Source organism: Tachypleus tridentatus, chromosome 3 (genome assembly GCF_004210375.1).
Source record: "Tachypleus tridentatus isolate NWPU-2018 chromosome 3, ASM421037v1, whole genome shotgun sequence".
Lineage (NCBI taxonomy): Eukaryota > Metazoa > Arthropoda > Merostomata > Xiphosura > Limulidae > Tachypleus > Tachypleus tridentatus.
The window spans coordinates 9,386,020-9,519,916 of NC_134827.1; the positions used below are offsets into that span (position 1 = coordinate 9,386,020).

A 133,897-nucleotide genomic window follows, 5' to 3' on the forward strand; every position below is an offset into this window, starting at 1 on the left:
TTAAAATAAAAACTTTATACCTTCAATTAATTTTGAATGCATTCCTTCACAAATGTAAACTAAACACCAACTTTATTTAAAAAAATAAAAATAAAATTGTCATTTTTTGGAAATAAATACATCGTAGACTTGTACGTTTCTCAGATATCGTAAACCATGAGGCGTCTCGTCACACATGAATAAAATAACTTTTAATTAATGTGATCACACAAAAGCGCTGCTTAATCAATTATGAATAATATTCTTAGAAAACTAGCTGAATATTATTATCAATTAAAGACTGATATAATTATCCTTTGATGGTGCTATGCAATATCTAATAATTACAGAAACAACCATCTTGGTTTAAGCTTTGTAAGAGGAACGCCCAGTGATATTGTTTTATGTTATTTGACTTCTCTTGTTCTTTGAAGAATCAATGATAAAGTGTATACTTCGATATATTTGTATTTTGTGTAACAGTAAATAACAGTTTTTCTTAATATAACCTAATTTCAAGGTCATGTTGATAAGTTACGACTGTCACGACATATAGTTAATTATGTAAGACGTATGGAAGACAGTTTATCAAGAGCATAGCAGACTGTGCTTCTGCTCTAGAGGTATAACCAGTTAGTCTTACGAAGAGAAATGAAGGTCAAAACGTGGCATTGGGAAGGAATATTTTACAAAATTATATAGTGTTCTGACCGTTCTCATCTATTGTTAACTAGGGATAAAATTTTGTAAAATGGCCGAAAACGACTGCGATTTCACTTAGTAGCGTCCATAGATTAGATGTTATTCTGTGAAATACAAATTAAAGCTATTTTACTTTGTACATTTCTGCTGATCTATGTTAATTATGTGTTGATTTTTGAATGGTACGTTATTGTTATAGAACGACAATTGCGTTTCAAGTGTTGATGATGTTGTTTCCTGTTGCAAGGCTACATAGCGGCTATCTGCACTCTGTCCACTGAGGGGGATGGAACCCAGGATTTTTGCGTTGAAAGCTCGGAGACTTACTGCTGGTCCACCAAGTGGACTTCAAGTGTTCACTTTAAAAATGTTTAACAACACCGTCGGTGTTTGCGAACATTAATTTTAGACACGACACGCCGTGTAATATTCTAGTTTTCAATTTATGTGGTTTTAAGAATTTTACAATAGCAAATACAAGTAAATGTTTTGGATATTTTAGACTATGTGAGTTAAAACGCTTCATTTTTACCGAATTCTTATGATTTATATTTGTTGCGTTTCTAAAAGTGAGATGACTCACAAAGTTAACAATACTTTACTCTTTTCAAAATTCCCCGTTGGTACAGCTGTAAGTCGACGGATTTACGACGCTAAAATCAGTGGTTCGATTCCCCTCGGTGGGCTCAAGAGACAGCCCGATGTGGCTTTGCTATAACAAAACACACATACACACTCCTTTCAAAAACATCCAGACATAGTCTGTGGGGGGTCAGAAAGCTCTTCAGTAGATAACACTGAAATCGTTGTTCAACTGTCGCAGCTGTGTGTCGTTTTTCGTGAAGGAAATCTTTAATGTATATGAGATTTCGTATCTTATAAGTCGACTTAACCCTCCTGATATTGAGAATTTTAATCAGCCATGTAAATTTTGTTTTTTTATTTTATAATATTGGCATATTATTACCGCTATGTCTTTAAACATGTTGCATGTAAATATTTGCTCCTACAAAGATCCCATTCTATTCAAAATGATTAAAGAAAAAACAAGAACAATAAATATCCCTTTCATTACCGACCGAGTTTTTTTGAGGTCATTTTAACCCTGAAAACTTGAATGGATTTATATTTAGATATAGGATCGGTTTTGTATATGTGTCTATGTTCTTAAACCGTCCAAAATTTCGCTGATATGATCAATTCGGCTTTCCATTAGATGACACATTTATGCGATTTGTGGGCTTGTGAGCGATGTAAGGATAACTATGTAACTACCCTTCAACAACGCTCATTTTTATATAAAACATACTTTTAAATATAAAACTTCCATATGTATGTAGTTTACCTTCGAGAAATTAGATGATATCTTTAAAACAGTGAAATAAAACGTGAACTTCTTCGTTTAATCACACTTCAAGGAAATAAGGCATACAAGTCAATCCTGTTTTGTTTTGAAGCGCAAGAGTGTGTGTTTGTTGTGCCCATTGTAGGGATCGAACCCCAAACTTTAGCTTTATAAGCCCTCTAGCTTACTTCTGAGCTACTTAGGGGTGGAAATAAAATATTTGTCTTTTTTCTTTGAGATATTAGTTACACATAAATTACCCATCTTCTAACTAGTACAGTTCTTGATATTAATATCTTAAACTATCAATCAGTTCAGACCTAATCTTATTTTATTCTATGTATAATTTATTACAGCTTCGCTCAATAGTAGTTTTTTTGGCTATAATGTGCTTAATTATATGAATGATACAAAAATATATAAGTGAATGTAGTGTACGTATTTATTTATGTCTCATGCGCCATCTAAATGAGTTTATATGTTCTTGATAAAAATTCTCATCACTTAGTTAACAAACAAGGTTATTTGTAATAAATTAAACTTGTAGAATAGAAACATTCTGAAAACGTCAATAATTTCCACAAAATTCATACTCTCGTACAGGGTATAAATTAGTTTTTTTAACATTCTTATCGATGGTCACTTCTAAAATTCACAATCTATCTATGAAATGAAACTTTTTCAAATCAAAGATAGGTGAGAGTATCATATTTGTAATGTAGTTATAAAATGTATAAACTAAAATTACGCGCCTGAAGATTATGTGGCATTGTTTGTTTGTCTGTTTTTGAAATTCGCGCAAAGCTTCACAAGGGCTATCCATACTAACCGTCCCTAACTTAGCAGTGTAAGACCAGAAGGAACACAGCTAGTCATCATCACTTACCGCCAACTCTTGGGATACTCTTTCACCAAGGAATAATGGGATTTACCTTCATATTATAACGCTCAAATGGCTGAAAGGGCGAGCATGTTTGGTGTGACGGGGATTCTAGCCCGTGACCCTCGGATTACGACTCGAGTGCCATGCCGGACCCATGTAGCTTTGTAAGCTTAATATTTACAACCACTATGTCTCGTAAGTTTCCTAAATCTCGAGAGACATTATTCGAATTACTGTCAGAATCGCCATTAACAACGTCAGTAATTAATTGATTGTTAAATGCATTATAATCACAACAGGTTTGTATATCCATTTTCTGATGTATCGATTTATGACATTAAGTGTTTCTAGTAAATATTATGTACAGAACTGTATTTATAAATTTAGAAGTCACTTTCCTTGCTGTTTTGGTTTCACTATATATAGTTAGCTTGATTTTAATCAGTTCTCAGTGATTTATATTTGTAGAATTATTCTCCATCTTTCTTTAAACGCTAATGCGCTCATGTATCAATAAAACATTTATTTATTTATGTCGTATAGTTTATAGTTTTATTTCATAACAGGAAGAGGCCCGGCATGGCCAGATGGTTAAGGCGTTCGACTCGTAATCTGAGGGTCGCGGCTTCGAATCCCCATCACAACAAGCATGCTCGCCTTTCCAGCCGTGGGGGCGTTATAAAGTGACGGTGAATCGTACTATTCATTGGTAAAAGAGTAGCCCAAAAGTTGGCGGTGGGTGGTGATGATTAGCTGCCTTCCCTCTAGTCTTACACTGCTAAATTAGGGACGGCTAGCACAGATAGCCCTCGTGTAGCTTCGCGCGAAAGCTAAAAAAACAAACAAACATTACAGGAAGATAGATGCTCATGGATCAAATCTTAATTATTAAAGTTAAGGAGCATTAGAAGCAAATAATTGTCATTGTTTTTAACGAACCTTTAGTTAAAATTCACGTGTACTTTTCCATTTATGTATAAAAGAGATAAAACTTTGAGTACTTGCTTGGCATGTGATACTTAATTGGAGTTTACTTGTTTATTTTTTTTTAATTTTGCATAAATTTCTGCACATGCGCACTTAAGAAGTCTACATACTGATGTCCTGCATACCGTAAGAGGATTAGGAAGACGTAACCTTTCCTGTACTTTGTCATCGAAACCATAAATGTGAATACACATGTACACATTTTTATTTGTATCACACTTTAAAAGTTTTATATCTTATCATTAGTGTGTAAAATTTAAATTTTGCCACTAATTTTTGTTTTATTTTCTAAATTGTTCCCTTCGCAATTTAGGAACTGCGTGGTCGTTGGTTCTTTCGTTGTGGACTATGATTTTTCAGGTTTCCATAATTACAAAGAATGATACTGGTCACTGAAAGTTATCTATTTGATCGTATAACGAAAATATATTTTACATTTTATCAGATGTTTTTTTCTCAGTAGGAGTGTGTGTTTTTCACAAAAAAGCCACATCGGGTTATCTGCTGTGTCTACCGAGGTGAATCAAGCCTCTGATTTGAGCGTTCTAAAAGGAGACTCTTAAGTATAAAAAAAAAACAACTTGACATAAACATGCAGACGTTATGTGTGTTTCTTTATATAAACATGTAGATATTATGTTTATATGTTTCATATAAACATGCAGATGTTATGTGTGTGTTTTTCATATAAACAGACAGGAGTTTTTTATACTTAGAACGTATTTCCCATGACACAAATTATACCGAGTTCATAAGGAGAAGTGAGATTTTGAACAGCACGTCTGATATTCAATTTCTTTGTTCTTTTCTAAAGTCGTAGATCATTAATCTCTGCCATTGAAAATTGGTAGTTTGCCAACTGCGTTTTAAACTCCATAACTATTATATTTTACATTATGATTTTGAAATATAATCCAAGAAATATTATTAAACACAATTAACACAACTGGGTTTTTGACACTACTAGATATATAAATATAAAAGGTCATTGGCATGGGCTTAAATATTGGTTCAAACCTGTTACAGGAAAAGCATATGTGGATGAAGCTATGTTTTAAGAAAATATATTTTTCAAAATACAAAAGACACTAAAATCGATTTCCACTTCAAAACCTAGAAAGCAGAAACAAAAACAAAAAACTTTATTATGCTAAATCGAAAAAAATACATACATAAGCTACAACTAGAGAACTTAGAAGTAATTGCATCTACTGCTAAATCGGACTTCATGTAAATTCAGTACTGTTTAAGAACAATACCAACAAAATATACTTTGTTTGCTTGGCTAGTTCGTACGTAACCAATCCATGTTTGTGTACAGTTTACTCTTAACTACTCTTTACTGAACCAGTTTCTCTCCTAGTAAACTACATTCACATAGTACTACATACCTGCTCTCAATTCAGTTAACAGTGTACGTTTTAACTCTGTCGTGTTTGAAATTGTTTAATTTCACGCAATTTCTCGACAAAAGTAAAATTATCTTATGACTTCCAATTTTTCAGCGGAAAGCCTAAGAGCTCGCACTGCTGAAAACCGGGGTTCGTTACTCGTGGTGAATAGAGTACAGAAAGCCTAGTGTGTAGTCCCACGCTGGGACTAAAATCAGGAGTTCGATTCCCCTCGGTCGACATAGCAGATAGCTCGATGTAGCTTTGCTGTAAGAAAAACACGCACACACCCATTGTGTCGTTTTGTGCTTAATTCTAAACAAACAAACAAATCTAAGTACATAGAATATTTCATCGTCTTTTAGTGTTAAAACTAAATCTAAAAATCATCTCCATGTGTTCGGAGTGGTATAGCGGTATGTCTGGTAGCTTACAAAATTAGAATTCCGGTTTTAATACTCGCAGTGGGCAGAACACAGATAGCCCATTGATTTCCTTTAACTTTATTTCAAACAAGCAAAAATCTCCATATGTCTAATTTCTAAAAAATATAGGTAATTAAAAAAATCTAAAAATGTTTATTTATAAACTATATTTCCACTTTTATTTGTTCACACAAGTATCGATTTTCAAAAGAGGTATTTCAAAAACGTCTTCTTTCTCACTTTTGCCAAACAGAAGAGCAATAGAAGGAACAAATCCAATACCACACTTGTTAAATAATCAAAATAACATGTTTAATTTTTTGTAGGAACTAATTGACAATTTAAGTCTATAATGAAAACAAAAAATAAGAGTGCTATAGAACAATCCCTTAGTGTACAGCGGTATGACTTCTAACTTACAGCTCTAGAAATCGAGTTGCGATACCAGTGGTTGGCAGAGCACAGATAGCTCATTGCGTACTTTGTGTTTAATTATAAACAAAGAAAACTGTAGAATAAACTTTTCATAACTTGCTTTCCTAGGATTTCAGAACGTTTGATTCTCTAACAAAAATAACCTTGAGACCTGTAGCTTATCGTAGCTTATCCATCGCTTTATAGTTTTGTTTGTTTGTTTTGGAATTTCGCACAAAGCTACACGAAGGCTATCTGCGCTAGCCGTCCTTAATTTAACAGGTAAGACTAGAGGGAAGGCAGCTAGTTATCACCACCCACCGTAAACTCTTGGGCTACTCTTTTACCAACGAATAGTGAGATTGAATGTCAAATTATAACGCAACCACGGTTGAAAAAACGAGCACGTGTGGTGTGACGGGGATTCAAACCCACGATCCTAGGATTACGAGTCAAGTGCCTTAACCACCTAACCAAATTCTTCTATTGGTATGAAAAGGGGTTGGGAATTAATATTTATCATTTCTTATTCTTGTAAAGATTACATCAGCATTCGGAAGTTTACTATTATTCTTTTTTATACGTACTGTCGAAGCAAGTACCGAAGTTGATCGATGCGAGATGATGGTGGATAGCGAACGAATCGTTGTTGTTTAATGATATAGATATATATTTTTGCGCAGGCTCACTGAAAGTGTTCTGCTTCACTGTAAATAAAACTAAAATTAACAGCAACAAATATTTTATTTCTTGCTTTTGAAGCTCGCACGTTATGTTGTTTTGCAGCCCGCAGAGTGCAGTATTCTTCTCATGACTCACGGCATAAGCACGTTGTATTGAAGTCAAAACAGTAGAAGTTCTAGTGTTAAGTGTTTCTTATGTGACGTCATTTCATTGTCTACTGACTGAATGACAGATAACATTCTACTTTATGGTGGTGTGAAAACTTAGAACAGATGGCTTCAGCGTGAATTACTATTAGAAATCAAAGTTGCTTGGAGGATTTTTTATTTTAAGTTAAGCACAAAGCTACACATCTGTGCTCTGCCCACCTCTGGTATCGAAACCCGGTTTCTAGTGTTGTAAGTCCGCAGACATACCGCTGCGACACTGTGAGGCATTTAGAGGGATACTTGTATAGAAAAGAAGTCACACAACCACACTGGTTTGGAAATATTAAAATACGAAATACAAATAAAGATTTTTCCCACTTATAGTTCATAGCTGATATCAAGTCCTCTGGTGGTTCAGAGTGACTTATAACGGTAAAAACTGGTATTCGTTAGCCACAGTGCTCAAAGCACAAATATCCCATTGCATAGCTTTGTGTTTAACAATAAACAAATTAATTCACGCATAAAATAAAACCAAGAAAACAAAAATATTAACGCCTCCAAACAAAGGATTTTCCGATCAAACATAAATCGTATTATATATTATTTTTTACTTTATATTATAGCTGCTGGAAAACATCAATGTTTTGACTATCCAATTATATTACTTGTTTACAAAATTAGTATACATAAGTGCACAGGATCACACACACGTTTTAAAGTCATAAATAAAATGCAATTTCTAACTGGTGATATCATAATTTTGTACCCTTAAATTTCACTTGTCTCTTCACGCCCTAATCAACGTCACGTCCTGTTAACTAATTTGCAAACAAGGTTGAATATGTATATGAAACAAAATGTACTTATTACTTTACCACAGAATACTTATATATATATTACCTGTGTCTTTGTATATATACTTGAAAGAAATAGAGTGTAAAAAATTCCTAGCTTAATTTTCATGTTAAAACAATCGTAAATCGAAATCTGTTGAAATTTAGATCAAGCCCTTTGAAGTGTGTGTACACGAGTCTCTACTAGTTCGCTACGAATACATGATTATACAATGTAGATGCTTTGTGTCATTTACAGTACCACGTTAAATCCTTTGTGACTTAAGTGGGAGTACGTGAAAACGCTGTTATTCAACAAATAAATAATTTTGTCTTTCAGTGCCTTCTATAAATACCCCTGCAATTAAAATGAATTCATCCCCAGACGTATTAATCCTAAAAGTTAATAATACAAATCAGTAAAAAAGTATTTTATGGAATATACAACAATTGACAAGCAATTCAAATCATAAATTACTAGCCTCTGTCAAATTGTTTAAATCGTCTACAGCTTCTTGCTCGATGGTGAATTTAAGTATTGGAGATCAAAGTGGCCAGAAGTGTTGAAGGGTCCATCCATGAAAGTAATTATTTTTTTGCTCAGAAAGTAAAAACAAACAAACTGTAATTATTTAATCAATCTCTCCATCAGTGGAATAATGTTTGATATATTCACTGTATTTGAACAAAAATTTACTCTAATTTATCTAGTATTGGTGAAGTATAGAGTGATCGAATTTCTTTGCCTGGAATAACATGATTTTTGATTTCCTTTTTAACTCAACTTTTAGAATAGAAGGCATTACAGTTGAAAATGTGGAAAGATGTGCATACTTCCACCTGCTGCGGTTTCAAGACAATATGTGTACTTAGAGAATTATTTAAAATGTCTACTGTCAACATCTATATGTGTTCTTATGCATTATACGAAGTATCCAACAAATGCAGTTATGTAGCTTCTAGATGGGTCATTTCATTCGAGTATCTTTAATAACTCTGTTATACTCCAAACTGTGATAACATTCATATCTGTTATACTCAAAACTGTGACAATATTCATATCTGTTATACTCCAAACTGTGATAACATTCATATCTGTTATACTCAAAACTGTGACAATATTCATATCTGTTATACTCCAAACTGTGATAACATTCATATCTGTTATACTCCAAACTGTGATAACATTCATATCTGTTATACTCCAAACTGTGATAACATTCATATCTGTTATACTCAAAACTGTGACAATATTCATATCTGTTATACTCAAAACTGTGATAACATTCATATCTGTTATACTCAAAACTGTGATAACATTCATATCTGTTATACTCAAAACTGTGACAATATTCATATCTGTTATACTCCAAACTGTGATAACATTCATATCTGTTATACTCCAAACTGTGATAACATTCATATCTGTTATACTCCAAACTGTGATAACATTCATATCTGTTATACACCAAACTGTGATAACATTCATATCTGTTATACTCCAAACTGTGATAACATTCATATCTGTTATACTCCAAACTGTGACAATATTCATATCTGTTATACTCAAAACTGTGACAATATTCATATCTGTTATACTCAAAACTGTGACAATATTCATATCTATTATACTCCAAACTGTGACAATATTCATATCTGTTATACTCCAAACTGTGACAATATTCATATTTATACTGTTTTTCAACTGTAACCCCGTGTATGTCAAAACACTTTTAAAGAAAATTCATAATGTCGTAATTTATAACGTAAAATTTCTAGATGTATGCCCTTACTCAATGGATTCACTGTATTGAACAGACTTAATAAGAACCTATTATATCTATATCTATACATACACATTAATTCATTTTAAGAATTAGACAGTAGTGTTAGAAATGTTAATATACTTAGTTTACTATAATATCAGGGTGAGTCGAAAACGATTCATTATAGACAGTTGCGCGAATCATAAAATCTTAATATATAAATATGTATATGCATGCTAATTATTTCTTGAAAATATTCTTAAGAATTAAAATAGAAGATAGAATGCCTTCCATCTTGGTCACCTTTCCCTTCAGCTGGTGGACGAATTGGGAAGCCCTGACTCATCAGTATGACTACAATTTAAGTAGTTTTCTCTGAATTGTCAATAACAAAATACAATGTATAACGTAGTAGGTGTGGCAATAAACAAAATGAATTACTCGTAAGTGTTTTGTTTACGTCTGTGATAGTTTCTACGTTCAGTGAATTTCACGCAAAGATACATGACAAGTATGTGCGCTAGCCATCCCTAATTTTGAAGTGAGATTACAGAAAAGGCAAAACCATCCACTTCGAACTCTTAACTACGCGCGTCACGCCAAATAGTAGGATTCGATCGTCACTATTATAGCACATCGATTGCTCTGAAGTATTAAGTCCGACACACTAGTTACTGCGCTACTTGTAATGAACTAGTTAAGAATAAATTATTTGAAATCGACAAATATATGTTGTAGAATATTCGTTATAACTGGATTATTCAAGTAGGATTATAATGGTTTCACAAACTAGCATTTCTTAAAGTCCTATATACCTAAGATAATGTTTTGATATCAAATATATTTAGCCCCTCCCCTCTTGTATTTTTGTACAAGAGATTAAAAGATATGTTTTGAACTCTTCTATGTTCCATACAAACGCTAGAGTAGATTTCAATGAGATTATGATAAGTTAAAGATTAAACAATTGTTTTTAATAGGTTGTAGTTTTCTTTTACTCTGTAACCACTGATTTAATATAAATATTTTTAGTTGTAAGCTTGTTTGTTTGTTTTTGAATCTCGCGCAAAGCTACACGAGGGCTGTCTGCGCTAACCGTCCCTAATTTAGCAGTGTAAGATTAGATGGAAGGCAGCTAGTCGTCACCACTCATCGCCAACTCTTGAGCTACTCTTTTACCAACGAATAGTGGGATTGACCGTTACATTATAACGCTCTCACAGCTGAAAGTGCGAGAATGTTTGATTCGACGGGTTAAGACTCGTAATCTGAGGGTCGCGGGTTCAAATCCCCGTCCAATCATACATTCTCGCCGTGAGGGCGTTATAATGTAACGGTCAATCCCACTAATCGTTGGTAAAAGAGTAGCCCAACAGTTGGCGGTGAGTGGTGATGACTAGCTGCCTTCTTTCTAGTCTTACACTGCCAGATTAGGGACGGCTAGCGCAGATATCACGCATGTAGCTTTGCGCAAAATTCAAAAACAAAGAAATAAACCCTTGGTTACTCTCTGGAGAGCCTTACGACACTACATTAGGTTCAGCGACAATTTATCCATGATTTGGCAGTTATAAGTGTGCATATATACTTTTGTTAATAAATGGTTTATTGGAACATGTGTGCATATATATATCGACGCCATTTGCAGTGTCAACCTAGCAGGTATCCGACAAAGGACCAAAATTATCGTCAATGAGATATTTTTGTCGGCGGTACTTCAATTAAATATTTTGTAATAGAGGCGGAATTTCAAAACTTTTTTTAAAGAATGGAATTTGTTTGTTTGTAGATAAACACAGATTTATAGAATGGGATATCTATGCTCTGCCCACCACGGGTATCGAAACCCGGCTTTTAGTGTTGTAAGTCCAAAGACGTAGCGCTGCGCCACTGGAAGACAAGAAAGAAACACGATAACCAAAGTTGGCGACAGTTTCTAGATGCGGGCTCTCATAGAGAGACCTGCTATTTTATTTTTTTTTTGTTTAGCGTTAATGAATAAACATAATAGAGATATTTTTCTATATTTATGAATTATGACCTACGTTTCTAAACGTATATAATTATATGCAGAATGAAGTTATGTTCTAAGTTTCATCACATTAACAGTGTAACTAGAGGGGCAATGTTTAGAGAGAGATCATATGCCAGAGGCACACTCATTAGGTCGAGGTCTGGTGCTTGCCTTAGTGTCTTGGAAGCTCTTAGGTTCGGAATTAACTTTCATGCATTTTCCTAAGAGAAATTTTCCCAATTTTGATACAGTTTGGGAACGACTGAAGTGGAGGGTCGGGATCCCCCGGTCCTACCACTTCCTGCGCCGATGTTTGAAAGTAGGTTAATGAGAAATGTCTACAGTAACACATTTAGAAAGGGATGACATGCTTTTAATAGTGAATCATGAATGACGTAATGGCTGCGATGGATGTATTTGTTTCGCCACTAGTCTGCTTTGCACTTTAAAAAAAAATCAATGCTTAAACAAACACAGAACTAACGATTATGTATTATGCAATAATGCATTATTTTGCAGGATTATTCAGAACGCGCATTCCATATTTAAGGACATTAAAATGGTGAATTATAGATCTTTTACTAGTAAAGTACGTAATCTGAGGGTCGCGAGTTCGAATCCCCGTCACATCAAATATGCTCGTCCTTTCAGCCGTGGGGGCGTTATAATGCTATGATCAATTCTACTATTCGTTGGTAAAAAAGTAACCCAAGAGTTGGCGGTGAGTGGTGGTGACTAGCTGCCTTCACTCTAGTCCGACACTGCTAGATTAGGAACGGCTAGCGCAAATAGTCCTCGAGTAGCTTTGCGCGAAATTCAAAACAAACCGAACTAGTAAACTATTCAGAGGATCGTTATTTTTAAGCATCTTTAAACACCGACAAATCTATATCGAAACTAAAGGTAACTGAATTTGTAAGCATAACTTCTGTTAAAACCTGGATCTTTGAAAAGCCTTGTTTTTCCGTTATATATTTTTGTAATTTATGTACAAATTGGAATCTTTCCATATTTGACTGAATACTTTTGCTTTGTATAGATGAAAACTTTGGGGGACTTATCATAAAGGTTCTTTAATGAACCACAACTGTCGTGATATTTGTAACTCACAGAGCATTGATACAGCTCAAAATTAAGGACTAGATTGCCTTTATATGTGTGTGTGTTAATTTCATATAAACCCATACAAATTTATAATGATGTACTTTTATCTTAAGAAAGACAAATAGTATAAATATTCTGGTTTTATTTTACTTTTGGAATGTAGTTGACACTTTGAGATGGCTTACTATGAATTCTGACGGTTTATGATACTAAAAACCAGGTCTCAACAGCTATGGTGAGCACAGCACATACAGCCCATTGTGTGGCTCTACACTTATCAACAAACAAATAAGGAAAACAACAACAACAACTCGTTTTACAGAAATCAAGAAAATTAGTAACAAACTAAATTTAAATTAGTTCGATGACAGATCTGCAAGGTACAAGATAAAAACTATGCATATATATTATTTGAATTACATAGATATATACATATATGTATAAGAAAGCATATATTGGTCTTTTTTTTCACTCGCATATAAATTGCATACACATATATAAAGATATATGTATATAAATCTACAAAATATGTTATAGTATTTAAAAATATAACCAACACTTTTAATATGAAGAATAATGTGCAACAGCTGGAAATGTCTTTTTCACATATTTTAAGTTTTTTTTTTCTTCTGTGAATAAATCGACAGTTTCGAGGTTTTATACACGTGTTAATTAATTTAACAACTGTGTTTTTTCCTGATTTTTTAACGTTGGTTATATCCTTAACTTGCTGCTACCAGCACAATATACACATTTCTTTGCTTAAGTAAACTTGTATCAATCGATACAAGCTGTGCTGGTTTTATCGACCAACTATGGGTTCTTGCAGTCAAGCGTCGGCGGCATCAATAGAGCCAGTTTAGCAAATGCACGTGCAGCAGTACAAGTCGGTACACGCAGATGAGTCACTACTTCACGCTCGCTCTCCGATTTATTTTGAGTGACGTCGCTTCGTTCTAGAATTTTCTATCGCTCGTCCTTTGAAACCTGTTTTGTTGCAGATGTTGAGCTAAGTGATGGGAAATGTTTTTCTTACGCTTTGTTACAGCAAAACAATGGGCCTTTTAAAGAAGATTTTGTTTACAGTAAAGTAAACAAATAGTTTTCTTGCAAGTTGTGAGATTTATTTTCCTGACTCATGATTTTTGTAACTACTATGTTACAATACGGCAAGGGAAGCCACAGAGCCCCCATCCCAAATGCATTTCACTGCGCATTAAATCTATTTTAGGTTCTTACATAAACTACAATATCGGTGTAATTTCGTTTTAAGTATTTTAAATTATATTCGCTTTTTTGGGGCCCAAGCTCCGAATCTTTTCGTAGACAAACTTTATACACACACACATATATATATATAAACATAAAAATTCTAAGAAGCCTCACCTGGATACTTCTTATGCTCCTAAATATAGATACTAACAATTTAATATTCGAATTTATTTTTCAACTATACCAAGATACTAGTATGCATGTCACAGGATAATGGAATACATGTTTGGTAATTCAACATTCACATAATACTTCAATTTAGTATTTTGTTTTTATACCAGTTGGCTTTATAAGAAATCAATTTTCTAACAAAAATTTACAAAAAGTATATGAAAGCTTAGTTTTTGTAACTTCAATTAAAAATACACCGCTATACATAAACGATATAGTTAATTCACGTTAAAATGTGGGTTTGCTATAAGTAAACACGTTTGTGTGTTTTTCGTATAGCAAAGCCACAAAGGGCTATCTGCTCAGCCCACCGAGGGGAATCGAACCCCTGATTTTAGCGATGTAAATCCGGAGACATACCGCTGTACTAGCGGGGGGCTATAAGTAAACACACATTTTTATATTTGTTTCAAGGCATTTTGAACCATAATCGTTAATATTGCATCAGGATTGTCTGTATTGAAAACTGTCATTTGCTATAAACAGCACTAAAATTTTGCAGATTAGTTTATAAAGATAAATAAAAGACGTATATTCTATACATTAGTGTTGCTTCAACGATATACCTTTAATTTTTTATATTCCTGAATCAGTTGAACGATTTGCCAACATAGACTTTGCAAAACATTGAGCAATTTATTACTAGACAAAATTTCCACGGTAACAGGAAATGGAGAATTATCTATCAGTGTTGAAATTCACAAAATTACTGCTTTTGAAACTTCTGTCGTATATCTTAAAAATCAGCTTCCACCAAATGGTACTAGAAAATGAAAATTCTGATAAAATACTCTGATTTATGTTGTGGTTAGGAAACACAAAATTTTACACAATTTTCGTTGTTATAATACGCATCATCTCTTTTCGCAGAAATGACTTTGTATTTCATAACCAAGTAAACTGGAAAAAATAAGATACCGCATGTCTTGAGAATATATGTATATATATATATATAGGATGGCCCAAAATATGTATGCAACGTCTATATATCGATTATTAAAAGTTTTATTTTATTAAAATAACAGATCAAAAATAGTTTCCAGAAGTGACTTTGTATTTCATAACCAAGTAAACTGGAAAAAATAAGATACCGCATGTCTTGAGAATATATGTATATATATATATATAGGATGGCCCAAAATATGTATGCAACGTCTATATATCGATTATTAAAAGTTTTATTTTATTAAAATAACAGATCAAAAATAGTTTCCATCGAAACCGAAGTGGAAAATTGTGTAACAGTGTGTCAGATACTCCGTTGTAGATCTCATGTTTGTTTGAATGTTGGTGAAGCCAAGTTTAAGCATCTCAAATGATGTAGCAGTCAATGTACAGCTAATTTGTTGTATGGCATATTAACAAAGACGTTTTGTTTTGCTGTTATGTAAGTTCTTCTACTATAGTCACATGAGCATTTGAAATGTGGCTAAATATTTTGAGCCCTTCGGTACATTTCTCTCTGTGTATAATAAATAACATTAAACGTGATTACTTTTTCTTTCGGTAAATTAGCGTTCATCCCATCAGTTACACTTAAGATGTTATATGTGAAATATTGCAGCCCACCTTAATGCTAAATCTGTTACAGTGAATCATTTTGGCAGGAAGCACTAGCAGTATGTCATTTGGAAATATTTTCACTCCTGTATTCTACTCCGTAAAAGGATTTAAATCTGTTTACAGAAATATTATTCACTTTTTGTTTTTCATGCATATAAAATACAACGATAAATTGTCAAAAGAAATAATTATATAATAACCTTTAGTTAAATCACATTATTATATAAAAATAAACCTTTTGGTAAACAGGTGGTGCATGTTTCGCAGTTCAAAAATCTGCTTTATTTTTATCTTTTAAGTATATATTGCCAAATATGGTTAACATTGCTGACTAATATCATTGTTTTCACCATATTTCCCAGAAGAGTCTACATATTTTCTTAGAAATGTTGTGGCCAATCAAATAGTGGCCGAACGAGTCGATGTTTTATTTGCCTTGTGGCAAAAAATTTCTGAATGTTTAGTATATTGTTCAGAAGCTATATCACAGAAGGCGGTAGTTATAAAGTAATAAGAAAATATGAAGATAAATAACATGAATCCATGAGGATGCCTTATTTGCTCTATTTGAAAATATGAAAATCCTGAAAGGAACAAAATAGTAATTAACACTAATATATTAAATTCATGCACTTATAGATATTCTGTGGTTGATATCATATCGGTTTCAATTCTTCTAAGAACTTTCTGCTGACCTTAGCAGAGACTGGATTCTCGTCCTTCTACTCCATACATTGATAATCCAGAGAACAAAGGACACTGCTGCATATTTCGTCTAACTGTTTCTGAAAAAAAAAAAAGATATATTTAGATGTGCGTGTTTTCTTATAGCAAAGCCACATTGGGCTATCCGCTGAGCCCACCGAGGGGAATCGAATCCCTAATTTTAGCGTTGTAAATCCTTAGACTTACACTGTACCAGCGGGGGCCGTATATTTAGATTGTTCTTCCAGGTTGTTTACTATGCAACCTCCAAAAATGTCTTCCGTAACCAAGTTTCTTGTTTTTCTTGAGATAATAAATGTAGTTACGTAAAGCAATGGGTAGCTTGAATAGAACGTTAGAGTAGGACGTGTCTCAAATTAAACAACTCGTTTGTACACGGTTTTTATTTCGCAGATTAGTCCACAAAAGAACATTTTATTCTATCATATAGCAAGGTTAGAAATATGTTTTATAAATTTTAACAAATGCTCATTGTATTACTACTTTAATTAGTAGCAGCCGTGATTACTGTAGTCGAGTTTCGAAGTATAAAATATTAACAGCTATTTTTTATAACTGCCTGAAGCAAAATCAAAATGATAACCAGTTCTTGTTTAAAACATACGGTGGAAAATTTTAATCACGATAATGAATGAACCTGACACGACAACGGTACTTTTATTTATTTTATTAAGCCTTTGACAGATATGAAGTTAATATATATATTCTTGAATTGGCATTTAGGGTTAATATATATCTTATTTTATTTGCAGTTGTGGAGTAGTTTGAATTGTTAAAAAGTACCTTACCAGCCAGCAATTGCTGATGGGTTAACCTTTTAGCTCAGTTGGTAGAGCACTTGTCTTGTGTGCCGAGAAAATAATAAAATTAAAATTATTCACAACCCTGAAATAAGGCTGGTAGTTTAAGTTAGTTGTTGAAAAAAAAAATGTCTTTCTAGGAATTGCTGCTGGGTAACTGTTTAATTCAATTCACAGAATACTCGTCCGGCCTATGATAGGTCTCAAGTTGGAATCCACGCCTGGGAATTAATAAATTTGAAATACTACATATGCACACCAGTTTTTTTATGATATTAGTTGAGGTATTTTGCCATGCTTTTACTGACTTCCCGACGCATTTACAGCGTTCAAAACCTGTTTACTAGGAAGAGATTTTTACATTAATTGTATTATTGAAGCAAAACATTTCTGTGTTTATCACCAGATTATCATAATTACTTTCCTGAGGAAGCCAAGGCCACACCTAATGTATAATACAAAGTAATTTATTAACAGGTTTGATTGGTATAAATGTTTTATTGAAACTGTTACCATAATTGAGATTTTAGACTCAAATATAATTAGAATGAATTCTAATGCACTTTCAAGTAGGCCTACAAACTACAAAAAGAAGTATACATTTTGAAATGCTTACATCTTTGTAGTTTATCCTAATTTTCCAACATTATTGTTACACTCTTTAAATAAATTGCAATAATTAATATTTTCTTAAGTTTTCGTTTTTACTCGGTTACTCCTATTTTAATTCTTTATTTCCATTTAGTCGATCTGTGTTATTTGGTCTTTTCGAAAAGTTAAAAATGTAAATAGATTAACCAGAAAGTTTCTCGAAACTTGGCGGTGAAATCTTTGACAATTCAACACCGAACTAAGCTGGTAATCTTCCACGCATAGGAGTAGTCACGTGATTCCTTTGTCGCGCTTTTGTTGCACTAGTACATGGAGGCCCTCCTGCAAATACTGTTACCAATGCGCATGCACACTAACATCGATTCGCCTTCCGAATCTTATACGACAAAGCGGATGTAATTTGGCATTCAAGGTTGAGGTAAAAGTAGCGTAGTTACAAAGAGAAGACGAAGTGTTTCGTGCCTGTATCTAAGTGCTCATTTGAAATAATTTATTGTAAAATATATAGTATTGAAACTAACGTTAGTATAGGTTATAGTATACTGAAAATGTATGACAAAAGTATTCATAGCTTGAGTGTTGATCAAATATCCTACCACAAGGCTACTTCTGACTAAGTTTTGTACATCCTTGAAAATCGGTAAGCTATTAATTGTAAATTGTAAAGTAAGAATTATCATTATAGTTCTAAACAATAAATGCCATTCTAACAATTTCTCGAACCGTTGCTAAAGTTACAAATTTTGGAAAATGATAAAAAAAAACCCTCAAAAACTACAAATATTGTACATCCTAACTTCCACGCTAATAGTGTTATTAATAATATTAGTAGGTTACGAGTTGTTGTAATCTAATAAAAATAATCTAATAAAAAAATTCGTATTTATTCAAGTTAATTCCTTGGGATTCAACTAGGTTTCTAGTCCTAAGATTTTAATTTAAGGACAGCCACCGTGTAAATGCACTGTTCCAGTAAGCAACTTAGAACAAGCGTAATAAAATTATAGTAATTCGCAATGGTAATTATAACATTAACAGTAATGTTTGCAGTCAAATTGGCGAACGGTTACTTTCTTGGACTTAGTAACTGTAAAAGGGTGAAAAATTAGAAGATCGAGGATTTCAAGAAGAAAAATTGTCATCTGGTTTCCCTTTTATAGTAAACCTTGCCTGTTGTATTAATTATCATAAATAATACTTCTGTTAACTTTTCACATTAAAATAAATTGTTTCGTAAGCTGTAAAGCGTAACACTGAGGTTCTAATTAAAACAATGAAATTTAGTGTTATAAGGTCGTTATTTCTAGTAATTTAAGTTTTTCTTGACAGAAATATCGTATAAATTATTTAAAAATTAGTAAATGTGACATAATTTAGTTAAGGCATCTTTGTTATACTTCTAACATTCCTTGAAAACGTAACACCTATTGGTTAGAATAGATAGTAATTTCATTTAAGTGATTTTAATAGATTTGTCAGATGAGTACAAAGTGTGAATTAGGATACCATATTCTGAAAGTTACATGGATACTGTGTAGTATTTTTATTATTCACTTATCAATAACAAAATCACTGCAGTGTATAATTCTAGCCAGTATATTGATAAGTCGTAATAATTGTATTGTGCAAAAGGCCGCGTCGGTACTGTGTATTGCAGATATAATGTAATTGTAGTAATTTTACATATTTTCCTTTGATTTTTAATCATAAGTTTTTAGAATTTAGTACAATATTATTATAGCATATGGTTTGTTTCAGGATCTAATAGGAATCCATTAAGAGATTTATTTTAAAAGTGGATTGTACGAGCCATATTTGAAAATCTAGGAGTTTCTTTCTTCGAATGCTATCAATGAGATTGGTGTCTTGCCGATTTTTGAAGCAGCCATAAAAGAGGTCATTACAATGTTTGTTCGCCAGGATTTGAACCTTGTCTCAGCAGACATTAATCCTGAATAGATTTTGTTTCTAAATCGAAGCCTGTAAAGTGTGAGCATCAGGTAGTCCTTAAAAGTTTCTTGGCTTGTGCCTGAACTCGCTTGTCTGCAGTTTGCTGCTGCTTGTCCAATTGGCCACTCACGAGTTACAGTGCATCGTCCAATATTTCGTAAAATTCAGTCACAAATTGCTTGCTGTTACCTAGGTAGAGGTAAGTTTCATTTTTCAGTAACTAAAATTTCATATAATAATACTTTTCAATTTATATTTTCAGTAAGTTCATCAATTTAATTTGTAGATAAATAAATTTAACAAACTAATCGTTACTTTAAGAAGAGAAACATTTATGCTTTTCAGATTTGTGTACGTAGTTTTGCCAAATGTTTTCTAATTTCAATAGTTAGACGTGGTAGCTTTTTTGTCCTTATATGTAAATATTTAAACTAATAAACTGTAAACTTAAAATTCTGTAATGGTATTTGGTGTTTTATAGTTTGGAATTGACTTGTTTACTTCATTCCTATTAAATAAAAAGAATGAATTTTTTTGTTCTGTTACTATTATTTTTTGACAAAAAAACACTTTCTCGAACGTTCTCAATGAAATATATTGAAAACTATTAGATTGAAAATGGGAGTCCATGAAATTTTATTGTGACAGGTGTAATTATTGCACTTGTTGTAAACTTGTTATTCATATCTGTAAAATAACCTTATACCAGTTAGAATAAGATTTGTGTACACAAATTTACGTATACAAAAAATAAATTAGTTTATTATATAGTTTCGTAAATTCTTTTCTTAAATAATATAATTTTTCTTTATTATATTCGTATTAGAAATTAACCAAATCACTTGCATTGTTATTTTTCACATAAAACGTTTATTTTTTAAATGATGAATTTTGAGAATAAAAAGTGAAAAGCACGAACTTTTTTATACAGTGAATTATCTGTACGTAATTGTGTTCGTTATTTTTTTGTGAACTATTAAAGAACCTAACTTATTCATATTATTTGGTTGAAAGGTTTCATATTACTACAAAATGTGAGATTTGTATGTTAGTGTTAACAAAATACACTCCGGGTAATGGCTTGTGAGTTCACGCACTTGGCAATAAACAGCTCAATCATTCCATCTAATAAAACTTTAATAAAATACACGTATTATATGTATTTTGGCAAAATGCCAGACTTGTTATGTAGGAGGTTCGCTTTCTCGAGAAGAAAGCCGGGATGTTGGAGTACATAATACGAGTTGCCGGGTGCTTTACTCAAATGAGTCTGCGCATTAGTGTTGGCATCTCGGGAAGTAAACAAATTCTTAACCCGGTATAAAAGACGTACGAAGCACCTGTAGTAATAATATAATTGAATTGTAAGTAGTTCGTATGTCGGTTTACTCGTGTCTTCCCAGCACCGAAAGTCTTACATTAACAATGGAACATCTGGCATGACATAAGTGTTGTTTCCATCACTGAAAAAATGAAAATTAATTAGAAACTTGTATTAGTTAGCAAAAAGCATTAATATGGTATGTTAGACAGTGAACTACTTCACGTGCGAAATGTGAGTGTTGAACGAAGATTTAAAATTTAAGAACAATAAAATTAATTTTCTGAATGTCAAGTTGTTTTTTTTTTGTATCATATTTGGTTACCCTGCATCATTATTGATAAGTTTCATGTCATAACCATATTTATCCAGGTTATTGTGGCTGTGGCAACTAGACATTTCATAAGTCAGTTGGTGTACTTATTAAGAGATGAAATATCCTGTTGGGCCCCTGTACAGCCCTTTGGCTGAATCTGACATACTAATTCATCAGGTGAGTTTTTAGGTGTTAACTAACTTGTTTCTACAGTTGTCTGTTAATGGGTTTGTCATTCTGTGTATAACATAAAACTCTTTATATGTAAAAAAAAAAAACAAACAAACATGCAGATCATTAAAAATTGTTATTGTTCTGACATTACAAATTTTACTGTTATTTTACCTTTTGCCCCAAAGATTATTGAATGTATTTAAATATTGAAATTCATTTATGTTCTTGAGCAAAATAGAAGAAAAATAATTTTGCTTTAGCTCAAACTGTCTTCAATGTATCATAAAAACAGCAACTTGATGTCATTCCCATATTATTGGTTTTATTCATGTGTTGTTAAACTGAATTTACATTTATCTTGGTTCCTAAGTTATCACATTGCATTGTGTCCAGTGTAACTTAGCAATGATTCTTTGAATTTGGAGCCAGAAGGAATGTAAATTCAGTTTTACAACACATGAATAAAATTGATGCTGTGAGAGTGAAGTTTTCATTTCTGTTTTTAGGGAATATGAATCTAGTGTTTGAGCTAAAGTAGAATTTTGCTTTGATTTCATCACTTTAATATTTTTTGATATAAATCGTATTTGTTTGTGAAACCAGTGCAGAATGCTTGCACTGTATCATTAGACTTTTGAAGTGAAGCAACTTGTACAGGTAACAAGTGTATAATTTGGGATATTGTAAACTTTACACACATTGTCAAATAGATTATGTTGGATTGGAAGGAGTGTTACTTTTAAAAGTGGGATTATGTTGAAGTTAAAAGCAGCAGACACCAGATGACACTCTCATTTTGAATTGAACAGAGCTATGTGAGGTACATACTGGGAATGAGTGACCAAATAAAGGAGATGAGGATAGTTATGGGTCTTTTTCTTTCCTCATTTTCTCATTGTTTCCTGCTTTTAAGAAGAAATACCTTCAATTAAAAAGTAGACTGCTTCAGCTAAGTAAACACATTGAATTTGTTAGTTTATGCCATTAGTGCAAGGATTAGCATAATTTAGAATGTTCCAGAAATAAAGATCCACTAGCCATGCTTAATGCTGCTTTTACCAGTGGGTTGGTGTCCACTAATTTTTTTAGTGGTAATTAATGGTGAAATAGAGGCTATTTTAAAAGCATATCTTGTACAGGTTGTTTGGAAAGTCACTATGCAGCTTTGTAATCATATTTTATTCAGTATATTTCAAACCAGCAACTGATAGCAGTGTTTAGAAACAAAATAAGAAAGATCCAGGCCTGTATTGATGCCAAAGGGGATCACTTTCAACATTGTTTATAATTGTCATTCATATTCACCTTCTGTATTCTATATTGAAACATATCTGTTAATAAATATACAAGTGCACAGTGACTTTCGGAACACCCTGTATTTTTGACATTTGAACATTCGTTATATGTGCATACTGAACTGTCTTCATATTATATACTAAGAAAAAGAATAATTACACTGATTGTTCTTTCATTGTTGGATAGAGATTGAGGAACATAATTCACCAGCTTTACCTACTTTAGGTTCTAAAGCAATGTGAAGTTACCTGAAAAAAATTCAAAGATGAGTTCCATACTTCTACATTTATCTTCATTGAAATAACTGTTTGATAGATTGTAACCATTAGTTGTTGCACTAAATCTGTGAAGTGTAGCCATTTTACTTGCAGAGGTACAATTATAATGGTATATTTTATTTGTATGTTGAAGTATGAATTTTCTCTGGTTCAAAGCAAGTCTAACCTTAAATAATTCAGCACTTTCATATTTGATTTAGAAATTATGAAAGATTTTCAACACTTGCTAAGATTTTGTATTTGAACTTTCAGACCCTTGAAAATAGTGAAGAACAACTGGATAATTTGCCAAACTTAACAGCATCTTGCTGTAAAAATAGAAACTTGTTAATCCAACCAAAAGCTTTTGGAATTCCATTAACTAAGTTAGTGAAGAAGACTTCTACAGAGTTTTGTGTTCCATTTGTTTTGATGAGAATTTGTCATTTTATTGAAGAAAAAGGTAACTTTGCTTATTCTGTGAAAGATTACATTAATAACTTGTTTTGTTTGTGATATTATTGAGTTGTTAGTAATGCAATATTTTATTCAGTCTTATTGCAAACTAGAATGTGGATACTTATATATTGTGCAGTGAAATTTTTGTGATACCATCTCAAAGAAAAAGGCATTTCAGATTTCTTTTTGAAACAATATAGGTGTTGACAAGATTGATTTGTCTTGGAGATCTAAAAATGCACAGTTAGTGGAAAGTTTGAGAATAGCCTTTGATGAGACAGGGAATGCTCCACTGGAAGCAGAGTGTGATGCATTAACTGCTACAGTGTTGCTGGAGATATTTTTACATCAACTGCCTGACCCTGTTATTCCAAAAGATACTCTTCCAGCTTATGTTTTTGCAGTTCAAGGTAATGTAGGGTTTGTTTTTCTAATATACAAAACAAAGTAGTAATGACGTTTTACCATGTGTCAAATAAAATGCATAGTAAGTATTATGCTTGTTTTTTGTTTTTTTTTCCATGTCAACATGAAATATACTTCAATAAACATTTATTCATGAGTGTATTTAAAAAGTAATAAATATATATCTTTTGTAGATGTGAACATTGGAGATATTTTTAACTCTGATATTAAAACTATTTTTATTTGTAATTATGTTTTAATTTATATTATCAGATATACAGAAGGACAAAGAAAGCTGTGTCTTGAAATTGAAAGGTCTGGTTGAAAAGCTTCCATTAGATAATTTCAACACTTTGAAATTTATCACCCAGTTTATTTTCCGTGTGAATCAAAAATACAATCAACGTAAAGAGATTACAATCATGGGATTCAGTCTGGGATCAAAAATATTCAGGTCAGTCAAAATTTTCATTAATTTTTTGACTGCAAACAAAGTATTAAAATGAAATAAAATTCCACATATTAATTATCACCAAGTTTTATTTCCTGGTAACAAGTTGCATGTGATTGAATTTTTTTCTATTTAACTTGAACAAACTACACTAGAAAATGGATTATTTTCTCTTCCTTGTTTTTAATTGTTTTAATAGAATGTTTTTTTTTTTATATAGAAAAAACTTGTAAAGTTATAGTTGCTTTTCATTTTTAAAATAAAGTTGAGATACATGAATGTTCATTTTAAAATGATACAATACTTTAAAAAGTTTACCTCTGTTCAGTTTTATATGGAAAATGTTTAATATAAGTTGCTACTTTATAAGAAATATTGCTTGCATCTGAGCCTACTTATTTTTTTGTTAACTTTTTTATTAATTAGGGGGTTTAAAAGACTTTTTGAGAAAAAATTTTTTTCCCTCACAATTTAAAAAAAAAGAGAAGTAGTTGTACAGTGTATTTCTATTCTTTTGTATTGACTTCATTATTAAATGAGATTAATTATGTAAATAAAATTTACTAGTGGTGGAAAATGGTTTTATCAATAAGTTATATGCACTTATGTTGACTGAAAATGCATGTTTGTTTTGTAGATTTGCTTATGATGGAGAAAACCGTAAAAACCATTTGGTTTGTAATGTACTAATGGAACTCCTTGTTTATGATAATAACATCATTTTTGGTAATGATGTTCACCAGTTGTATGAAGATAAGTCATTAAGAATAAAATGTACTGCTGATAAGAATACTTTGAATGCACAAGAATCAGAAGGAGTTATTTCAACATGTTCATTAAAATCTGTGGTAGGTTTCATGTTTTTATAATTGTTGTGTATTGATGATGCCATTTGACTAAAAGATCTATTGTTCTTATAAGTCACAAATATTTTCTATAAAGTCATAAATATCTCCAGTGTATTACTAATTTTTTTTGCCAAAAGAAACATTATTTTGGGGATTTTTGAAAATGCAAGAAATTTTGTTTTTTTATACATCAAGTTGATGTTACATATAACTTTTGATGAAATAAAAATGTTTAGGAAAAAACTTAACAATGGCATTTGTATTGCTTGTATCTTTAAACAGCTTCTGGAAAAAGTAGATATATTTTAAAAACCACTGTCATAAAAACTATATTACTAACTTTATATGTTCAAAATTATTTAAGTAATATAATTTATCATTTTAAACAGGATGTGCTTAAATTTTGCATTACTTCTGTAGTGTTATTCTCACTATTTAGAAGTTTTAGAAATACATATATATTTTACTAATAGTAACCAGACCCACTTAAATGTATATAGTAACCAAATAGAAAGAGGTGCATAGTTTAAAATCCTTTGTTTAAATGAGTAGGATTTAATGAATGAATTTTACTTAATTTACTATTTTCTTTATGCTAATTAAATTGTATTTTGTTTCTAAACAGTTGAATTTGTGCTCAGCAGCATCTGACCCATCAGTTAATCTCAAGCCATTATCTATTATAATTCCACCTATGGAAAAATATAATGCAGAAAATGTTTCACTAGAAGCTCAGGTACCAACACTTCTTGTTGACAGGTGAGCTGTGCTGTGGGTGTTTTTATAATAAATGACTTGAATTTGCAAAAATTTAAAGCACTCATCTATAAGTGAGCACATATGTTGCAATGTAATAAATCCCAGATTAGTTAATTTGTACAAAGCATTAGTGTATCTTTAACATGTTTTGAAATATAAAATATTTTTTTGTCTGATAATGTAGGTATTTATCTGTTGCTCTTTCTGCAATCTGGTTAAAAAGTAGACCGTATTTTAGAAGTAATTGTAATCTACTCTTCAATGGAAATATTCTAAAAACTTAAATGTCTTTCTGATATGATAGGTATTCTATATTGACATAAGATGAATGTTGGAAAATATTTCATGAGATCTTGAAACTGTTTAATTGTTATAAAAATCTTTTGTTTTTATTGTTTTAATATATGCTAAATTTGGTACTGTGACATTTAAGGATGTTTTTGTATATATAAAAAAAACCAAAAAACCTATGGTTTCCTTTCATTATGTACAGAAACTAACCTAACAAGACTCATTAAATTACTGTTGCATCATCTTTGTTTTGTAATTTGTCTGAAAGAACCTAGCTGCTGGAGATAATTTAAAGGTATGCTTGTCTGAACAAGTATTCATGATTGTTCCTTTCAGCAGTGTAGTTCAGAGCTATAAGGAGCCAATGGTGAAATGCTTGGATATGCATACCATTCAACAACAATGTAAGATATAAAAATCATTGTTTAAATATTTGTGTTTATTAAACTGTATTGATATTAGAATTTTCTTGTTGATTAAATTAATTAACTTCTAATTCAATAATTACAAAGCTAATTGATCACTAAGGTTCTTGTAAGACATATTCCTGGTTTTGTTGCGTCATCAAGAAATATTAAAAAAATATAGAAATTAACTCAAAGCTAACGTTCAAGTTGGATTAGATGAATGTTTATTGAGAATTTTTTTAATAGTAGAGTACATAATTTCTTCATGTTATAAAGATATTAATTAATTTAGAAAGAGAAAATTGATCAAGTTTTGTATAAATTGTCACTATTTAAAAAACACTGGGTAGTTAGGTATATGTTAGTAAAGTCTAGGAGTCTGGGAAGCACTTTCTCAAATAACTATAGTTAAGTATTCAAAATCTAGACAGGTACTGGCTTGTACATATTTGATTTGTTACATCTTTTTATAGGCTTTAATTTTTCTACAATACCAGATAATTGATTATATTTGAGTTCAGGACAAAATACCAAGGAAATATATTATTGGAAAATAACTTTAACTTTTACAGACTTAATTTATCTATACATGTTAGCAACATTGCAGCCATAGAGATGAAGAAATGCACTAAGGATGAAGAAAAGTTGTAGAATACATTGATTTTAATTTTACTATTTGTAAAGTACTAGTACCAAATCATGTAAATAGATTAAAGGTTTGAAACAGGCAGTTAAAAATTTCGTATAAAATGTGGTACTTGTTGGTGATTTAAAATGATTGTATCTATCTGTGTGTGCGTGTGCGCGCATGTGCCTATATGTTTAATTTAAATAAAGTAAAAAAACTGAATTTGTCCATATTTAACAATATTCACTAGTGTTGCTTTATTTACTTTTTTTGTGATTTAAGCACTACCCCAGCAAGGAAGAAAGCGTAAGGAACATAGGCCATCAAAAGAAGAAAGTGTACTGATAAAGTCGAGCTTTGTTGAACAAAAATCAATTGATCCTGTAATGTTTCGAGAGTTTTCTCAAAACATCAATGAAGATGAAACAAGAATTATGGTACCTTTAGATACCACAGTTGTAGAGACAAGAGAACCAAATGTTTCTGTAAGTTATATAGCATTTGTATATTAAATTTAGACATAGTTGATAGTAAGTTTTTTTATAAAGGAAGTGTGCAGTGGACTGGCACTATCAAATTGTTCCGAAATTTAAAAAATCTGTGATTCTTGTGTTTATCTTGTTTGAACTGACCAACTTTTATGGTTTAAATTAGCATTGGTTGGCAATTTGAAATGGTTGTGATAACTATCTTAATGGTACAATATATACGAGTAGCTGAGCTTAATGTTATTCTTCTGTTTAACTTCACATTGATAATCACATAAGTTTAAAAACAGTTTAAATTGGACTTAAAAACACAGTCAGTGATTGCCTAATTTCCTATTTATTGTAGATCCCAAAATGGTGTGATCATCTGTGGTATATGCACACAGCAGAATTAAGTCCTCACCCTCCATTGGCTAAGAGACAAGAACTTGAATCCTCAGAATTAGAATGTAAGAAACCTATCCAGGACCTTTTGGTACAATCAGATTCTATTTTTGAAACCTGTAGTCTCAATGCATTCCATGAGGCTCAGCGTAGTGCAGAACGTTTGGCTCCAGTAAGTATCAACAGGTTTGCTACTTATCTTGTATACAATCTTAAAGCAAGTTGTAATTACCAGCATGAATGGTGAAATATATCTGTATATAAGACATGTTTTCATGTTCAACCCTTTTATATGAATCTGACATTTAACTGTTTATGTTCCCCTCCTCCTACCATCTCCTAGCGTGAAAAGTATGCTGTTTTTAGCTACAGCACATTGTATTTATTGTTCCCATTCAGTTTCTTATATATATAGAAAATGAAGTATTTAATATATTTTTCAATTTTTCATGTACAATGTTTTATTTCACCATGAAAGTTTTTATTTGTAGCTCAAGAAATCAGAAATTAAATTGACAGTATTTATTTCAAAATACATTATTAGATGTACCAAGTAAAAAAAATAATATTGTCTTATAGATTAGTAGATTATAATTTTGAATAACTTGCATTTGAAATTCATGCAAGTTTATTGTGCAAAATTATTTTTTTGTTAATAAGTGATATTACTCTTAGGGTAATTTGTTCCATTTTTTTTTTTTTTATTGTAAAAGATCATGAATAATGCATTCACTTCACTTTTATTTGCATTTTGTGCATACTAACAAAATGTAATACTTAAGTTGTTAACCTACAAGAAGTAATATTCTCCCTGTAGGTTAAAACAAATGTTACATGCTATGTTATAGAAATACAAGATAAATTTTTATTATATGCTCAAAAATATGAAATATTTTATTACAGATACTAATTATAGTCTACCCCTGATATTTTCTTGTTAAACTCCTCAAACATTTTCATAATTATTTCTAAAACATTAAATATGTCTAAAAACATAAGATATACTTTACTAACGAATGGCTAAGTTTTATAGTTAGGCTTAGCTTTTTAGGTTGCCTATTGGAGATTTGAGGTCAAATTTAGGTGTTAATAACTGATCCAGTGGAGAACAACATTGTAAGTCCTAGCTGTTGCTGCTACTACTATTAGTTATGTTCTATTTTTGTGAAATCGAATTCTTGTTTTTATTTTTTGTGTTGGTAAAAGTAAGTGGCTAAACAATGTTGATATATGTGAAGTATAGCTATCTCTTGCTTTAAATAATAAATGTTAATGTTTTAAGTTTTTAATGTTTGTAAATAAACTTGTGCTTGTCCTGTTTTTATTTAAAATTAACTGCTACTATCATATTTCTTATTGTGTTAATGTTTTACCCATTTAAGTTAATTTTTTTTTATTTGTAGCTCAAACAACCTTTATATCAGAAAAGTATGCACAAAGTAAATAGTGTGATGGACAAACAACTGAAATCTATGGCTGAATCTTGTGAAAAAATAGAATCTGATGTCAGAAGAAGGAATTCTTGTTTTGGTAAAGTACCAGTTAAAACATACAAGAATTCTGTGACAAAAATAGAAGAAAACTGTGAGGACAGCTTTAAAGAGAATTATGAAAGAAACAAAAATTTTCCCTCAGATGGACTTCACACACAATCTAACAATAAATATGGTAGTTGTGACAAATATGGGCATTATTTATCTGTGTGCAAGCATCAAGCTAGTGAGAAAATACCTGTTTTGCACAGCAGCAGTAAACTTTCTCATCCATTGTTAGAACTTCATCCTGTTAACACTGTGGATGCACATTATTACAGTGATGATGACACTGGTAATGAAAACACCATCCCGTCCTTTGATTTTACATTTTCAAGTGATCATGAAGATGTTCAAGGTATGTTTGAATTTTGAAACTTTTCCTGAAGTTTGTTGCATGAATGTAATTGTGTTTGTTGAAAACTGTTGTGAATTCATATAAAAAATTTATAATCCCTAATTCATTATTAACTTTATATGAAATTTTCTCACTTGTTTTATTTATTATAACTTAAAATAATCGTGTTTCTTATTGGCTCCTTTCAGTTTGTTTCGAATGTTGCTTGGTATATTTACATAAATGATAAATGTTGTGATATAGAAGGTGTATTTTAGCAGATAAAATTACAGATTTGAGAAAATGATCATTTGGTAACTAGAATAATTGGTTTAATTCTGGAACACATGCAAAACTTGCTACCCTTTTAGGGGTAGCATAACATTTTACATTACGTACATATGTGGCTGTCTACACGTGTATATGAGTGAATGGGGTTAACACTTTAAGATTTCATTATTTATTGTGGAATAAGTTTGTATGTATTGATTTTTTGTGGGGGGGGGGGGTGAGACATGGCAAAACAACATAGCCATACTGTTGTGTAACAGTAGTAATGTTTTGAACAACTTTTAAGTTCCATATACACAATCTTTGGCTATCATCAAAAGAAATATTTATAAAAGAAGCTGAAGGCTTTAAGACTTGATGTAATTTTCAATGAAACAAAGTTTTGTTTTACTTCTAGCTGTATATGGGTTAAAGGTTTACAGGCTTGCATTTTAACATCAAAATTAACATTTTATTTACTGTTATTTAGCTATTCTATTCTAGTACTTATTGATAGGCTTAAGTATAAGTTTAAACATTGTAATCTTTACAAGTATTTTTATTTCATTTTTTAATCAGACAGTAATTAATGATAAGTGATGAGTTAATATTATTTGGTGTTTTATTTTTTGCACAATGATATGCAAAATAGTTATTAGTAAAATATTTTTATAAATAAAATAATGCATTTTATGAGAGCATGAAGCAAAAATAAACTATACAAATAAGTTTCTTTACTATGATGTTTATATATGTATTTATTTCTAATTTAGGACTTGCAAATAATTCTCTCCAGGTGCATCGCAGTGTCAGGCATTTGATATGCACAATAAAGATTTTTTATGTAGGTTTTAAAGATCACAAATTAAGTTTTATTTAAAACAGAAAAATAGAATCTACTTAAAGCATTAACTGTACAACATTTAATTTCAATGAATTAAATCATCTTTATTTATAAAAAAAAAATACAAAATGCTTATTTTCATGAATGCAAAATATTCATAGACAGACATGGCTAGTTATACATGTATGTTAATTAATGTACACAAGGTTTTTTGTTTTGTATTTTAAATCTGTAACTAAGTAATAGAATTTCACTTAATTTTTATTGGCTCAAATAAGACTGAAATATTCACTTTTATACTCTAAGTTGATTGCATATTGATAATGAAGATCTTAATTTGTTTGTACAGAATATTAAATAAATTTGACCCAAAAAAGCTAATATTTTTCATCAGAACCTGTTCTTTCTGAGCATCATCACAGTTGGCCACTTACAACTAGCAGCTTGGAAGATCCTATGCTTTCGCCATCATTTTATCATCTGAAGAAAACTAAGTGAGTGATGTTGAAAGTAAAAAAGGAATGAAAGTGGGGTTCTTATCTTTCATAGACTTGTTTAAAATCTTGACTATCTTTTAAAATATAAAAAAAAATGAATTATATTTTTTGGCATAATGTATATTTGTTTCTGAAATCAAGGTCTTTATTTAATTTCTAACTGCCAGCATCTAAAATTTAAACTAGGAGTAAATTAATAAAATTTTATTAATATAGTGTACATAGGAATATTATCATTAAAACAAACAAACGTGTACCTTTGTATTTAACATTATTGTCCATCTCTAATGACTTGTTTTTGTATTCTTCCCAACTTGTATATCCACATACTGTAACATATTTTGTAATTTTATATTTTTACCTATTGCAACTCCCTCTAATAAAGAATTGGACAAATATTGTGTGAAGGTACTCACTTTCTATTTAATATTCATGAAACTCTATCAATAATTAGTGGAATTGATTTTTAATATAATTGGTATCTCTAAGTTGTACTTTCAGTATGAAGCATTGAATACTGATAGCAATGAAGTTGCATTTTCTAGTGCAGTTAATTGGTTTGCTTGTAAATTTTTCTGGTTAAGTTGATTTCAATTTGGAAGATTCAGAAAATTTTGAATGAGTTGTTACTTGTGGCTACTTTGCCCTAAATCATGGGCTGTTGTACATGTAGATAGGAATGAGAATTTGTAATTTTTTTTTTTTTTCTCAAATATTAATACAGAATGTGTAATGCCCACTTTGTGATCATGTAAAAAAAAAATTATGACTGGTAATTTTTTTAGTCTTACTGCTTATTTGCAAACTCTTCTCAAACAGTTTAAGTTGTGTAGCTATAAAACTGATAAAGCAAGTATGATGAAGTTATTAAACTTGTTTCTGTTTAACATAAATGTAAAAACAAAGTATAGGTTGTCTTTTATGGAAAGATAACTCTGGCATTCAGTCTTGAAATATTAAAGGACCATTCTAGTGTAATAGTTATGTTGACAGTGAAATGGAATTGTAGGAACAAATCTATGGCCTTTCTGTTTTCACAGAACTTTGGATATTAATGTAAATGTTCAAATAAAGAGATTCTGTAGTTATGGAATCATTAGGCCCATACTTCAATATGCCATACATTTTTTTTTTTACAGTACTGTGACATTTGTGATAAGGTTTTTTAATTGGACCTAATGAGTGATTAAGAAATGTTTAAATTTTGGTTTCAGTATATTGAGTTTTTGAGGAAGCATCAGTTTAAAGAAATATCATAACATCTTTATAAGCCAGACATAAAATGTATGTTTTTTGTTTTGTTTTACAGCTTTTGTGAAGCTTCTTTATCTCCAAGTGCTGGAATTTGTCTTCCACATCTTAGGTTAGTATCAAAATAATCTCTTTATTATTTGAAGTGTATGAAAATATTTAAAACATTAAATTATTTCAAATATTTTGAGTCCACCAAACTCGTATTACTTTGTTTTGTTATGCTTTTAGATACTTAAATGTCCATGATGTTTTTTAAATATTTTAAAATTATATATTGAATGGTAAAATTGTATTTTACTTGTTTCAAACTGTACATGATTAATAAAGAATGTTGAATAGCAACTTTCTGTTCAGTAGTTCAAAATCGGGGAATGCCATATATGAATTCTTTGGTTCTCTGATTTGGTCATTTATCCCATTTGTAACATTGGAAATTTCAATATTTATTGATAGTCATGAAGTTTGTGTATCACTATTGCATACACTTTATTTCAAATTGGCTGTTATAAATGTTTTCATGTTTCATTATGTAGGCTTATTGCTACCTGTGTAATGTTCTGGTATTGTTATTTTCCTTTATCTTTAGTGACACTTAAACATCTCTATACATTATATAGGAATCAGATTTAAATAAGTATATATTATTTCTCTGACTGTTAAAACTTGTAATTTTAAAAGGGTTGTCAATTTATGAGAAACCTGTGCATTATTTTAATACTTAAATGTAATTTTAAGCATGTTTTGTGGCTCTTTGTTCATGAAGTTGAGTTGTTACAATGATTAAAAGAACAACCTTTTTCACTTCACTTTTTAGAAAACATTTCTCCATAATAGTAACTAGGGTTACCTGGGAGCAAAAAGAAAGTCAAATAGTAAATATATAAACATAACATCACTGAAGTTTTAAAATGGCTCATTTACATTTTATATGAAGTCAGTGTGGGTGTTAATAATCAATCACAATCATTTTGTTGAAATTATGTAGGGTAAATGTGGTGTTCATAGAAAAGTACATCACTTGGATACTTGTTTAGTTTCTGGAAACGTGTTTTAATGATCAACAACTACCTGAAAGTGTACTAATCTAAAACAATATATTTTAAATGTTGTTTGTAGTCAGTAATTGATGAATTTTTTTCAAATAGAAGAATCTAGTTTTGATTCTTTAATTGTGTATTTTGTTTTGATAAATTTGTTACTGTATATTTGAAAATACTCTAAATTTCAGACTTGAAAAATTATCTATTTTGCAGTAAGAAATTTCTGAACATCTAAAATTTTTATTTTCTTTGAAATATACTCATGAAATATTTGTCTGAATTAGTTGTTTTTGAATATATATTAGATCTCTGGATCCAAACATACCTCCTTCTTCACCCAAGGACCAACATGTTTTTACAAATAGGTAGGTAGATAGTCAAATGTAAAATACATTCAAGGTAATTTTTCTTTAATTTTATTAAAAGAATGTATTAAGATTCTAAATTTTATAAAGTTAAAGATAATTGATGTTAGAAAGGCATCAGTTGATTCCGTGTGTAATTAGTTTTGTGTGGAGAATCATTTCTATTCACTTGGACTTGTGTGTGTAAATTTCATCTAGTTTAAAAGGAAATATTGATGAAGCACTTTAACTAGCATTAATGGTCAGAGGTAAATGTTTTAAGAAATAATGTATTAGTCATTAAGAATATCAGCCTCAGAATGTTAAAATTTGAATGTTTTAAATGAAAGTTACTTTTAGTTAAAATATTTTTAAAAAATGCCTGTCAACACCACAGAAAAGAGTAGTTGATGGTGCTTAACTTGTGTACAATGTATATTGTTAATATTTGTTTATTTTTAATTGTTGCAATGAAAACTAAAACATTTTTGATGCCCCCAAGTAAGCTACTGTACAAATGGCTGGAGTTTATACTTTTAATAATGGTGCAAGACTAAAATAAAACTTTATTTACAAAAATCATTGGGAGTTTTTTGAATATTTAATAGGCTTGTTTTTCAGTTCTTAGTTTCAAAATTTACTTTGCTTTATGCATCATAATTCTTAAAACAATTGGATATTAAACTTTTTTGTTGTTCATGCAATAATTATAAAATTTTGTTTATTTCAGAGAAGCAATTTTTTTTCTCTCCAAGGAATACACAAGTGTTTGTGTACTGTAGATTGTAATACAAACGATAATTTATTCTGAGAATTATATATATAGCCTTTCTTATTTGAACATTTCTGATATAAAATATTTAAAGTTCAAACATCTGAACCAAGTTTAATTTTTTTTCTAATTTTATAGGGTGTTTAAAAGTAAGGATAAAGTTGCATCTTCAGTTAAAGAACTAACCAAGAAGATCCATAGTAAGTTGAAATATTTGTAATGTTGTTACATATACAGAAATATTTATCATAATTTGACATTCTTTCTATATAATACATAATTTGTATATGAAACAATTCATATAATTTGTTGTGGTATTTGTTTTACATTTTAGATGAAGTTTCAGAAAATTTGTTTGAAACTGTTTCAATAATACATTGAAAATGATTTATTTTATTTGTTTTTCTTTTCTGTCAGTAAAATAATGTGAATGTATTAAATAGTTATTTGTTTCAAGAAAACTAATTTTTGTATGTTTTGGTAATAGCATACTCATATATACACATACAAACTCGTATGTACAACAGAAGTAACTATTAAAAAATGTGAAAGAAAAATAATGATTACAAAGCTTCATTTTGAATACGTAATGATCTCTTAAGTGTGCTCTTTTCATCAGTTGTTTATTATTTGTTATTTTACTTCACCTATTGAGGTAGTTATGTAGCCATGAAAATATCATAACTCCAATGAACAGTGAAAGCTTTGACTAAAAGAACACAACTTTCACTTGTATTTTAGGTATACTTTTACTTAAACATTATTTTTCCAAGCATACTTTGGGGCAAGCTTCTGTGGTCAGTTTCTTACAGATCTGAAATTTATTTCACTTTTACTTTACAATGACAGAGATGGACAAAAATAATTTCTAACCAATCATTTTTGACAATTAGTTGTATTTGATTTCAAGGCTGAGATGTATTAGTTATAGCTCAGTCCTCGTGGAACCTCTTCATACTAGGTTCTTGAAGTAAAATTGTTAAGAGAAGTCATGTGGTAAACAAACAAAAAAGGCCCTATTTCTAAGGGGATGATAATTTGAGCAAATTAAATATAAACGAATATCTTGGGTTGGCAGAAAAACTAATTATGAGGGTATTGCTTACATTGGTACTGCACAGAAATAAGTTAATTTGTTTTCATATTTATTTCTGTATAAATTACACTAAGTAAAGTTTAGAGGTTGCAGAATATTAATTCTTAAGTATTTTCAAGTAAAACGATGTAGTAATTCTAGCTCTTATTTCAACTTAGTTCTAAAATTTATATGCAAGTGTGCACTCAACTCGGGAAAGCTTCTCTGATTGCAATATGTTAGAGAATTTCTGTATCATATTGGTTTTAGTTGTCACATTATATATGTTTGCATATTTTTATGTAAGTCAGCAAATATTTATTCAGCCTAGAAATGTGAAGATCTGCTAAAAAAATGTTTAATTTCTAAAATTTACTTTCTATGCCATATGCACATGTTACTTTAAGTACAGTGACCATAATTTGTGGTTAGTTCACATGGATATGGAAGATTCATACAAGAACACTGAGTGCATTTGCTCATTCTGTTTTATGATGTGTGTTTCAGTTACACTTAGTTTTTTATAATAACAGTACTATATGAAGTGCATGCAATATATTGTGACTGATCAGAGCACAATGTCATAGTAAATGCTGGTTAGCTGTTAAGAACTTTTAGTAAGATCAAAATAAGTACCTAAATAATATTGTATTTAGGTATTACCAAACAGTTCCTAAATTATATTTTTATAAAAATCCACTTGTGTGTTGTATATTTGAAATACATATTTCTTTAGAAATAACAATTACATGATAGGAGAATATATGTAATAATCTTGTGAACTTTTAAAGAACTTTAAAATTTTTCTTGCAAAATTATTTTTTGAGAGTTTTAGTTGAAATTCAGATTTGTCTTTTCTCAGAACTAAAGAAGAAGATTCGACATTTTGAAGAGAATTTTGAAAGAGATTATGGTTTTAGAGTGAGTAATCAAATCCACATTTGAATATTTTGGCAGGGTTTCAAAGAAGGGGGAGATACCACATGATTAGTCCCACTTTATATTTTGAGGCAGAGTGATATACTCCTATAATTAAAAACTGTTTAGCAGCATTGTATTGATATACCAGTGACAACTTTTTCTATGTACCATATCCAAACAAGACCTTTGTTACCATGGTCTTACCTAGATCACTTCTCTTTGAGGTACAAAGAAGTTCCAGTGTCAAAACATTCATCTGTTCAGATACTCTTGACATAAGTCAATCTTTCTTCTACAGTCTCTGCTTCCTTCAGTGTTTTTCTAGATAGAACAAGACTTCTTTCTTCTTTACTCATGATGTATCCTAGAAACTCCAACTATCTTTTTCCCTTGTTAGTCAGAAGATTCCTCAAACAAGCCACTCTTGATAAAATATCCTCATTCAAGATGTGACTTGTCCAGCATATCTTTTATGATGTGCTTTAAGATCACAATTGAATTGCTTCATTTCTTTTAAAAAAAAAAACATTACTGTATTAAAGTAGTTCACTATTGAATATTGAGCTTTGTTTTCTTTTTTTATGTTAGGTTTTAAACATATATTGCATTATATGTTGCTAAGGGTTAAACAAATTGTTATGTGAAGGCAAGTTGAAACATTTAAAGAACATGATGGGGAAAGTTAGTGGCCTTTGTGGATGATACAGTAGCAACACATGCTTTCAAATTACTTCAGAATTTCTTAAATTTTATTAGCAAAACCTTATTATATTAATATCATAATATTGTATTTAACTGTTATGCAGGTTATTTATAAATGTAATATAGTTAAAATAATTTGTTAAAGTACAGTAAGCTACTCTTGATTAATAGTTTGTATCATACAGACTTTAGTGAATTAACAGTTTACATTGTGTAGTAACATGTTCCTTGTATAAAATAAACACGATACTTTTGTTTGAATTTTAGTTTTTTAGGATTAACTTGAGTTATTTAAATAATTGTAGATTAAAAATTCTTATTTACAGCCTTCTCATGCTGATAAAATGAATTATCCTGAAGTGAAAAAAATGATGAGTGAACTTACCAAACTTCGGAAACATCTCAAAGGTTAGTTGAGAAATCACTATTTCAATGAAAGTGATTTGAACATAGGATAGAAAAGAATATAAATTGGTTAAATTATCTTCATTTATTCCAGTAAATGAGAAACATTCTTGTGCATTTGCTTTTGAAATTTTTTTGAAAACTATATACATCCAAATGTATATTTGAGTTTTTGAAAGTATTAGAATATTTTCATTATTGAGGTCTTTGTTAAAACAAAATTACTTTTCATTCATCAATGGAGAATTATATCTAAAAGATCACTTGGTTAATTATGTTACTATTTACTATCAGCTGTTGTGAGTTTATATCATAGATTGTTTGTTTCTTTTACAGTTGTCAGAGAAGAACAACAGTTGGAACAAGATTCTGTTGATTATATCTTCACACATTTTGCTGATAAGAGTGGACATGTGGGCCACACTGACCTGTCAGACTGTTATAAGTTCCCAGTGGAGAAAGTTCTTGATAAGGGCAAGGAACATTTGTCTGAAGAGAAACATGTTGTTACCATACCAGAAACTGTTGAGGTGCATAGTAGGAAATGTTTATTTGCTTATACCTTTTATATATTTTAAACTTTCACCACTTTTATCAGATTTTTGTGTTAATTTTAAACTTTGGTTTTCATTGCCAAAAAAATAAAATTTTATATCTTGCAGAATTCAAAATTGCTTTTTTCTTCTGTACAAATTTCTTTGAATTTTAAATGAAATGTTAATTTAAGATATTGGTTGCACATCATTTCAGTAATGCACTTTCTTTGTAGCTCATGTTTATAATACTGAACTTAATCTAATGAAAGACTTAATAGGGAAAACAGCTTAACAGTTTAAGATTTAACAAAGAAATATCATTTTGAAATTAGCTTGCTAATGTATTTTTCGTTATATCCAAATGATTTTGGAATTAGCTTGCTAATGTATTTTTCGTTATATCCAAATGTGATCATCTAAATACTGAAAAATTTTGGTTTATCCTTTTAGTAGCTCTGTGTGGTGTGTGCTTCTAGATAAGTTATTGACTTGTGTATATATTTAATGAATACATAAATATGGATTGAAACTTTTTTTAGGATATGACAGGAGATCAATTAATGTTTAAAAAATCTCCTGGTCAACCTCTTACGGATAACCAGAAAGAGGTAACACATCCTCTTTATGACCGCTGTCGTAATGTTAAACGCATGTCTGGCAGAATTAGTGTGTTTGGAAATTCTTTAGGGAAAGAGCCTGTAACAGAACTGCAACCTATTTTGGAACATGTTGCTATGGACTTCAAATCCCCAGAAAGATCTGGATTAATGGTAAGTTTATTCTTGCTAAAAACTATTGCAAGTGTTTGTTACTTGATATGGAATAGTATTATATGTCTATATGTATTTAAAAAAAATCATCCAAATTACAATGAAAAACATACTGATGGTATAAATATCTTCTGTAGTTAATTTATTTTCTCCTAAGTCATACTTTCTGAAGTAGTTATTTTAAATCTGTTGATAGGGACAGATTGAAAACTCCCCATCCAGTCTAACAGAAGCATCTCCATCTGCTGTGTTGCCTCAAGAACACACACATGCAGGAATTCAAAAAGGAGATATATCCAAGCATGAAGAAAAATCAGTGACTGCAGAATTCAGTAACTCCAATTTTCATGAATTGTCTTTGTAAGTTTTTGCTTTTCATTTCCTTGTTTTTATTAGAATTTTACTGAAGTGATCATTAAAACAGGCTTACGTGCTTGTTAGTATTATGAGTTCAAAATGCAAAATACTGTATATAAAATTAATAACTCAACCGAGATACTGTGGCATTGAATGGGCTCTGGCTTATTGGGAATCAGTCAATAAATAAGAGCAGCCTCACTGAGAGCACGTAAATTAACACACAACTGATCCCTATAAACAAACCCTCGGTGTGATGGCTAGAATGTAAAACTGTATATTTTCTTGTGTAACAAGCTGAAGAAGGCATTCATTTGTTAGGTATACTGGTGCTACTTTTGCAGCATAAATAGCCATGTATAAACTTTGTATAGAAATTAATTAATTAAAACTAATTTTCTTAACTTTTTAATGTCATAGTTAATGTATAAAATTAAGATGGTCCAATGTGATTTGTTGTATTTTCACATTTGAAATATAGTTCTACTTGTGATCTCGGTTACTGTGTTTTTCTTAATATGAGTAGAAATATTAAGCATTCTAATATTAAAATATAGAAAAAAATTATTGAAAATGGTAAAATAGGCTTAAAATGCAAATGTTATATGGAACTACTTTCTTTCAACAATACAAAAGTGGACTGCACCAAGCTATACCAGTGTGCTGTCATCTTAACAGTGTCTCCAACATGTAATTCCTATAAAAGTTCAGGCAGTTATTTTCTCAATGTAATGTGAATGTACACATTGTTTTTAGGACAAAAATGCTTTAATGCTTCAAAGTATTGGTTTGATAGGTTACTTTGTGTGAGAAACTGAGTATGTGAAACAAGTAATAATTACTTAAATAGTATGTATGATTTATACTATGTTACCTAACTTTGGATAATTCTTAATCTAAGCATATTGTCATGTATACTCGTGTTAAATTTTCACTAAAGTTAATACTACCATTATAGCAAAGCTATGTAAACAGCAATTTTTTAGGTAATCGTTAATCTAAGGTAACTGCTTATAGATTGTTTTGGTATAGTTTATTCATCGAAGCAAGATACTTGATCCAAATTAATTTTCTTTTTTTTTAAAAAAGAAAACTTTTAATCACCATAATAAGATAGCTGTGTATATTTTGCTATATTCTAGGCCCTTGTCTTTTAGTTTTTGCAGTTAACTTGTATATATTAGCATTTTAATCTATTAACTTTTTTCTCATTGATAATTTTTAAAATGTTAGAAACAAAGATTGTGTGTTCTTGGTAATTATTGATGCTACTTTATACGTTAATTGCAAGAGTGCAGTAATTTTTGTTTCCCTCATATAAAATAAAGTTTCAATACACAATAAAAGTTTTAAAGTGCATTTTTGATGTAGTAGTTATAATATTTTCTATATTTAGTCACATGCAATTTAATTTTTAGGCCTGAATTGCTTCAACAACGAAGGCAAACAAGACTCGAAAAACGAAGGTTGAGAAGGATTTTGCGTGAATTTGAAGAAGAATTTTATCGGAAAAATGGAAAGTAAGAATTATTTTATCGTAACTTTTTATTTGGAAAACTTTGATTTCTAAAGTACTTTTCTTTTTATAATTGTGATAAGTCAATATGTTGTGAAATTATGTATGATACAGGTTTGAGACTCCAGTGTTCCATTAAGAGATATATCACTGTTTTTGTGCATAGGAGGTAGGAAATTTTCATAACAATTATTGTGGAAGTATTATCTTAGTCATTTAATACATTACTCTCTTAATATAAAAATCTTTGTCCCATTTGATCATTAAAGATTTAAGAGTTATTCTAGTTTTATATAATTAAAAACTTGTGTTAAATGTAGTTTATATATGGCTTAGTATTTAGTATTGATATTACTACAAGGAAATTCTCATTGTTCCTTGGAGTTTGAATTTCTTTGTAGTAATGGGTTATTTTTGAGGTCATTACTCTTGAATAAAAAAAAAAAGTTAAGCCATTTTATAACTTACTTAGTTTACACGATATGACTGGTTGAGCTCAGTGGAGTTCATTCATCTATATGAAAGAAATTATTGTTCAAAATTTAAATTTATAATTGGTGGGATTTGTGCTATACATTCTCTTTCTGCAGTTTTTGTCATGAGGATGTAAAATCAGAAAATGTTATAATTTAAAAATCTTTTAAACGATTGCTACAAACAAAAATGTCCATAATTTTCTTGACTTAGTAGCTAGTGACTGAATGTTTCTTATAGTACTGAAATAATTTGCTATTTTATGGTAGTTTACTGAAATAAATTTTGGAAATAAAACTCATACTATACATAGTGGCACTTTAGATTATACACACAATGCTGCATGTATTAGATGAACTCTGCCACAAAACAGCTAGTTAACAAAATTTAGTGTGTTGTTGAAGTAAATATGTAATTATTTAATCCTGTAATTATTCATGGAAGTGGGTCTGTTGGTTATTAGAAAATTTTCTTGTTCATTCAACAGATTGATTATGGGTCTATGACCTCATTAGTTACAGGACCCCTAGCAACATCAGTCACACAAAAATGTTAAACAGAAATGCCATCAATATTAATATTAATCTCACTAATTACTTCTGGCACTCTAGAAATTTTACACACAAAATTAACAATTTCATAGATTTTTTACAGCGAATGTTATAGCAGTTAGATTGGTTAAACACAAAATTACAGAATAAATTTTCTGTATGCTTACCCACCAAAGTATCAAAATTCAAGTTTTAGCACTGTAAGCCTTTGGACATACTGCTAAGCCAATAAGGGGAGAGTTGTTCTAACAGGCAGAAATATAAAGTTACTCATCATTGTGCAATATATGGATTATATTGGTAGGGTTAAATTGCTTCTAATAGCTAGTTTTTATGGGAAACTGGAAAATGATTAAGTTTTGTTTTATTTTTTTTGAAAAGTAGATCTGTATTATTTGTATACGAGTTATTATATTACATTAAAGGCACTAAAAGTATATGCATTGGATTTAAGTTATAAGTCAGTGCTTTGAATTAAAACAAAAACAACTTTACTGATGGACTTTCTGACAGTGTGCATTTAATGTACTTTTCATGCATGTGTTATGATATATAGTTACAACTTTATTTTAAATTTCTTTAGAAAAGTGCAGAAAGAAGACAAAATTTCTGTGGAGCCCATGTACAGTGAGTACAAGGTAATTACAACTAACATTTTTTCTATATTTTGTTTCCTTTTTGGATTTCTGTAAAAATATAAATATTCTTTGACTGTCAAACTGGAGGATGTAAAGTTTCTTACTGTACTAAGTTTGTGTGAAGCTTTCACTTGACTTTTTTTTTTTTTTCTGCCATACTGCTTAGTTTTAAATTCTATCAATTCTTATCATATGGATATGTAATAAATTTCAACTTTTAATAAGTTTTTCATAAGCAAAAGAATAATTATACTTTATAGTTATACACTGGCATTAATTAAAAATTATCAGAAAATTCATGATCTCATTTTGGTAATTTTAGTAGACCTGTATAAAATTTAAATGAAGCAAATTTATCTTTGAAACAGTTTTTGTCTGTACAGGTTGAAATTGTAGCATTAAATTTAATGTAAGACCTTGTACATTTAGGTAGAAAATTGTAATGTTTGTCAATGACAATCATCTCATGAGAAATTAAAATTGATTTACACTATCTTACTTTTTTTTTATTTACTTTGAAACTAATGTTTAGCTGTTCTAGAAGAAAGCTTTTTTAATGTTTTAAGTCTGTAAAATGTAACAGTAAATTTACATAATATAAATTTTATATATTTACATAGAAGATAACACTAAACCAACTTTACTGTTATTGTTTATCATTTATATTCTATGCACTTGTTAATGCTAAAATTTAGTTTAAAAGGAATTTGTAACTGACTATATGCTTACATTTACAGCATACGAAAGGAAAACTTAAACTGTTGGAAGCTCTGGTAATGAAACATGAACTTCACCATAGAATCTGAGATTTCAAGACCAGCTTAATCTAATTTATTTTTTAGAAATACCAAGTTATTGATTTCAAGTTAATGCAGAAAAACAAAATAGAGATTTGATCTTCTGTTTTTGTGGAAGACACAAGGATTTATTTTTCCTGTGATGTTAGAGATATATACAAGCTCATTATTACGATGGTTAATATTTTAAGCTGAATAGCCAGTTTCTGTGTAAAGATTGATATTAATGAAGTTTTGTTTGTTTTCATTGACTTTACTGTATTGTGTTAAAGAAACTTAAGTTCAGATTTGAAATTTCATGTAGACTAGAAAACCATATTCAGTAATTGTTATATACTTGCTAATATAACACATATATATATGTATATATTTTTTGCTATATATATTTTTTTCATTTATATATACGTGCAGACATTTTGCTTGATAAATTGATTGGTGTTTTTCAGTAGTAAAGTTCTCTTTGCAGTTATATAATAAATGTTTTTTTTTGTTATTGTAACGTGTGTTGAATGTAGAAGATATTCATCAAATGATACATTAAACATAGGGTAGCAGTTACTGTAAAAATAGTTTAGTTTATTAATTGACATGGTTTATAAAAGTATACCATATCCTTAAAAATAAAAACACCAGTACAAATTGTGAAAAAAATTAGTATAAAATTAAGTTCAACAGATTTATATAAATACTTACTCAACCAACAATTCTTTAAGTAACTACAACTCTAGCATTAGAATAGAAAAAGATAGAAAACGTTAAATTTTCTTATGGTAATATAGACTAATAAAGAAAGACAATTTTAATTCTACTGTTTTGACTTTTAAAAACATATCTTGAATCATCACCCCAATACAGTTAACTAGATCTATACTATTGTGATTAACTTAGTATCAAGCAATAGTGTATTACACTAAAACAATTAGGGGACTGAGTTACTGAAGGTGAGCTACCATGCAAGTTTAACACTGTAATAAACTCTTAGTGTAACTTGCTTCATTACAGTGTTTAGTATGGTGTTCACAGAAATATCACAAAAATTGGTGGCAAACAAGTGCCTTGCAAAAATAAACTAATTTTTTCTTTTTGTGGACTGTTTGACAAACTAGCTCCAAAAGCACTAGCTTTACATTGCTGGGAAGAGTTGCTCCTAACTTCACACCAGAATGATCCAAATTGTTTTTAAAGTAATACCAAATACTGCTTTGGGGTAATTAATGTAAAATCCACTGATCTCTTCAATTTTGTTTAACACACGAGTAAACTGAATTAAGTTACACTTCTATCATTTGAATAACTTCCAATGGTTCTTGAAGTTCAGCAGCAACTAATGCATTCTTCAAAGTTTTCATCAAATCACAGTCAGGGTTCTCTTGCTGAGATTGAGAAAGGAGAAAAAGACATTAAACAAAGGATAATTTTTATGAAACATTGTTTGTTTCACTTTTTAGTGCACGTTTTAAAAAGTTAGACATCTAGAAATTACTTAGGTCTTTCCAAGGATTAAGGAGCTTTGTAGAAATGAATACTCAAATGTTTCTAGAAATTCTAATATAATTATTAATAAAAACGAGTATTGTTAGGTCAAGAATTATAATCCCAGATAAAATATCTGAACATAAAAATACAATGTCATTTTCTGAATCTGATCCAATATGTTTGATAAAAACATGTCTGATTGCATCTGCAAAAATAGGCTTCAAGTAGCTAAAACACAGAAGAAAAAGTTTATTTTAATGAAGATATTGCTTGAGACCTGCTTTAAAGGTTTAAAAACAACAAAAAATAATGTGGCTTCGTTTTCTTCTTAAAACTGGGATATCATACAGATAATATAAACATGTTAAACCATTCAATAAATAAATAAAAACAAAAACTTGAGTAGCCAGGCATAGCTCACCCCTTTTAGCCATGGGGGACATTATTATGTGATGCTCAGTCTCACTTTTTTCACAAAAGAATAGCCCTCGTGTAGCTTTGTGCAAAATTTGAAAACAAAACCTTGCTGGGTACTAATTTTTTGTATAACTGTGATGTTGGAAAGTATAAATCTTAACTTTTGAGAGATATTGACTATATATACAAAAAAAAATCAAAAGGTTTAATACTTAGTTGTGATTTCTTTTATAACCCAAAGGTACATGAACATAGATATTTACGTCATCGTCGTTATAAAAAATCTAGTACACTGTACTAATTTACTTCCAATAAACTACTGGTACCCAAACCTAGATTTAAATAGTTTTCAGAAAATGTACAGTCAGCAATTATGAAATCCACTAAAATTTTTTTTCCTTACCAGAAACCTGTCAATCATAGCTTTGGCAGGGCTCCTTTCTTTCCCACATAGTCTTTCTAAATAATTAATCACAGAGTTTTCAAATCCTAAGGCCATTCCAAGCTGCTTCCATTGCTGCTTTTTATCCAACTTTGTGCAAAGATGGTCCATTCTGTTTTCATCTTCTGTCTTGATTTCACCTGATTTGTAGATTCATGAAAGAAAGTATTTAGTCATCATATACTTGTATGTGAACAAATGTATACAATAAAGCAATTGGTATAAAAAATGATTTTCACAGCCATAGACTAAGTGTAAAAACTTAAAGTATTCTTTATATAAGATAATCTGTGAATAGCCAATTGTGCATTCCAAACATTTCTTAAATGCTTTTATGACATTTTAAATGCATAAAACAGTAAAAAACCAATTTTTAAAACATATGAATGCTTGCATTATATAATTGCAATGTGTGCCTTTTGCCTGTATTGATTATATTACAACAATTTTGAATATGCAAAGTAAAGTCATTAACAACCACAGTTAGTGTAATGTTGTATAAAATGTATAAGAACTACATTTCACATTGTTTGGTGTTGAATGGGAAATGTGATGCTGTTGAAAACTGATTGCTTTTGGGAAGGGTATGTAACTGCCCATTACAACACAAATTATTTATACACTTGTATCATAGAGAGGTGTTCTGGTGAGAATTTCCAAGACCGGGATATCCCTTTAACTTAAACACACTGAAAAATAAAAGAACATGGTTCAACTCAGGACCAGGACCAAAAAGTTGTACCCCAGCAATGGTATGAAGAGTGCAGTATCTTATAAGAGGTGGAAATTCACAAACTCCCAAAATCAATGACTGAAGATACCCTTGGCAACAGTACACAACATAATAAAGAAGGATCTCCATCTTTAAAAGTGAGAGCAGTTATGTGTACCCAAGTTGTTTCCTTATCTGTAAAACTCTCACACACTTAAACTCATACTAGTCAAGTATCCACATGTTTTTCTGTGCAAATGGGTCATTAATCAGACTCTGGAAAACCATCATCCTCACACATTGGATGGATTATAAAAAATCCTGCCAGGAGAAACAATATGCTTTGTACATGACAACTATACAAGCAAGTCTTTTTGTAACGGAAACCTTGCTGCAGGACTATTGTCAAGATGCACAACCATCAAAAACTGTATAACTAGATGTGGCAACGTTTTCTGCAGCAATATGGCAAGGCACTAAAATCATTTTATTATAACATAGTGTCCTTTTACATGAAAGATTCAAAGATGTTGGTAGAATCTATAAAATAAAAAAAATCTCTTTAAGGTTATATGTTTACACCATTCAATGGTATAATTTGTCCAGAGTATTCAGTCATATTTTTTTATTTTTCTGATTTAATGCCTGAAATTATTTTTTTTAATCTCAACCAAATGTATAGGGGAAAAAAACCTTCAAGACAAAAACTAACCACTTGCATAGCCAGAGTCAAAGGGTATAAATTCATAAGAAACAGCTTCTTTATTTGTAGAAAGATGTTCGTGTTTTAAGTGATGCTTTCCTTCCGAGTATTTTATCTCATCTTCTGACCTTTTCCTGGATACCTTTTTGTCATTATGAGTTGAGCTTGAATGAGATGGCTTCGATATACTGAATGAAGATTTCAAATGCTGACTTTTAGCTTTTGGTGAAGTTACTATTCCAGCAAGGATGCATCTTAACTGTAATGAAATGGAATAAATTCTGTTAATGAAATTTGACTGTGTACAATAAATTATTTTTTAAAGTCAGGGGAAGGTTACTTTTTATCAAGGAAAGTAATCTTTGAAAGTTTGACTTTATTCTGTAATAATAGATAACGAACAAAAATTTTATTGCTTTACCATACAAAATGTGGTACTGTTGCAAAGAAGAAGAATTGTTATATTATAATCACATATTTCGCTACCAGTTTAAGAACTTAAAGTTAATTGGAGTAGACAAGAGGTGAAAACCATGAATAAGACGTTTTTGCAAATAAGCTCAATGCCACAAGTTTACCTGATTGCATAAACATGTTATTTTAAGGAATCATCCATACAAAGGATGGCACATAATTGAATCCTGGAAGCTGATTACTAACAGGAGAAAGAGATGATGAATGTTTTTGTTGGTAAACATTTGACCAAGTCCCACAAAAATATATATTGTTATGAATCAATAATGAAGGATTTAAACAGGATTTTACCATAGTTATTGAACTTGTAATGAATACAAACCCAAATGTTGAAACTATTTAAAGGTTCACAAATTAAACATTTGATTCAATGTATTATCCTTGACTGTCATAATCGAACGTTAGTAAAATAAAACAAAATTGAACTGAAAGTTATTATTACTACTATTCAAGCAACGTTTTGTTGTAAATAGAAAAAAAAACAACATCTATTTAAAACTACTTGATATGTAAAGATCAAAATACAACCTGAAATTCTTTTGGTGCTTTATTACTTTCTGGTTATGTTTACTTCTGCTAAATAGTTATTCCCATCATATAAAACACAAGTGAACTCGCAAACTTCTTGGTTTCAAGTTATATCTGAACATCATACACATTAAAAAGGAAAAATTTACTAACTTAAAAATATTTCTTTAAAAATTTAATAAATATAAATAAAGAATGATTTGCTTAATGTTACAAATCAAGGTTTTAGTACAATGAGCCATTTGAAATAGTAACTGAATAATTAAAGTATTTTCAAAAAGTTGCTGTACCATATGAAGAGTTCCTAGTTTACAATACCTATGGACATATAGTATTGTAATGAATTATTTTACTTTAAGTCTCCATAGTTTTAAAAACAAAAATGTTTAAGGTAATTTACTATTAAAACACTTACTTGGTTTTTATTTCCTGCAAAATCTAGTGGTGTTTTGCCTTTGTTTTTCAAAACTTCAACGTCTCTTTCATGTCTTTTGCTAGAACTGTAGACATCATAATTTTCTACTAATGGATTGGCATGTGCATTGATCAAAATTCTAACAACATTTTCATCCCCATGTGCACAAGCTAGGTGTAATGGAGTGTTACCAGCAAAGTTCTGGGCATTGATATTGACATGACTCTGTAACAGAAAAAATAAAATAAGGTACTTGAAAAAAAAAATAGTATTAGTAAGTTTCAAAACATATGTTACATGTTATAATAACCTAATGTTAAAGGGTTAAAGTTTGTATGTCACAACCTTTTACAAAGTTACATTCAAAATATACTTAAATAATTTTAATTTTAATGTATGCCAATAAATTTGATGCCAAAATGTAGTTTATAATTCAAATGTTTGTATCACCTAAGGTTTAATATCTTAATTTCAAAAAGAACTATTTAAATAAATTCTCATTCTTAAATTGTCTCTGTCACATGATGGCTTTGCTCTTCAAACTGTCCATTTTGGATTTTCTCTCTACCTTTTTATGGATTTCAGAGTGTCTACTTAGTTACAGACCCATACCATAGATATTTAAAAGTATGAACATAAACTTACAACTTCCAATCTTCTTCCTTGACTAAGACATAAAAAAAGTCAAACCCACATGAAATTCCCTTAATGTACTATTGGGCCATTCCATGTCAAATCATCCAGGGGGCTGCAGGTGACCCCAACAGAATGCCTTAAAAAATTTACCTGTGCTCATCTACCCATATAATGAAAAACTGCCAAAGATTAGATAAATATCTCTAATAGTTTCTGATTTATAACCTTATAAAAATTTTGTTTTTTTTTGGTGAATTCATTTTTGGGCAATTTTGGCTGCCTAAAGCTCCAAGAGTAATGGTGGTAGAAGGCTGAAATTTGCTACATTGAATTAAACTCACAGAATTCAAAAATGGTCTCAAACCAAGTTTATATCGCTTAGGATTTTCATAGTGAGGCTGTAAAATCACCTGAAAACCCAAAATCGTAAAAAACAATGTTGGTTTATGTAATAAGCCATAGCTCTAAGACTTAATATGAATTTTTTTCTAATTTCCTATAACATATCAGTTGATAAATCAGCAATTGTTGTCATTAAAAGTCTGTTAGATCTCCTGTAAAAACTTTAGCTGCATGCAATGTTTTATGATTTAACTAAAAATAGCCCTACTTCAGGTCACAGTTTGACAATGTCACCAGTTATTCAGCCTTTTCAGATTTTTACCATATATTCTTATGTCTCTGAATATGATCTACAAAACAAATCAGGATGGTGTTCAACCTACTTTTTGAGTTATAATTTTTTAAAGTATCCTCTGACCATATGTTTTTTATTAAAAAATATCAGTTCAGGTGTGTTACTGTGTGTAAAAATATCCATACAATTTTGAAAAATACCTGTCAATATTTTATGAATTCCACTGAAATATTCTAACCAGCCTTTCACAATGTTAAATAATGAAGTTGTAAGAAACAGTTTTTTTTTTTTTTTTTCATATATGACACCAACACACTGGAATGTTCATCTGATCTATCTTTTATGTTTCCCACATACCATTCATGATCGTATATACATTCCACATATTTCCCTGGCTGATAATTGTCATTGCTATCATTAGACCTTATTTGAGCTGCTGCAACATTACTTTCACTGCTACTACCAACAGTTACAACTGTGTACACATCATCATCTGATAACCTTCTCATATACAATTTGTTGGTAGAGTGGGAATAAAGATATGATGTGACCTAATACCTGCCACAGTTTTGCATTTTACAGTGCTAAAGTAGATCAAACTTTACACAATTCTGCAGGACTGATTCCTGATTGACAAGAAAGAACTGAATGTGGTATTTTGCCAAATGGTACATATCAGAGACATTTAAAATTTGATAATTTATTATTTTTCACAACCTTGATTTTTTTGAAGATCATGTTCAGAGATGTAAAAATATATGGTAAAGGCTGATTAGAATGTTTCAATTGGATTCATAAATTATTTCAAAATTGTATGGATATATTTGCACACAGTAACACACCTGAATTGAAGTTTTTTTCAAGTAAACAACATATGGTCAGAGGATACTTTATAAAATTATAACTCAAAAAGTAGGTTGAACACCATCCTGATTTTTTTTTGTAGATCATATTCAGAGATGTAAGAATATATGGTAAAAATCTGAAAAGGCTGAATAACTGGTGACATGGTCAAACTGTGGCCTGAAATAGGGCTATTTTTAGTTATATCATAAAAAGTTGCATGCAACTAATTGTTTTACAAGAGATCTAATAAATTTTTAATTACAACAATTGCTGATTTATCAACTGATATGTTAAAGGAAACTAGAAAACAAAATTCATCTTTGTATCGTATTAAGTTTTAGAGCTATGGCTTATTACATAAACCAATGTTTTTTACGATTTCTGGTTTTCAGGTGATTTTACAGCCTCACTGTGAAAATCCTAAGAGATATAAACTTAGTTTAAGACCATTTTTAAATTCTGTAAGTTTAATTCAGTCAATGTAGCAAATTTCAGCCTTCTACCACCATTACTCTTGCAACTTTAGGCAGCCGAAGTTGCCCAAAAATGAATTTGCCAAAAATAACAAAACATTAATTAAATTTTATAGGGCTGTAAATCAGAAACTATTAAGAGATATTGATCTAATCTTTGGCAATTTTTCATTATATGGGTAGATGGGCACATGTGAATTTTTTCAAAGCATTCTGAGGGGGTCATCTGGAAAATTATCCAAAATCTGGATGATTTGACATGGAATGACCTTATTCTTTTTTCCAAAAATATATCTAAATTCTCACTGACATTGCTTTTGGATTATTTATAATCAATATAAATAGTAGACTTTTTTCGTTTAGAAAATTCTTTGTATAGACTATTTGTTTTGTGACTTGTAAGTACATATTTGACTTTATTTTTATTGTCTGCACTCATGATGTTCAACTATGAGGAGCTAATGGAATTTTTAACTTCTCTATAGCTAATTATGAAATCAGTTAAGTGAAAGTACATTTTAAACATTCTGTTGTAGTACCTTTTAAATTAAGTATTCTAAAATTATATTTGAAATAAACATGTATTATTTTGTGAATAATGAACATTGCCACAGAAAAGTAAGGTCAGAGTGTCTTGAACTCAGTGGCAAAATACATGAGTTCAGACATAAGTACTGAACTTATTATTTTTTACACATTTTTATTCATTGTATTCAAGTAAATAAAATATCAAAATTAAAAACTTCATTGGATTAGATAAGAGAACTTAAGCATTTTTTGAGTGATATTAAATACCTCTCATCAAGGTGATATAATTAACTCAGTCATTTGTTTATACAAAACTGTACTATTATGATAAGTGATCGTAGTTAGTACAGTCTAAGTATGGCTATAAAGCGAGACAAATGAACAAAATCAGATGTTAAAAATATATGATTTTACATTTAGGAGATCTATATGTTATGGAAATTAAATAAAAAAACTGTAAAATAAAAAGTACTTTTGTTCTCAGCATGAAAATCATCTTTCACTCAAACTGACTCAGTAAAAGCTTCATAAATTTGAAGCAAATCTTTAATGAAAATACTTCATTAAAAATTCTGAAGTTTTGCATGCAACATACCTTTAATGTTTAATAGAAGCTTTCAAAATTGTGTGAAGAAACAATCAATAAATTTAGAACTACAGTAAATATTACCTGTGTTGTTTCATTTACTGATGCCATAAATAACAATAAACATTTTAGAGTTAAGAGTAATGGAAAATATTAAGTACATCTTGCTAATGAGCAAAAAAGTAAAGATATATTGTATAGAGTAAATGTATGTTATGCATTAAAAGTTTTTCAGATTTACTTTTGAAATTTAACAATTAATTAAAATTTAAAGAAATAAAGTCTGCTCCAGAACAAACAGCACTATAACATAATAGTAGACCAAGTAGTACACAATCTGATGCAGAATGGGAAACCACTAAACAAGCAATGGAGAACAAACCTCAAATGAAAAGAAGAAAACATGTTCAAACACAAATTCATGATAAAAGAATTCAAGGAAGACTTGAAAAATAGCAAAACTGCTGGACTCAATGATGTCAGTACTGACAATATAAAAATATTCAGACCAGTAACAATGGATTGGCTTTGACACTTTCTAACCTATGCACAGAGACAAACCACATACAAAAGATTTGGATGAAAGAACATGTCTTAACCATTTCAAAGTCCAGAAAAGATCCATCATAGCCAAATACTTTTTGAGTGTATTTTTCTTTTGTGTTGACTGTACAAAATTTATGAATGCTCCATTCTCAAACAATTGACTCTAATTACTGAAGAAAAGCTCAACCCAGAATAGGATTGATTCTATACAGGCAAATCATGCACAGGTAATGTTCTTAAAACCACACTGAAGATACTTTTGAAAATAACGTGATAACTGGTGCTGTATTCATCAACATCTTGGGAGTATATAACAAAGTGAACTTACGTATGCAGCACACAATTGGACTTCTGTACAATTTCAGTGTAGCTGGGAAGGGCTCTTAACCACATTCTGACCTGCAAAAAATACATCAGAAAGACCAAAACCAAAGTTATTTTCCAGAACAACACAACACCATCAGGAAACACATCAGCAGGAAATGGGAACTGACCCAACAACCATCAGGATCTCAGCACTACACTCTACTATGCATGTGTTGATTACAACTAATGTCAAACATCTTGATTCCACAATCAACAACAGCTATTGAATCATCACAGGCTGCTTAAAACTAACCAACACAAACATCATGTATGAACTGCCTGGAACTGCCCCACCAGACTTCAGAAGAGCAGTAACTTACGTATGCAGCACACAATTGGACTTCTATACATTTTCAGTGTAGCTGGGAATGGCTCTTAACCACATTCTGACCTGCAAAAAATACATCAGAAAGACCAAAACCAAAGTTATTTTCCAGAACAACACAACACCATCAGGAAACACATCAGCAGGAAATGGGAACTGACCCAACAACCATCAGGATCTCAGCACTACACTCTACTATGCATGTGTTGATTACAACTAATGTCAAACATCTTGATTCCACAATCAACAACAGCTATTGAATCATCACAGGCTGCTTAAAACTAACCAACACAAACATCATGTATGAACTGCCTGGAACTGCCCCACCAGACTTCAGAAGAGCAGTAACTTAAGTATGCAGCACACAATTGGACTTCTGTACAATTTCAGTGTAGCTGGGAATGGCTCTTAACCACATTCTGACCTGCAAAAAATACATCAGAAAGACCAAAACCAAAGTTATTTTCCAGAACAACACAACACCATCAGGAAACACATCAGCAGGAAATGGGAACTGAGTAGAGAAAATTTGGCAGACACAACACAGTAGACTTCCTCTATATGGCCATTTAGAAGTAAAGAAGTACCTGATATTATGGAATAATTTCTGCAGTTGAAATGAACCATATGTAAAGAACTATGGAGACTTTGCCTCCAAAAGTTTTCACATACAAGCATGGTCATCACACCAGCTGGGAATCTTACCAAACAAATGGAAAAGGGATGGAGCATCTGGAAAACACTCAACTGCCTGAATTCCCAGGTTGATAAGTCTAGGGCCAACATTATGAAATGGGGGTACTCCTACAACCCACTACCTGTGACTGTAGTGAGAGGTAGAAACTTCAGTGTCTACTCATCTGCACACAACTCCAGGTCTTATGCAGAGCAAAAATCTTTGCTGTAACCATTGAGCATGCAATCATCTTTGTGTAGCACTAGATGGATATCATGTGGGGATAGGTGAATATGACAAGAAAAAAAACCTACAGAATAATCAATGGTGGCAAGGAATTGTTAGAATTTATCATCTGATAAATGTGCTTACTTGATATTAATATACATAGCAAAATTAATATAGCACATAAGAAAACTTGTTACAAAAAATATACATAAAAATAAGAATATTGCTTACAATTTTTGTTACGAACTGTACAATCTGAGGGTTCCACTCTACAGCCAAGTGAAGAGGAGTGTGTCCACTTGTACCATCCATTACATTTATGTCTGCTCCCCTGGCACACAAAACCATTACACAATCATTGTGATTGTGTCTGACAGCAAGATGAAGTGCTGCATAACCTATGTTATAAATGAAATACCTCAATACTTGTAATAATTAAAGAATCTTTTATTAATGAATTTCAATCATGATTTTCAACCAAAAAATATAAAGTTGGTAACAATATTTACTTAATGTATCCGTGTGATAAATTAAACGTTGCCAAAATAAAAAACACCTATATGTTACATTAAATTTCGAAAAGAGTTGATATGACTAGCTGAATATATTAAAGTTCTAAAGTATACAAAACTTTGTAGTATATTTATTCAATGCTTAGGTCGTTTATTCTGAATTTCATGTAACTTGTCACTTTTAAAGAACAAATATAACTAGATTAACACAAGCAAAAATAACTTGTTATTATCCAGTAACATGATTTATAATGGTTTTTTTTTCTGTTGCGTATATATTTACACATTCTATCTTCAACCTTAATATACTTTCTGGATTTTTATTAGCAATGAGAATAAGAAAGAGCAGTATTTACCACATTACATTATACATACAAAAGCAAAGGTTACATAAGAAATAATTATTCAACTAATATTCTACTATATTTAAAATCATAGTGTAAATACATATCTACCTGCATAGTTCAAAGCATTTAGATTGGGAGAAATTGGACTCTGCTGAGCTTCATACATCTTTGAGTCCAATAGAATAGATAAACAGTAGTCATCTCCAATTTGGGTAGCAATGTGAAGAGGTGTGTTCCCTTCTGCATCAGCAACATTAAGGTTAGCACCATGAAAAAGCAGCTCTTGCACCACATAAGGATTCCTTGTTAGCACTGCTAACATAAGTGGAGTCTAAAAATAAACAATCAAGTTAAAAATCAAATTACAAAATAAAGACATCTTGTCCACAATGAAAATATACTTTTATATGTCAAACTCTTAAAATCACACACAATAACTTACAATAAGTTTAGAATACTGCATATGTGAAGAAACGTATATAATGCACTATTCTGACAGGTATAGAATTACTACCATCAGAGTAAAAAAAAGTCTCTTGTTTTAATATATCATCATCTTATATTAACTCTATCACTTTTAGATTTGAATTCCTTCAATGCACAATGGCTATACATTTGATCAGTAAACAGAGAAAGATTACACACAGTCTTTCTCACAAGCTTTTAAATGTTTTTATATTTGTGGTAGTTTGACTTTTATAGAGTGCCTTAGTAGTAATTTCTAAAGTTAACCATTTAGCTCAGCTGATAAAACACCAACCTTGTTTACAAGGGGTTTTGATTTCAAACACAAGCTCAAATTACCACAACGAAAACCAGTGTTTAATTTGGGGCTTGAGGTTAGGCCTTGTTTATAAAAGGAGTAGAATGTAGATGTGGTGGTTAAGTTATAAAAAGTGCCTCACTATGAATTGTTACAGAGCTAATCCTGTAGCTCAGTTGGTAGAGTACTCAGGTGGAGTGTGTGAGAAAGAGTTATAGACTGAATATGAAGCTGAGGAATTACACACATGTGAAAACTAAAAGCATGTTTCATAGTACATTGTAAAAATGAAGTCTCTTGCACACTTCATACTAGATGAAAAAATGTTTTCTTGTTGATTATGAAATCTGTTAATTATTTTCAGTATTTGACTGAGAAATGATAAGGAAGCACGTTTATGCTGTCATCTATTTCTGAATGTAATATTATGTGCAAATTCCACTATTAACAAGACAACAATGAACTACCTATATTATTTCCAGCTGTCCTCTGTAAAGTTAAAAATATACAAATTTTTTTAGCTATACTTGTAAGATTAATATACAGGTGAAGTCTGTTTAATTAGCTGAGTATAACCAAAAATCCTTACTTGCTTTAAATTATTACACTGGTTGATGGCATCTCTAGTTTCCCCCTTCAGAGCATTAAGTAGACAGCGAACTAATTCCAAATGGTCAGCTTGACTTCCACTATGATGAATCATTGCCAGATGCAATAGGCTATGATAATTCAATAAAATAGTAAAATTAATAAAAATATTTTAAGAAAGAATCATAGTATCATAAAAAATGATGTTCTTAGTTATTTTCATGAGTAACCTGCTTTTATGACTTAGAAGAACCAAAACTTCAGCATTGTGATTATCCTATTTATTTATAAAGAAACAAAATCTACCCTCCAATTTTTAATAATTTTAAAGATAAATGAATTTACTTTTCATGAATTAGTACATGAAAATCAAATCTTTTTTTTATGCTATTACAAAGCTAAGAGAAAAAACATGTTGACAGAGAACTAATGATAAATGTATATTTTCACTTGTCTGAAACCTTTCACTTTTCACATTTTTAATGCCTATTTTACATCATAAATTTGACTTGAATAAATAACACTATTAATTATGATATATAATAATCGTTTACTATTAAAACATACTTGTCTCCGTTTGAGTCTTGCATAGCCACCAAATGGTGCATTGTCACCAGAATTTTTGCAAGATCTCCGGAACAAACAAACTCTCTCCACGATAAGCTCATTCTTAATGCTAGTTTCTCTACTAACCATGGGCCAGACGAATTACAAAGCTTATTTTGTTGGTAATTTTGTTCAGCTGTATCAGAGCTAAATAGATTATTCTGTTCATTAGACAATTCTGTCCTTGAGTTTAGTTCCAAATCACCTTGAGTTGACACACAGCTCGCTGACATACGCAGCTCTGTACATTTTGTTTTTGTTGCATTAGCTCTCTTGTTTTGAGGAACTTGAGATGCTAAAGTACTTTTTCCACATAATATTTCAGATCTTGAGTTCCTTGATTTTGGTACATTGGTATTTTCATCTTCTTCCTTCAGTATAGATATACAGAGTCTGTCAAAAGAATTTTCCAGTGGCTTATCTGTACTAATTGATTTGTCACTTGGTAGTTCTTGGTTATCTGCACAAAAATGATACATTACTTAATGTTGTACATTTAAACCACATATTCACTGTCAATTCATTAAAAAGTAACAAGAAGAAAATTATTAGTATAATAGTCAAAGAATGACTTAATTTCTTTCTGCTTTTTTAAGGTTTCTCATCAGATACGTGTGTATGTTCAAGTATCAAAATTTTTTCATTAAATATCCATAAAAAGAGTTATATAGAAAAATATTCAAACTTAAAAGAAGCAAACCCTTTTGTGCTTTGTTGTGAATTTCTGGAGATATGTTTTGAAGAAGTATTACATGCATAAATTCAAATTAGTATAATAGATTATAATAGATACAGACATTAAAATTAAAGAAATCAAAACCATCACTTTGCTAGTGTAAAAATATTCTTAACAAACTTAAAAATATTTTTAAGTCTTTAAATAGTGGACAGATGCCAGAGGATTGAAAATTAGCTAATGTAACTCCTCTTTTCAAGGGAGGTGATAAAAACTGTCCCAATCTTTACAGATCTATGTCTTACATCAGTTGTGAAAAAAGTTTTTAAAAGTCTGATAAAAGATGCTTTTCAAAGCCATATAACAAAGTTTATAATTTTATTGCATAGATAAAATAGTTTGGCTCAGAGAAAAATTTACCTCACAGGTGTTTTGACATTCTTTGGAAAAGTTACTGCTTATGTAGATGAGAGTAAGTGTGTAGCTTTGGTGTATCTGGATTTTCAGAAAGCATTTGATAAAGTGTCACACAAGAGACTTGTGAAAATTGTTATCTCTGTTAGTGTGGGGGGTAAGTTAGTTAATTGGATATAAGGGTGGTTGGATGAAAGAAAGAAGAGGATTGAGTCAAACTAGTTTATGTTACATACAGGGTACCCAAGAGCTCAGTCTTAGAGCTTTTGCTCTTTTTAATTCACATCAATGGCATAAATGAAGGAATGGTCAATAAATAACTTAAATTTTCTGATGATATTAAAATTTTGAGTGTTGTTGGCTGTGAGTATGCTGCTGCTGCTTCACAAAAGGATTTAGATCATTTAGTGAGTTGAGCAAATAAATGGCAGATGTGTTTTAATTATAATAGATATAAGATATTGCATATGGGTTATAATATGAATTACAAATATAATTGAATGGGAATAACCTTAACAGTGTTACAAAAGAAAGATACCTTAGTATAGTGGCTGGTCAATTTCTTAAGCCATCTAAGCAGTGTGCTGTTGCTAGTGGTAGAATAAATAAGATTTTAGTACAACTATCTACAGATATACTGAAAACAAGTCTTAAGTGTTTGTAATTTCATTGTATAGGTTATTGGTTAGGTCACATAGGAAGTACTGTATTTGGTCTTCAGCTGTTTTGATTTGATTCTGTTGATTTGAAGAAGGGCTACCAGGATGGAAAGGTTGTCATACTAGAATAGGTTCAGATTCCTAACTTGTTTCCTCTTGAAAAACGAATAGTTAGAGGGTATCTTATTGAGATATTTAATATTGTTAAGAGAATTGATAATATTGATACATCATCCTTTTTCATACTTGATGGTGAGAATGGTAAGATTAGGGGATACAATTGTAAATGTTGGTATGAGTCATCTTCAGTTAAGATGGTTTTATTTTTCTAATAGGGTGGCTGGCCTTTGGGATGGATTTCCTTCAGATGTTGTGAAGGCAGTAAATTTTAGAAAAACCTGGATAATTATATGAAAGAGAAAAGCTGGTTTTGAGGGTTTTTTTAATTTATTATTACAAGAACTGATACACAATTTAAAACAGAAATCCACCAAAAAATTACCCATACTGGACTATACATTCCTTGGGACTCATCACATGAAACAAAACAAAAACTCAACATACTAAGAAACCAAATAAACACAGCCATAAAACTATGCTCACCAGATAAAATTAACGATGAATTAGACAAAATAAAACAATACTTCATCAACATTAATACGTTTCCTCCACAAACCGTAGAAAACATTATATGCACACACCTAGACAGAAAGCAAAGTCAACCAACAAAAGTAAATTAATCTCACGAATCAATAAATCATGAAACCATATACTGCTGCATACCACATATTCCTGACATCAGCAGAAAAATAACCAACATTTAGCAAAAATTAGTAACAAAATATGACATTCCAGTTAATACTAAATTTATTCAAAAACCAGGCAAAAAACTGAGGTCTATACTATGTAAAAACTACATTGACAAACACCACACCAACATTATTTATAAAATATAATGTGATAATTGCCACGACTTCTATATTGGAGAAACAAGTAAAAAAATGGAAACCAGATTCAAAGAACATAAAAAGTCACTTTCACACGTTTTCAAACACTGCAAGTCAAATAAACACAACATAACCATAGAAAACACTCAAATACTAAATAAAGAAACAAACATAAACAAACGCAAAATTAAAGAAGCCTTACTTATACAACAACTCAAGCCCAAAATAAACCAATACAAAGGAACACCTTTATACCTATACTAAAAATAATATAATAAATAATAATAATAAAATAAATAATATAAAATTATATATTCAAACATCTAAGCACGCCCTCTACATTCTGACACTCAGTTACACAACCCCTTTCAAATATGTGGTCAGCTTCTGGTCAGTTACCTCTTTCTTTCTTTGTGAACCTGACGATGACCGAAGAAGGTCAAAACGTTGTTCGCTCCTCTACGTAAAAAATTTTCTTAATCCAAATGAGCCATTTTTACATATATATTTTTAATGGTTTTAGTTTAATTTAGAGGATGGGACAGCTTGGAAAGACTAATAAGTCCATTTTTGTCCATAAACATTTTGCTATGTTGTTATTATATTACAGAAATTTAAAAGTACATTCTGTATGAACACACTTGTGTAAAAGTTACCTTAGGTACAAGATTAATAAATAAATTAAATGAAAAAATTAAATCAGTTGAATTTCTTTACATTACAAATTGTATGTTGTGTACCACACTTGCTTCAAATATTTCTAGAATGTGATGACAAACTGTTAGCTCACTGGAACAATGTAGGTTTTTGGTTTTTCTCAAACCACACATTTTCAGTCTGCTTCACCAATAAATAAGAAAAATATTTTTTGATGATATATAAACACGTATTTTCAAATAATATATCACAATTCAGCTTACTATCCACTTCACTCCATTTTCCACTGTCAGTAGAACCTGAAGGTTCAAATCTTTTGCTAGTCTCCACATTTCCTTGCCTATCATCTTTCAAATTAAAAGTCCTCACTTCAGTACCCTTTTTCTGACTAGCATTTAACATTTTTTTGCTTTGGAAACCAACAGAATCTTGGCCATGATCTGCAAGGATAAAAACACAATATTCAACTATTACATTAAATACAATCTAAACACAAATGAATAATATATCCATTTATATTTTAATAAAAACTGTATTGAAACATAAATGGTAATACTTTTTCCTGAGTAAATGGAACGCATAAAAACTAACTATATTGATACAAATTGATTCAACCACAATGCTACTTGACTCAATTCAATAAAGCATAACAAAACGTTTGAATTAAAATTTAAAGTATTAATACAAGTACATTTTGTTTGTATCATTGGCTATCAATACTAATTGTTTATGCAACCTGATTATGATACTCACGTATATAGAACAGTCAAAAGTTTTCTTTTCTTGTTAACTTTATCAGAGATGTTTAATCATTATTAACCAAGTAATAAAAGTTATAAGAAAATGTGCACATTATATCAGAATGTTAATGTAAAAGTTGAAATGGAAAGTCCAAGAAAATAATTACCTTTAATTAAGGAATAATTAAGAAACAACACTTTTTATCATTTCAATATTTCTTAATGACTGTTACATGTGATCAATAATTTTAAAAGTTTTCTTTTTTCATATTTAAGATAATTAACTCACCATAAAAACTAGCATTTCTACTTCCTGAGGAACCAGACCCACCACTAGAGCCAAATGATTGAGTAGATCTAAAGTTATTGTATTCACCATCAAATCCAGAAAAGTTCTGACACTGGTTTAGTTTTTTCCGCTTCCTTTCAATTCCATCCCTATCTAAAGTTATATCATAATAAACTATTTTATTGAGAAAGAAACTGGATACATACAAATTTTTATGTACAAGTTAATGAAACATTTTTTTTGCATTTCAATTGTAATTATAAGACAACACTTTTTTAATGTCACTTTTCAATAGATTATATGCCTTTGTTAAGACTTTAAATAAATTTATTGAAGCTAACAAATTATCACTTTTTAATTTAATTATATTGATAATAATTTTCAGTAATTATGTGTTCAAGTATTTTAATATGTATAGATATCAAATATATTATTTATTTATCTTCAAAAAAATTAGAAATGTTAAGTGTCAAGTAAACACCAATCTTTTTTTTTTTTTCATTATGTAAAAATAATCCACAAAATAACAACTTGGCAACATTGAAAAAAACGTCCATCAAGTTCACACTTAAAAATAACTTATGGTTAATACTCTCCTACAATAACAGCTCAATCTACATTATTTAAAAGCAAATCATGCATTCCATAACATGATTCAATAAGTAATATATATATTTTTTGATATTAACTGCATAACAACCAAGATATGTCCTTATTTCATGATGAGTCCTAGCCTTGATCACTGATGAATAGATGAAAGTGTAGAGATTGATGTCTACACACTTAGATATTTTCTTAGTAGCTGATACAAGATACTTAATCTGGGTAAAACCAGAAGAAAAAACACTAAACAGTGAAGATAATATTTGCCTTAGGTAAAAATTAGTGTACTTTACTATGTTTCTTTTTTCTTGTAGTTTTATATTACATAATGTTTAAATTAATTTATTTTTATGTGATTAATATAATATGATCAAGAAAACAGTGACATTTACCATGGTCTATAGGGAAGTAAACAAAATCCTTAGGCTTGCTACATTCTCCATCCCTATACCGATATAACTGAAGTTTCACTTTTACTGGCTGTTTTATCATTAGGTCTCGATATGGTGGAGTTTTGAACACAATAGCAACCTGGAGTGATTACAAACTCATTTTTTGACATATCAATGATGGTGTTTTATAAAATAATTAACAGTTTTATTAAGTGTGAAGACAATTTTAAAATTTATAATATAACCTATAACAGAGCTTTTCTTAAAGATTTCTTTCAACTGCACAATTATATTTTAACTCCATTTTTAATATATTCAGGCCTAATAGCAAATGGTTAAATGAAGAATATTCTAGTAAATACATTTATTTATCAACTCTAGAATGGTATTTTATAATCCTAAATATGTTTTTTTAAATATTTATCCACTTGAATTTACTTATATAGGCGAATTTTCAACTGTACAAATGTTTTTACAGGTGCTTAATTTGTGATCAACTGCACACTAGGAAAATCCCTGAACTATAAATGTATTCATACATAAATCCTGCAGAAACAGCACATATAAAACTTTACATCATTTTTAAAGCTTTAAAAATAGTCTGCATAAAGAGAGGAAAAACACACAGGACAAATAACTGTACGATACATAGCCTAATACTATTGATCTATTACAGTGCAATAAAGTAAAATATTAAAATACACTTTGTTTTCAAAAAGAGGTATATAGCTTTCAGTCTTAAGATGAAGGATATGTGCATAATTAAAGTTCATTAATAGGAAAGTTTCTTTCTTCCTCTGAATTACAAGACTCTCTTTAATTTTTCATTGAAATACCAAGAATTATCTACTTTTTCTGGTAAATACATTTTTATTGACTTTATTAAAAATGTGTTTAATTGGAACAATTTCCTTATGTTCATCTTAGTAACTGTCATATCCAATTTTCTAATGTAGAAACATTCACAATAATAATTTTATTCAAGACATGATATGTTGTTTGTTGTTGTTGTTTTTTAATTAAGCCCCAAAGTTACACAATGGGCTATCTGTGCTCTGCCCACCATGGGTATTGAAACCTGGTTTTAAGCATTGTAAGTCTGCAGATATACCACTGAGCCACTGGAGGGGGGGGGTGACATGCCATGTAAATAACAGTCATAACTATTTGAAACTGATATGAGGAGTTAACTCTTCAAAGTTTGTAGGCTAATTGTAAAACTATTAAATGGTGGTGTAAACTATTACAGTGTGCCTAACTATATGAAGTGCATCCACTGATTTTAACATACTTTTAAATCACATACATTACCATGTTGAAAAGCAATACACTTTTCTCATTAAAACATATTTTGCATAACTTTTATCCTTTTATCTTGTGTTTATGGTTAAGAGTATGTTCAGTGTGTACATAAGCATTCTTTACTTGTTTTCATCTAACTGTTCTTTTCATGTCTACAAAAAAAACTGTAAGACAAATTTGTTTATTTTGAAACCTTGAGTGCTATTTTAAATGAGTACAAACTATTATATATTAAATACTTTTGGATGCCCAGATGAGTAGTTTCAGTTAATTAGTAACTTACATGTTGATTCAAGTACCGAAGTATGTGTGGTAAATCAAATACAGAAATTTAGTTTCTAACTAACCTGATGGTGAACATCTGCCTCAGTAAAACTGCCAAAATCTTGCCATTGTATCATTCCATTTTCATCTTCCTCAAAAAATATAACTTTGACATCTTCTGTATTGATAAAAGATAATAATAAATAATTAATATAAGAAATTTAGATTACTCTATCATTACCTATTGCTTACAGTACCTGATTGGAAAGAAAATTTAGTTCTTTTCATAAAGAAAAAGTTTATTTAATATTTCAACAAATTCAATTTAGAATATGTTCTACATTTCTAACTGTAAGTATCTGGAATTTTGTTTCCTAAATGTCAATAGCACTTACTCTTGTTAACTTTCTCACACAATAAAAAGACTTCATCACTTCCAGTACAAACTCCAGAACACTTGTCCATTTTCACAATCTTCAATTCACCAACATCAGGGCATTCTGCATACAGAAACAGCAAAAGGTTACCAATCTAAAAAGAAGTCTAATATGAAAAAATACAAATACTGTATTAAGTGAAATATAACAAGTATAAAAATTCAACCATTTCATGACAGAAGATTAAGCCTACAAAAGAGTAATGATTAATGAACTTTATAAAATAAATGTATCACAAAAAGAAAATTAATAAATTAAAGACAAGCAAGTTTGTACTTCCTGTACATCATTTGGGTCACCACACATATAAAATATAATTACTGAGTGTAGGTATAATTAAATGGAGATTTTGAAATGTATATTTAAACATTATATTATGAAATTAGAGAAGCAGCTTTCTTTTTTACATACATCATTATAAGAAGAACAAACAAATTTTCTGGATTTAACCAACTATCTTAAAAGTTAACTAGGATATGATAATCAATTCCTTTGAATGAATAATTAAAATAAAAAAGGAGTAATTTAATTTTATTATTTTTTGTAGATGTTTCACATAAAACTGATTTAATGCTTCGCTAGAAAGGATAATGGTAAAATTCAAATAATATATTCCATAAAGCAAAATTTGTTTTAAATGTTCCTGTCTTTTCACATTAGAACACTGTATCATATACTAATAAGCAAACTTATTTTTTCAAATTTTATGGCTAATATACTGTATACACTATCATATAACTAATAACTAATTACAGATTTAATCAATCCTTAAGCAATTAATTTTGATAAATTCTAAACTTTCATCTGTTTTATTTGCAATAAAGCTTTTAATTGAATTTCTATTACTAAGTTAGAGAAATAAAAATACATGCTGTATAAGAGAATCTTTGTCTGATATAGAACTACAACATTATTCACACATAACATTGGGCAATTCATGACCATTCTGTTAACAGATGAAGCTAACTTAGGAAATAATTAAAAATCTGAAATTAACCTATCTACACTTTTCACAATCTGTAATTAGATATTAAGAGTACAAATTTATTTAAATTATTAATAAATGATTGAACTCTTTCTAAAAATGTTTCTCTGTTTAACTAGTATTATATATTATTCAAGACCTTTGTTTTGTAAATCTATTATGGATTAGTTAGTATTTTCTTAATACAACTTTTTTTTATGCTTCTCAAGTGTTTGACCTGGCATGACCAGGTGGGTAAAGTGCTTGACTCACAATCCAAGAGTCATGGGTTTAAATCCCCATCACGCCAAACATGCTCACCCTTTCAGCTGTGGGGGTTTTATAATGCGATGGTCAACCTAACTATTCGTTGGTAAAAGAGTAGCTCAAGCGTTGGTGGTGAGTGGTAATGACTAGCTGCCTTCCTTCTAGTCTTACACTGCTAACTTATGGTCAGCTAGTGCAGATAGCCCTCGTGTAGCTTTGCACAAAATTCAAAAACAAACTCAAGTGTTTCAAAACCTTAAACACCCTTGGATATTTTGAATGTTTAATTTTTGATATAATGAATAGAAAAACAAACTTAGCATAAAAAACTAAACAGACATTTAATAAATTGTAATAATAACGTGTTTAAACTGGAAAAACAATAAACTTTCTACCCTATTTATTTAATTAATAGTATCAAGCATTAATATATATCATAACCTTCAAAACAATAATCCACTAGAAAAATAATCCAAACATTACTTTGATTTGCTATGATGTTTGAAAATACAGCATCACAAATTGGATATAAGTGCCCCTGAGAAACAGCAAAGGCCTCAAAACGAATTTTAACCCTGTTTAAATCCATGTTTTTGGCTTCTTGCTCTGCATCTTTTTTCAGTTGGTTCTTATCAGCTTCTGTTAAATAACTCACAAATATATCTTAAAACACAAAAACAGATGAACAATTTTCAAAAAAGTGTTAAAATATCTCCTACATGAATTAAATAATTGTTTATATCAAAGTTTTTGTAGCTTATTTTGGTTTTTAATTTTGTTCAAAGTTTTCATACTTTATAAAAAAACACACCATATTATTCATCTTCTTAAATTTAGTAAAAAAATAATGAAGAGATGGAACAGTTCAGGTGAAAAGTAACACCTTAAACAGAATTTCAGTTGAAGAAGTCCAAATAACACAATTGATACTCTGGTTAAAGTTAAGTTCTTTGAAAGCATTTTGTAAAGTATTATTCATTTGAGGTAATATGAGAAATGCCAATAGATTCCCTTTTGTAACTGTTTTAAAATTTTCCCGGGAAAGTAATAATCATAAAAGAATTTAAGGTACTAAAAATAGGAGATGAAAACATCTCTCAGTTGTTCAATCATTTTCTATAAGCTTGCATACACACCTTTTATTGGTTGTAGCAAACTAGAAAAGCTACCAAACTGAGTTATTAAAAATTATTCTACTGAAAATATGGTAGGGAAAACATTAATCAAACTAACTAATGCAAAAATAATTTATTACCTTATTTTGTATATACAAACACACTCATTTAAATATTTCACAATCAATTTGTAAGTGAATTGAGAAATATTGAAATTATCTATGTTACTTTTTTGAATTTCATAAGCCCTTGTAATGATCTTGTTTGTGCCATGTATGACTAGATCATCAATAATAGTATGGATTAGCTCAGTATAGACACATTGAGTAATTCCAGAAACATGAAAAAAAAAAGGTTACACAAGTCATTTTCTAAACATTGCACAAGTGATATTCACATATTAAACATGAATCCAATTAGACACTGGTAGATTAAAATTTCTCTTTTAACTTGGCAGTTTAGTATTTATACATCCATATTAGCATACACTAATATCACATGTTTACAATTATTAATATAACGTTGTGTCACAAACCAATCAGCAATAAACATCTTGTACAAAGTAAGTGCTTATGGAATTAAATTATACACTGTAGGTTAAGCTCTGATAAGATTATTGTACAGAATACATCTATGAAGCTTATAAGTTATCATTATTAGAAAGCATGTGTGTGTGTAATGCAGTAAGTGGATAATGATATGATATGTAATGATTATTTGCAAACAGTTTTCATCTGACAGGAGAAATAATGAGAACTGAATCTCTCACAAAAATTTTTCTCTTTTTAAGAATAGAAAAATAATCATGGAGTCTGACTTTTCAGAATTCCACAGCATCCAAACAACACAATACCTGTTATATGTAAAGAACCATTTTGCATTAAGTAACGTAAAAGGTGTTGGTCTTCTAACTTTTTCTTGTACAAGATATCTGGAACCTCTTTCTTCCCAACAAACAATATTCCCAAGTTTTGAAAACTAAAACAATTGAGATAATAAAAAATTATAAAAAGAGGTATGAAATAATTACATGTAGTATGTTATTATATGGTCTGATCTTTTACTTAAAAACAATTTGAATCATTTTATTTAATCAATTAAATTTACAAGTCTAAGTGAAATTAATATTACAAAGAAAAAAAAAGGGAGGTTTATAAGTTACAATATGATTAGGTAAAATTTTAAAATCTCTTCATTTAAAAAACTGTATTGTTCAATAGTTGCACAGTTTATCAAAATTGAAACTTAGCTAAATCCTTGTTACAATAAAAATACCAAAGATATTAAAAAATAAAACTTGTTTATTTTTACATACAAACACTTTTTTTCTACTGACATATAAAACAGCTACTATTACATACTACATAGCTTCATTAAGTACACACCTTGCAACCATATCTTCCCCCAAAATGACTGTACACACGCCATCTTGACAAAGTTTTCCCATCAGTTTATGAACATGAGGTTTTTGTTGATCATCAACAGTGTACAGAGTAGCTTTGATAAACACTTGTTTATTCTGTGGTCGATAATTTTCCAACTATGATAATTACAAAAATAGTGAATTATCAGTTGTAAGATAGAAAATAATAAACTTTTTTCATTTTCAATGTCAAAGTTACATTTTATTCAAGAAAACCATAGGTTAAAATATTATCTATTGTATAAATAATATTTTTTAGACTTTTGCCTCACTCTTTATTAGTAAAAAAAAGTATCCCAAAAGTTGATGGTGGTTGATGATTACTAGATGCCTTCCCTCTAGTTTTCACTGCTAAATTAGGGGCAGCTAATGCAGATAGCCCTTGTGTAACTTTACAGAAAATTCAAAGCAAATAACTTTGCCTAAGTGTAACAAAAATATTATAACATTCAGAGCTATTTTAAATTTTACATTAAAATGTGAATGTTCACATTGTTTGTTTCCTCTATCATTATCTTTGATACATCTACTTATTTCTCTGGTTAATCCCTCCAGAATATTTAAAGTATTAGTTTGGGAAGGGTTTTGTTGTGGTGAAGATTCTCCTGTTTACACAATAAGGAACTACAAATGAGGTAAACCAAATTTAGTTGATTTTGATAAATTGTGCACCATTTACCTTGTAACATATCAATTTTTCTCAGAATAGCATATAACTTATATAACTTGTTAGGTATTGAAAGTTTTATATTCACAAACATTATATATGATTGTGTGATGTTACCTATTTCTCTCATTACATTAGTAAATCTCACAGAAACAAAGGATTATTATTTTATGGTTGTATTTATACAGCACACATGTACATACATGACTGCTATAATTGAAATATCAAAATAAAACTTAATACTGAGTTGTAATTCATTAAATATTAAATGATGGTTTATTTAAAGATCATGTGATATCTAAAGATTATGTGAGTTTAAAACAGTATGAACAACCTGTCAAAAAACAACAATTTAGAAAACTTATTCTAAAATTTCAAATGTGCAAGACTTACAGAATTTTATTCTAAATTTTAATTTAATAGTTAATAATACAATTCTGTGATTAAAATTTATGTTCTTATTTATAGTGCAAAGTAAACCATACATTTGACTGTTAAAATAAATTATAGTTTATTTTTTTGCATTGAACAGTAAAAAATTAATGTCCTGGAAAGGGCAGGTACATAATTTTTATATTATAATGACACTGTGCAATGTTTACAAGGCTATAATTAAATGCCAACATCACCTTTAACTTATTTTTTAGTATATACAATTAACAAAACTGCTAAGATGAAGTCATGAAGGTGTAATATACATTTATGTTATTTCACAATGAAATAAAGACTAAATTGTTATTGTTTCCAAAAATCGTACATAAAACTGTTTAAAAAAGTAACTGATTTTCTATCCATCATCACAATAATATGATGCATCCCGATTCTGACTGGCTAATTTTCAATATCATTCACAACTTTTAGGAAGCATAACAAGCAATGGAACAAATAAATGTCAATAAAATTAGGAAATAGTAATATTGAACACAGCTAAAATATTTTTCTATGTAACTCTCAAGTAATGGTAGTGTGAAAATGAAAAGAATGCAATTATCAAAAAATAATAAACCCATTTAAATTTACTGCAAATTATGAATACATAAACATTACAATCTCATACAAAAATTTAAAATTTAAGGCCTACCACTGTCCCAGTACTGGGATAAACTTTAATATAAAATGAGATTAAAATAAAAACTGAAGTTGTTTTTGGAAAATTTAATGTAAGATGAAAGCCTTTGTGTCTTTCTACCTAGAAATTTGTATCAGTATGTCTCCATTTCATACTAAAATGAAACATAAAAACAGGATTATTCTCATCTATATTTTAAACTTCATAATTACACGTTAAAATATCAACTTTTCAGGGCACCTGGGGCCCATACGAAACCCGCATATATTTAATGATCATAATATTGAAGCTATAATTTAGATGTTGAAAAGTTAGCATACTGACTTCTCACAGCATTGTGCAGACAAACTGTAAAAAAAAAACTGACTACCATAAGTATATAATATGTGATTTATTATTACAAAATATGAAATTTACTTTTTTCCATTTCCTCGTATTTAGACAAAAAACCATCATCATTAACATATATTTCAATAATATAGGTCCACTTCTTCTCTTCTTTATTATATGAGCTATTTCATAATTAAAACCTTTAAAATACTGAATGAAGAAACAAATTTCTTGAATATGTAACAAAAACACTAAATTGTACAAAAAGGAATGGGCCCAAGGGATTGAACTACATCAAACTTAGTTTCAGAGCTAGACTAATGCCAAATTTTGGACAACATGTAAGCAAAACGTATTCTGAGTGAACATAAAGTCTTTTTCTTTTCTTTTACCAGTCATTTTATAAACACTCTTCACACCGTACATTGGGTGTGGAGTGATCAGCGCAGACATGGTTTCCACATGCTGTACAGGTTTGACGGACTTTCCTGTCCGTGATTCTTGGGCAAAGATAACATCGTTTTTCTGTTGCTGGAACACCTTAACCAGCATGCTGTTTTGTGTCAAGCAATCATAGATCTACAAAGGCAAATTTGACGCCTTTCTGCACTGCATGGTGATTTGGAGACGTCTCTGAAGTAGGTTATACGCATTTCTTCTCTTCAGGAGAGATCTAAATACGTAATCACTGTTTACCACCTTATCTATATTCGTTCGTTATATAGATGTCCACAAAATCGGGACTAACTGATATGGCAAACGAAGCAGTGACGGTGTAATAATAATATAGAATATTATATATATATAGTTATTCCACTTATAGGTTAAAGAAACAAGAAGAAATGTCTTTGGCCTTTGTTTCGTCGTCAGAACAAAGTGAAACAAGAGGTAACACTGAGTAGCAGCGACATTTTAAATTATTTTAGATATCATTAGAGCAAATTAATCTAAGACCTTTTTATTGTTTTATTAGTTATATTTCTATGTGCCACTAATACCAAGCGTGGGACACGCGTACATCCAATTCGATTTTAGTGCTCATTAGGATCTCTACCAGCCTATTGAAAACGACATTCTTTCAGGCAAGATTAGAATAAATTGATTTATAAGACTTTGGGTGTGGTCAAATACACCAATCTAAAGGGTTTCGCATCCTGGATTCAAAACTGTAATTAGATTTTAAATCAATGAAGAGATGGCAGAGGTATGAATTAATTGCTTGTACTTGATAAACAAAAGAACAACAACAACAACAACAACAAAACAAACTTTGAGCCAATCTGTGAGCCGTTATTGCGCAGATAAAAATAAAATCAGCTATATTTGACAAAGATTTAACTGATATCTTTTTGAAAACAGAACAGCATTTTTTTGAACAACACTTTTTATCAACCTTTGTCACGTTTATTTATTTTAAGTATCACGTTATTGAAAATACTGCGTCTAAATTGATAAACTCATTTTACTTACCTTAACTGTAGGATAAGTCTTTTTAGACGAACTACTAAATTCTCCAGTTAGTCCTCCATGCGATCCTTTTTCACTTTTATAACGATACCGTATTCTGTTAGTTGGCTGTTCCAGAATGCGGAGGTACGGATGGTCTAGTGAAGTAAAAATGAAAACAACTGTAAGTTAAACTAAACAGATATATTGTGATGACTGGTTTATTTTGAAAAGTTAAAGCAGTATTTATTCTTTCTAATTCTGGCCATGCACGTAATCATAGTATCGGCCATACAGTTATTGTCATTGCTACATTTTGTAATTGTTCGATGAGACATAGGTAGTACAACAACACCGAAAACTGATTGGCTTTAGGACAACCGTGCAACAGCCCTTTCTAGCGTAAAATATGCATAAATTTAGATGATAAAGATATTAGAGATTTAGAATATTCAAGATGGATCGTATTAACAAGAAAAAAAAGAAATATGGATTATTTTGGGAAACCAGGACCATCTAAAAAGAGAAATGCAACGAGTCTATTCAAGCCATGGCAAGAAAAGTGCAGTTTATTATAACGGGTGAGAATACTAACACAAAGATTAGTGCCAAAAGCCGTCCACGTGCTCTACACAACATATGCAATATAAGCAAGAAGGATCTATGTCTTGAAAAGCGACATATGTCACATGCACACAAGTTGTTTTTACGACATATCCGTTAAACTATCGCATGCTTCAAGCAATTGGACAGATAAACGAGTATTCATGTTTGTTTACGATCGGGAATCAGCTCCAATAAAAGCAAGGCTAATTTTGTATAATTGCGGAACTAAAGTTGTGAATCTGGACCAATTTACTACAGCATAGTATTCTAAATGTGTAGTGCAGCGTAGTCACCTTAACTACTTTTGAAGATTAACATTATGTAAAGGCTTAATGACATGCTTTGAAATTGCTTTTTATTTGACTTCTAAATAATATATAGACGAATAACTGCTGAATCTAACCACGTTTTAACCATTGCATGCTTTCAGCCACAAATGACAAATATTTGTTTTTGTTAAGTCTTCTTACTACAAACTTGTGAAAAATTTGTTTAAATATCAACATCAATGTAATTTTGAATTGATATAATAGTTTTTTTTTCATTTCAAGTTTGAAGAATAATGCGTATTAGGTGTTTAAATGAACAATTACATATTAAACAGACAGTAAATATTTATTAAAAATAGTACAAGGTAATAGTAGCGAACTCCTCTAAAAATAAAAGAAACACAATAAACCTTCCTTATTGACTAAGTTGATTTAAATGTTCACTAAATCAGTATATTACAACGTTAACAACGCGTGTTAGACACCTGTCTATTATACTGTTTATACCCAATTTAAATTAATATTATATCTTCGCTATGCTCCTTCTATGCATCTTACACGCTGTCCGAAATCTTGAAAGCAGTGAAAATCATTACGTTCAAAAGTTTATGTTATTGATAAAAAGTTTGTTTACTTATACTCTTTCTGCGAACAGCGATGCTAACTGTATCAATAGACTTAAAAGTATACCGTTACTGCAGTATTTTAGTTGTTTTTTATGTCGAAACTGCTGGGAAAAGCATTCCATAATGATGAACGGTCCGGTAACTTTAGTTGTTATATAATTGCGGCTCATAGAGATTTCAACACCTATGCAGTCTGAAACTGATATATTCATTATTCGGCCCACACTGGGTGCTGCTGATTGCCTTTCTTCTGGTCGGTAGAGGTCTCTGACATGGCCGTTTAAATGATGAGTACATAAATTGATATTCGAAAATAAAGAGAAAATACTAATTTAACAGAGGAAGCTTAAATAGCAGAAAATGTAAATATAAAATGCTTAAACAAATTTTGGGAACGTTGCTACATGTTCCATTATTATTTTAAAGTGGTAATTGTCCTTAGATTAATGTTGGATGTGAGTGCATGTAAGTCATACAGTTTGTTAACTGTAAATGCCAAACTAACATCCCATCTTGTTTGGAACTGAGAATAATTTATTCTTAACAGTTCAACGCACGGGAAATCTGAGGGTCGCGGGTTCAATTCCCAGTCACACCAAACATGTTCGGCCTTTCAGCCGTGGGGGCGTTATAATGTGATGATCCATCCCACTATTCGCTGGTAAAAGAGTAGCCCAAGAGTTGGCGGTGGGCGGTGATGACTAGCTGCCTTCTCTCTAGTCTTACACTGCTAAATTAGGGACGGCTAACAAACATTGTCCTCGTGTAGCTTTGCGCAAAATTCAAAACAAACCAAACAAACTAACCAACGCACGAAGAAGTTACAGAGATTTCAAGGATGATATAGGGGAATGAAATCCGAACTGAGGGCCTAAGGCAATGTCAGGCTTGGTGACAATCATTTATAAACGGAGTCATAGAGAAACAAACTTTTATCAAATAGAGGTCGATATATAGGTTAATAAAGAGTAACCGTGAAAAATATTTAAAAAATATTATAAGTGATTTTCTTTACTTTTTTAAAAGCAACTATGCATAACACAAACGTATGTATAATGTAAACCTGGTTTTTAGCACTGTAAATCCGTATTTATACTTTTATGCCATTGGGGGAGGGGAAGAACAAAACGAATTGACGTAAAGACTCGAGTTCTTTTAACACATTTAAACAATTTGTATTTTCTCACTAAACATATTTTTTCGCTGAAGAATGCTACAATTAAAAAATCCAATAGTAATATAGCACTATGTGTATATTTATACCAAAACAAAGAAAGGGACACGATGTTACTTAGTAATATATTTAATTTTGTACATACGAAACAATGCATTGGTGTTTGTGTTTATGGCTAATAAGTACAAAATACCACGAACAGATGGGTGAATAGGTAAGCTGCATAATCCTATCATAGTTAAGAATATATTTATATTTATTTACAACACCCGGGTCTGGATGCACTGATGGAATGTTCACTAAACATAGTGCCAGATATTAAATACTATTTAATGCAGGTATTATTAATTTCTTTATGAATGTTCCATGACTGTTTCTTTTTTCATGATACGAGAGTTAAAAGCAGACAATTATTTAAGTTGTGTTTGTAACTTATTGAAGTCAATGTTATACAGATTTCCAGAACACCTCAGTGAGATATATAAAAGAAGGCAGCGAACAGATGATATTCCAGAGAGCAGGGAGAGAGCCAGAATTAAAACCGAGTAAAAGAGAGTTTCGGTCAGAGAAAAGTTAGATAACGTAAAATTAACCGTCATGGGTGTGTGTTTTTCTTTTAGCAAAGCCACAAAATCTATCTGTTCAGCCCACCGAGGGGAATCGAACCCCTGATTTTAGCGTTGTAAATCCGGAGACATACCGCTGTACTAGCGGGGACCCGTCATGGGGGTGTAGAGCCTAAGTTTGATATGTTAAGGCAAGATTAACAGTCTTCTGACATTTTAGGAGGATAACTTATCTCGTCAAAGAGTGTTCTAATATAATTGACAAAATAGATACTGACAAAAAGCAAACGATTGTTTTTGAAGTTGGCCGATATGCGAAAAGCAGACGTTTACTGGAAATAAGCACAATACGAAAAAAGAAAAGACAAGTGTCTAAAGTTTAGGATGCAACTGCGATAACTCAACGACAGCGTAAGTTATGATAAAATAAAAAAAGAGATAGAGAGAAGAAAACGAATAAGTGATAGTGTTTCAGTAAAAATGGAGAAAAGTAGTTCAACTTGTCAATTGAGTTCTAAAGCAATTGAACTGACCTAAGTAAACTTTTGACAAGAAGAAGAGAAATTATAGTATTTAAGACACAAATATGATATACATTGTGTAAATAATTTTTGTACATTCGTTTATATTCTTTCAAATATATTATTTTAAAACAAGTAAAAAAAACGTGATGTTCCTTTATTTTTCAATTTATCACCAGCAACTCACGAACACTAACATGTAAACGAATTCCTAGTCCAACATATCTATTCATGTACTTAACTTGTTGTACACGCACGCACGCACGCACGCACACACACACACACACACACACGCACACATGTACACTACGAAAAAGTACGTTTCTAACAATTGGCGAGCCACAGCCAGGATTAAAGAGTGGTAAACGGTGAACGACAGCGGAAATAAGTAGGCCTATATATATATACCTGTATTAGTAGCATAAATAGTGTAGAGATTACGTTATATTACCAGGCGATTTTGATACGCAGGTAAACAAATCAGAGCGTCTTGGGTTAAAAGACAGTGAACTATGAAAGTTTGATAAACAAGAACTAGAAAGAGAAGAGAGGTAGAGAATAGAGGAAGAATACTGAAAGAAGAAAAGGAAAAAGAGGAAAAAAAACGGGTGAAAGGAAATACTGAAAATAGGGTGAAAAGAATAGGGGCATAAAAGGAAAACGAAGAAAAGGAGAGAATGAGAGAAAAGGGTGAAAATAGTTTTGAGGGACTGGCAAACCTATTAGTATGAGAACAGTGCATGGTCACGTGTTCAACCCATATGTCACTAACCTTAAAGGAGAGAGCACCAAAAGATATGGACGAGATGATTAGGCTAACAGAACAGTATATGAAAGTCATAGAGGGAGTATAAATGGCAAGTCCAAACATATCCAGTTAAAGCTGAAACTAGAGAGGGTTGACCAGGAATAGGTGTCTACCAAATGTGGTAGGTGGTTAATAGACAGAAAGGAGAGGAGATGTTACGTTTGTTATTAAACGGAATACATTGTAACTGAGTAAAAGCAGTAATCCAAGCATAAAAAAACTGGAGCTATTTAAAAAAAATATTGACTGACATTATGGATGCTGTTGCCAGAATAAAAACAGAATCAAGACAACTCATCAGATTCACTATAAGAGTAAGTGCCATTGCTATGATTAATGAGTGACGGTTAGCTCAAATTAGCAAATGGAAAAACAATGCCAATAGTGATAAGAGCAGGTGTCAAATATCAAGAGATGCCAGCAATGCATAATGTGCCAATATGTAAAGACTATGTCAGAAACAAGAATGTAAAGGTTCTATGAGACACCAGGTGCAGTAATGCAGATGATAGGCAATTTACGTCTGCGTTTTCTAATTGATGGGACAGTGAGAAAGGTTCTAATGGCAAAAATGAAGGTGTATACTCTATATTATGAACGAGACCTTGAAGTGATGTATATCAAGGAACCAATATATAACTCGGTAATAAGAAGCGTACCAAGTAGTAAAAATTTGAAGAAAGTGCAGAAGAAAAGTCATTCACTTTGGGACAGTGCCTCAGATGAAGTCAACCACAAAACAAAGAGAAAAGGGACATACAAGTCAAAGGACTAGAAAGAGTATTCAACCAGACCTATCAAAAGAATTTTACCGGGGAAGCCAAATCTTATAGGCAGCCAGTAGCACTTCTATAAAAAGAAGACCAAGGTCGATGTTTCAGGATCGAACACAAGGTTTCAGTTCTGCTACATACAGATAAGACAACTACTCGCCTGGCAGTGGAAAGGATCTTTCACAGTTAAGGAAGTAGTCAGTTGAATGGACTATAAAGTGAAATTGAATGGGATGACAAATATCTAACATGCCAATTTATAGGAGTGTTAAAATAAAGGGCCTGTTATTTTAACAATTGTATGTAGTAATAATATTTGGTAAGTAGGCTGAATACTATGACTGTTGAGCAAAAGATTCGTTTACAGTAGGTGTCTGTGATTTGTTGGCAATAAATTAAAAAAACAAAAACAAACAACATGCACTTCACTTGTTTTCAAAATAATATATGTTATACATGTATATACTTAAACCACTTACACGTGTGTACAGCAAATTATTTACAATATAGAGATCATAGACAAATCATAAACACTGTGCATAGTTCTCTTCTTTTTTTCAAAAGTCCAGTTGGACCCATTCATTCACTTTAGAATTTTAGTTGACAAGCTGAACTATTTTCCTATTGCGTTTGTACTTAATGTATTATTCACTTACAATTACAGCATATATTGAGCTAAGGATTCTTTTACAGCAGGTGTTTGTGACTTGTTGGCGAAAAATAAAAAAAGAACACATTGCTTTTTCTGACACACACAGAGAGAATGAATGTAGTCAACAATACATAGGTTTATGTCTGAAAAAGGAAATCAAAACTTAGATATTACCTGGACAGGGAGGTTGAAGCGTATGTATATGCTCAGGACTTATGGATGGACTAATCCCATTCTGTATTTGATGTAATGGTGGGCTAGAGTTAACCCCAACAGGTTGTGCCATTGGTGTCGTAGGCTGTAAGGGCGAAGCTGGACTACAGTTTGTATTAATTGAAAACGAATGTTGGAAAGAAGATTCAGTGTTGCTCATGGATACACAATCAGAAACTATTGCAGATAGCCCCGCTGTTTCTTGCTCTGGCAGTAGCAGACTGGTTGGCTCCCCCATTACTGAAGGCATATATCTACCCTGTGGAAGAAAAGCATATCAAAAACTGGCTATACACTATTGCGTGTAATGCATTCACTCTAAGCAATTTCAAACAAGCATAATGAGATATAAATAAAGGAAAGACAAGAATAATCAAAACTAAGATGATTTAAACAATCAAACACCACATTCTGGTTGTACTATGTAACTTTATAAACCTCAAATACCATGGATTAACAACATTATAAATAAAGCTAAAAAAATACAACGTTTGTATTTTACACTTTATTTGTCGAGATAATTCGATGTCTGTTATCGTTTACAGAATTCTACATTACAATTTATTTGTAAAAGAAATCAAATCCACTACAGAAATATATCATTAAGTCAATTCAATGTACTGGCATTTCGATCGTTTTTATTTCTACTTTGTGGTAAGTCAGTAAAAAGGAAACCCACTGAAACTTACGCAATGCAAGCAATAGTAAGTAATAATGACGACGGAAAAACCAACTGACAAACTATTTAAAAATACACCAATTATTTCTACAATATACAATACACTACATGCATTGCGACTTTGAAGAACAAAATTAATCGATTTTACATTACCTGATACATACAGACATTAAGATTGATATAAATAGTTCCTATAGAAGTATAATTAGTTTTAACAGATGATCTCTTATTTATCTGCTTGTTTCTAAACTATATTGATAACAGTTTAGCCATAACATGCCACGCAGTCCAAGTTACTTTACAGCTATGAATGTAACGTGCTTCTTGTATTCTTGTACTGTGTCATTCACAGTAATATTACAGAATAAAAAAAAAGACGTGTTGAAAACACAAAGTTAAAAACTGAAAAGGTGTTTGACCATAAAATGTTTACATGGCTTACTTAAATGTAAATATTGAAACACAGTTCAATCTTCTTTGATTCACATTACACTGAAAGATAATAAACGTATCTGATATATACACTCAAGCTTTGATATCATATCAAAATGCCCTTATCTTAATGCAGGCTTAACTCAGCCTTGGTTCTTAAAATTACGTGTCAGTGATTTTAAAATAATGAATAATATACAGTTTTTTATGTAAATTAATTTAACAGTTTGTCTAAGAGAGAGAAAGAGAGTTCTTACCTTAGCTTAAAACTAAAAAAGAAGACAAAATTGTAGATAAAACGATACGTCTGTTTAGTAGAACACAGAAGTCTTTCTTCTTAAGCTATATATTCATATTACTTTATTTCAACAACTGAAACATTATGAGCTGTTGATATTTCAACTTCGGACGGGATGCCGTCAGTCGCACATGTTTCACTCACACATACAAGAGATGATGTGTACACGTAAAACTATTGGAAACCACTTAACGTTACGTGTTTTTTCCTCTAACACAATTCAGTTGTGGAAGCATGCTTAACATGGATACACGGTAAACAAAACCTAATATTGCACACTTTTTGTTAGAGTGTAAATATTTATCTTAATTATGTATATAATTAATTCAGTCAATATGCACTGGTTAAAACCTCGTCTAATGTAGATATTACATGCTTACATACGTGACATAAATATTATCCTGTTTATGGTGTTTAATCATAAAACAAAAATATATTGAAAACAGTTTGTGATTAATACGGGATTTAATGAAAGGACCAGATGTATTTTCCACATAAGAAAATTCAGCAATTTGTATACACATTTGCAATCAAATAACATGTAGTTATGTTCACGCAACGGGTGGCTGGTACTTCATATAGATAACATTAAAACGTTGAATTCTGAAGAAATCGTAATCAACGTATTTCTAAAACAATTACTACATACTTCTAAATTTTCATGTTCTCATCAAATAAAATAATGAAGTTGAAACTTTAACTTATTTGAGGTTATTTCATTATTTCTTTACGTTTTTCGTATATTATAGCAATTGAAATAATGCTGTCGGTAATAGTCATCCAAAAGAAAGAAAGTGTATTGAACATTGTGTATGTCATTAGTATATCTTAGAAATCGGGAAAGATTTAAATTATTTTTTACCAACTTCAGAACGGTAATAAATAAGCAGCAGAAAAAATATATTTGCACGATCGATGGTCTAGCCAAACTTTGTATGTTGTTTCGTTGTAGTAACAGAGTTCTGCTAATCCTTATTAATCTGTATTCTGACCCTAGAACAGTAACATCAGCGCTACCCAGATTCAAACTGATCAGTGGTCTATATTAGTGTTTCATAAATGTACAGCTAAAATTCATGGTGAATGAGTTTAGTTAAATTCTTTAACTGTAACAACACATTAATAAATGTTACTACAACAACACAAAACAAACTTAAGCTAAAATTTCTAAACCTGCATAGCAGTATAATAACAATGTTTTGGCCAGACTTGTCTCAACGAATGGTATAACAGTTTGTTAAAACTTCATAATATCAAAACAGTTTTATACAACCAACGAGTTAGCCAAAATATTTTAAATTTGACACCATATCAACAATTTTGACCTGACTTACCTAGATCAAAATTCCAACAAAAATTTCTAAATCTGAGCCCATAGCAACAATTTTGATCTGGCTTAATTATATTGAAAACCTAACAAATTTTTTTTTCTAAATCCGACATCATACCATCAAATGATCGAAGGTTTAACAGAATTTTCTAAATTTAGTACAATATTAATAGTTTTAGCTTAACTTTAAAAAAGAAAATGAAAGTTTTATATTATGGCGGATTTGTTTTTAATCTCACTTCACATTAACAATATAAATCTAACTCACCAACGTCGGTGATTTCACAAAGTTTTCTAAATATGACATTATATATTAAAAATTTTAGTTTGACTTAAGAAAATCTGAAACGTTACAGTTTTGATTTAAATTCAACACAATATTAACACTTTTCGTTTCTAAACTCACCTTAACTGGCTCACAATACTCAAGGGGATTGATAAAAAATGAACTAGTCCCCTCATTGTGTGGTCTTGTAGCAGGAAAAAAACATTGTGCGTAGGTTGCCATTGTTGATTAACTGGCGCTGAGTTGCTCTCTACGTTACAAAACTGATAATATTTATTTTTTATTAATTTAACATCGCTCTTATAGTCAAGAAGTAACGTCCACGGTTTTCTTTAAATAACACAAACTATAATTATGCTCTCAAATAATACTTTGTTGTTCAAAAACAACTTCAGAAAACTTTAGATACCATCCTACAAAATGTTTTATATAGAAAGAGATAACAAGGAGAACTCAGTCTTATGATTTCACGTCAACACTGGTCATAGGTATTTTCTTATCTTTTTTACCCTTACGTTACGGTGACACAACTGGAATACTACGTTTTATCATACAGGAACACATCAGTAATGATAAATCTCTACAAAAAACGGGTATTATGATAACAGAGTTACAAGTGAGTAAGATAGAGCACACTTAAACCAGCAGGCGCGATGGGAAGAATTCGTTTGTGTGAAAGTTCAGTTTACAAATACAGTGGGTTTTCTTCTTTTCAATGATACACTACTATCCGGTAGGACGTACTTATGTCATGCATTCCTTCAAATGCGAGCACAGATACTTAGATATGAACGACAACAGAACACGAATGACGTGTGTATAATTTATAAAGCATCTTCCAGCCGCAAACTGTAATTTGGTGTCATATGAAATAAAACACTGATTGAGAAACCGAGTTTTATCGTTTCTTTAATATTTATTTTAAGAGAGCACAGCTTACCTGTAAGACGAACCTTGGATACTCAGAAAGCACGCCAATCATATTGGTTTTGGTGACAAATATCGCTTTCAAACAGGAACTTGGGTAAAATATGCAGAAAGTGAAAGCTGTACACAGTTTCTTTGACACAAGTTCTGTCTAATGTACAGACTGCCACCGAGTAATCAGGTTATGGCGTAGCTACCTCATGGGTTTTTACCTTCACGCAACCTTTCTGTGCAAAAGACCTTCACCAGCTATGAGTTCGAAAAATTGACCGTGAAAAGCGAAAGGAAGCAGAACAATGATTACCTTAATATAGACCTCTAAATAACTCTTAATTTTCAGTGATTAACTGTAGCTGACATTGGTTTAATCCGCAGTTTTGTATATATAACTCATCGAGAACTGTGTAGCTTAGAATTTTTCAAATGTGTGCGTGCCAACGTCATTAAATTATATTCAATGTACAATAACGTGAGCTAGTGACCCGTAAACGATTTATTGGGGAAAACGCTATTATTCTTTGATATACAGATAAACAAATAACCTCGATATTGCTCTAAATAAACTAAAACTAGGAAATGATTACTTTTCTTTCTTTTTGTTTTACCAGCTCTCTTTCTAAATAAGGGTTAGAACATTTCTAAGGAAGAATTTGTATAATTTTGTTTTTATTCTGGTTTTTCCCGGGGTGTTCTAGCACTACCACCGGGCTAAATCAACATTTATAATATTATGATTATTTCCAGAGACGTTTTAGTACTGCCACCGTATTAAATCAACATTTATAGTGTCATGATTATTCCCGGGACGTTTTAGGACTATCACCAAACTGAATCAACGTTTGAAATATTTGCTGCATGTTAATACTGGTTTAGTTTTGTTTTTTGTTTACTTTTTGTATACATTCAGATTTTCGGAAACGTATTTTATAGTTTACTTTAATGTTGTGACTTTTCGTTAAATGTACACTACACACAGCCTTATCAGGATTTTACAGAACTTCTACTAGTACAAAAGAAAACCTATATATATACACGTGTGTGTATGTATCTATTTATTTATTTGTAACATGTTCAAATAATAAAATATCCTTGTATTGTTCATCTACACTATAGTGTTGGCTCAAATTCTTCCAAATTTATTTTTGTCAGGATATCCTGATGGAAAAATAAATAAAATATTAATAGCGTTACAGTTCTAGTTTTTTGGGGCTTCTATAATAACTTTCTTATAATTCAAGGTTCTGGGTTACATCAAAATAATTGTTCAATTTTGTTTTTCTTCGTCCAAGTTATCATCCTTGCAGATATCCAAAATTATTTATATGTATATACAGTAAATATTTTCAACGCCTATGAACAGCGAGTCGCGAGAAAAATCTTTGAAGTAAATTTGAACATACAAGAAACGATATGTTTTAAACAGAGAAGTGATTTTTGAAGCTACATTGGCTGTTACACTAACCCAAGAACCTTTTGTGTTATATACAGATTTAAAATTTTAAGAATGTCGTGACCACACTTATTTTGTGATTAGAGTGTTTTATTTTAGTCAATCATCATATATGGTGTACAGAGAGAGAGTAAGGTATAAATGTGTGAATTTAAAAAAACAACAACACAACAACCAGGGTGATCACTTCAGAAACTGATTTAGATATTCTTACATAGCAGCTGATGCTCACCCACACTAGATACTTTTACATATATGTATATATGTATTTTACGCAGTTTTCGATAACTCTCTAAGTTCATGATCGTCGTATTGTATTAATTACTCAGACGTGAAGATAAACACATATATGATGAGATATCCACTTTCCTGGAAGTCCCATTGCACCACTTTCTTCAACGGAAATCTTACGACGCGTCCAATCATATCACGTTTAGTATTTTTTTTTTTTTACAAAATTCCCTTTGTCCTTTTATTTCAGCAACATGATCAAAAATGAATTTGCCTGCTTAAATATTACAGAAATTCGTATTATAATGTCCATTTTTAAATCGGCAAGACAGCGGGTTTGTAACGATAAAATCGGATTTCGATACCTGCGATGGGCAGAGCACAGATAGCCCATTGTGTAGCTTTGTGCTTTTTAATAAATAATCTTACTGGTAGAAACTATTCTAAAGACGGCTGAAATAAAACTTTAATTAAAGTTCTAATAACCATTCCAGCCGTTTTTAGAATACATGTTTTACTTCAAGTGAGTCTCGTTTTCATGAATAACTGATAGAATTTGGTTATACGATGACAAATATTAAGCTATCATAGAAGAAACTAAAATTTTGTGCAGAGCGAGTTATAATACGACTCGTTTTGACTGACTAGGAATAACGAGCAATTTTTAAATGTCCAGTGACGTAAAGCAGTGCCTTATTAGATAGTGAATGTATTCGTATAGTTAACGATTCTCGCGACAATTCAGATGTTTTATTTACAACCATATGTTGTCATGAGTTAGACTTCTGGAAAACAAAGTTGTGGTTTACTAATAATAAGATCCATAAAATAAATCTTTATCAGAATTTCAAAGCAGTTAAGTATTCTACGTTTCGCAACGTAACATATCACGTACAATAGAAACGTATTTGGACAAAATAAACTTGAAAAGTAAGAACTATAATAGGGCTTTAACTTCGGAACTTTTATGAATATCAGGTTACCTAAAACACGCAATACATAAAACCACTTATTAGACTCATTAAAAAATATCGAAAGTATTGAAAAATAGAAGACAAAAGTCTGGATATCTCTCAAGAAGTAATTTTTCTACTAATAATAACAACGTATTCTAGAACGAAAGTTTTTATTCTGTATGTCCTTTTTTTTAATGCGCCCGAACGTTTGTCATTGCCAGTACTGTAAGGTCATGCTATAGATTACCGACAACTAGAGAAACCAATAATTGTTCGTAACATTGTTATCTCGTTGTGTGCGTAAACAACGAAATAGTTTTGGAACTTTAGTGAAACATTTCACTTTGTAATTGACTTACGACTATCCTGGCAGCTTATGGAAAGATTTTCCTTCTTTTCTTCAAACATGGGCTTCTTCTCTATAAAAATAATTGCGATTATGTGGTTGGTAAAGGTTATAACTTTTAAATTTTACTTGGAAATTATTTTACTAAAGACAGGTCAGAAAGAAGGAGAGAATGGTCGCCATGACAGTTTATTGGGGAATTCCCATGTATTTCTACATGTTGACTGGTCACGTGGACATTAAACGTCATCGGATGACGTACCTTTCGAACTCATATACACCAAGGCCATGGTCCAGGTTTTGGAAATCCCAACGTTAGTTGAGTCCATCGGCGTAATGATCTTTTAATTTTTAAAGGAATTACTATTTGAATATTTGGTTGCAAGCAACATTGAAATGTTTGGAATACCGTGTAAAAGATAGGTGAAGACGGTTTTCAATTTTTTTCTTTGAAATTTATCGTAGAATCTAATAGTTTTGTTACACATTATATCTTTCAAAAACTGACAAAAATATAAATAAACTTTACTTTGTTTTTACTAACAACCAAGCACACAGCCTACATAAACTTTCAAAAATTATTTTATTATTTGGTATTGCTCACAAAAAAGAAGGAAATAAATAAAGCCATTGTAATATTTTCTTTGCGTCACAATTTAAGACATTATTTTAATTTGTGAAAACGGTAAATAAAAGAAATTAGTATACTAGTAATTTGTAAACTAATGGGCTTATTTATTACAGATCTTTGTAAGGTAATAAAGCATATACATTTATGTTTTGAGTTTTTCTTTAGGGAAGTGAGAAAGCAATCCCACTTCTCCAATATCTGGCATACAATATGCCAACGTGGCGTCTGAAAAAACTTTCCCGGAAAACTTGTTTTACAAAAAACTAAGCAACAACTGGAATCACAAGATTTCATTATTACAGTTAATCGTTGTAACGTGTAGTTTTGGTAATAAAAGTATCAACTTAAATATATTATATTTGGGAATATTGCTTACATACCAGTAACAAATCTAAAGACTTGGCATACGCATGTATTATTCAAACATTTCAAAACAATTATTAACAGAAATAATCGGCCTCATTTCAATCTCTGTCTTCCTGTTTTCAAACATGAGTCACTGACTTAATCAACGACGTAAATACAAAGCAAGGACTTATTTCAAATGGGTTTTAGGGAATAGTTCGTTCACTCAATTAATCTGTCATTGATATTAGTAACAAATATATCCGTGCGGAGGCATATTAATATTTTGTGATCAAACTAGGTAATACGACACAGGAAAATTTCACAACCTGCAACTGTTACGAAACAGTTTGCCAAACAGACATTCGCTGACACGTTGTCTCTAGGATGACGTATTTAACTAACAACCGAAAGTTATTAACAGAACAGTTTGGCAAAAGCAAAAATTAATTGACACTGTAGCTAAGACAGTAAGGCGTGCGACTCGTAATTCGCTCCCCGTCGTGCTAAACATGCTCGCCCTCCAATCCGTGGGGGCGTTATAATGTGACGGTCAATCCCACTATTCGTTGGTAAAAGAGTAGCCCAAGAGTTGGCGGTGGGTGGTGATGACTAGCTGCCTTCCCTCTAGTCTTACACTGCTAAATTAGGGACGGCTAGCACAGATAGCCCTCGAGTAGCTTTGTGCGAAATTCCAAAAAAACAAAACAAACAAAAGCTAAGACAGAGTGTTTGCCCAATAAACTGCAGTTATTAGAGAACTATTTGCTCTAACCAGACATTCACTGACACGTTACTTCCAAGATGAATTGTTTATCTAATAGCCCACAGTTATTACAGGATTACTTGCTACAAATTGACATTCATTGATACGTTATTTATAAGATATCTAATCTATATAAAAGTCAGTGTATGTCACGTCTCATTGCACTTAATTTCTCGAAATAGGAGCCGTCATAAAAGGCAAAATACATTTATCGAGATATAATAGTTCGATTACTGTCTGCTCATTACGATTTTAGTGACGGGGCGCAAGGGGACCATGTGGAGGAAGGTGCTGCAAAATCTAACAAATTTTGTGAGTGTTGGTGTAATAAACCTAAAGAACGAATATTGTGTGGGATCACCTGGCTTAGAGCCAAGTGCATAAAATTTATTGTGAAAGTAAAAACATCTATTCAGTTTTATATTCAAATTGTTTCTGAATTCAGCTATTTCTGTCGAATCTTCAACGTTTTAATAAAATCCTCTTTAATCAATGGAGACTCTAAGTTAAGAATCGACAAATATTTTTCCAGTTTTCTTGGTTATACACTTCTTTTTGTACTTTCAGTACATAAACAAACATCAATATTAGGTTATACTTTTGTTGCTAAGCGCTGTGAAATAATGTTGGAATGTATTATAGTATTACCAAAATACACTGAGTTTTCTATGTAATAGAAGTTGTTAATCTAACTGATTTTTACTAATAATTATTCTATTAATGAACCACGAATTCATTTCATGAATTATCTTAATTACGACGTTTGACTACCTCGACTACATTACTCTTTATTTGTCAAGATTAGTTTTGCAAAATTTATTTATTTCAGTTAGTAAATGTGAGGCTAGGGTGTATTATGGGACAGAGTGGTAGTACTTTTCCCGTCAATTTTGAGGGGATATACACTAATTCACTTAATAACACAGTTACTAAAGAACAATTACCTACAGACAGTTGCTGACTTTCTCCGATTTTTTTTATGAATTCACACAATAACCCAAAATTACTTTAGAATAATCTACTTCAAATAGCTGTTTATTAGCAAGTTACCTCTATCATTATGTGTTTACGTAACTAAACCATAACCATTACGCAACAGTCTACTCCATAGTGGCATTCTGTGATTGCTCTGTTTCTATAAGATGACATGTTTCTCTATTACATACGAGCTATTATCTGAAACTACGTTATACGCATTTGCAAGTACTTGTATTATTTCCAGCAAAACCTTGTGTTTGCTTTTAGCTAATCAACAATTTTTTGTGATAATGTAAATCGCTGAGAATTTTAAGAACGTGCCATCTGTGATATACATGTATAGTAATAATATGTTTGTTAAGATATATTTGGTGCTTGGGAAAAACATAATCAGTATATAATATACCTGTTCTGCAGATAGATATTCCTCGCTGACAAAAGGCCCATGATGACTTTGCCTTCTCTGACGTGCGCTACGTGTCATAATTTATCTCAATATATGATTTATTATGTCACATATACGATTTCAAACAGCCGTAAATTTTAATTTAGAACTAAAATGTTAATATATATCAAATTTATAATATTTGCCAACAAGATTGATACAACTTTTCCTTTTTCACACAAATGTAATTTAATATACAAAAAAGTGCAATTTACAATAACGGTTATTACAAGTAGTTAATACAAATACTTATTTATTTATAAATATTTCACAGACTCACAAAAATATTCGATCTTCTATCTGGTCTAGAACTGAATATTTTATAGGAGATCCAGGTTCACGACGAGCAAATTAATTCAAAGTTGATATTGCTACACCTCGCTTGAGCTAGCTAGCTGCCTTTTCTTGGCTAGCCTCATAGCGCTTACAAGCTGACTTTTTACTGTTGAAGATGTTTAATGTCTTCAGAGAAATACTATCGTCCGAAGTTATATTACTGAAGTTTGTGATGTTTAAAATATCTGAACGTTCCCGGGCTAATATCAGTAGTTTTCCGATTAGTAAGCGTTTACCACAATTGTAGCTTCCGAGGGTTATAGTATACTGACTGTAGCGACTAAACAACAATCTAATACTGTCTCTCGGATAGGCAATTAGGCGAGACTCTCGAACGTTCAATAATATTCGAAGATTTGCTAATGTTTTCGCAAAACGTATATTTCTGATTCTTGCTCTCGACAATTTCCTACAAATGTAGAGAACAGGAGGAACTTGCACAATACACATCCAACAATATACGTCACATGCACCAAACTGAAACAAACGTATAACGGTAAATTCGTTACATGTGCGCTTACCTTGATATATTATTTGTTTTAAATAACGAAAACATTACTTGTGTAACTCAACATCGAAACAACTTGATTCAGATTACACACGTAAAGATTGGTTAAAAATAACAGTTCTTTATAGTAGTAGATCTTATAAATATGTTGAGTATCGACATTGGAACAATTAAAATCAGAATAAATAGCAGTGTTTCTTCCTTTTTCTTTTACAAATTTAGGAATGAAAAATTATTATTGTTATTTCATTGTTTCTTCTTGAGCAGGTTCCAATTTGTTTTTTAAAGCTCATTATTGATTGGTTATTTGGGATAGGTCATGGCTAGTTTAAGGATTTAAACTACAATCGAGGTTCGATTCTAAGCGTCGGACAGACCTCAGGTTACTTTGTTGTTTGGACTTAGAAGTCATAAATATCACATTATATTTTCAGTATATTACAACAAAATGTGTATAATATCCAAAACTGGAATGTATTTTTGTCTAATTATTTATTAATTATGATTTGAATTGAAAGTAAGATTAATAGAAACTGCACATCTGACCGATTTACATCAATAAGTTATTACATGTTACATTTTATATCGATACAGCTAATTATATTTTTATTATACGACGTCTAAGATGCATATTTTTTAGCTTATATATAATATTAATGTCTTCAAACTTAACGCCATTAGTCACATTAAGAAAATAACATCTTTATTTGAGTAAAAACTGTTTCTTGAAATAAAAAAGCAACATTCCTCCTGTCTGTGTACAACAGTTGCAGAGAACCTTACAACCAATAACTTATTGGAATTTGTCTTCCAAAGGTGATAAATCATGTGACGTAACACTATAACCAAACAAAGATACATGGTATCTCTATTATTTGTGTGCTTTGCCAAGTTTAATTTGGAATACATAAAGATAATTAAGTTATGTATACATGCTTCCCCTGTTTTTTGTATATTTGAAGGTGAAAACATGTATTGTACTACGTGCCCTTTATTTCATTATACTAGAAGTTTAGAGTTTACTGATGGTAATTATTTTAAGTCTATCGCATCAATCTTCATAAGAAAAATAAACCATTTTTGTGTTTAATTACATTTTCAAAAGTCGTTGGTATGAAGGATGGTTTAGTGTGAAAAGACCCCAAAAACATAAAATAATAGGCACGCTATCTAAATAAGCCTAAGTTCAACAATTAAAATAAACAAACAAACAAACTAATTAATTTTGCTTTTAAAAATAGCAATCATAAAAACCATTGTTGGGAAACTATTAACTGTGTCTTTCTGTATTGTAATTGTATAAAATGAACACGACGCTAGAATCCAATAAGGTTTGTTTGTTTTGGAATTTCGCGCAAAGCTCTTGAGCTACTCTTTTACCAACGAATAGTGGGATTGACCGTGACTTTATAACGCACCACGGCTGAAAGGGCGAGCATATTTGGTGCGTCGGGAATGTGAATCCGCGTCCCTCGGATTACGTACGAGTCAAGTTCCTTAATCACCTGGCTGTGTCGGGTCAGTAGCCAAGTAAGGTCGATGTTTAGATGACAATTTTGTCACTCAGAAGCGAATGAACGTTTTTTGAGCTCCTAAGCCTACATATATTTTGAGCATCCTTTTGCCCCCAAAATCACTATTGTGACTGTACGAGAGCTGTTGGTTTTGTTTAAATATACTATTATAAAAAAAAACTGATGTTGACAAAGTGTTTTCTTCACGGAGCCGAAAAGCAGCTAGAACAAGAATTCAAACAGTTTCAAGATTAACAAGCAAAAATAGTTTCCGCATGAATTGGCTAAGAAGACAAAAAATAAAAATGTCACAAACAATTTAAAGAAATTTCAAAGAACTCCGCCGCAATTAATTATTAATTATGCTTTTTTTTAGTAAGATTACATATTTTGCCAAACATACTTTTTGTTTTATTCGTAATTTCAATTAATTAGCTGTATAACGTCACCTCACTATGAAGATCTAGTCCCTGGCCACCCACGCCGCTACAATTCAATAAGGGTTGTTTGTTTCGGAATTTCACGCAAAGTTCTTGGGTCACTTTTTTTTACCAACGAATAGTGGGATTGACCGTCACTTTATAACGCTCCTACGGCTGAAAGGGCGAGCATGTTTGGTGGGAGAGGGATTCGAACCCGCGACGGTCGGATTACGAGTCGAGTGCCTTAACCATCTGGCCCTTAAAAGTATTTTCGCTATTCCATTTTACTAATAGAGGTCGTATTTCAGTGTTCAAATTTCGCAGTTAACGTTTCGCATAAACCGGCATTATACGGGAAAATTTTACCACCCCTAGGTATGCTTTACTTGTTAATAAAAATGATCATAAACAAATATTATTTTAAATAATTTAATTACAAGAAAGTGCTTTCTTATAGCAAAGACACTTCAGGTTATCTGTTGAGCCCAACGAAGAAAATCGAACCCCTGATTTTAGTGTTGTAAATCCGTAGACTTACCGGTGTACTAGCAGGGGGCGATTATTAGAAGAAAGAGAAGAAAGGATAGAATATTTCAAAACATCTCTATTTCTCTTTCTCCTGGTGAAGGTTCTGGGATGTTATTTGTTTACAGAGTAGATCACGAGAGTACAACCAGGGAAGCTGATCTCAGTTTCATTATATACACACATATTTGCTTAAAAAGGTTAAATTATTGACTTGGAAATAAATTAGCGTATTAATGCAACTAAAATTTTATAAATAAACTGAAAGACATGGGGGTGTTATAATGTTACAGTCAATCCGTCAATTCGTTGGTAAAAGAGTAGCCCAAGAGTTGGCGGTGGGTGGTGAGGACTAGCTGCCTTCCCTCTAGTCTTACACAGCTAAATTAGGGAGAGCTAGCGCAGATAGCCCTCGAGTAGCTTTGCGCGAAATTCAAAACAAACAAACAAGTTTTGAGGTTAATGACAAATAAACAAACAAAAACATAAATATCTTTACTAATTTAGAACGTAGCTTGTTTAATTAAATTCAGTGAATCGCCAGTAATTTTTCAATAACATTCAACAGCTTTGCAAGTTTACACCTGTAGAAACTAAGAAAAATATAAAAAGAATTTAGAATATAACAATTGAAAATGAGCACGAATTACTTTTTTCACATAATAAAAGAAAACATAATATATTGCTAAAAGCAAGTGTTTCCAAAAGCACCGTTCAAAGTATATTAAAGCGTCTTTGGTGCAAATTAGGTTTTAAGGTCTAATAACAGAAAAATAACGTATAAAAATGCAACAAAAATTCATACGTAAGATATGAATAATTTCCGTGTTAAATTGATTAGAAGCATATACGTAAAGTACAGTTACAAACGGAAGTTTACATCACTACTCGAAAATGGTCAGAAGACTGCCTAACATGTGAAAATAGACAAGTATGTATCTACACCTTGCTTAAGATCACACAGATAAAAACAAACATGACAGTGTGTTGTGAACTGACATAACACCAAATGAGGTATTTTTAAATCCAGGAAAAGTGTGCAAACAAAAACGGCGAATGTTGTGGCGAATCTCTAATGACATGGAATTTTTTTTTTTTTAATCAGGCATGGGTGGAATTTCGTCAAAATTATTGGTATCATGAAGATGAAAAAGTTTTAAAATATTTTGGTTATTCGTAGAATAGTGATTGCTGTTTGATATTTCCGCAGTTTAATGATCCTAAATATATCGTTCTGTTGAAAACAAGAAAGTGTTGCTGATATATTCTGATTGGAAGATAATATTAATTTTAGTTCGGAGTAATCACATACTTTATTAAGAAATAATTTCCAGTCATTTAGGAACATTGGTTCAAATAGCAATTATATTCATGTTACCACATGACTGGTCATGTAACACTTATTTTGCAGAAAGAGGAACTCGGGGGGAGTGCCATTCTTAGTCGCGACACAGCGGCTGAGAGAATGGTTCTGAATTTGTTTTTCAAGTACAAATTTCTCATACCTCCGCCTCCCCCAGTGGCACAGCGGTATATCTGCGAACTCATACCGTTAAAAACCGAGCTTCAACATCCGCGGTGGGTAGAGCACAAATAATCCTTTGTGTAGTTTTATGTTTAACTATAAATAACAACATAGCTCCGATTTCAGATTTAATTACAGTGTTCCATTTAAAAGCTCAAACTCTTTCGACTGATGTATTTGACCACGCCCAAGGTCTTATACATTAGTAGAGATCCTAACAAGTAATAAAATGTAGCTAATGAAAAGGAAAACAAACGGTCTCGTAGATTAATTTACTCTAATCCTGTCTAAAATAATTTCAAGTGCCGCAGCTATTCCCTCTTGTTAGTAATAGCTCGTAATAGTTAGAGTATAGAAAACTCACAGTTTCTTTTAATTCTTATGAGCAGTTTAGTTATTAACCTAATTGAAAAAAATCAAATGAAAATGGCTTAATCTAAATATTTTAAACACTGAGGAACTAATCAGATTATGGATAAACCCACTAGTTTTCTCTTTTAGTTTCAGTTCGTAACAAGTATGACAGTTAGCGAAAACCTCTCAAATAAGTTTTTGTCTGAAGTATAGACGAAGTACCAGCTATAGGATAATAAGTTCAAAGATAAACCTAGCAAATAATTATTAGTTATTTACAATGATAGAGGTTCGAGGACTTAATAAATAGAAGGACAAGTGTGGAGATTTGTCACATGTGGGGTGAAGGTTTGTTTGTTTGGTTTTGAAATTCGCACAAAGCTACACGAAGGCTATCTGCGCTAGCCGCCCGTAATTTAGTAGTGTAAGGCTAAAGGGAAAGCAGCTAGTCTTTACCACCCATCACCAACTCTTGGGCTACTCTTTTACCAACAAATAGTGGGATTGACCGAAACTTTATAATGCCCCCACGCCTGAAAGGGCGAGCATGTTTAGTGCGACGGATATTCGAACCCGCGACCCTCAGATTAAGAGTCGAACACTTTAACTTACCTGGCCATGTCTGGCCTAGGAGTGAAGGAGACAAGTTAAAGTGTAAAATTTGGAATAAAAGTCAAACATTTGTTTAAAATGAAAGCAAGCGAGCGACAAATAGGGTAGCAGTGGACTATTTTATTATCTAATAAAAAAGTACAAATGAAACAACTGTTTCTTTGCAATTAAGCACAAAGCTACACAACGGTCTATCTGTGCGACTAGGGGATTGAAGCAACTGGCATACCACGCGATCAATAAAGTGAAAACGTATCTTGAAATAATAATGTATCTCAGAACGGCTGGTATGGGTATTACCACTTTTACCAATAAAGCAGAGAACCTGAACATGACCTAAGAAGGTCGAAACGTTGCTCTTTGCTTTATTAGTAAAAGTGTTAATACCCATACCAGCCGTTCTGAGATACATTATTATTTCAAGTGGGTTTCTCGTCATCACGAGAGACTGAAGAACGTAGAAAAAAAAAGGAGAATATCATGGCACATCCTAACTCTTTCAAAGCTGACACAATACATTCACAATACAGCTCTCTCTTTTTGAAGCCGACGAGTAAGAAACTTGAATACTAAAAAAGTGAAAGTATTTCTTCTTCACTTAATAATCATAAAACAGTCTTTACACAAAACAATGTAAGACGTAATACAACTATCTCACGAAACAGTCGATAAATTCCTTAATGGAATCAGCTACAGTGTAACATCTCAGCTAGAACCTAGCATATGTTTAGAAAATTTAAGTCTTACAAACAAGTGACATCTTAAGTAATAGAGAAAAATAATATGAAGATCCATTTCGTTATAAATACCACCTTTTATGTCATCTCTTTTGACATGCTGTCGCCTACAATGAATTATATGTAGCTATTACTTACGAGATCCCATGTTTAAATACAACGGTGGATGGGTGCAAATATTAATTATCATAATGTAATTCTAGTTTTATTTGAAGAAAAACTTTTTGAAAAGAGCATTTTGAATTTTAACAGTAGATATAAGCACATATTTCGGGGAATTTCACTTTACTAATTTGAAATAATGAAGAATTATTTAAAGACGAGTGAGCATTAAAAGAAACACAATTAAAGTTTACTGATTTCTTATAACTTTCGGCTGCATTACGATGAATTGTTTAGGCTTTAAAATCCATTAACAAATAAAATATAAAACACAGACGGATAAGCTGCGCTCACTGAATTTACCTATGAGTTTAATGGCTCTTTGTACTACAGATTTATTTGTATATATATTGTTATATATTATAGTCATTGCAAAACTGACATTAAACAAAAGTTGACAGTTCAGTGGTTTAATAAACAATCCTTAAGTTTGTCACCTGAAAATGACCTACAAAGATCAAACCATTGTTCTGCACTTTATTTTAATTAAAGTGTTAAATACCCATACCAGCCGCCTGGAGAATATATAAGTTTGTCACCTTTTCTATTCACGTTTGCTTAATAAGCTACACGTATTATTATTTTTGTTAGTTGTAAACAGTTGTATACAGAGGTTACAGAGCATCGTAAGATTAGAGGGAAGGCAGCTAGTCATCATCACCCACCGCTAACAAATAGTGGGATTGACTGTAACATTATAATGCCCTCACGGTTGAAAGAGCGAGCATGTTTGGTGTGACGGGGATTCGAACTCGTGACCCTCAGATTACAAATCGAGAACCTTAACCACCTGGCCATGCCGGGCCTCATATGTTAAAGTATGTGAGATATAAAGTAACGATTCGATGGCAGTGATCGGTATGTCTGGTGTTGACGTTGTCTGCTGTACTTAATATTGAAAGAGCGAGCATGTTTGGTGTGACGGAGATTCGAACCCACGACCCTCAGATTACGAGTCAAATGTCTTAACCACTTGGTCATGCCAAGCTACACGAGATGGTTATCTGCGTTAGCCGTCCCTAATTTAGTAGTGTACTACTGGATGGAAGGCAGCTTGTTGTACCACCCACTATCAATTCTTGGGGTACTCTTTTACAAACGAATAGTGGTATTAACCGTAATATTTTAATGCTTGACTGATAGGACAAGCATGTTTAGTGTGGTGGGGATTCGATCTTGCAATTGCGAGTTGAAAGCCGTTCATGAAATAAGAGTAATAAATGTTTATGTTATGTACATCATTGTAACTTCTCCAAACAGCTTTATACATCAGTGATTATTCAGACAGGTTTTTATTCAAAGCTTAGAACGTGCCCTCGAATCGACAAAAACTTCAAGACAATATACTAAAGTTTATATGTTATTAAATGGAATAAACTGAAAATCGTTTTCACGAACTTCAGTGTGGTTTATTTTGACCTGTGTTGAGTGGTTTTGTTTACAACCGTAGAAAGCTCGTTTTGTTTTATAGGTTCCAATTAGGCATATCATATACATTCATATTACCACGGATTTAACGTATGATACATTCTGACAATGAAACTTATAAATGATACTTCTTTGGCAACAGACACTAATGAGTGAACGGAATTCTAATGTCATTGATTCTATTCCTTAGATAGAAAGATAGCACATTGTTAATATTCTTTGAACGTAATACATGCTCGAAATACAAGGCCTGAATATAAACGCGGTTTCTCTTGTTCCTTTCAGTGCCCTCTGCAAGTCTACTTTACTGAAAAAATCAGAAAGCGAAACAAATCCTTAGCATGTTTCTGTGTATGAGGAAGCATTTATCTTAATGTGTAATTGGCTGACAAGAATATATATTTGGAAATAATGAAAAAATGCGTGAAACATTTTTCGAGAGGAAAAACAAAACAAATATGGTTTTAGTTGACCTCCGACGTGTGGACAGCTATCACTGTTCATCTGAAACAGAGGGAATCCCCGCTCCTAAGCTGATACCTCCCTTAAATAAGAACATGATAAAATATTCGACTCACTATCCAATGGACTAGAAACCTTCAAGATATGTCAAGGATGTTATCTCAAGTCCTTTGCCCTTTTTGAAATATAAGCGTTTTTTTATATACAATACATTTTTCATTTACTACAACTTATCGTGAGAAAATTTTCATGCTCAACCATCGCACGAACTACTATATATTTAACTTAGTTTTATACAGAGCTATGGTGATGAAAATTATATTAAAATCATAGTTAATTTTGTTACGCTAATCGCAATACGTGGTACTGTTTTTTGTTTGTTTTTAATGATAAAGTTACTAAGAACCTTCAAAACTAGACTAATGTTAAAGCGCTCGATTAACAACCTACATATTGCGGGTTCGAATCTAATCGCCGAATATGCTTGACTCTTTTAGCCTTGGGACGATATGGTATGAATGTTAATTACCCTTTTCTTTGATAAAGAGTAGCTCGAAAGCTAGCGGCTGGGATTGTTGACTAGCTTCCTTTTCTCTAGTCTATTATTTATACATTGGGAGAGGATAGTGCAGATAATCCTTTAGTATCTTTACTCGAAATTAAACGATAAACAAATCTATCTTACAAATTCTAACAACATTTCGTTGAATGTTTTAAATTACATCACCGCACAGATACAAATGTTAGATGAAGTGCTTTTATTAATACCAAACAAAAATATTCCAATTACCTTATGTTGTTGCTTTAATATTTTTATATTTAATAAGTAGAATTATTGACGAAAGAAGTTAAGCTACGTGCTGAAAAGCTGTTTCTAGAGAAAAGAAAACTCAATAGGCAAATTCACATAACATTTTTCGTTATCCACGCATTCTTTTAGTTTCAAAGATTGCGCGAATAACGAAAAATTATGATTGAATTCTACGAAACGACTATTGAAACAATCGACATACATATAACAGATGTACAAAAAGTTTCTCTAAAAGACGCCGCCTCACTAGCATTAATTTAACATTTATCGGACAGACAGTCAAGAGTGGACGAAAACATCCATTCGAAAATAATTCATCTATAAATTTAGATCAACAGGTGAACCAAACGGTTTGTTTCGAATTTTGCGCAAAGCTACATGAGGGGTATCTGCACTAGCCGTCTCTAAACGACGACCGAAGAAGGTCGTCCCTAATTTTGTAGTGTAAGACTAGAGGGAAGGCAGCAAGTATGTTGGTTTGTTTTTGAATTAAGCACAAAGCTACACAATGGGCTATTTGTGCTCTGCTCGCCACGGGTATCGAAAACCTGGTTTTTAGCTATGTAAGTTCGCAGACATACCGCTGAGAGGGGCATCACCACCCACCGCCAACACTTTGGCTACTCTTTTACTAACGAATAGTGGGATTGACGTCACTTATAACGCCCCACGGCTGAAAGGACGAGCATGTTTGGTGTGACAGAGGATTAGAACCCACGATTCTAGAATACGAGTCGAGTGCCTCAACCACCTGGTCATGCCTGGCACGTGAACCACACCACTCGGATGATTGTATTGACTGGAATTTTATCTACAACTTGAAACGAAAATAGAGTAAGAGCAACAGTTAAAATAACTATCGTTCTTACAATCGAACGAATTAAAACTATAAATATTCAATATATTGGATAATACAAGGAATAATTTATACATTTATGTTCAACCAGATAGTTTGGCCAGTTGTCAGCGAATTGGTGAATAATTGTATATATTCCCATACCCAACTATCTATGTTGTGAGAAGAAAGTTGGAGTTACATTGTACACGATGGTATAAAATATTGTACTTGGAAACATTGATCTGGTTGCAAGTTCGTAAAGAAAAGTCTCAGGAATAGTCGCATTTCTAAATAACGGAGCAAATTAAACAACTCAAAATTTTCCATCTTTTTTTTAATGGATTTTCGATATTAACAATTTTACTATCTATAGATTTTAAGTTCGGTTTATTTGATATCTTTAGAACGAAACTGTATATTTTAAGAATGGATAAATATAATTGAAGCATATTAAAACTAAACTTTTAACAAATGTAAAAGGAGACATATTTTTGAAATTATTGAATTTTCTCATAGTTCAACTGTACTCAGCGATAAGTTTATGGATTTACAACGCTAAACAACGGGATTCGTTACTTGTGGTGGGCTTAACCCAATCTACTGAGTGTCGTTGAACTTAATTAAATATAAAGAAACAAATACTTCATATGGTTGTCAAACACTCGTATCTACAATCATAACACATTTGCAAATGCTCGTTGTGATATAATTAAATTTCTGTTTTGGTACATTATTGGAGAATATTTCAAATACAGGTTTACAGAATACTGTGTATATAATTTCGCTAAGACAATCACTCTATTTCAAGTGTAATTATCTTAACACTTTTTTCTCTGTTAAATAATTTCTTTGTTAAACTGTTTGAAAGGTAACATTTATTTTTGAAATATTTTAGGAAGTTCTCTATGATTAAGTCAAATTATACGTTTTATAAAATATTTAAAGAAAACAAAAGCAGTATTAGTTGCAAAATAAAAGGTATACGTTGTCAGTTGTAACGAAAGCCAGATTCGATTTTAACATAACTGTGGCTACTTACCCTAGGTCTCAGCATGCTTTCCACTGACTGTTATTATGCGTCAACAGAGTGAAATCTCATTGATCGTTTGGTTTTCCAATGTGTAACAGTCTTTATGTTCTGTCACTTTTGTCATCATCTCACTAAGGTGTTTATAATAGCCTTGAAACTATTACCAAAACCCTCAGAACAATTGCCAACAATCCCTGTGGGACTGTAGGAACCACAGCAGGGTTAAACAGCGCTACCTATTAACAACGCGATAAAACATAACTTGGGAAACAGGTGGATTAGGATACTCGTGCCAATTAGGATATTATAATAACTAGTATTTCGTTGCTTTAATCGAGACCTTACGTTGTCCAATGCTTCAAAGAACTGCCTGCTTTGTACTCCCTTGTCACTACAGAACACTACAAACAAGTGTATAAAACTTAGAGAAGGAAAATGAGTCTTCTAGTAAAATTTACGTATTATGATGCCCTCCAGTGACACAGGTATGTTCACGGACCAACAATGCTAGATACCTCTGGTGGGCGTAGTATAGATAGCACGTTGTATAGACTTGCGCTTAACTACAAACAAACAAACTTATTGTGATAACAAGCATGCCGTATCTTATTTATTTATGATATATACATATATATATATATATACACACAAGATTCGAATTTTTTAATGTTTAATTTCATTCATTATTTAGCCACTTTTTAACAGGAATATCTAAATAGTTTAAACATCCCAATTTATAAGTTCTTTAAATGTTGTAAGAACATTCTTTGCTGGTGAAAAGATAAAAGGATGACGTTTCATTACGCTCACGCAAGGCCCGAAAAAATATATATATGTTAGTGGATCAAAACGTCATCTCTCTGATTTTCACCACTACGCTGTCCAATTAAGCCGTTTGTTAATAACAAAAATTCGTTTCTTTGTTAAATTACTTAATTTTTCCTGAATTGCATATACAAATTATAAAACAATAAAAGTTATCTAAGCAGAGCAAATCTAACTTATTTAACCACGCTTTTTCTTCTGTATAAATGTTGAGTTCATTCTGTTTAATTACTGCCTTGGGATGCTACAAATAATTTATAACAGAAGAATAAAGCAAGCTCAAAGATTAAGGATACCACCCGCGGAAGTAGCTTTGAAACAACATAAGTGCTCACTTTCAGTCAGTAATATGGAAGAATGACACGGTGGTCAACTCCACAGTTGAAACTTCTGGAAAAAAATAGAACACTACACACTGGTATCAATAACTGTGTTCCTGTGAGGAACCACCAAGCTACACCTGATGCCAGACTAAAATTAATTGTTTGTTTGTTTTTTTGAATTTCGCACAAAGTCGACTGACATCAATTCAACAGCACAGTTACTAGTTTTTGTTTGTGGTGTGTCGTCATCGTTTGATATCACAGAGGAACTAATCGGCATGGGTTCCATGAAGGGTCAGACAACTGCTCTATTCGAGAAGATAGTACGACTGTGTAGTCGTGTTTCATTGGATTTTACGAAACTGATAAGTGTGACAACTGATGGAGCACCAGCCATGACCGGAGAAAGTAGCGGGCTGGTAGCACTGTTGATGAAGAATCGATGAAAACAGAACAGACAGTTGGTGAAGTTGCACTGTATTATTTACCAACAAAACCTGTGCAGTAAAGAACTTGGTTTTTAGGCACTGATGGCATTAGTAACGAAAACCATTAATTTCATGAAATCACGAGGGCTCAATCGCCGTCAGATTCGAAGTCTTCTTGTAGAAATTGATTCAGACTATGGTGACCTTGTGCATCATTGTGAAGTACGCTGGCTGAGTCGAGGGAAGATGCTCAGAAGATTCTGGGAGTTGATTGGTGAGGTGATAGATTCCTCAGAAGCAAGAACAAAGACACAGAAGTGATTTTCACGACTGATCAGGCAACTTCGTGCACTTCCCCACTTTTCAGTCACAGCTGCAGAAGAATCAGGACATTCACTCACAAGTTTATGTTAGGAAGCTAGATACCTTGATTCAAACCCTCAACTCACGGTTTCATGACTTTGACCAATGCAGATTGTTGATGAAACTTTTTGCTGATCCGTTCAGTGTGTCAGTGGGTGACTTGTCAGCAGAATATCAACTCAAACTTACTGATCTCCAGGCATCTGATGAACTGGGTGCTATTTACTGAGAAAACAGTTTGCTTGATTTCTACAAAACATTGCCTGATACATTTGCTAATCTGGAAGAGAACGCACTTGTCCACACCAGCATGTTTGGCAGCACGTACTGCTGCGAACAGGCTTTCTCGCATATGAAACTGAACAAAAACAACACTCGCAATCAGTTGACTGATGATCATCTGGAAGCAGTCTTGCGTCTTTCAACATCAAACATCAAGCCGGACATTTCTAAGCTCGTAGGTGACATGCAGCACCATCCATTGCACTGACTTTGTGACAGTTGACATATCATAACATTTCTTAGAATAATTTGCAAACTCTTTGATGTAATCGTTATTTGTGTGTTCTTAAATGTGATGTCCATTTTGTATGAAACAACTGTGGGACGATTTTAATCTTCACTTTTTTGTGGCCCCTGACTCAAAAAGTTTGTGCACCACTGGTGTATATCAACCACAAGGGAGGCACCAGTTCTTATTTCATTTATTTTTGAGCATTGGATCTCTTTTTTTGGTCCTTCACATCTAATATTCACTTAATTGTTCGTCATTTTCTGGGTGCTTTCACCCTTGTCATGAATTGTTTTTCTTGCCAGACAAAATGTATCTGACTGAGTGATATTTATATCCTTCAGTCTTTCAGTGGCTGTGCATTTAGGTTGGTGCTTGTACCTGGATGCATTTACTACTATTCTTAATACCAAGTTACCTCTGTTTTGGTTTTTTTGTGCTTCATCCAATTTTTCTGGCTGTAGACTTTTTATTACATAGACACCTAATGTATGATAACTTATGACATGAGTCATAAGAGATAAAGGCACTGCTATGCATACGAAGGCATTATTTAATCTTGAGCCCAAAAAAATTTAGATAAAAATGAAATACACAGATTGCCTCATTTTAAATACGAACAACGCCATGAGAGGACCCCTGTACACGGAAGAGAGGAGGGAGGAACGCCATGTATAATAGATATAATAATAACAATAATAATGACGACACAATGGCTTCACTGTGACATTTTTAAAAGTATAATAAAATATTATTTTTTTAGTTTTCGTATGAACTGAATTCACTCACAAAAGAATAATTTTATGTTAAAGGAGGCGTCGTCCTCTTCCTTACGTTTTAGATCCGCCAGTAAACAGTGTTGTTTAGAATATTAAACTTGAAAGTTAATTTTAAAGCTATAGTGTAAATTATGTTACTTGATTTATTGAGAAACAACTAACAAGTCGATTATTAATTAGAGACAACATTTTCATAAGTTGCACATGCATTTGATTAAAGTCTTCCTACGTTTTTGGCATGTTAACCGACATTTCATAAACTAAAGCAAATCCATAAATTCATGGCGAAAGCACAAATAAAGGTTCAAAACACGACTAAGCTAATCTACGATCCATACTTTTGGCTCAAGTTACTACTGTAGTTTTAATTGCACATTTCAAATGATTAAGACGATTTGCTAGTAAAAAGTAACAACAATAAGAAACAATAACAATAAAGAATAAAGGAACACAAGTACGTGGGATCACCTTAAATTATCTAAAATTCGTCAACGACAATTAAAAATCATTTATAATACCCGTACTACACAGTAATCTATAGATGTTCAGGGGCCAAATTGATGTTTAGAACTGTTGTAAAAACGTACATATTTAATAAATACCAGGATATTCATGAATGACCCACCAGATTAAGTAGACATGTGACTTCATAGAAGTAATCGTTATTATAAATGTATGTATGAAATTAATTCAGTAAATAATAATCTTGTCGCTATTAAAACTCATCACCGTGCAGTTATCTAGTCAAACCCTTTCAAATGCGTGATTTTTTTAATGTCCCGAGTTCCTTTTATACTGGTATGACGTATTAATCTCAAAACATATTTTTTAATGACTGATTATATCTGTCTTTAAAACGTTGTGAGTCAGCGATATGAACAAAGAAATAATACTAAAATTATAAGGAACGTTTCAAAAACTGTTATGCAAATGATCTGGAATTAATTAGAAAAATTACATTTATTCGTCTCAAAATGTCAAGATTAAAGAAACCGATAAAAGGCATGATTGAAAAAATCTATTAATATTAAACATTAAGTAAAGCAATCTATGACTTTTGTATCAGGATGCTTATAGGACAGATAACCCTACAGCGACAGAGTGTTAATTAATTTCATTCTCCTGTAAAATAATTAATTCATAGGAGAATAACGATCTATAGCAATAAATATGGAGGGGAAAACTATCTACTAAAAACTTTCATAAAAGTTTTATTTTCTAATATTACTTTTGTAACTTAAAGTTATGATATCAGCTTTACTTGGTGCATTATTTATTTATGGTTTGACCAAAGGGATAAAGCGCTCGATTCACAATCTGAGGGTTGCAAGTTAGAATACCCATCACTGAACATGCTCGTACTTTCATTCTTTGGGCAGTGTAAAATGACGGTCAATTCTACTATTTGTTGGTAAAAGAGTAGCCCAAGAGTTGGCAGCATGTGATGTTGGGTTGTTGCTTTCCTATCACTACTAAATTAGGGACGAATAGCCTTTGTGTACTTTGCGTGAAATTCAAATCAAGCTATTTCTTTAACTTATAAAATACTTAATGTATACAAGCAATGCAATACAAAATTGCATACTGAGACAGTCTGTAAAATTTGTTTGTTTTGAATTTCGCACAAAGCTACTCGAGGGCTATCTGTGCTAGCCGTCCCTAATTTAGCAGAGTGAGACTAGAGGGAAGGCAGCTAGTCATCACCACCCACCGCCAACTCTTGGGCTACTCTTTTACCAACGAATGGTGGGATTGACCGTCACATTATAACGCCCCCACGGCTGAAAGGGCAAGCATGTTTGGCGTGACGGGGATGCGAACCCACGACCCTCAGATTACGAGTCGCACGCCTTAACACGCTTGGCCATGCCGGGCCTACGTCTGTAAAATAACTCACTGTTTTCAAAAAAACTATTAGCACTATTAACTGTAACATTTATAGTGCCACTCAAACCAAATGGCAAAAATTTGAGGAAGATCACAGGAAATAACCATAGTCTCATAACTATTGGTCTCATTAATTCTATACAGTTGTACCAACTCTTTGTAGACGTAATCCTAGTTACTCATAAATATTCTAAAAATAAATCCAACTCTTATTGTTGGATATACAAGACCGTTCAGTATAAGAGTTAATATCCGGAGATTTAATGATTAGTTAGTTTTCACAGCAAGGGTGTTAAAAGCGAATTATTTTAAAAGCGATAGTTATGTCAAGTTTCGTTACTTAACTTTATATGAGTCGTATTTGTAGTCTAATTGTTGCACTAGACTATTGTAGTATTGTTGACATCATCTTACTCGAAGCCTCTTAGTTTTCTCTTTATGTATTATATTGTTATTACTAAAGGGCTAGTTATTTTAGTTGTTTGTTATAAATACGTGTAGGTAAAAAGAACCAGCAAGAAAGCTGGTGAATGTAAAGAAATGAATGAAAATGAAGCTAGAATGCATATAAATTAGCCATGACGGGCGATTTCTAAAGTAAGTTTCACAGCTTATATTGCTATAACAGATATAAAGGAGAATAATTTGTCTTTTCAAAGGATGCTCTAATGTAATTGAGCCCACCTGTGTGGGTTTTGACGAAAAATTAGTTAAAGCTCTGGATACAATTAAGATAACCAATAGTGTAATGAAGTTTTGTACTCACATTTAACTTGCTCTAAATATATTATTTTAAAACAAGTGGATTGTGTGCTGTCCGTTTATTGTTGAAATTTATCGCCAACAGATCACAGACATCTACTATAAATAATCCCGGACCCTATATAAATCCTGACGATCACGCTTTCTTTCTATATATATATACGTGTGTGTGTGTGTGGTTTGAATTTAATCATTGTAACCTGATAGATTTAACAAACTGAAATTTTGAGAACGAAGATAATTGAATATTGTTACGTTGAATGAAGTCTCAAAGAAAACGTCTTTTGATGTGACATTGATTAGGTTATTTGAAAATAAATTGAGCCTTTCTATTACTGTTATCTCAAGAGAACTTTTAACAGAATACAAATTAATCAATAATTTTATGAAATTCAATTAATTCACAAGTTTTAATGAGTTACAATCAGTTTATATCATTTTAAATGGCGTAGTCTGATTCAAGATATTGAATATTTGTTGTGTAAGCTCTCGATGTTTGTCCTTAAAGTATAATAACTAATACACACAGTAGCATTCCATTACCTGTTTTGTTCATAAGTTTTCTGTAGTTTAGAAGTCTTTTTATATTGAAGTTTTATTATTTTGTGTTTTCTAACCTTTTAGGTATTTCAGAAGCATGATCAACATCATATCTTTTTTATTATTGTTTTAGTATACAGAATATTGAAAACTAACTGTTACTTGCAGTTTCTCTGCAATTGAGGAGTCATTAGAAGATATCTTAAAAGACAATTGATATTATGGACTGGCCAGGTCAATCAGCTGATATGAATCCGATTAAAAATTTATGGACTGAGTTAAACCGATTAACAAAAGATCGTAAGCCAAACAGGGAAGATGAACTCTTTGAAGTGCTGAAAGAAGAATGACAATCAATCACTCAGGAATACAAACTCAAGGGAAGCATGCCACGTCGTTGTTAAGCAGTACTGAAATCCAAGGGAACGCCGACTAAATATTAACTTGTAAAACTGGTTTGTGTTATTATGAGTTTCATTTTTATATTCTATTGCTGCAGAGAAACTTGTTTGATTATTTCTTAGACTAACTGAAATAAGATCTAAAAAACTACAGCACGTGCACAACACTTTTTATGAGAATATGTAACTAAAATCATGAAAAGTTCAAGTATTTACGGTAGCCAGTGTTAAAAATAAGATTTGAGATTATGTTTGAACATATCTCATCGAGTACGTTCTAAAAATAAATAGTTTTGCATTTTTATGTTATCTGATAAAAGATATAACAAATTAACAACATTTTCAAGTGGGGCCACCTTTTTGTCCACCCTCTGTATGTGAGTTAATTTTTTTAAAATCAGAATGGTGCAATAACAAGAACTGGAAATTTAAATTTAGCTCAAATGATTTGAATTTCGCGCAAAGCTATCTGTGGGCTCTCTGTGCTAGCCGTCCCTAACTTAGCAGTGTAAGACTAGAAGGAAGGCAACTAGTTATCAACACCCTCCGCCAACTCTTGGGCTACTCTTTTACCAACGAATAGTGGGATTAACCGTCATTTATAACGCCCTAAGGACCCGCAACCCTCGGATTAAGAAGTCGAGTGCCTTAACCACCTGGCCATGGTGGGCCGAAATCTAGCTTAAAACTGGGCAACAGTAGTTTTCCATAATAACTAATCTATACGCAGCATGTATTATGATTTTAAAATAAACTATATTAGAGCACCGAGCTAAAGAAGGGTTTAGCAAATAATGCCTTCAGCTGGTCTATTTTTTATTACGTAAAATGTGAAGATGTGCTAATACGTTTAAGTACATAGAATAACGTATAGATAGAGATTAACATTAATATGTGGATTTAATCAAGAAAAGTATAAATAGGTAAGTAGAATTTACATGAGTCCGCAACGTATATTAATATATGCACTTAATTCCCGTAACAATATATTTTTACGAATTGATTTTAAGAAAACTGTTTTAATAGACATGTATACCATATTTTCTACTTGGTTTAGTGATGTAGGAATTGCATGGCCTAGCGCGTTAAAGCGTGCGCTTCGTAATCTGAGGGTCGCGGAGTCGCGCCAAACATGCTCGCCCTCCCAGCCGTGGTGGCGTTATAATGTTACGGTCAATCCCACTTTTCGTTGGTAAAAGAGTAGCCCAAGAGTTGGCGGTGGGTGGTGATGACTAGCTGCCTTCCCTCTAGTCTTACACTGCTAAATTAGGGACGGCTAGCACAGATAGTCCTCGAGTAGCTTTGTGCGAAATTCCAAAAAACAAAAACAACAAACAAACGATGTAGGAATTAAAAAAATATATATTTCTTTAATTTATTTGCAGTTTTAGCACAAAAGTATGATATAAAAATTCATTTCAACTGTTTTATTATAGCTGTGTGCTTTCTTATAGAAAAACCACAACGTGTTTTCTGCTATGTTCATAAAGAGGAATTGAACACATGATTTTAGCGTTGTAAAATCCGAAGACTTACCACTGTCTCACCAGAGGACTATTCTAACTGTTCTATTTCTTTGATATTTATTGTAGATAATGTCTATTTTGCCAGAGAATATATTACAGAAATATATAACATCAAGAATGAAAGGATTAACGACTGCAATATATTTTTCTGGCCGAATGGATAATATCTGAATGCAACAGCCGATTAATTACGAGAAAGAACAAAAAGCATTAGGTAAAGCTTTCAATTGAATACAAAAAATCTTGTTTATTTTTAACTTTAGACGAACTTTCTGAGCTCAGTTTCTACTTGTAATTCTTCAAGTAAGAACTTACTTTAGGGCAGACTTTGAAAAATATTTTTCAATCTAGGAGCCAGCTTAAAAACTCAGGAACTAAGTATGCTTAACCTAACTTCACTACTGTTTTTTATCGAGAAAGGGGAAATACACTAGTGACTCAATTAGCCAAGGTTTTTTATTATTCTCAAATGTTATCAAAATAATTGTGCCGTTACAATTCTAGACAATAATTTACATGTTTTGGAGAAATTGTCATTCAGAAATTAATTTTAGTTGCAAAAGTTTAAGCGTTACATGATATCCCGGATTTTCATATGCGGTATATGGCTTGTGTTCAAATCGTAAGCTAGCGAGCTCAAACTAAGCCTTCTCTTTTATTTTTAGCTGTTGAGACAAGAACAAAAAATAGTTATAGCTTAGTTAAGTTTATTTGATTAGTGATTAAAAACACAGATAACAAAAACACATAAAATACACGTTAAGACTTCTTAAAGTATCTACTCAAGTTCAGTTGTCAACCGCTGTTCTATGCTACACGACAGGCGTCATTTAGCCACAAATGATGTTCAGGTTGTGCTGGGTAATCGTACAGTTGCACATTATCTTCTTCCCTACAAACTAGTATCTTCAGTCTGTTTTAACAACAGCTTTTTTTGCAGTAATTTTCAAGCATAGATTTATTCTACTTTTTTATTTATTTTTCTCAAGCGTTGATAAGATTAGAATGTACTTCTGTGTCTGTAGTAGAAAAATTGCCGAAATTAAAGAGCTATTTAGGTTTATATTAACGATTTGCTTGTTTTGTTTGTTTTTTGGAATTTTGCGCAAGGTTACATGAGGGCTATATGAGTTAGCGGTCCCTAATTTAGCAATGTAAGGCTACAGGGAAGGCAGCTAGTCATCACCACCCATCGCCAACTCTTGGGCTACTCTTTTACCAACGAATGGTGGGATTGACCGTCATGTTATAACGACCCCACGAATGAAAGGGCGAGCATGTTTAGTATGACGGGGATTTGAAACCGCGACCCTCAGATTACGATTCGAACATTTTAACCCACCTGGCCATGCCGGGCCCTATATTAACGATCGAGTTCAACTTAACAGAAATGGTCAATCAGAAGAGGAAGTGTTACACAAGAAAACAAAGAGTTAGACAGATGTAGTAACTCATGAAATTCAAAGAAATTGAGCGTGATTGACTCACTAAATGACTGATACTTGGCCTTTATAATTATTATAATAATATTTTTAAATAAATTTTTGTGTTACTTTCATTGATCGAAGGCAAAAATATTGTAATTTGAAACAAGGAATTTGAATATATTGAAAATATTCATTTAGATTAATTATTGAGATATTCTAGTGTCTGGATTATTTGCTGTTTCTGTTATCCATGATATTTTGCTTTCCTCAGACCTGCGCGGATAATCGAGGCTCCAGTAAGTATAATTTAGATTCATAGCAGCGAGTGCATGCTAACGATCATACAATATCAAGAACCTTCTGATAGTGTTGCCTGAACTAACTGCTTGTGGTCCCGTATGAGTCTAAACACTCGCACTGATTGGTTGCATTGCGAAAAAGAAGAAGCACAAAATGGCACGAAATTAGTAACAAGTTGTGCAATCACAGCACTAATTCCTCAAAATTTATGAAGAAGTGCTGAATCCATTGCTAAATTCCTAGAAACAAAATTTTATTTAGGACTCAAAGAACGCAAAAGTAGTCCAGAACTTTTAACAGTCCAGAATTGTTCTAGATTCAAGTTCTATTCATTACAGTCCTACTCACGAACAAAATGGGAGAAAATACAATGATGAAATTTTTAGTCGCCATGGCGACAGGTGTCCAGGATTTACGGAGGCCTGCTTTAAGACTAGTGTTATTAGTTCGAAAAATGTCTGTCCTGAGAGAAATAACGCTATAGAAGTAATTACACTGATGTGTTTTGTTTGTTCATTCTATCCTAAAGATTGTGTTCATTTTGTTGAGCTTGTACAGTCTCATCACTTCGCACACACGTGCTAGGAAAACTTAGTCAAGTTCAGATTTAGATTAAATATTTCTCCTTATTTCCTGAACAAATCTACTGTTATTGGCGGGTCTACCTTTCTAATATTTATTTGAAAATTATTTTCTATTTAAAAATATCACATCATTAAACATAAATTTTAAGTTACAATACGTTCAAATTATTTTCGCCCCCCAGCGGTATGTCCGCTAAAAACCAGGTTTCGACACGCGTGGTGGGCAGAGCACAGATAGCCTATTGTGTAACTTTGTGCTTAATTCGAAACAACAACAACAACAACATCAAATTATTTACGTTACATCGTTCTACTTAGTAGCATATGGTTAATCAAATAAATGGATGATATAACACTTTTCATTCACATGGGGTCGCCACGTTCAGTCATATGCTAGACGTCTAATGATGCAGCTCCAAAACGTAGAGGGCGTGGCATGGCTTAGCGCGTTAAGGCGTGCGCTTCGTAATCTGAGGGTCGCGGGTTCGCGCCCGAGTCGAGCCAAACATGCTCGCCCTCCCAGCCATGGGGGCGTTATAATGCGTACGGTTAATCCCACTATTCGTTGGTGGAAGAGTGGCCCAGGAGTTGGCGGTGGGTGGTGCTGACTAGCTGCCTTCCCTCTAGTCTTACACTGCTAAATTACGGACGGCTAGCACAGATAGCCCTCGAGTAGCTTTGTGCGAAATTCCAAAAACAAACAACCAAACAAACAATCAAAACGTAGATTCGGAATAACAGTATTGGGCTACTTTTCTTTAAGTCAGTATATTTTTAAATACATTTGCATTGCGGAACGAAGGAACTATTTCAGAAGGTGAAATATTTCTTAATATTGGTGAATACTACTACGAGCACGAAATCTTCTATTATTTAAACTTTCACAAAAATAAAAAACGAAAAATGTTGAGAATAAAAACACTTTATTTTGCATAGTTAAAAAAATTTGCCTTCAAGTTTAGTCTTTCTGCTTAATTTTGAATAAATAATAAACATTCGAATAACTCCTATTTTAATGAAACTACTAACTTTGGTTTTAATGTGTAATATACAGTCTGAGTCTATAACTGTTTGTTTATTATTAAGCACGAAACTACTCAATGAGCTATCTGTGCTCTGCCCATTACCGATATCAAAAGGTTACAATTACAATTTTTAAGGTTGTAAGTCAGTAGACTTACCGCTGAACCACTGGGAAGCAAGATTGTATTAAAACAAACTGACCCAAAAGTTTATGAAAATTCGTAACAACTACAGTTTTACATATTAGTTTCAATTTTAAGGCAAATATTGTTCTTTTTTAATGTAATAATTGAAAATATAAAATTATTTTTAAAAATATACCTACCTGTGTCGTTTTCTGATATCAATCACATTTCCTTCAGCTATTGTTTAAATGGATACAAAACATTAATTGTAAAAAAAAATAAATTAAAATTACTTATATAAATTTATATTGTCATATTTTAAGAGAGAGAATGGAAACGTATGGAATTATTCTCAGTTAGTCAGAAACGGTTAATATAGTTCTAGTTAGAATTTGTCTTGAAATAAGACATAAAATTGTAAAAGTAAATGAGAATATATCTTGTAATGTATAAACAATGAAACAGCTTTACCCCGACAATGCCTTTCGCACAATAGTAAGATTCATTAGGTTAGATAGGATACCATAGTCGTAATAGGTGTCGTAATAAGCCGTTAGTGTGTGAACCAGATTAAGTGGATACTAATTACCATCAAATATATTTAATTTATTTATTTACAAATTAAATTTTTAGGGTAAGGATTAATGAAAGAATATTATGTATTTTATTCTAACACTGTTATTTATTCTTATAATATTTTCATTAACTTTAGTATAATTCACAAGAACTGGCGAGAGCATATAGTCATTTAAAAATAAAAACAGCCTTCAAAGCTTTATAGATATATATCCTTAGTTTTAAAAATATGATATTAAGTTTTGGACAGACTACGTTATTAAAATAAGTGTCCTTTTTTTTTTTTTTTTTAGTTTAACCTTTTCTGATGATCGTAAAATTCTCTTAAGTCTCGCACCATAAACAGATATTGCTGGTGTAAAAGCATATTATATAGAAATATCTGCTTAACATGCCGACAAAAATTAAAAAAATAAAAAGAAAAGAAAGCATAACATTCAAATGAAAGCCGCTTTATATTTTTTAAAACCGTTTAACGTCAGAATTTAAAATTATAACACTGTAAGAACGTTTAGAACTTTCTATATTATGTATTTGACCTTCTTTCCTTTTATCGTAATTATCAAAGTACACTAACTACTCCTTTACGTCATATAATGAAATAATGAACAAAACGAAATGTTTACAGTTACTTTTACACGTTGCAACAGGATAAACTTTAATCCTTGTCTATTTAACTACAAGATAATACATGAATTGTGCAGTAACTTTCATGCGGTTAAGTTGTTCTATAAATTATTAGAGAACCACTTTTGTAAAATACAGCAGCTGTATTAAACGTGGTCGTTTCAGTTTAATTTTTGTTTCTCGTCAGAGCATGAATGTACTACCATCAAAACGTGTGGAAACTCCCCGTGTGGTTTGGAAATACCGACCACATTTAAACAGCTACCTCTGAGCTGACCAACTTCTTTGAATATGTATTAATATTATAATCATTGATTGTATTTAAAGAATTGATCAATATCTATATATATATATAGCTTTTACAATGAAAAAAAAGATATACTTTTAATGTCGTACTTTTCGCAATCGTAACGCAACTTTTCAAATGGGAAAATTTACTTTAAAATAGAGATAGCATCATGAGACATAGCTTACCAACGTATTATTATTATATCTTATTTTTCACTTCGCTTGTTGCGGTCGACGTGATGAGCGTGCCCACTGTGAACTCAATATATCGTTTGTGTTCGGTTGGGAATGTCCTATAAGAGTGACAATCAAATTCAATTATTAAGTCAGGTAAAAGTAACCCCGAGCATTAGTAGTAGGTGCTGTTGACTAGCTGCTTTTCCTTTAGATACAATTCCAGAAAGTAACAAACCGTGTATTGAGAAATAAAAAATTAAAGGTATTAAAAAAAGACAGCTTGTTGGCATGATACCAGTATAGATGAATAATCAGATCTAACTTTATAAACAGATATAATTTTCAACATTTCACAGTTTTGTTGGCATGATACCAGTATAGATGAATAATCAGATCTAACTTTATAAACAGATATAATTTTCAACATTTCACAGTTTTCAAAACTATGCAATGAGGTTTAGCATCCAAGCAGTGTTCGTTTTAAAATACACCTGCAAAAATGGCACTGTTTGTTTTGGAATTTCGCACAAAGCTACTCGAGGGCTATCTGTGCTAGCCGTCCCTAATTTAGTAGTGTAAGACGAGAGGGAAGGCAGCTAGTTATCACCACCCACCGCCAACTCTTTTTACCAACGAATAGTGGGATTGACTGTCACATTATAACGCCCCCACGGCTAAAAGGGCGAGCATGTTTGGCGCGACGGGGATGCGAACCCGCGCCCCTCAGATTACGAGTCGCACGCCTTAACACGCTTGGCCATGCCGGGCCAAATAGAACTCTTAATAATATCATTGATAAAATGGTAACAGTTATAAGGCCAGGAATGAGTTTTTTTTTTCTTTGAACAAAAATTTTAAGCATACCATTTTCTAGGAAATAATGGTGCCAGTATATAATTTTTTTTTACTGCTCTCTCAGTGGCTTGTTTGTTTGTTTTGAATTTCGCGCAAAGCAACACGAGGGCTGTCTGCGCTAGCTGTCCCTTATTTAACAGTGTAAGAATAGAGTGAAGGCAGCTAGTTATCACCATCCATCGCCAAATCTTGGGCTACTCTTTTATCAACGAATAGTGGGATTGATGAAACATTATAAGCCCGCATGGCCGAAAGGGTAGGCATGTTTGGTATGACGGGGATTCGAGTTCGCAACCCTTAGATTACGTATCGAGAGCCCTAACTACTTGGCCATGCTCCCCCTCCAATAACGCGTGGCTCAGTGGTAAGCCACGAGGAGCTTTTTTTTCATGTTAATTTTGTCATATAATCAATTCTAACACATCATTATATCCAGTATTTTATATTTTTAACCAAGGTAATAAATGTATTTTGTCATTAGCACTTGAAATGGCAAAAAAGTGTTGCTATGCTTAAAAGTGACATACGCACCTAAATATGTATTTTCGGCTATGAGGTGAAGCGCCGGTAGTATTACCAGCAAGTACCTTCCAAGTTGAAGCTTTGTACGTGATAAAAGAATGAGAAACCTCGGTTCAATTATGCTTCACCTGACTACTGATTATCATGTTTACTCTTACGTTTGCCATGTTCACACAGTAAAATCAACAACAAATTATTTACTCAAAATGCACATTTTCGTCTCTTTACTTACCATAAATTCAGTATAGATCCTTTAAAATAAATTAATAGAGTTGCAAGTGAATTCTTTAAGTTAAATGAGCTTGTAGCTAATGTCTTTAGTTGAAATACCAATTAACTGTCGTTCAGAAATTAGTTTCAGAGTATAGGTCTGTGAATACAAATAACTTGCAACGTAAGAATGACGCTCATGAAGAAATTTATATTTGACTAAAATATCAGACGTAAGTTATATACTTTGAAATTAACCATCTATATATAAGCACGTAACATTCGCATATTATAATATGAAGTAATCGACTGACATGACACTTACCTTTAACAAAAAGTTATAACTAGCATACCTTGTACTATGTAATATTCCTGTTATAAGTATTCATCACACATGGCATGATGATATATCGTAATTAATGTTAACGCTTTTCTCTTTCCTTGGTAGAAACTAATTCAATTAAATCACATTTTATTTTTATAATTATGAAGTCTAAGTAGGAATAGAAAATCCCATAAGAAAGAGTTGAAATGCCGGAATTTTCCAGCCACAAGGAGGCCCCTTCATTAATACAAATTCCATACAAACCAGACAAAAAAGGTAGGCTAGGTATGTTTGTTTATTATATCTTGCTGGGGGAGAGTAATAGTTGTACGTACGTTTAAAAACATTACCCACTAGTAGATATATTAGACTTGAGCCGTTCTCACATTAAAAATAATGTTTATCATAAGTTCATCGTTTCCCTGCTGCCAGTAACAAATGTAGAACGTCGCTGTTTATATAGTACTGCTTATGAATGCTTTGTTTAACATTCTACCATAACATATTTAAAGTTTCCATACAGTTCTCGTCACTATAGCACTAGACTTTATCTGAACTAAAGAGATATTTAATTATATTCTCATACAGAGAACGAAGTATTTCGTAATTTTATATTTACTTTTTTACATATTAAGGCCAGTTTAATTCATGAATGATTTTAGATAAATTATGTTCAGACGGTAAAATGTGAAATATTGTAACTTTAGTGTCACACAGAACATACATCGGTGCATCAGTTCCAGATATAAGCAAACGATGAGTTAAAAAACTGTGACCAATGCGTTGTCTAGTTTAGAAAACTTCTTTCCGATCCTTCCGGAAGGCCCAGCATGGCAAAGCGTGTTAAGGCGTGCGACTCGTAATCTGAGGGTCGCAGGTTCGCATCCCCGTCGCGCCAAACATGCTCGCCCTTTCAGCCGTGGGGGCGTTATAATGTTTGGTCAATGCCACTATTCGTTGGTAAAAGAGTAGCCGAAGAGTTGGCGGTGGGTGGTGATGACTAGCTGTCTTCCCTCTAGTTTTACACTGCTAAATGAGGGACGGCTAGCACAGATAGCTCTCGAGTAGCTTTGTGTGAATTTCGAAAAACAAAACAAATCCTTCCCGAAACAAGACGTCCAAGGTCCAATAGAGAGTTTTATCTGGAAAAGCTTGTTATCACGTTGCTCACTCCAAGTCCACTGCCAACTGGGGCGGAGCCACGGCTTGAATACAGGACCATAGTCCATGTACGGGATAGGCACGGCGGTGATAGTACCAGAGCAGACAGATCGATGTGACCTCGTATCCAGAAAAAGTGAATAGAAATAGATAATAGAAATAAATGGGCCAGTCGGTTTCGTATATCGACGAGAACAAGGTGAGAATTAAGGTGACATGATTTGAGGGTCAGTAGAGAGCTAAGCGATTTAGTATGAATAGTACAGTTCGTGCACTGCAGAACTTCTGCGGGATGCAGGGCGAGATAAATGGCATACAGTTCGGCAGGAAACACAGAAATTGTAGAGAGGATTCTGTGTGCAATAACCAAGTCACAACAAATTATGGCAGAAGCCACAGAATCACCTGATTTCGAACCATCCATATAAATGAAAATGGAAGGATGGTTTGAAAGATGTTTGCCAAATAGAAGTCGATTCTTTCAATGGGGAGAATCCACCTTTCTCACATGACTCAAAGAAAGGTCACATTTAGGGATGGTGATTAGCCATGGTGAAATGGGCTGACCAGTAGATACAGCTAGGTTGGCCAAGGACAGGCCCAATTCATCCGACTGTACCTGGATACGAAAGCCAAAATGAACAACGTGGCCCACTGAGGAAGGAAAACACAACCCTGGATGGGGTGCTGTAGTAAGGATCGAAGTTTTGAAGCATACAGTAAAAACAGTTGCAAACAGCAAAGGAATAGAGATTCAGTGTACAAGATTCCTTCTGGCTGAGCATGTGCAAGGGATCGCTGAAAAGCGATGCAGTTCAAAACTGTGGGATGTATACAAAAAGTTTCCCAGGCCCGTGATTGAGCCTTCTGTGTCATGTGGTAAACAGGATTCCATTACGGATGAGGATACTGTGGAAAACATGTTGAGGTTTTAGGAATGCATTGAGCAGCTGCTTGGACAATGTAGTCAGTTATTGCTGCAACACAGTCGTCGATTGCAGGACCTAGTTTCGAGAGAGCAGTGAAAGAGGGCAAGTTGGCTTGGTTCAGCTTCCACTGAAGCATGCAGGTCAGGTGGTATCAACCACGGTCAGTTTTTTTTCAAAATGATAGGAAAATGATTACTGACCTTGTGGGTTACTGTCAACCTTCCATAAAAAGTGAAAAGAAAAAAGGGAGAGGAGACCGAGAGATCATTAGCAGTAAAACACTTATTAGGTGCATAAAAATAAGTATAAACACCAGTATTGAAGAGAGAACAGTTGTGATCCGAGAGCATATGCTCACAGAGCAACCCTTTCCATCAATATCAGCATTTTTTAAGAGGAGACTATGTCAACTAAAGCCCTCCAGGATTTAAAAGAAAGGCAGCAATTTTTCAATGAGAGCATCAAGGTCTATTGATCACAGGTCTCTCCAGGAGGCAGGTAGAGAGAGCAAACACGGAAACACGGATGGCTGTGGCCTCCAAGGGTGTGTCGAGTGGCAAAAACAGGGTACACACATGCTGACTGACCAGCAGTGCCACCCTTTCATGCACTTATACGTCACACAGCCTGTCATTTTGTACAAAAATAACTGCCAAAAGGTAACTGTATTGGTAGGTTTCTGAAATGTTTCCTGTAAGGAAAGACACACAGGATGGTAAGAATCAATCAGTGCTTTGATGTCATCCAGATGAGAACGTAAACTTTGACAGTTCCACTGTATCAAAGTGGCAATTTTTACTTATGTAAAGGTGAATTGGGTGGAGAGCTTTTCTGTTTTCGACCACGTCTTTTTTTCTTTATTAGAAGGAGGTCTATCTAACAACATGGATCCTGCCCTGGATCGACTGGACAGGTCTCTGTCGTTGGAAGAAGATTCCATACATTATCATTTCCCGATAATCTGTTTTTCTCAAGTTTTTCATTTTTATTTTTATTTATTACAAGTATGGGGTATCCATAATAAAGGGAATACATTTCAGTGCTTACTGATCCCACCCGTTATGGATCCTTACAAGAGGAAGCGCTACAATCCCAATCAAGGACATTGCAGCAACACCAGGATTTCGTGAGCACAATACCCAAACATCAGAATAAGACACAATATCCACAACACCCGTTGAGAATGTGCAACAGTGGTACTTGGTTGACTAGTGGACCAGCCGATTGACCTTGGGAGGGCCACCCCAAGGCCGTCCGTCTACAGGAATTCAAAGCAAAAGTGATGTGTGAGTGTTGGCATCCTCGACCACCAGGATCTTTTCCTCTCTTTCACAAGTCTCCACGTTTGGCAAGCATGTGGGTGGATGTTTAGATCTCAGATTATGTAAACTGGAAGAACAGAACCGTGGAGATACAGAATGAAGAACACACTTTCTCTTTGTTTGTTATTGAGCAAAAGTCATACATATCGCGAACAGTTACGTCTGTATTTAATATATTTTTTATTAGTTTAATTAAAAATACCACTTTTAATGTTTTCCTAATTAAAAAAATAAAGAGTGACGCACAGTCTTAGCTAAAGGTGATCTTAAGCTATTTTTATTTCGAAAGTAATCGTTAATTGGTGAGAGGTGCTTGGGTTAATTTCATTATGTACGTGAAGACGTTCTAATTCACAAAATAGTTCTTTTTTGTTGCCAATGTTTCGTAAAATAATTTAGGTAGCTAAGTATGAGTTTGTCAGGTCGTGTTTGTAATTTTGCATATTGGTGTTAAAACACTTATGTGGATCTCGGTAATCGGGAGGCTGTTATGGTTTTCTTACGTGTCTGTTTTGCTTTAATCCATGCAGGGCATCTATAATTTATTACTGGGCAGATGTATGTTTTTATATTTCGATTATGTTGGTGGCTGATGTACCATAGATTTTGTCGGTTACTCATGTAATATGACTCGTACGTTGCCAAACTTCTGTTTCATATTACATATATGTTTAACCCGCGTTAACTTCTAGTTGTAGGTTAAACCAAGGAATTTAGTTGATGTTGACGTTCGAGGATTATATTAATATATTATCATGTGAGGTTCAGGCAAGTATTTACTGAGTTTTCTTAGTTTTGTATAAACTACCGGTTCGTTCTTAGAGACATTTATTTTGATGCGGAACTTTTTGATTGTATTCCATTATTTCAACAACCACAGTTAGATAGAATAATGGAATTATATACACCAACATAATCGAAATATAAAAACATACATCTGCCCAGTAATAAATTATAGATGCCCTGCATGGATTAAAGCTAAACAGACACGTAAGAAAACCATAACAGCCTCTCGATTACCGAGATCCACATAAGTGTTTTAACACCAATATGCAAAATTGTATAATTAATAAAATATTATAAAACTCATATTAAATATAAATCACTCTTAGATAATTAACCAATAAAGGTACTTCAGAGTAGTAAGTAAAAGTACAAAAGTATAAGTTTCTTCATATGAAGAAACGTGTGGAACTACAAAAAGTCAAAGAAGATGTAGTTTTGTGGCTACTACTGCTAGAAAAGGTGCACTCTTAAAAATAGCAGCAACGTCAGCGAACTGTAAAATTTAACCGCAGTTTGGGTCGTCTAGCAGCATACCATCTGAAATAAACAATGAATAGAATAAAGCTAGCCACCTCTTTTCCAGGAAAACCTGTCTCAGGTGTGAAATAATAATACAAGTAGGTGTTCTCCACGTTAACTTTACATTTTGTGTCCTCCAAAAAAATTAGATAGCCAACGAATAATATCGCATAGTAGTTACAGTTCTTTTATTCGGAACCTGAAACTACTGATCCATATAGTTTTAAAGGCTTTTCCAACATCAAGAAAGCAGACGGCAATCCATTATTTTTTATTGAAACTTTCTACGATGGATTTTGATCAATCTGACTGGATGATAAGTGGTTTGTCTCAATTTTCTGAATCTATTTTGGACTTTCGGTAATTTTGACGTAATCGCCAGTAGGTGGGGAGTCTTTTACTTATTTAGACTCTTGAAAATTTTGCCTAAGCAGCTGATCAGGCTTAGTACAATAAACATTCGGTTTATTTACTAACTTTCTTTCTCTAAGGAACTTTGAGACATTTGCTTGCTTCTAAGAAACTGGAATTCTAAACAACACAATAAAGATTTGGATTGATTTGAATCTTTCGCAAAACGCCTGGAGAGCTATCTGTGCTAACCATTCCTATTTAGATAACTAGATATAGACTAAAGGGAAGGCAACTAGTTAACATCAACCCTCGTACTACGTTTTTTCTAACGAATAGAGGGATTGATTGTAACATTATATTGCTCACACCTCTGAATGGTCGAGCATATTTAGTTTGGTTTGAATTTCGCACAAAGCAACACGAAGGTTATATGCGCTAGCCGTCCCTAATTTTGTGGCGTAAGACAGGAGTGATGGACCTCCCACTGCCATCTCTTGTGCTACTCTTTTACCAACAAATAATGTGATTGACCCGTACAATATAACGCACCCTCGGCTAAAAGGGCGAGCATGTTTGGTGTGAGGAAATTCGAACCTGCGACCCTCATATTACGAGTCGAGTGCCTTAACCACCTGGCCATGCTGAACCAGCATGTTTGGCGACAAGACAAAACAAGAAACTGAACGTTTATTTTTAATAGTTTTTCTACATAGATATGTTAGGTTTCAATTACTAAAAATAGTATAAATGAATAACTATAGATAGATAGTTGAACAATTTCAGACAGTGTAAGCTCATGAGTTCTTCATTATAAAGTGATTCCCTTAATATCACTTATCGATTCATTTCTATGGGCCCAGCATGGCCAAGCGCATTAAGGCGTGCGACTCGTAATCTGAGGGTCGCGGGTTCGCATCCGCGTCGCGCCAAACATGCTCGCTCTCCCAGCCGCGGGGGCGTTATAACGTGACGGTCAATCCCACTATTCGTTGGTAAAAGAGTAGCCCAAGAGTTGGCGGTGGGTGGTGACGATTAGCTGCCTTCCCTCTAATCTTACACTGCTAAATTAGGGACGGCTAGCACAGATAGCCCTCGGGTAGCTTTGTGCGAAATTCCAAAAAAAAAATAATTCATTTCTATGTATGCTAGAGTTAAGGTTGTATAAGCAGGTTTTGCACGATTATTTTTTTGCAATACTCGTACAAAAAACATTTCGAAATTGTACATGCAACCACGGATTCATGTTTTGACAAACAATAAATTACAAACAGTGGCCAAACTCACTCAGGTGAGGGGAATGTGGATTTTCAAGAAATGTTTACTCAACCACGAATACATTTTATGGGAGGATGCACATTTTTATACATATTATTATATAAAGTTATATATTATATATATATATATATTTCTTTTCTTAAAATTGTGAAAAATATTTTAAAGGTTTTGTTTATTTTTTTAATTTCGAGCAAAGCTACACGAGAGCTATCTGCGCTAGTCTTTCCTAATTTAGCAGTGTAGGACCAGAGGGAAAGCAGCTAGTCATCACTATCCAACGCCAATTCTTGGGCTACTCTTTTACCAACAAATAGCGGGATAACCGTAACATTATAATGACCCCACCACTGAAAGGGCGAGCATGTTTAGTGCGATGGAGATTCGAACCCGCGACCTTCAAATTACCAGTCGAGCGCTTTAACCACCTGGCCGTACCGGGTCATATTTCAAATGAAACACCATTTTGAACTCCAAATGTTGCAAAACTGCAGTGTGACAAGAAATACCACACAGCACATATACATACACACACAAATATCAAATTCAACAAACTAGTTGGTGAACTTGTATATACTGAATAAAAAGAACGATACATCGTGCAACAGGTTAAATGTTAGCCAATGAAGATAAATGATAAACTAAGATATTTCGAAATGATTAGGCAATCTAAGTTAATACTATGTTATTTTCACCTATTTATTCTTAGTTACGTTGGTTTAAATTTATTTAAAGATATCATATGCGAAAATAAATTAGATTCTATTATTTTTTTTATCATTTTCTAATATTTACAACAGCGTTGCATGTAACCTTCAAAACCAGCGTAATTTTTAATGAGGTATTACACCATCGTAGCGACAGACTTCATGCAATTTAAGTCCTATAACCTCAAATATTGTTTGAAACATAGAAAACAACTCTGCTGTTTTCAACCAAAAGCAAGTTTTTGACTTGAGTTGCATCAGAAGGAAAAAAAATGCAATTGTAGTTTTCCCAGCATTAGGTAAAATCTGAGAAATCCACAATCAAGTTTTTTATTTTAATTTTGTTTTAAATGGAAAAATAATAGTTTTGTTAGCATATAATGCGAATGCAAATTTCAATTCACGAATATTTAACACCTTTTAAGGATGTTAAGTGATTAATTACTTTAGATCAGTTGTGCGCAAATTATTCTTATGGCACACAATCCTCCCCTTCAAAACGTGCGTTTGTTGCGCTGTGTTAAACCGTGTATAATCTACTTGTGTATGTATTGTATATGCCACTTTCTCATGTTGTTTGTTGTTACTATATTACATAATAGTAATAATATTTAAAATTTGGACTTTTAGGTATAATTTATTGTTTGAATTAAGCATAAAGCTATACAATGAGCTATCTGTGCTCTGCCCATCACGGGTATCGAAACACTGTTTTCAGTGGTGCGATTCCGCAGACATACCGCTGTGCCATTGGGGGGCCAGTTATACTTTATATGCTTCTGTAGTAACCGTTGCGCTCCCTCATACCAACTCTCCAGGTCCTATAGGGATGGGGAAGGGAGTGAGCCCAACAGTTTGCACAAAATGTTTATATGTTTTTGAATTTCGCGCAAAGCTACAAGAGGGCTATCTGCGCTAGCCGTCCCTAATTTAGCAGTGTGAGACTAGAGGGAAGGCAGCTAGTTATCACCACCCTGCACTAACATTCGGGCTATTCTTTTGCCAACGAATAGTGAAACTGACCGTCACATTATAACTCTCCATGCCTGAAAGGGCGAGTATGTTTGGTACGACGGGGATTCGAACTCGCGACTCTCAAATTACAAATCGAGCGCCTTAACCACCTGGCCATGCTGGTACACACAAAATGTTCCGTTCCTAAATGATTATGAAAAAAACTCAGCATTTATTGGTAATGACCCTAGACTGACTAATGGTATGTCGGCGGACTTATACCGCTAGAAACAGCGTTTCGATACCCGTGGTGGGCAGATCACAGATAGCTCATTGTATAACTTTGTGCTCAACTGCAAAAAAAAGAAGAAAAAGAAATTGTAGAACATTTATAACTTTAACACGAATATCTTCATCTAATTGTTTCATTTCATACAAGTCATTTTAACTGTCAGTTTTTGTTCTAAAATCTGTTTTTTAAGGGGAGTGAAATTCTACGAAAAATTTACAGCGGAAATATTCAATATATATATATTTTTTAAATACAAAAGGTGGGTGTTATACGCATTTTCTGGTGTTTTGCACAAGGATTTTTTTTAATTTGAGGGAAAACACACTATAGCGTCACTATGTAAAACCCAATTAAGCTCCATGGGAAAACTTCTTAACAAAATAACTTATCATTTAAAAAAAATAAGTCTGATAACTTCATAAGTGGTGATTTACCAAAAAAATTCCGTTATCGGTTCTAATAATTAAAAACCAGACAGTGAAACACCTGTTAAAAATCTAATTCCTGAAAGAGCGGAAAAATAACAAATGCAAGTAAATTTACGTTTTACTGAGCATCTTTTCTGCAGATGCAAAAATGGAAAAAAACAAGTGTATTACTCTAATTTTTGCATTAACTATATTCATGTGACAACTAAAATATACTGGTTTTATATTTTATAATATGCATAAAATTACACATTTTCTCGCCTTCCCACTTGTGGCACAGCAGCATGTCTGCAAACTTACAACGCTAGAAATCAAGTTTCAATGCTCGTGGTGGACAGAGCACGGAAAGTCCTTTGTGTAACTGTTTTTAACTACAAAACAATCAATCACATTTCCTCACTGTATTCAAAAGGTTTAACAAAACTTGTAATCTATTAATATGTTCAACGAGGAACCAATAAGGGCAGCTGGAAAGTAAGATAGGGGAGCAAATCTAAACGCTCATGCCCTATTGTTTTCCCGGGGGAATATATGTCTTTTCCGTGAGTTGAAGATATGGTACATGCCAGATTTTTGATAATCGGTCCGGTAGAGAGACAAAGATTTTGTTCAAGTAATTTTTTTAGATAAACATTCCCTGGTGTCAATATTGAATGTTGAGTTAAACATATAAGAATATGGAACTAACTGTAAATGAAGGCATACATGTATTCACAATAAAAATATTACTCAAAAATAAGATTCTAAAGTCCCATACAGTGTCGAATGCTTTCTCAATATCGAGGAAATATGCGACAGTACATTCTTTTTTGTTAAAGGTACCAATAACTGTTTTTTTTTCATCTTACCAGGAGATTCATTGTTTGTTAAAAATTTTAGAACATATATTAAACAAAAGAATAACTACATATTTAGAAATTAAAGCTAAATTACCGGAAATCAAAAATTGTTACCAACCGATTTATTTACTGGTTTTCTCTCCTTGCAGAATATTAATATGCTAGCTTTCTTACAATTGTATATTAAATGGTATATTAAATAATGCTGCTAAGTGTCGAAATAATAGCTGAGTGCCTTTTTTGAGTGGTTTCGCTTGGATTTTGTCCTACCCCTGGTGCTTTGTTTTAATGCTTTTTAATGGATTGTAACACATCGTCGATGGTAATGCGTTGCGTTACTTAATATGTACACAGATTTTGTTCTTTCGGTAGTGGATATGAGTTTTTGTTGGTATTGATTGGAAATTATGAAGTGTATATTTCACATATCTTTTGTTACATAGTTGTTAATCTGATCATAAAATTATGTGTTCATGCTCGGATCATTTGGAGTTTAAAAGATGTTTTGAAGGTGTGTTTTTTCTAAACATTTCTGCATTTTCCTTGTTTATGTAGTTTATACTTGAGCTTGAGACTAATATTGGATAGTTTAGGGTATAGATTTGTTTACATTTGATCCATAAAATTATTAAACTTTGTTTATTGCGTGTTGGTAGCTGTTTAACGAAACACAGATCAATATTTTGAAAAGTACCAACTTGTTTGTTTTAAGTAGAAAATCAGCAAATTTTTCTTACCAAACTCTTTACTGTGGTTTTTTCTGAAGGTGTATACTAACTAAAACACAACCAGTTTTAAAATCATCCATTGTATTGTCAAATACAGATACTTATTTTCACTGCTGTATTAAGTAAACAGTGTTGCTTTCAACAAGTTTAAGTTGGGTTATTATCAACGTGTAAACAGTATGACGTTTTACCACTACAATGATATTTTGTTTGTTTGTTTTTTTTAATTTCGTGCAAAGTTACACGAGGGCTACCTGTGCTAGTCGTCCCTAATTTGCCAGTGTAAGACTAGAGGGAAGTCAGCTAGTCATCACCACCCACCGCCAACTCTTGGGCTACTCTTTTACCAACGAATAGTGGGATTGATCGTTACATTATAGCGCCCCCAAGACTGAAAGGGCGAGCATGTTTGGTGTGATGAGGATTCGAACCCGCGACCCTCGGATTATGAGTCGAGTGCCTTAACCACCTGGCCATGCTTGGGCCTCTGCATTAAAACATTATTTAAAACATAATTTTGTACTTTATTTGGTTCTCCCTAGTCGTTCAGCTATAAGTCTGAAAGCTTATAATGATAGAAACCAGATTTCGAAACTCGTGGTGCGCACGGTATAGTTGCCCCATTTTATAGCTTTTTGATTAACTACAAAAAATTAATAAATCAATCAAACTTTATTTGATCTTATTTACAAAATATAAAGTAAATATTTTTTGTTATAGAAAACATATCAATGAAGTACTTTCAATCCATTGAAATGTCTTGTTAACGTCTGGCATTAATTCTAAGAAAGTGGCCATGTAAAACTTAATGGATAATTTTTGTCTCTCATTTTAGCGCAACTTCTGATGAATACAGTGATTTAATTTCATAAACAGATACTACTTCAGGTGTCAAGTTGTCTATAACCATTGGGGTTTCTCTCACATGATGTGCAACCATCGCTAAAATAATTGTCAACATGAATGTTTTTTATGCGAACAATTTCTGATATTCTTATAGCTTTTCGTTATTAAAAGAGAAATATTCAGTAGTATTTCTTAAATATTTTATTTTTCATAAAATACTGTTTACCAAGGCATTTCATTGTGCAACTTGCAATAATGATTTTAGATAGTTTTTTGTTCTGCTTCAAACAATCTTTTTCTTTTGTAGTATTAAACGTATAAACTGCTAACATAGTTATTAATGATGTAACTTTTAATAACTAAAAATACAAATATTTCCATGCAAAATTCATAGATAATGATGGTCGAATAAAAGATTTGACAAATAATTTCTAAAGGATTGGAGAAAAAGGTCATCCAGGTTAACATAAACAAGTTTGAGTAAGAGGTTTTTGAGTTTGTTTTTGTCTTTATAATAAAATAACATATTGAATGAACAAAAAACACCCTAGATGGCCCAGCAAAAAGTCTGAGGTTTACGATTCTAAAACACGGATTCAATTAGTCGTGGCGAGGAGAACACAATCTATTGTATGGTGCTTAACAGTGTAACGGATTTCCTGTTATTCATTTACTTTAATTTCTGTGTTTGTTTGAGATTAATGCATGTGACACACATTGTTTGATATGTATTGCGCAAGTCCCACCCGTTCTCTAAATTTGTAGAAGATTCTCGAGAGCAAGAATCAACAATGTGTTTAGCGAAAACTCTAACGCAGTGGTGCACAAAGTCCGGCCCGCGACGAATCGCCGAGTGGCCCGCGATGTCCAACACGAAAGTCAAACATACAGAGTTCGCGCACTTAGAGTTCGCGCCTTTGCGAAGATTAAGCGCTATAGAAGAATATGCATTAGATTAGTTACTGGATTGTTCCATATTTGTGTCGAGCAATAAAGAAAATTTAATAAGCAAATCTCGTTAATGCATAGGCATTTAATCATTCGCGCAATGACGTAATATTTCCGTAGTTACAAAATCTCACGCATTCCAATTGTTCTTCGAGATATATTACGAGCTCTATTTAGATATTATTTCATGACAAAAATGGCAGCTAATTGTAAAAGAAAAGTTGACGGCGAAAACCGGCAGTTTCATGATGAGTGGATTGCGCAATACTGTTTTGTTCAACAACAGAAGAACATGATTTGTCTGCTGTGTCATTCGACAGTAGCAGTAACAAAGGTATCCAATATAAAGCGTCATTATGAGTAGAAGCATAAATATTTCCACAACGTTGTCGGTGATGAACGAACAGCTCGAATTGAATCTCTGCGCCGGTCGCTGAATCACCAGCAGAACGTTTTCTCAAAGCCGTTAGCAAACTTAGGTGCAGCATGTGAGGTCAGTTACGATATTTTGTTGATGATAGCGAAATCTGGCCGACCGTTCACTGATGGTGATTTTGTCAAGCAATGTATGATTACTGCGTCGGAAGAAGTTGTGTCCGGAAGCAGTTTGCAAGCTACAGACGGTGGCTTTGAATCGTATGACAGTTCAACGAAGAATTTCAAACTTCTCAAGGCAGCTTACAAATAAAGCAGCCAACGTTGTCTATTTCTCTTTGGTAGCAGACGAGTCGACTGACATCATTTCAACAGCACAGCTACTAGTTTTTGTTCGTGGTGTGTCGTCATCGTTTGATATCACAGAGGAACTAATCGGCATGGGTTCCATGAAGGGTCAGACAACTGCTCTATTCGAGAAGACGGTACGACTGTGTAGTCGTGTTTCATTGAATTTTACGAAACTGGTAAGTGTGACAACTGAAGGAGCACCAGCCATGACCGGAGAAAGTAGCGGGCTGGTAGCACTGTTGATGAAGAATCGATGAAAACAGAACAGACAGTTGGTGAAGTTGCATTGTATTATTTACCAACAAAATCTGTGCAGTAAAGAACTTGGTTTTCAGGCACTGATGGCAATAATAACGAAAACCATTAATTTCATGAAATCACGAGGGCTCAATCACCGTCAGATTCGAAGTCTTCTTGTAGAAATTGATTCAGACTATGGTGACCTTGTGTATCACTGTGAAGTACGCTGGCTGAGTCGAGGGAAGATGCTCAGAAGATTCTGGGAGTTGATTGGTGAGGTGATAGATTCCTCAGAAGCAAGAACAAAGACGCAGAAATGATTTTCACGACTGATCCAGCATGGCAAGCTGATTTGACCTTTCTGGCCGACATGACACAACACTTGAATGATCTGAATTTGAAGTTGCTAGGCAAAAATCAGTTTGTCTTTCAACTTGCAAATCACGTCTCAGCTTTCTGGACAAAGTTGCAGTTGTTCCGGCAGCAAGCAGCATCAGGCAACTTCTTGCACTTTCCCACTCTTCAGTCACAGCTACAGAAGGATCAGGACATTGACACACAAGTTTATGTTGAGAGGCTAGAACTAGATACCTTGATTCAAACCCTCAACTAACAGTTTCATGACTTTGACCAATGCAGATTGTTGATGAAACTTTTTGATGATCCGTTCAGTGTGTCAGTGGATGACTTGCCAGCAGAATATCAGCTGAAACTTACTGATCTCCAGGCATCTGATGAACTGGGTGCTATTTACTGAGAAAACAGTTTGCTTGATTTCTACAAAACATTGCCTGATACATTTGCTAATCTGAAAGAGAACGCACTTGTCCACACTTGCATGTTTGGCAGCACGTACTGCTGCGAACAGGCTTTCTCGCATGTGAAACTGAACGAAAACAACACTCGCAATCAGTTGACTGATGATCAACTGGAAGCAGTCTTGCGTCTTTCAATATCAAACATCAAGCCGGACATTTCTAAGCTCGTAGACGACATGCAGCACAATCCATCGCACTGACATTGTGACAGTTGACGTATCATAACATTTCTTAGAATAATTTGCAAACTCTTTGATGTGATCGTTATTTCTGTGTTCTTAAATGTGATGTCCATCTTGTGTGAAACAACTGTGGGACGATTTTAATCTTCACTTTTATGGCCCCAACGGTTACGAGAAGTCTGTTTGTGGCCCTGAATCAAAAAGTTTGCGCACAACTGCGCTAGCGTGTCTTCGAATATTGTTGAACGTTCTAGAATCTTGTCTAATTGCCTAGTCGAGAGACAGTAATAGATTGTTGTTTGGTCGGTCCAGTCAGTATGCTATAAGCCTTGTAAACTATAATTTTGATTAACGTTCACTAATTGAAAAAAAATACATATATATAACCAGAAATGTTTAGAGTTTTCGAACATTACAAACAGTTTAACTTCAGGGAACTAACTTCAGACGTTATCATTTCTACGAAGACATTAGGTATTGTCGCCGGTGAAAAAATTATGTGTGCCTCAAGCCAGTTAACCATCAAGAAAAGTGTGCAGGTGTATCGACAAAAAATTAATTCACTCTCCATGAACGTCGATAAAAAACAGTTCTAGACCAGATTTAAGACTTAGTATTGTTTGTAACTTTGCAAAACTTTTGTATTAGGCTGTCCAGAAATAACTGCAAAGTTTGGAAAAGTATAAACCAGTTTTGTAAAACATGCTTTAATCAAAGTAAGCACCATTTGCTTCAACACATTTTTGCCAACGTCCAACGATGCTGTTTATGCCTCTGCTGTAGAAATAAGAGTTTCTATGGTCAAGGAATTCCATAAAAGCTTCTCCTGTAGATGCCTGGTTTTGAAAGCGTTTATTGCTCAAAAAGTTGTCAAAGTGCTTAAAAAAATTAAAATCTATTGGGGAAAGGTCTGGAGAATAAATTGTATGATACAAAATCTCGATTCCCAGTTTGTTCAATATTTGGAGCATCATCATTGGCAGGTCTCATAACGCCGATCTTACTGAGATTTTACAGTTATCTCTTGCGGAACTCACTTATACAACTTTTTTCTCTTTCCAATCGCACTCAGTTGGTCGACAATGCTTGATTTTCTTGTACCTAGCTATCCTGCAAGCTTACGTACTGTTGTGCGAGGTCTGTCTCAACTGCTTCCCTTCATGTGTTTTAATCTGAGGATGGCTTCCTTCCACGATCTTCATGGTCTTCAAGACTTTCATCTCCATCTGGAACCAACGTTAAACTGTACGTTCAGTAACAGATCCATGGTCGGATGCCTAGTTGATGTTCTGCGTGTTTTGGTAGCTTTTCGTCCAAGTAGAGGAAAATTAAAATCAGATGAAAGTCCTTCATGTCCATGCTGCCTTTGGGGTTGCAAAACTTACTCTGAATAAAGTTGAAACAGCAGACAATTAAGACCCTTTGTAAGCGACAAATGTTAGATTAAACCAACCAACCAACGATAAGTTACTCAATATTCTGGACAACCTAATATACATGTATAAACCGATATTTTAAATAACCGTTATTATAAATTGTATTGCTTGCATATTAAAATATATTGTATTAAAATAAAACTGTGTCTTTTAATCTTGATGTTGGTAAATATCATAAATATGATACATATTGACATTTAATTACCTTCTAAATACAAAATTGAAATTTCCAAGTGTTTGAAATTATAATACGTAACCAAAGCTGGATTAAGTGTTTTATTGGTTTTAGGTTTTCCAACTTATAGAGGACCCCTCTAGACAGAATCCCTACGTGCAATACATTTATAGTCGTAGTTTGAGGCTCCCTAATTAATGTTAAACCCTGGACTTCAGCCCGATAAGCCCATGCCTTAATCCAGGGTTGTACGTAAAATACGTAAAAATAAACAGGGGACTCTTCCGACATAAATTATAACACGTAACAACAGTAAACAAAGAACAAAAACCAGATGAGTACAATTCCAGCTGTATTAGTATTATGAACTCGTTTTATTAAAGGATAAAGATTTATTGATACATACAAATAGATTTTCTCAGATTTCTTTAGCCTTCTGAGACTTAATTTCTATTGTGATATCTTGAATTGCCCGAGTAGAAGAGGAGTTAAGCCCACAAATAGTAGAAGGCTTAAAAATCTCCTTTGTGGTTGCTTGTTTTCTGACAGATACGACATTTCAACAACAAAGAATGAAATAGAACACAGATTCCACACAGAATATAAATAGATAATGAACGCCACCACAGTTAATAGTACAGAAACATTGATCTATTACACAGTTCAAGGTGTATTACATATTACAATAGGATACGCGACAATGTAATATAAAAATAAAAGCAATATAGATTTTTGGAATGTCGAAGACTTATTTAATTTAACCAAAAGTTCTTGCTTGTGCATTTGCTTCCCCTATAACATAAACTAGCATACAACTGAGTCTTATTTTAACACCCTCGAGCTAATACATATTTACAAAGACAATTCTAACACAAAGAGAAAAAACACAATGTAAATATGCTTAGCAAGATGAACCTGCTAAATAAACAAAACGTATGGGCGAAGTCGCCTGCCAGTACAAATAAGAGTAGATGATCGCTCTATATTTACTGGACAAATTGCAAAATTGTCAAAAGTAAAAATTATATATAATTTTACTACACTGGCCTTCTTACCACAGAGGTAGGTGAGGACTTTAATAAGAGTTCTCACTAATCTAACTGTAATCTCTTTAAATAACTCATGGAAGCTTAGTAACAATAAACCGTATGCAAAGCTAGAAAACTTCAATGCAGAACTCTCATAAAATAGGAAGAAAATTCTGCATTATGTTTGGTAAAATCTGCTCAAATCTATGTAAAAATATCTCAAAAACGCCAAGTAAAATCTGCAAAAATTTTACCAAAATCTGCTGAAAATCCTTAAAAGACCTCTCTCAAGCTCCAACATGTCTTTCGGCCACAACTCTCAAGCTTCTGAAATAAGCAACCAGTGATTCGTATCTATTATATCAGTTGGCCAATGGGTAGTAAAGATCATGGACAAGTCCAGCTGTAGCTGTTGCCGAATTTACTAACAAGAATAACTGGGCTTGTTTATTAAAAGCAAGTAGTTATTCCCGCAAAAGAATCAGAGAAGAAGGTGCCTGATCTTCAGTTGACCCAATTAACCCGTGGATATAGTTAAAGCTAGAAACTTGTTTGAGCAAGGTTACGTTCCAGCGATGAAACTATAGAAAAACATCGACATTTTGCTAACTTCTCATTACACTAAAAGGAGTTAAAACACAAAATACAACCTGGTGGTACAATTTCATGTCGGTCCTAGTGGAAAGCGCTTTTTTTAGTTTGCTTTCATTGTTCCCTTAACAAGTAACACGTTTAGTGTTTTGCACAAAAATGAACAAGGCCAGACTGTTTATAACCAAAACACTACTCTATTATCTCCAGACTCTCTTGTTCCAGCATTGCGGTCAGGAAGTTCGTGCCATTACCTGAATGGCCGGCAGGAAAAAACATTTGTTTTTCTCAAATCAGATATCATAGCTGGAACAAAAAAACTGACTTATTCACTGTACTGACTAGAATAAACTCGATCTCTTTGATGCTTCAGTGAACTTTGTATTTATCACGTACTCCTCGAATATACTTTAAAATCTGATGTTAAAAAGTTTAGAACTTTCTAGACCTGTGCTATTGAAATTTTTTTATCTTAATGTCATGCGTCTTCTTGTTTGTATATATCTAAAGTACAACATAAAAGAATATAACAATAGTGTGTTGACCACTACTGTATTTATTATATCCTAGTCGATCTAAAAAGCCCTGTTTTGAGTAAAATATGTGAGTGAAAATGGGTATATCAAACGAAGTGTAACTGAAATACTATAATGCATTGTTCTTCTTTTTCTTGAAATAAGGAATACTGTATTAAAAATAGTCCTATTGCGTATGCCTTATGACAGGTATAATTTATTTAACCATACTTTGGTATCTTAGAAAAGGTGTTCACACCAAAACATAGACCAGCCTGTTCATGGTTCACACATTACATCCGTGACTCCAAATTACTTTTGTTTTAACGTAGGGGTGGAAAAACCAGGGCTATTACCCTATTCACTGGCAGAAAGATAGAGACGTTTGCAGGATATATCACAGAGTGGGGCAAAATGATACAGAAGACATAACTAGGGAAAAGTAAAAATTGATAATCCATGGGATAAATGTCCATTATTCTTCTCCCCTTGTGGATGCCCATGCAGAAAGGACAGCTATTTATACGGTTTCATGAATGGAAGGGCAGCCATATTTTCAGCAAGAAATATGTTAGCTTCGTCAGCAAGTAGAGTAAGGAAGAGGTGAGTTGGTTACTTTAGCGATATTTTGCTTTCAAACTAGACTTAAAGAGAATTAGAAGTTCGAAAGTACAAATGTTAATTAACGGTAACAAACATTGTATTACTGTCTTGTAAAACATATTTATCTGTCCCGTCTTCTTTCTTGTAATTTCGGATTCACAG

The 133,897-nt window shown here is 32.2% G+C and overlaps 2 protein-coding genes across 11 annotated transcripts; one reads left to right on the top strand and one right to left on the bottom strand.

Moving 5' to 3' along the window:
- The first annotated feature begins 18,191 nt into the window (after window positions 1–18,191).
- Window positions 18,192–44,382, top strand: LOC143246315 (protein FAM13A-like). Of its 6 annotated transcripts, none has more exons than XM_076492829.1 (24): window positions 18,192–18,463; window positions 19,582–19,972; window positions 21,467–21,587; window positions 23,411–23,600; window positions 23,797–24,006; window positions 24,275–24,455; window positions 25,090–25,300; window positions 25,926–26,059; window positions 26,687–26,754; window positions 27,668–27,870; window positions 28,220–28,429; window positions 29,661–30,147; window positions 31,635–31,734; window positions 33,047–33,100; window positions 34,337–34,396; window positions 35,286–35,347; window positions 37,085–37,143; window positions 38,172–38,253; window positions 38,587–38,780; window positions 39,326–39,556; window positions 39,753–39,916; window positions 41,332–41,433; window positions 43,038–43,092; window positions 43,830–44,382. In XM_076492829.1, the coding sequence occupies exons 3-24, from the start codon at window positions 21,525–21,527 to the stop codon at window positions 43,896–43,898; spliced, it is 3,189 nt and encodes a 1,062-aa protein (XP_076348944.1). In that variant the 5' UTR covers window positions 18,192–18,463; window positions 19,582–19,972; window positions 21,467–21,524; the 3' UTR covers window positions 43,899–44,382. The 6 variants fall into 6 exon arrangements, with proteins under 6 accessions (XP_076348944.1, XP_076348948.1, XP_076348949.1 ...); XM_076492833.1 differs by having other exon boundaries at window positions 18,194–18,463; window positions 26,690–26,754; XM_076492834.1 differs by lacking the exon at window positions 19,582–19,972 and having other exon boundaries at window positions 18,225–18,463; window positions 26,690–26,754.
- A 63-nt stretch (window positions 44,383–44,445) lies between these two features.
- Window positions 44,446–100,100, bottom strand: LOC143246314 (nuclear factor NF-kappa-B p105 subunit-like). 5 transcript variants are annotated; one of them, XM_076492824.1, is made up of 20 exons: window positions 82,554–82,692; window positions 81,734–81,863; window positions 78,550–78,847; window positions 72,405–72,538; window positions 68,831–68,985; window positions 68,299–68,423; window positions 66,814–66,969; window positions 65,058–65,162; window positions 64,746–64,840; window positions 63,097–63,235; window positions 62,102–62,254; window positions 61,336–61,512; window positions 57,681–58,179; window positions 57,115–57,244; window positions 55,871–56,093; window positions 55,135–55,301; window positions 49,057–49,281; window positions 47,649–47,898; window positions 46,186–46,364; window positions 44,446–45,262 (listed from the first exon to the last, which is right to left on the bottom strand). In XM_076492824.1, exons 2-20 carry the CDS (start codon window positions 81,833–81,835, stop codon window positions 45,161–45,163), a joined length of 3,414 nt encoding a protein of 1,137 aa, XP_076348939.1. In that variant the 5' UTR covers window positions 81,836–81,863; window positions 82,554–82,692; the 3' UTR covers window positions 44,446–45,160. The 5 variants fall into 5 exon arrangements, with proteins under 5 accessions (XP_076348939.1, XP_076348941.1, XP_076348942.1 ...); XM_076492826.1 differs by lacking the exons at window positions 81,734–81,863; window positions 82,554–82,692 and adding an exon at window positions 99,962–100,100; XM_076492827.1 differs by lacking the exons at window positions 81,734–81,863; window positions 82,554–82,692 and adding an exon at window positions 85,537–85,753.
- Window positions 100,101–133,897: the final 33,797 nt, after the last annotated feature.

Bases quoted from the DNA above. Each gene is read 5' to 3' on its own strand.
- LOC143246315 (XM_076492829.1), top strand. From the start codon at position 21,525: ATGAAATATCCTGTTGGGCCCCTGTACAGCCCTTTGGCTGAATCTGAC. The intron at 25,301-25,925 runs GTAGGTTTCATG...GTTTCTAAACAG, and splicing joins CATGTTCATTAAAATCTGTG to TTGAATTTGTGCTCAGCAGC. The intron at 38,781-39,325 runs GTGCATAGTAGG...AACTTTTTTTAG, and splicing joins CCATACCAGAAACTGTTGAG to GATATGACAGGAGATCAATT.
- LOC143246314 (XM_076492824.1), bottom strand. From the start codon at position 81,835: ATGGCAACCTACGCACAATGTTTTTTTCCTGCTACAAGACCACACAAT. The intron at 72,539-78,549 runs GTAATATCTAAG...TTACTTCACTAG, and splicing joins GCTTCAACCTCCCTGTCCAG to ACCATCCGTACCTCCGCATT. The intron at 46,365-47,648 runs GTTAGTTTTTGT...TCTACAAATCAG, and splicing joins TGACTCTGGCTATGCAAGTG to GTGAAATCAAGACAGAAGAT.